We start from the raw sequence: 130,352 nt of genomic DNA on the forward strand, positions 1-130,352 counted from the left end.
TATGGTCAGTGGGGTCCTCTCTCTCTCTCTCTCTCTCTTGTAGAGTGTAAGCTCTTATAGTCAGTGGGGTCCTCTCTCTCCTGTAGAGTGTAAGCTCTTATTGTCAGTGGGGTCCTCTCTCCTGTAGAGTGTAAGCTCTTATGGTCAGTGGGGTCCTCTCTCTCTCTCTCTCTCTCCTGTAGAGTGTAAGCTCTTATGGTCAGTGGGGTCCTCTCTCTCTCTCTCTCTCTCTCTCCTGTAGAGTGTAGGCTCTTATGGTCAGTGGGGTCCTCTCTCCTGTAGAGTGTAAGCTCTTATCGTCAGTGGGGTCCTCTCTCTCCTGTAGAGTGTAAGCTCTTATGGTCAGTGGGGTCCTCTCTCTCCTGTAGAGTGTAAGCTCTTATGGTCAGTGGGGTCCTCTCTCTCTCCTGTAGAGTGTAAGCTCTTATGGTCAGTGGGGTCCTCTCTCCTGTAGAGTGTAAGCTCTTATGATAAGTGGGGTCCTCTATCTCTTGTAGAGTGTAAGCTCTTATGATCAGTGGGGTCCTCTCTCTCTCCTGTAGAGTGTAAGCTCTTATGGTCAGTGGGGTCCTCTCTCTCCTGTAGAGTGTAAGCTCTTATGGTCAGTGGGGTCCTCTCTCTCCTGTAGAGTGTAAGCTCTTATGGTCAGTGGGGTCCTCTCTGTCTCCTGTAGAGTGTAAGCTCTTATGGTCAGTGGGGTCCTCTCTCTCCTGTAGAGTGTAAGCTCTTATGGTCAGTGGGGTCCTCTCTCTCCTGTAGAGTGTAAGCTCTTATGGTCAGTGGGGTCCTCTCTCTCTCCTGTAGAGTGTAAGCTCTTATGGTCAGTGGGGTCCTCTCTTTCCTGTAGAGTGTAAGCTCTTATGGTCAGTGGGGTCCTCTCTCCTGTAGAGTGTAAGCTCTTATGATCAGTGGGGTCCTCTCTCTCCTGTAAAGTATAAGCTCTTATGGTCAGTGGTGTCCTTTCTCTCCTGTAGAGTGTAAGCTCTTATGGTCAGTGGGGTCCTTTCTCTCCTGTAGAGTGTAAGCTCTTATGATCAGTGGGGTCCTCTCTCTCCTGTAGAGTGTAAGCTCTTATGGTCAGTGGGGTCCTCTCTCCTGTAGAGTGTAAGCTCTTATGATCAGTGGGGTCCTCTCTCCTGTAGAGTGTAAGCTCTTATGGTCAGTGGGGTCCTCTCTCTCCTATAGAGTGAAAGCTCTTATGGTCAGTGGGGTCCTCTCTCTCTCCTGTATAGTGTAAGCTCTTATGATCAGTGGGGTCCTCTCTCTCTCCTGTAGAGTGTAAGCTCTTATGGTCAGTGGGGTTCTTTCTCTCCTGTAGAGTGTAAGCTCTTAAGATCAGTGGGGTCCTCTCTCTCTCCTGTAGAGTATAAGCTCTTTTGGTCACTGGGGTCCTCTCTCTCCTGTAGAGTGTAAGCTCTTATGATCAGTGGGGTCCTCTCTCTCTCCTGTAGAGTGTAAGCTCTTATGATCAGTGGGGTCCTTTCTCTCCTGTAGAGTGTAAGCTCTTATGGTCAGTGGGGTCCTCTCTCTCTCCTGTAGAGTGTAAGCTCTTATGGTCAGTGGGGTCCTCTCTCTCCTGTAGAGTGTAAGCTCTTATGGTCAGTGGGGTCCTCTCTCTCTCCTTTAGAGTGTAAGCTCTTATGATCAGTGGGGTCCTTTCTCTCCTGTAGAGTGTAAGCTCTTATGGTCAGTGGGGTCCTCTCTCTCTCCTGTAGAGTGTAAGCTCTTATGGTCAGTGGGGTCCTTTCTCTCCTGTAGAGTGTAAGCTCTTATGGTCAGTGGGGTCCTCTCTCTCTCCTGTAGAGTGTAAGCTCTTATGATCAGTGGGGTCCTCTCCTGTAGAATGTAAGCTCTTATGGTCAGTGGCGTCTTCTCTCTCTCCTGTAGAGTGTAAGCTCTTATGATCAGTGTGGTCCTCTCTCTCCTGTAGAGTGTAAGCTCTTATGGTCAGTGGGGTCCTCTCTCTCTCTCTCCTGTAGAGTGTAAGCTCTTATGGTCAGTGGGGTCCTCTCTCTCTCCTGTAGAGTGTAAGCTCTTATGCTCAGTGGGGTCCTCTATCTACTGCAGAGTGTAAGCTCTTATGGTCATTGGGGTCATCTCTCTCCTGTAGAGTGTAAGCTCTTATGGTCATTCAGGTCCTCTCTCCTGTAGAGTGTAAGCTCTTATGGTCATTGAGGTCCTCTCTCCTGTAGAGTGTAAGCTCTTATGGTCAGTGGGGTCCTCTCTCTCCTGTAGGGTGTAAGCTCTTATGGTCAGTGGGGTCCTCTATCTCCTGTAGAGTGTAAGCCCTTATGGTCAGTGGGGTCCTCTCTCCTGTAGAGTGTAAGCTCTTATGATCAGTGGGGTCCTCTCTCTCCTGCAGAGTGTAAGCATTTATGGTCAGTGGGGTCCTCTCTCCTGTAGAGTGTAAGCTCTTATGGTCAGTGGGGTCCTCTCTACTGTAGAGTGTAAGCTCTTATGGTCAGTGGGGTAGTCTCTCCTGTAGAGTGTAAGCTCTTATGGTCAGTGGGGTCCTCTCTCCTGTAGAGTGTAAGCTCTTATGGTCAGTGAGGTCCTCTCTACTGTAGAGTGTAAGCTCTTATTATCATTGGGGTTCTCTCTCTCCTGTAGAGTGTAAGTTCTTATGGTCAGTGGGGTCCTCTCTCCTGTAGAGTGTAAGCTCTTATGGTCAGTGAGGTCCTCTCTACTGTAGAGTGTAAGCTCTTATGATCAGTGGCGTCCTCTCTCTCTCCTGTAGAGTGTAAGCTCTTATGGTCAGTGGGGTCCTTTCTCTCCTGTAGAGTGTAAGCTCTTATGGTCACTGGGGTCCTCTCTCTCCTGTAGAGTGTAAGCTCTTATGATCAGTGGGGTCCTCTCTCTCTCCTGTAGAGTGTAAGCTCTTATGATCAGTGGGGTCCTTTCTCTCCTGTAGAGTGTAAGCTCTTATGGTCAGTGGGGTCCTTTCTCTCCTGTAGAGTGTAAGCTGTTATGGTCAGTGGGGTCCTCTCTCTCTCCTGTACAGTGTAAGCTCTTATGGTTAGTGGGGTCCTTTCTCTCCTGTAGAGTGTAAGCTCTTATGATCAGTGGGGTCCTCTCTCTCTCCTGTAGAGTGTAATCTCTTATGATCAGTGGGGTCCTCTCTCTCCTGTAGAGTTTAAGCTCTTATGGTCAGTGGGGTCCTTTCTCTCCTGTAGAGTGTAAGCTCTTATGGTCAGTGGGGTCCTCTCTCTCTCCTGTACAGTGTAAGCTCTTATGGTTAGTGGGGTCCTTTCTCTCCTGTAGAGTGTAAGCTCTTATGGTCAGTGGGGTCCTCTCTCTCTCCTGTAGAGTGTAAGCTCTTATGGTCAGTGGGGTCCTCTCTCTCCTGTAGAGTGTAAGCTCTTATGGTCAGTGGGGTCCTCTTTCCTGTAGAGTGTAAGCTCTTATGATCAGTGGGGTCCTCTCTCTCCTGTAGAGTGTAAGCTCTTATCGTCAGTGGGGTCTTCTCTCTCTCCTGTAGAGTGTAAGCTCTTATGATCAGTGGGGTCCTCTCTCTCCTGTAGAGTGTAAGCTCTTATGGTCAGTGGGGTCCTCTCTCTCTCTCTCCTGTAGAGTGTAAGCTCTTATGGTCAGTGGGGTCCTCTCTCTCTCCTGTAGAGTGTAAGCTCTTATGGTCAGTGGGGTCCTCTCTCTCTCCTGTAGAGTGTAAGCTCTTATGATCAGTGGGGTCCTCTCTCTCCTGTAGAGTGTAAGCTCTTATGGTCAGTGGGGTCTTCTCTCTCTCCTGTAGAGTGTAAGCTCTTATGGTCAGTGGGGTCCTCTCTCTCCTGTAGAGTGTAAGCTCTTATGGTCAGTGGGGTCCTCTCTCTCTCTCTCCTGTAGAGTGTAAGCTCTTATGGTCAGTGGGGTCCTCTCTCTCTCTCCTGTAGAGTGTAAGCTGTTATGATCAGTGGAGTCCTCTCTCCTGTAGAGTGTAAGCTCTTATAGTCAGTGGGGTCCTCTCTCCTGTAGAGTGTAAGCTCTTATGGTCAGTGGGATCCTCTCTCTTGTAGAGTGTAAGCTCTTATGGTCAGTGAGGTCCTCTCTCCTGTAGAGTGTAAGCTCTTATGGTCAGTGGGGTCCTCACTCTCTCCAGTAGAGTGTAAGCTCTTATAGTCAGTGGGGTCCTCTCTCCTGTAGAGTGTAAGCTCTTATGGTCAGTGGGGTTCTCTCTCCTGTAGAGTGTAAGCTCTTATGATCAGTGGGGTCCTCTCTCCTGTCGAGTGTAAGCTCTTATGGTCAGTGGGGTCCTCTCTCTCTCCTGTAGAGTGTAAGCTCTTATGGTCAGTGGGGTCCTCTCTCCTGTCGAGTGTAAGCTCTTATGGTCTGTGGGGTCCTCTCTCTCTCCTGTAGAGTGTAAGCTCTTATGGTCAGTGGGGTCCTCTCTCTCTCCTGTAGAGTGTAAGCGCTTATGGTCAGTGGGGTCCTCTCTCTCTACTGTAGAGTATAAACTCTTATGGTCAGTGGGGTCCTCTCTCTCTACTGTAGAGTGTAAACTCTTATGGTCAGTGGGGTCCTCTCTCTCTCCTGTAGAGTGTAAACTCTTGTGGTCAGTGGAGTCCTCTCTCTCTCTCTCTCCTGTAGAGTGTAAGCTCTTATGGTCAGTGGGGTCCTCTCTCCTGTAGAGTGTAAGCTCTTATGGTCAGTGGGGTCCTCTATCTCCTGTAGAGTGTAAGTTCTTATGGTCAGTGGGGTCCTCTCTCTCTCCTGTAGAGTGTAAGCTCTTATGATCAGTGGGGTCCTCTCTCACCTGCAGAGTGTAAGCTCTTATGGTCAGTGGGGTCGTCTCTCCTGTAGAGTGTAAGCTCTTATGGTCAGTGGGATCCTCTCTCTTGTAGAGTGTAAGCTCTTATGGTCAGTGAGGTCCTCTTTACTGTAGAGTGTAAGCTCTTATGATCAGTGGGGTCCTCTCTCTCCTGTAGAGTGTAAGCTCTTATGGTCAGTGGGGTCCTCACTCTCTCCTGTAGAGTGTAAGCTCTTATGGTCAGTCGGGTACTCTCTCCTGTAGAGTGTAAGCTCTTATGGTCAGTGGGGTCCTCACTCTCTCCTGTAGAGTGTAAGCTCTTATGGTCAGTCGGGTCCACTCTCCTTTAGAGTATAAGCTCTTATGGTCAGTGGAGTCCTCTCTCTCTCCTGTAGAGTGTAAGCTCTTATGGTCAGTGGGGTCCTCTCTCTCTCCTGTAGAGTGTAAGCTCTTATGGTCAGTGGGGTCCTCTCTCTCCTGTAGAGTGTAAGCTCTTATGGTCAGTGGGGTCCTCTCTCCTGTAGAGTGTAAGCTCTTATGGTCAGTGGGGTCCTCTCTCCTGTAGAGTGTAAGCTCTTATGGTCAGTGGGGTCCTCTCTCTCCTGTAGAGTGTAAGCTCTTATGGTCAGTGGGGTCCTCTCTCCTGGAGTGTGTAAGCTCTTATGGTCAGTGGGGTCCTCTCTCTCTCCTGTAGAGTGTAAGCTCTTATGGTCAGTGGGGTCCTCTCTCTCTCTCTCTCTCTCTCTCTCTCTCTCTCTCTCTCTCCTGTAGAGTGTAAGCTCTTATGGTCAGTGTGGTCCTCTCGCTCTCCTGTAGAGTTTAAGCTCTTATGGTCAGTGGGGTCCTCTCTCTCTCCTGTAGAGTGTAAGCTCTTATGGTCAGTGGGGTCATCTCTCTCCTGTAGAGTGTAAGCTCTTATGGTCAGTGAGGTCCTCTCTCCTGTAGAGTGTAAGCTCTTATGGTCAGTGGGGTCATCTCTCTCCTGTAGAGTGTAAGCTCTTATAGTTAGTGAGGTCCTCTCTCCTGTGGAGTGTAAGCTCTTATGGTCAGTGAGGTCCTCTCTCCTGTAGAGTGTAAGCTCTTATGGTCAGTGTGGTCCTCTCTCTCCTGTAGAGTGTAAGCTCTTATCGTCAGTGGGGTCATCTCTCTCCTGTAGAGTCTAAGCTCTTCTGGTCAGTGGGGTCCTCTCTCCTGTAGAGTGTAAGCTCTTATGGTCAGTGAGGTCCTCTCTCCTGTAGACTGTAAGCTCTTATGATCAGCGGGGTCCTCTCTCCTGTAGAGTATAAGCTCTTATGGTCAGTGGGGTACTCTCTCCTGTAGAGTGTAAGCTCTTATGATCAGTGGGGTCCTCTCTCCTGTAGAGTGTCAACTCTTATGGTCAGTGGGGTACTCTCTCCTGTAGAGTGTAAGCTCTTATGGTCAGTGGGGTCCTCTCTCTCTCCTGTAGAGTGTAAGCTCTTATGATCAGTGGGGTCCTCTCTCTCTCCTGTAGAGTGTAAGCTCTTATGGTCAGTGAGGTCCTCTCTCCTGTAGAGTGTAAGCTCTTATGGTCAGTGAGGTCCTCTCTCCTGTAGAGTGTAAGCTCTTATGGTCAGTGGGGTCCTCTCTCTGCTGTAGAGTGTAAGCTCTTAAGGTCATTGGGGTCCTCTCTCCTGTAGAGTGTAAGCTCTTATGGTCAGTGGGGTCCTCTCTCCTGTAGAGTGTAAACTCTTATGGTCAGTGGGGTACTCTCTCCTGTAGAGTGTAAGCTCTTATGGTCAGTGGGGTACTCTCTCTCTCCTGTAGAGTGTAAGCTCTTATGATCAGTGGGGTCCTCTCTCTCTCCTGTAGAGTGTAAGCTCTTATGGTCAGTGAGGTCCTCTCTCCTGTAGAGTGTAAGCTCTTATGGTCATTGAGGTCCTCTCTCCTGTAGAGTGTAAGTTCTTATGGTCAGTGGGGTCCTTTCTCTCTCCTGTAGAGTGTAAGCTCTTAAGGTCGGTGGGGTCCTCTCTCCTGTAGAGTGTAAGCTCTTATGGTCAGTGGGGTCCTCTCTCTCCTGTAGAGTGTAAGCTCTTATGGTCAGTGGGGTCCTCTCTCTCCTGTAGAGTGTAAGTTCTTATGGTCAGTGGAGTCCTCTCTCTTCTGTAGATTGTAAGCTCTTATGGTCCTTGGGGTCCTCTCTCTCCTGTAGAGTGTAAGCTCTTATGGTCAGTGGGGTCCTTTCTCTCTCCTGTAGAGTGTAAGCTCTTAAGGTCAGTGGGGTCCTCTCTCCTGTAGAGTGTAAGCTCTTATGGTCAGTGGGGTCCTCTCTCTCCTGTAGAGTGTAAGCTCTTATGGTCAGTGGGGTCCTCTCTCTCCTGTAGAGTGTAAGCTCTTATGGTCAGTGGGATCCTCTCTCCTGTGGAGTGTAAGCTCTTATAGTCAGTGGGATCCTTTCTCTCTCCTGTGGAGTGTAAGCTCTTATGGTCATTGAGGTCCTCTCTCCTGTAGAGTGTAAGCTCTTATGATCAGTGGGGTCCTCTCTCCTGAAGAGTGTAAGCTCTTATGGTCAGTGGGGTCCTCTCTCCTGTCGAGTGTAAGCTCTTATGGTCAGTGAGGTCCTCTCTTTCCTATAGAGTGTAAGCTCTTATGGTCAGTGGGGTCCTCTCTCCTGAAGAGTGTAAGCTCTTATGGTCAGTGGGGTCCTCTCTCCTGTCGAGTGTAAGCTCTTATGGTCAGTGAGGTCCTCTCTTTCCTATAGAGTGTAAGCTCTTATGGTCAGTGGGGTCCTCTCTCCTGTCGAGTGTAAGCTCTTATGGTCAGTGGGGTCATCTCTCTCCTGTAGAGTGTAAGCTCTTATGGTCAGTGCGGTCCTCTCTCTCTCTCTCCTGTAGAGTGTAAGCTCTTATGGTCAGTGGGGTCCTCTCTCCTGTAGAGTGTAAGCTCTTATGGTCAGTGGGGTCCTCTCTCTCCTGTAGAGTGTAAGCTCTTATGGTCAGTGGGGTCCTCTCTCTCCTGTAGAGTGTAAGCTCTTATGGTCAGTGGGGTCCTCTCTCTCCTGTAGAGTGTAAGCTCTTATGGTCAGTGGGGTCCTCTCTTTCCTGTAGAGTGTAAGCTCTTATGGTCAGTGGGGTCCTCTCTCTCTCTCCTGTAGAGTGTAAGCTCTTATGGTCAGTGGGGTCCTCTCTCTCTCTCTCTCTCTCCTGTAGAGTGTAAGCTCTTATGGTCAGTGGGGTCCTCTCTCTCTCTCTCTCTCTCTCTCTTGTAGAGTGTAAGCTCTTATGGTCAGTGGGGTCCTCTCTCTCCTGTAGAGTGTAAGCTCTTATTGTCAGTGGGGTCCTCTCTCCTGTAGAGTGTAAGCTCTTATGGTCAGTGGGGTCCTCTCTCTCTCTCTCTCCTGTAGAGTGTAAGCTCTTATGGTCAGTGGGGTCCTCTCTCTCTCTCTCTCTCTCTCCTGTAGAGTGTAGGCTCTTATGGTCAGTGGGGTCCTCTCTCCTGTAGAGTGTAAGCTCTTATCATCAGTGGGGTCCTCTCTCTCCTGTAGAGTGTAAGCTCTTATGGTCAGTGGGGTCCTCTCTCTCCTGTAGAGTGTAAGCTCTTATGGTCAGTGGGGTCCTCTCTCTCTCCTGTAGAGTGTAAGCTCTTATGGTCAGTGGGGTCCTCTCTCCTGTAGAGTGTAAGCTCTTATGATAAGTGGGGTCCTCTATCTCCTGTAGAGTGTAAGCTCTTATGATCAGTGGGGTCCTCTCTCTCTCCTGTAGAGTGTAAGCTCTTATGGTCAGTGGGGTCCTCTCTCTCCTGTAGAGTGTAAGCTCTTATGGTCAGTGGGGTCCTCTCTCTCCTGTAGAGTGTAAGCTCTTATGGTCAGTGGGGTCCTCTCTCTCTCCTGTAGAGTGTAAGCTCTTATGGTCAGTGGGGTCCTCTCTCTCCTGTAGAGTGTAAGCTCTTATGGTCAGTGGGGTCCTCTCTCTCTCCTGTAGAGTGTAAGCTCTTATGGTCAGTGGGGTCCTCTCTCTCCTGTAGAGTGTAAGCTCTTATGGTCAGTGGGGTCCTCTCTCCTGTAGAGTGTAAGCTCTTATGATCAGTGGGGTCCTCTCTCTCCTGTAGAGTATAAGCTCTTATGGTCAGTGGGGTCCTTTCTCTCCTGTAGAGTGTAAGCTCTTATGGTCAGTGGGGTCCTTTCTCTCCTGTAGAGTGTAAGCTCTTATGATCAGTGGGGTCCTCTCTCTCCTGTAGAGTGTAAGCTCTTATGGTCAGTGGGGTCCTCTCTCCTGTAGAGTGTAAGCTCTTATGATCAGTGGGGTCCTCTCTCCTGTAGAGTGTAAGCTCTTATGGTCAGTGGGGTCCTCTCTCTCCTATAGAGTGAAAGCTCTTATGGTCAGTGGGGTCCTCTCTCTCTCCTGTATAGTGTAAGCTCTTATGATCAGTGGGGTCCTCTCTCTCTCCTGTAGAGTGTAAGCTCTTATGGTCAGTGGGGTTCTTTCTCTCCTGTAGAGTGTAAGCTCTTAAGATCAGTGGGGTCCTCTCTCTCTCCTGTAGAGTATAAGCTCTTATGGTCACTGGGGTCCTCTCTCTCCTGTAGAGTGTAAGCTCTTATGATCAGTGGGGTCCTCTCTCTCTCCTGTAGAGTGTAAGCTCTTATGATCAGTGGGGTCCTTTCTCTCCTGTAGAGTGTAAGCTCTTATGGTCAGTGGGGTCCTCTCTCTCTCCTGTAGAGTGTAAGCTCTTATGGTCAGTGGGGTCCTCTCTCTCCTGTAGAGTGTAAGCTCTTATGGTCAGTGGGGTCCTCTCTCTCTCCTGTAGAGTGTAAGCTCTTATGATCAGTGGGGTCCTTTCTCTCCTGTAGAGTGTAAGCTCTTATGGTCAGTGGGGTCCTCTCTCTCTCCTGTAGAGTGTAAGCTCTTATGGTCAGTGGGGTCCTTTCTCTCCTGTAGAGTGTAAGCTCTTATGGTCAGTGGGGTCCTCTCTCTCTCCTGTAGAGTGTAAGCTCTTATGATCAGTGGGGTCCTCTCCTGTAGAGTGTAAGCTCTTATGGTCAGTGGGGTCCTCTCTCTCTCCTGTAGAGTGTAAGCTCTTATGATCAGTGTGGTCCTCTCTCTCCTGTAGAGTGTAAGCTCTTATGGTCAGTGGGGTCCTCTCTCTCTCTCTCCTGTAGAGTGTAAGCTCTTATGGTCAGTGGGGTCCTCTCTCTCTCCTGTAGAGTGTAAGCTCTTATGGTCAGTGGGGTCCTCTATCTCCTGCAGAGTGTAAGCTCTTATGTTCATTGGGGTCATCTCTCTCCTGTAGAGTGTAAGCTCTTATGGTCATTCAGGTCCTCTCTCCTGTAGAGTGTAAGCTCTTATGGTCATTGAGGTCCTCTCTCCTGTAGAGTGTAAGCTCTTATGGTCAGTGGGGTCCTCTCTCTCCTGTAGGGTGTAAGCTCTTATGGTCAGTGGGGTCCTCTATCTCCTGTAGAGTGTAAGCCCTTATGGTCAGTGGGGTCCTCTCTCCTGTAGAGTGTAAGCTCTTATGATCAGTGGGGTCCTCTCTCTCCTGCAGAGTGTAAGCTCTTATGGTCAGTGGGGTCCTCTCTCCTGTAGAGTGTAAGCTCTTATGGTCAGTGGGGTCCTCTCTACTGTAGAGTGTAAGCTCTTATGGTCAGTGGGGTAGTCTCTCCTGTAGAGTGTAAGCTCTTATGGTCAGTGGGGTCCTCTCTCTCCTGTAGAGTGTAAGCTCTTATGGTCAGTGGGATCCTCTCTCCTGTGGAGTGTAAGCTCTTATAGTCAGTGGGATCCTCTCTCTCTCCTGTGGAGTGTAAGCTCTTATGGTCATTGAGGTCCTCTCTCCTGTAGAGTGTAAGCTCTTATGATCAGTGGGGTCCTCTCTCCTGAAGAGTGTAAGCTCTTATGGTCAGTGGGGTCCTCTCTCCTGTCGAGTGTAAGCTCTTATGGTCAGTGAGGTCCTCTCTTTCCTATAGAGTGTAAGCTCTTATGGTCAGTGGGGTCCTCTCTCCTGAAGAGTGTAAGCTCTTATGGTCAGTGGGGTCCTCTCTCCTGTCGAGTGTAAGCTCTTATGGTCAGTGAGGTCCTCTCTTTCCTATAGAGTGTAAGCTCTTATGGTCAGTGGGGTCCTCTCTCCTGTCGAGTGTAAGCTCTTATGGTCAGTGGGGTCATCTCTCTCCTGTAGAGTGTAAGCTCTTATGGTCAGTGCGGTCCTCTCTCTCTCTCTCCTGTAGAGTGTAAGCTCTTATGGTCAGTGGGGTCCTCTCTCCTGTAGAGTGTAAGCTCTTATGGTCAGTGGGGTCCTCTCTCTCCTGTAGAGTGTAAGCTCTTATGGTCAGTGGGGTCCTCTCTCTCCTGTAGAGTGTAAGCTCTTATGGTCAGTGGGGTCCTCTCTCTCCTGTAGAGTGTAAGCTCTTATGGTCAGTGGGGTCCTCTCTTTCCTGTAGAGTGTAAGCTCTTATGGTCAGTGGGGTCCTCTCTCTCTCTCCTGTAGAGTGTAAGCTCTTATGGTCAGTGGGGTCCTCTCTCTCTCTCTCTCTCTCTCTCTCTCCTGTAGAGTGTAAGCTCTTATGGTCAGTGGGGTCCTCTCTCTCTCTCTCTCTCTCTTGTAGAGTGTAAGCTCTTATAGTCAGTGGGGTCCTCTCTCTCCTGTAGAGTGTAAGCTCTTATTGTCAGTGGGGTCCTCTCTCCTGTAGAGTGTAAGCTCTTATGGTCAGTGGGGTCCTCTCTCTCTCTCTCTCTCTCTCTCCTGTAGAGTGTAAGCTCTTATGGTCAGTGGGGTCCTCTCTCTCTCTCTCTCTCTCCTGTAGAGTGTAGGCTCTTATGGTCAGTGGGGTCCTCTCTCCTGTAGAGTGTAAGCTCTTATCGTCAGTGGGGTCCTCTCTCTCCTGTAGAGTGTAAGCTCTTATGGTCAGTGGGGTCCTCTCTCTCCTGTAGAGTGTAAGCTCTTATGGTCAGTGGGGTCCTCTCTCTCTCCTGTAGAGTGTAAGCTCTTATGGTCAGTGGGGTCCTCTCTCCTGTAGAGTGTAAGCTCTTATGATAAGTGGGGTCCTCTATCTCTTGTAGAGTGTAAGCTCTTATGATCAGTGGGGTCCTCTCTCTCTCCTGTAGAGTGTAAGCTCTTATGGTCAGTGGGGTCCTCTCTCTCCTGTAGAGTGTAAGCTCTTATGGTCAGTGGGGTCCTCTCTCTCCTGTAGAGTGTAAGCTCTTATGGTCAGTGGGGTCCTCTCTGTCTCCTGTAGAGTGTAAGCTCTTATGGTCAGTGGGGTCCTCTCTCTCCTGTAGAGTGTAAGCTCTTATGGTCAGTGGGGTCCTCTCTCTCCTGTAGAGTGTAAGCTCTTATGGTCAGTGGGGTCCTCTCTCTCTCCTGTAGAGTGTAAGCTCTTATGGTCAGTGGGGTCATCTCTCTCCTGTAGAGTGTAAGCTCTTATGGTCAGTGCGGTCCTCTCTCTCTCTCTCCTGTAGAGTGTAAGCTCTTATGGTCAGTGGGGTCCTCTCTCCTGTAGAGTGTAAGCTCTTATGGTCAGTGGGGTCCTCTCTCTCCTGTAGAGTGTAAGCTCTTATGGTCAGTGGGGTCCTCTCTCTCCTGTAGAGTGTAAGCTCTTATGGTCAGTGGGGTCCTCTCTCTCCTGTAGAGTGTAAGCTCTTATGGTCAGTGGGGTCCTCTCTTTCCTGTAGAGTGTAAGCTCTTATGGTCAGTGGGGTCCTCTCTCTCTCTCCTGTAGAGTGTAAGCTCTTATGGTCAGTGGGGTCCTCTCTCTCTCTCTCTCTCTCTCTCTCCTGTAGAGTGTAAGCTCTTATGGTCAGTGGGGTCCTCTCTCTCTCTCTCTCTCTCTCTTGTAGAGTGTAAGCTCTTATAGTCAGTGGGGTCCTCTCTCTCCTGTAGAGTGTAAGCTCTTATTGTCAGTGGGGTCCTCTCTCCTGTAGAGAGTAAGCTCTTATGGTCAGTGGGGTCCTCTCTCTCTCTCTCTCTCTCCTGTAGAGTGTAAGCTCTTATGGTCAGTGGGGTCCTCTCTCTCTCTCTCTCCTGTAGAGTGTAGGCTCTTATGGTCAGTGGGGTCCTCTCTCCTGTAGAGTGTAAGCTCTTATCGTCAGTGGGGTCCTCTCTCTCCTGTAGAGTGTAAGCTCTTATGGTCAGTGGGGTCCTCTCTCTCCTGTAGAGTGTAAGCTCTTATGGGCAGTGGGGTCCTCTCTCTCTCCTGTAGAGTGTAAGCTCTTATGGTCAGTGGGGTCCTCTCTCCTGTAGAGTGTAAGCTCTTATGATAAGTGGGGTCCTCTATCTCTTGTAGAGTGTAAGCTCTTATGATCAGTGGGGTCCTCTCTCTCTCCTGTAGAGTGTAAGCTCTTATGGTCAGTGGGGTCCTCTCTCTCCTGTAGAGTGTAAGCTCTTATGGTCAGTGGGGTCCTCTCTCTCCTGTAGAGTGTAAGCTCTTATGGTCAGTGGGGTCCTCTCTGTCTCCTGTAGAGTGTAAGCTCTTATGGTCAGTGGGGTCCTCTCTCTCCTGTAGAGTGTAAGCTCTTATGGTCAGTGGGGTCCTCTCTCTCCTGTAGAGTGTAAGCTCTTATGGTCAGTGGGGTCCTCTCTCTCTCCTGTAGAGTGTAAGCTCTTATGGTCAGTGGGGTCCTCTCTCCTGTAGAGTGTAAGCTCTTATGATCAGTGGGGTCCTCTCTCTCCTGTAAAGTATAAGCTCTTATGGTCAGTGGGGTCCTCTCTCTCCTGTAGAGTGTAAGCTCTTATGATCAGTGGGGTCCTCTCTCTCCTGTAGAGTGTAAGCTCTTATGGTCAGTGGGGTCCTTTCTCTCCTGTAGAGTGTAAGCTCTTATGATCAGTGGGGTCCTCTCTCTCCTGTAGAGTGTAAGCTCTTATGGTCAGTGGGGTCCTCTCTCCTGTAGAGTGTAAGCTCTTATGATCAGTGGGGTCCTCTCTCCTGTAGAGTGTAAGCTCTTATGGTCAGTGGGGTCCTCTCTCTCCTATAGAGTGAAAGCTCTTATGGTCAGTGGGGTCCTCTCTCTCTCCTGTATAGTGTAAGCTCTTATGATCAGTGGGGTCCTCTCTCTCTCCTGTAGAGTGTAAGCTCTTATGGTCAGTGGGGTTCTTTCTCTCCTGTAGAGTGTAAGCTCTTAAGATCAGTGGGGTCCTCTCTCTCTCCTGTAGAGTATAAGCTCTTATGGTCACTGGGGTCCTCTCTCTCCTGTAGAGTGTAAGCTCTTATGATCAGTGGGGTCCTCTCTCTCTCCTGTAGAGTGTAAGCTCTTATGATCAGTGGGGTCCTTTCTCTCCTGTAGAGTGTAAGCTCTTATGGTCAGTGGGGTCCTCTCTCTCTCCTGTAGAGTGTAAGCTCTTATGGTCAGTGGGGTCCTCTCTCTCCTGTAGAGTGTAAGCTCTTATGGTCAGTGGGGTCCTCTCTCTCTCCTGTAGAGTGTAAGCTCTTATGATCAGTGGGGTCCTTTCTCTCCTGTAGAGTGTAAGCTCTTATGGTCAGTGGGGTCCTCTCTCTCTCCTGTAGAGTGTAAGCTCTTATGGTCAGTGGGGTCCTTTCTCTCCTGTAGAGTGTAAGCTCTTATGGTCAGTGGGGTCCTCTCTCTCTCCTGTAGAGTGTAAGCTCTTATGATCAGTGGGGTCCTCTCCTGTAGAGTGTAAGCTCTTATGGTCAGTGGGGTCCTCTCTCTCTCCTGTAGAGTGTAAGCTCTTATGATCAGTGTGGTCCTCTCTCTCCTGTAGAGTGTAAGCTCTTATGGTCAGTGGGGTCCTCTCTCTCTCTCTCCTGTAGAGTGTAAGCTCTTATGGTCAGTGGGGTCCTCTCTCTCTCCTGTAGAGTGTAAGCTCTTATGGTCAGTGGGGTCCTCTATCTCCTGCAGAGTGTAAGCTCTTATGTTCATTGGGGTCATCTATCTCCTGTAGAGTGTAAGCTCTTATGGTCATTCAGGTCCTCTCTCCTGTAGAGTGTAAGCTCTTATGGTCATTGAGGTCCTCTCTCCTGTAGAGTGTAAGCTCTTATGGTCAGTGGGGTCCTCTCTCTCCTGTAGGGTGTAAGCTCTTATGGTCAGTGGGGTCCTCTATCTCCTGTAGAGTGTAAGCCCTTATGGTCAGTGGGGTCCTCTCTCCTGTAGAGTGTAAGCTCTTATGATCAGTGGGGTCCTCTCTCTCCTGCAGAGTGTAAGCTCTTATGGTCAGTGGGGTCCTCTCTCCTGTAGAGTGTAAGCTCTTATGGTCAGTGGGGTCCTCTCTACTGTAGAGTGTAAGCTCTTATGGTCAGTGGGGTAGTCTCTCCTGTAGAGTGTAAGCTCTTATGGTCAGTGGGGTCCTCTCTCTCCTGTAGAGTGTAAGCTCTTATGGTCAGTGGGATCCTCTCTCCTGTGGAGTGTAAGCTCTTATAGTCAGTGGGATCCTCTCTCTCTCCTGTGGAGTGTAAGCTCTTATGGTCATTGAGGTCCTCTCTCCTGTAGAGTGTAAGCTCTTATGATCAGTGGGGTCCTCTCTCCTGAAGAGTGTAAGCTCTTATGGTCAGTGGGGTCCTCTCTCCTGTCGAGTGTAAGCTCTTATGGTCAGTGAGGTCCTCTCTTTCCTATAGAGTGTAAGCTCTTATGGTCAGTGGGGTCCTCTCTCCTGAAGAGTGTAAGCTCTTATGGTCATTGAGGTCCTCTCTCCTGTAGAGTGTAAGCTCTTATGATCAGTGGGGTCCTCTCTCCTGAAGAGTGTAAGCTCTTATGGTCAGTGGGGTCCTCTCTCCTGTCGAGTGTAAGCTCTTATGGTCAGTGAGGTCCTCTCTTTCCTATAGAGTGTAAGCTCTTATGGTCAGTGGGGTCCTCTCTCCTGTCGAGTGTAAGCTCTTATGGTCAGTGAGGTCCTCTCTTTCCTATAGAGTGTAAGCTCTTATGGTCAGTGGGGTCCTCTCTCCTGTCGAGTGTAAGCTCTTATGGTCAGTGGGGTCATCTCTCTCCTGTAGAGTGTAAGCTCTTATGGTCAGTGCGGTCCTCTCTCTCTCTCTCCTGTAGAGTGTAAGCTCTTATGGTCAGTGGGGTCCTCTCTCCTGTAGAGTGTAAGCTCTTATGGTCAGTGGGGTCCTCTCTCTCCTGTAGAGTGTAAGCTCTTATGGTCAGTGGGGTCCTCTCTCTCCTGTAGAGTGTAAGCTCTTATGGTCAGTGGGGTCCTCTCTCTCCTGTAGAGTGTAAGCTCTTATGGTCAGTGGGGTCCTCTCTTTCCTGTAGAGTGTAAGCTCTTATGGTCAGTGGGGTCCTCTCTCTCTCTCCTGTAGAGTGTAAGCTCTTATGGTCAGTGGGGTCCTCTCTCTCTCTCTCTCTCTCTCTCTCCTGTAGAGTGTAAGCTCTTATGGTCAGTGGGGTCCTCTCTCTCTCTCTCTCTCTCTCTCTTGTAGAGTGTAAGCTCTTATAGTCAGTGGGGTCCTCTCTCTCCTGTAGAGTGTAAGCTCTTATTGTCAGTGGGGTCCTCTCTCCTGTAGAGTGTAAGCTCTTATGGTCAGTGGGGTCCTCTCTCTCTCTCTCTCTCTCCTGTAGAGTGTAAGCTCTTATGGTCAGTGGGGTCCTCTCTCTCTCTCTCTCTCTCCTGTAGAGTGTAGGCTCTTATGGTCAGTGGGGTCCTCTCTCCTGTAAAGTGTAAGCTCTTATCGTCAGTGGGGTCCTCTCTCTCCTGTAGAGTGTAAGCTCTTATGGTCAGTGGGGTCCTCTCTCTCCTGTAGAGTGTAAGCTCTTATGGTCAGTGGGGTCCTCTCTCTCTCCTGTAGAGTGTAAGCTCTTATGGTCAGTGGGGTCCTCTCTCCTGTAGAGTGTAAGCTCTTATGATAAGTGGGGTCCTCTATCTCTTGTAGAGTGTAAGCTCTTATGATCAGTGGGGTCCTCTCTCTCTCCTGTAGAGTGTAAGCTCTTATGGTCAGTGGGGTCCTCTCTCTCCTGTAGAGTGTAAGCTCTTATGGTCAGTGGGGTCCTCTCTCTCCTGTAGAGTGTAAGCTCTTATGGTCAGTGGGGTCCTCTCTGTCTCCTGTAGAGTGTAAGCTCTTATGGTCAGTGGGGTCCTCTCTCTCCTGTAGAGTGTAAGCTCTTATGGTCAGTGGGGTCCTCTCTCTCCTGTAGAGTGTAAGCTCTTATGGTCAGTGGGGTCCTCTCTCTCTCCTGTAGAGTGTAAGCTCTTATGGTCAGTGGGGTCATCTCTCTCCTGTAGAGTGTAAGCTCTTATGGTCAGTGCGGTCCTCTCTCTCTCTCTCCTGTAGAGTGTAAGCTCTTATGGTCAGTGGGGTCCTCTCTCCTGTAGAGTGTAAGCTCTTATGGTCAGTGGGGTCCTCTCTCTCCTGTAGAGTGTAAGCTCTTATGGTCAGTGGGGTCCTCTCTCTCCTGTAGAGTGTAAGCTCTTATGGTCAGTGGGGTCCTCTCTCTCCTGTAGAGTGTAAGCTCTTATGGTCAGTGGGGTCCTCTCTTTCCTGTAGAGTGTAAGCTCTTATGGTCAGTGGGGTCCTCTCTCTCTCTCCTGTAGAGTGTAAGCTCTTATGGTCAGTGGGGTCCTCTCTCTCTCTCTCTCTCTCTCTCTCTCCTGTAGAGTGTAAGCTCTTATGGTCAGTGGGGTCCTCTCTCTCTCTCTCTCTCTTGTAGAGTGTAAGCTCTTATAGTCAGTGGGGTCCTCTCTCTCCTGTAGAGTGTAAGCTCTTATTGTCAGTGGGGTCCTCTCTCCTGTAGAGTGTAAGCTCTTATGGTCAGTGGGGTCCTCTCTCTCTCTCTCTCTCTCCTGTAGAGTGTAAGCTCTTATGGTCAGTGGGGTCCTCTCTCTCTCTCTCTCTCTCCTGTAGAGTGTAGGCTCTTATGGTCAGTGGGGTCCTCTCTCCTGTAGAGTGTAAGCTCTTATCGTCAGTGGGGTCCTCTCTCTCCTGTAGAGTGTAAGCTCTTATGGTCAGTGGGGTCCTCTCTCTCCTGTAGAGTGTAAGCTCTTATGGGCAGTGGGGTCCTCTCTCTCTCCTGTAGAGTGTAAGCTCTTATGGTCAGTGGGGTCCTCTCTCCTGTAGAGTGTAAGCTCTTATGATAAGTGGGGTCCTCTATCTCTTGTAGAGTGTAAGCTCTTATGATCAGTGGGGTCCTCTCTCTCTCCTGTAGAGTGTAAGCTCTTATGGTCAGTGGGGTCCTCTCTCTCCTGTAGAGTGTAAGCTCTTATGGTCAGTGGGGTCCTCTCTCTCCTGTAGAGTGTAAGCTCTTATGGTCAGTGGGGTCCTCTCTGTCTCCTGTAGAGTGTAAGCTCTTATGGTCAGTGGGGTCCTCTCTCTCCTGTAGAGTGTAAGCTCTTATGGTCAGTGGGGTCCTCTCTCTCCTGTAGAGTGTAAGCTCTTATGGTCAGTGGGGTCCTCTCTCTCTCCTGTAGAGTGTAAGCTCTTATGGTCAGTGGGGTCCTCTCTCCTGTAGAGTGTAAGCTCTTATGATCAGTGGGGTCCTCTCTCTCCTGTAAAGTATAAGCTCTTATGGTCAGTGGGGTCCTTTCTCTCCTGTAGAGTGTAAGCTCTTATGGTCAGTGGGGTCCTTTCTCTCCTGTAGAGTGTAAGCTCTTATGATCAGTGGGGTCCTCTCTCTCCTGTAGAGTGTAAGCTCTTATGGTCAGTGGGGTCCTCTCTCCTGTAGAGTGTAAGCTCTTATGATCAGTGGGGTCCTCTCTCCTGTAGAGTGTAAGCTCTTATGGTCAGTGGGGTCCTCTCTCTCCTATAGAGTGAAAGCTCTTATGGTCAGTGGGGTCCTCTCTCTCTCCTGTATAGTGTAAGCTCTTATGATCAGTGGGGTCCTCTCTCTCTCCTGTAGAGTGTAAGCTCTTATGGTCAGTGGGGTTCTTTCTCTCCTGTAGAGTGTAAGCTCTTAAGATCAGTGGGGTCCTCTCTCTCTCCTGTAGAGTATAAGCTCTTATGGTCACTGGGGTCCTCTCTCTCCTGTAGAGTGTAAGCTCTTATGATCAGTGGGGTCCTTTCTCTCCTGTAGAGTGTAAGCTCTTATGGTCAGTGGGGTCCTCTCTCTCTCCTGTAGAGTGTAAGCTCTTATGGTCAGTGGGGTCCTCTCTCTCCTGTAGAGTGTAAGCTCTTATGGTCAGTGGGGTCCTCTCTCTCTCCTGTAGAGTGTAAGCTCTTATGATCAGTGGGGTCCTTTCTCTCCTGTAGAGTGTAAGCTCTTATGGTCAGTGGGGTCCTCTCTCTCTCCTGTAGAGTGTAAGCTCTTATGGTCAGTGGGGTCCTTTCTCTCCTGTAGAGTGTAAGCTCTTATGGTCAGTGGGGTCCTCTCTCTCTCCTGTAGAGTGTAAGCTCTTATGATCAGTGGGGTCCTCTCCTGTAGAATGTAAGCTCTTATGGTCAGTGGGGTCTTCTCTCTCTCCTGTAGAGTGTAAGCTCTTATGATCAGTGTGGTCCTCTCTCTCCTGTAGAGTGTAAGCTCTTATGGTCAGTGGGGTCCTCTCTCTCTCTCTCCTGTAGAGTGTAAGCTCTTATGGTCAGTGGGGTCCTCTCTCTCTCCTGCAGAGTGTAAGCTCTTATGGTCATTGGGGTCATCTCTCTCCTGTAGAGTGTAAGCTCTTATGGTCATTCAGGTCCTCTCTCCTGTAGAGTGTAAGCTCTTATGGTCATTGAGGTCCTCTCTCCTGTAGAGTGTAAGCTCTTATGGTCAGTGGGGTCCTCTCTCTCCTGTAGGGTGTAAGCTCTTATGGTCAGTGGGGTCCTCTATCTCCTGTAGAGTGTAAGCCCTTATGGTCAGTGGGGTCCTCTCTCCTGTAGAGTGTAAGCTCTTATGATCAGTGGGGTCCTCTCTCTCCTGCAGAGTGTAAGCTCTTATGGTCAGTGGGGTCCTCTCTCCTGTAGAGTGTAAGCTCTTATGGTCAGTGGGGTCCTCTCTACTGTAGAGTGTAAGCTCTTATGGTCAGTGGGGTAGTCTCTCCTGTAGAGTGTAAGCTCTTATGGTCAGTGGGGTCCTCTCTCCTGTAGAGTGTAAGCTCTTATGGTCAGTGAGGTCCTCTCTACTGTAGAGTGTAAGCTCTTATTATCATTGGGGTTCTCTCTCTCCTGTAGAGTGTAAGCTCTTATGGTCAGTGGGGTCCTCTCTCCTGTAGAGTGTAAGCTCTTATGGTCAGTGAGGTCCTCTCTACTGTAGAGTGTAAGCTCTTATGATCAGTGGCGTCCTCTCTCTCTCCTGTAGAGTGTAAGCTCTTATGGTCAGTGGGGTCCTTTCTCTCCTGTAGAGTGTAAGCTCTTATGGTCACTGGGGTCCTCTCTCTCCTGTAGAGTGTAAGCTCTTATGATCAGTGGGGTCCTCTCTCTCTCCTGTAGAGTGTAAGCTCTTATGATCAGTGGGGTCCTTTCTCTCCTGTAGAGTGTAAGCTCTTATGGTCAGTGGGGTCCTTTCTCTCCTGTAGAGTGTAAGCTGTTATGGTCAGTGGGGTCCTCTCTCTCTCCTGTACAGTGTAAGCTCTTATGGTTAGTGGGGTCCTTTCTCTCCTGTAGAGTGTAAGCTCTTATGATCAGTGGGGTCCTCTCTCTCTCCTGTAGAGTGTAATCTCTTATGATCAGTGGGGTCCTCTCTCTCCTGTAGAGTTTAAGCTCTTATGGTCAGTGGGGTCCTTTCTCTCCTGTAGAGTGTAAGCTCTAATGGTCAGTGGGGTCCTCTCTCTCTCCTGTACAGTGTAAGCTCTTATGGTTAGTGGGGTCCTTTCTCTCCTGTAGAGTGTAAGCTCTTATGGTCAGTGGGGTCCTCTCTCTCTCCTGTAGAGTGTAGGCTCTTATGGTCAGTGGGGTCCTCTCTCTCCTGTAGAGTGTAAGCTCTTATGGTCAGTGGGGTCCTCTTTCCTGTAGAGTGTAAGCTCTTATGATCAGTGGGGTCCTCTCTCTCCTGTAGAGTGTAAGCTCTTATCGTCAGTGGGGTCTTCTCTCTCTCCTGTAGAGTGTAAGCTCTTATGATCAGTGGGGTCCTCTCTCTCCTGTAGAGTGTAAGCTCTTATGGTCAGTGGGGTCCTCTCTCTCTCTCTCCTGTAGAGTGTAAGCTCTTATGGTCAGTGGGGTCCTCTCTCTCTCCTGTAGAGTGTAAGCTCTTATGGTCAGTGGGGTCCTCTCTCTCTCCTGTAGAGTGTAAGCTCTTATGATCAGTGGGGTCCTCTCTCTCCTGTAGAGTGTAAGCTCTTATGGTCAGTGGGGTCTTCTCTCTCTCCTGTAGAGTGTAAGCTCTTATGGTCAGTGGGGTCCTCTCTCTCCTGTAGAGTGTAAGCTCTTATGGTCAGTGGGGTCCTCTCTCTCTCTCTCTCCTGTAGAGTGTAAGCTCTTATGGTCAGTGGGGTCCTCTCTCTCTCTCCTGTAGAGTGTAAGCTGTTATGATCAGTGGAGTCCTCTCTCCTGTAGAGTGTAAGCTCTTATGGTCAGTGGGGTCCTCTCTCTCCTGTAGAGTGTAAGCTCTTATGGTCAGTGGGGTCCTCTCTCCTGTAGAGTGTAAGCTCTTATGATCAGTGGTGTCCTCTCTCTCCTGTAGAGTGTAAGCTCTTATGGTCAGTTGGGTCCTCTCTCCTGTAGAGTGTAAGCTCTTATGATCAGTGGTGTCCTCTCTCTCCTGTAGAGTGTAAGCTCTTATGGTCAGTGGGGTCCTCTCTCCTGTAGAGTGTAAGCTCTTATGATCAGTGGTGTCCTCTCTCTCCTGTAGAGTGTAAGCTCTTATGGTCAGTGGGGTCCTCTCCTGTAGAGTGTAAGCTCTTATGATCAGTGGGGTCCTCTCTCTCTCCTGTAGAGTGTAAGCTCTTATGGTCAGTGGGGTCCTCTCTCCTGTAGAGTGTAAGCTCTTATGGTCAGTGGGGTCCTCTCTCTCTCCTGTAGAGTGTAAGCTCTTATGGTCAGTGGGGTTTTCTCTCTCTCCTGTAGAGTGTAAGCTCTTATGGTCAGTGGGGTCATCTCTCTCCTGTAGAGTATAAGCTCTTATGGTCAGTGAGGTCCTCTCTCCTGTAGAGTGTAAGCTCTTATGGTCAGTGACGTCCTCTCTCCTGTAGAGTGTAAGCTCTTTTAGTCAGTGGGGTCATCTCTCTCCTGTGACTGTAAGCTCTTATGGTCAGTGGGGTCCTCTCTCCTGTAGAGTGTAAGCTCTTATGGTCAGTGAGGTCCTCTCTCCTGTAGACTGTAAGCTCTTATGGTCAGTGGGGTCATCTCTCCTGTAGAGTGTAAGCTCTTATGGTCAGTGGGGTCCTCTCTCTCCTGTAGACTGTAAGCTCTTATGGTCAGTGGGGTCCTCTCTCTCTCCTGTAGAGTGTAAGCTCTTATAATCAGTGGGGTCCTCTCTCCTGTAGAGTATAAGCTCTTATCATCAGTGGGGTCCTCTCTCTCTCCTGTAGAGTGTAAACTCTTATGGTCAGTGGGGTCCTCTCTCCTGTAGAGTGTAAGCTCTTATGGTCAGTGGGGTCCTCTCTCTCTCCTGTAGAGTGTAAGCTCTTATGATCAGTGGGGTCCTCTCTCTCTCCTGTAGAGTGTAAGCTCTTATAGTCAGTGCGGTCCTCTCTCCTGTAGATTGTAAGCTCTTATGGTCAGAGGGGTGCGCTCTCTCCTGTAGAGTGTAAGCTCTTAATGTCAGAGAGGAGCGCTCTCTCATGTAGAGTGTAAGCTCTTATGGTCAGTGAGGTCCTCTCTCCTATAGAGTGTAAGCTCTTATCGTCAGTGAGGTCCTCTCTCCTGTAGAGTGTAAGCTCTTATGGTCAGTGAGGTCCTCTCTCCTGTAGAGTGTAAGCTCTTATGGTCAGTGGGGTCCTCTCTCTGCTGTAGAGTGTAAGCTCTTAAGGTCATTGGGGTCCTCTCTCCTGTAGAGTGTAAGCTCTTATGGTCAGTGGGGTCCTTTCTCTCTCCTGTAGAGTGTAAGCTCTTATGGTCAGTGGGGTCCTCTCTCCTGTAGAGTGTAAGCTCTTAAGGTCAGTGGGGTCCTCTCTCCTGTAGAGTGTAAGCTCTTATGGTCAGTGGGGTCCTCTCTCTCCTGTAGAGTGTAAGCTCTTATGGTCAGTGGGGTCCTCTCTCCTGTAGATTGTAAGCTCTTAAGATCAGTGGGGTCCTCTCTCTTCTGTAGATTGTAAGCTCTTATGGTCCTTGGGGTCCTCTCTCTCCTGTAGAGTGTAAGCTCTTATGGTCAGTGGGGTCCTCTCTCTCCTGTAGAGTGTAAGCTCTTATGGTCAGTGGGATCCTCTCTCCTGTGGAGTGTAAGCTCTTATGGTCAGTGGGAACCTCTCTCTCTCCTGTGGAGTGTAAGCTCTTATGGTCATTGATGTCCTCTATCCTGTAGAGTGTAAGCTCTTATGATCAGTGGGGTCCTCTCTCCTGAAGAGTGTAAGCTCTTATGGTCAGTGGGGTCCTCTCTCCTGTAGAGTGTAAGCTCTTATGATCAGTGGGGTCCTCTCTCCTGTAGAGTGTAAGCTCTTATGGTCAGTGGGGTCCTCTCCCCTGTAGAGTGTAAGCTCTTATGATCAGTGGGGTCCTCTCTCCTGAAGAGTGTAAGCTCTTATGGTCAGTGGGGTCCTCTCTCCTGTCGAGTGTAAGCTCTTATGGTCAGTGGGGTCATCTCTCTCCTGTAGAGTGAAAGCTCTTATGGTCAGTGCGGTCCTCTCTCTCTCCTGTAGAGTGTAAGCTCTTATGGTCAGTTGGGTCCTCTCTCCTGTAGAGTGTAAGCTCTTATGGTCAGTGTGGTCCTCTCGCTCTCCTGTAGAGTGTAAGCTCTTATGGTCAGTGGGGTCCTCTCTCTCTCCTGTAGAGTGTAAGCTCTTATGGTCAGTGGGGTCCTCTCTCCTGTAGTGTGTAAGCTCTTATGGTCAGTGGGGTCCTCTCTCTCCTGTAGAGTGTAAGCTCTTATGGTCAGTGGGGTCCTCTCTCTCTCTCCTGTAGAGTGTAAGCTCTTATGGTCAGTGGGGTCCTCTCTCTCTCTCTCTCTCTCTCTCTCTCTTGTAGAGTGTAAGCTCTTATGGTCAGTGGGGTCCTCTCTCTCCTGTAGAGTGTAAGCTCTTATTGTCAGTGGGGTCCTCTCTCCTGTAGAGTGTAAGCTCTTATGGTCAGTGGGGTCCTCTCTCTCCTATAGAGTGTAAGCTCTTAGGGTCAGTGGGGTCCTCTCTCTTTCCTGTAGAGTGTAATCTCTTATGGTCAGTGGGGTCCTCTCTCTCTCTCTCTCTCCTGTAGAGTGTAAGCTCTTATGGTCAGTGGGGTCCTCTCTCTCTCCTGTAGAGTGTAAGCTCTTATGGTCAGTGGGGTCCTGTCTCCTGTAGAGTGTAAGCTCTTATGGTCAGTGGGGTCCTCTCTCTCTCCTGTAGAGTGTAAGCTCTTATGGTCAGTGGGGTCCTCTCTCTCTCCTGTAGAGTGTAAGCTCTTATGGTCAGTGGGGTCCTCTCTCTCTCCTGTAGAGTGTAAGCTCTTATGGTCAGTGGGGTCCTCTCTCTCTCCTGTAGAGTGTAAGCTCTTATGGTCAGTGGGGTCCTCTCTCTCCTGTAGAGTGTAAGCTCTTATGGTCAGTGGGGTCCTCTCTCCTGTAGAGTGTAAGCTCTTATGATCAGTGGGGTCCTCTCTCTCCTGTAGAGTGTAAGCTCTTATGATCAGTGGGGTCCTCTCTCTCTCCTGTAGAGTGTAAGCTCTTATGGTCAGTAGGGTCCTCTCTCTCCTGTAGAGTGTAAGCTCTTATGGTCAGTGGGGTCCTCTCTCCTGTAGAGTGTAAGCTCTTATGATCAGTGGGGTCCTCTCTCTCCTGTAGAGTGTAAGCTCTTATGATCAGTGGGGTCCTCTCTCTCCTGTAGAGTGTAAGCTCTTATGGTCAGTGGGGTCCTTTCTCTCCTGTAGAGTGTAAGCTCTTATGGTCAGTGGGGTCCTCTCTCCTGTAGAGTGTAAGCTCTTATGATCAGTGGGGTCCTCTCTCTCCTGTAGAGTGTAAGCTCTTATGGTCAGTGGGGTCCTCTCTCCTGTAGAGTGTAAGCTCTTATGATCAGTGGGGTCCTCTCTCCTGTAGAGTGTAAGCTCTTATGGTCAGTGGGGTCCTCTCTCTCTCCTGTATAGTGTAAGCTCTTATGATCAGTGGGGTCCTCTCTCTCTCCTGTAGAGTGTAAGCTCTTATGGTCAGTGGGGTCCTTTCTCTCCTGTAGAGTGTAAGCTCTTATGATCAGTGGGGTCCTCTCTCTCTCCTGTAGAGTATAAGCTCTTATGGTCACTGGGGTCCTCTCTCTCCTGTAGAGTGTAAGCTCTTTTGATCAGTGGGGTCCTCTCTCTCTCCTGTAGAGTGTAAGCTCTTATGATCACTGGGGTCTTTTCTCTCCTGTAGACTGTAAGCTCTTATGGTCAGTGGGGTCCTCTCTCTCTCCTGTAGAGTGTAAGCTCTTATGGTCAGTGGGGTCCTCTCTCTCTCCTGTAGAGTGTAAGCTCTTATGATCAGTGGGGTCCTTTCTCTCCTGTAGAGTGTAAGCTCTTATGGTCAGTGGGGTCCTCTCTCTCCTGTAGAGTGTAAGCTCTTATGGTCAGTGGGGTCCTCTCTCTCTCCTGTAGAGTGTAAGCTCTTATGGTCAGTGGGGTCCTTTCTCTCCTGTAGAGTTTAAGCTCTTATGGTCAGTGGGGTCCTCTCTCTCTCCTGTAGAGTGTACGCTCTTATGATCAGTGGGGTCCTCTCCTGTAGAGTGTAAGCTCTTATGGTCAGTGGGGTCTTCTCTCTCTCCTGTAGAGTGTAAGCTCTTATGATCAGTGGGGTCCTCTCTCTCCTGTAGAGTGTAAGCTCTTATGGTCAGTGGGGTCCTCTCTCTCTCTCTCTCCTGTAGAGTGTAAGCTCTTATGGTCAGTGGGGTCCTCTCTCTCTCCTGTAGAGTGTAAGCTCTTATGGTCAGTGGGGTCCTCTCTCTCTCCTGTAGAGTGTAAGCTCTTATGGTCAGTGGGGTCCTCTCTCCTGTAGAGTGTAAGCTCTTATGATCAGTGGGGTCCTCTCTCTCCTGTAGAGTGTAAGCTCTTATGGTCAGTGGGGTCCTGTCTCCTGTAGAGTGTAAGCTCTTATGGTCAGTGGGGTCCTCTCTCTCTCCTGTAGAGTGTAAGCTCTTATGGTCAGTGGGGTCCTCTCTCTCTCCTGTAGAGTGTAACCTCTTATGGTCAGTGGGGTCCTCTCTCTCTCCTGTAGAGTGTAAGCTCTTATGGTCAGTGGGGTCCTCTCTCTCTCCTGTAGAGTGTAAGCTCTTATGGTCAGTGGGGTCCTCTCTCTCCTGTAGAGTGTAAGCTCTTATGGTCAGTGGGGTCCTCTCTCCTGTAGAGTGTAAGCTCTTATGATCAGTGGGGTCCTCTCTCTCCTGTAGAGTGTAAGCTCTTATGATCAGTGGGGTCCTCTCTCTCTCCTGTAGAGTGTAAGCTCTTATGGTCAGTAGGGTCCTCTCTCTCCTGTAGAGTGTAAGCTCTTATGGTCAGTGGGGTCCTCTCTCCTGTAGAGTGTAAGCTCTTATGATCAGTGGGGTCCTCTCTCTCCTGTAGAGTGTAAGCTCTTATGATCAGTGGGGTCCTCTCTCTCCTGTAGAGTGTAAGCTCTTATGGTCAGTGGGGTCCTTTCTCTCCTGTAGAGTGTAAGCTCTTATGGTCAGTGGGGTCCTCTCTCCTGTAGAGTGTAAGCTCTTATGATCAGTGGGGTCCTCTCTCTCCTGTAGAGTGTAAGCTCTTATGGTCAGTGGGGTCCTCTCTCCTGTAGAGTGTAAGCTCTTATGATCAGTGGGGTCCTCTCTCCTGTAGAGTGTAAGCTCTTATGGTCAGTGGGGTCCTCTCTCTCTCCTGTAGAGTGTAAGCTCTTATGGTCAGTGGGGTCCTTTCTCTCCTGTAGAGTGTAAGCTCTTATGATCAGTGGGGTCCTCTCTCTCTCCTGTAGAGTATAAGCTCTTATGGTCACTGGGGTCCTCTCTCTCCTGTAGAGTGTAAGCTCTTTTGATCAGTGGGGTCCTCTCTCTCTCCTGTAGAGTGTAAGCTCTTATGATCACTGGGGTCTTTTCTCTCCTGTAGACTGTAAGCTCTTTTGGTCAGTGGGGTCCTCTCTCTCTCCTGTAGAGTGTAAGCTCTTATGGTCAGTGGGGTCCTCTCTCTCTCCTGTGGAGTGTAAGCTCTTATGATCAGTGGGGTCCTTTCTCTCCTGTAGAGTGTAAGCTCTTATGGTCAGTGGGGTCCTCTCTCTCCTGTAGAGTGTAAGCTCTTATGGTCAGTGGGGTCCTCTCTCTCTCCTGTAGAGTGTAAGCTCTTATGGTCAGTGGGGTCCTTTCTCTCCTGTAGAGTTTAAGCTCTTATGGTCATTGGGGTCCTCTCTCTCTCCTGTAGAGTGTACGCTCTTATGATCAGTGGGGTCCTCTCCTGTAGAGTGTAAGCTCTTATGGTCAGTGGGGTCTTCTCTCTCTCCTGTAGAGTGTAAGCTCTTATGATCAGTGGGGTCCTCTCTCTCCTGTAGAGTGTAAGCTCTTATGGTCAGTGGGGTCCTCTCTCTCTCTCTCTCCTGTAGAGTGTAAGCTCTTATGGTCAGTGGGGTCCTCTCTCTCTCCTGTAGAGTGTAAGCTCTTATGGTCAGTGGGGTCCTCTCTCTCTCCTGTAGAGTGTAAGCTCTTATGGTCAGTGGGGTCCTCTCTCCTGTAGAGTGTAAGCTCTTATGATCAGTGGGGTCCTCTCTCTCCTGTAGAGTGTAAGCTCTTATGGTCATTGGGGTCATCTCTCTCCTGTAGAGTGTAAGCTTTTATGGTCATTGAGGTCCTCTCTCCTGTAGAGTGTAAGCTCTTATGGTCATTGAGGTCCTCTCTCCTGAAGAGTGTAAGCTCTTATGGTCAGTGGGGTCCTCTCTCTCCTGTAGAGTGTAAGCTCTTATGGTCAGTGGGGTCATCTCTCTCCTGTAGAGTGTAAGCTCTTATGGTCATTGAGGTTCTCTCTCCTGTAGAGTGTAAGCTCTTATGGTCAGTGGGGTCCTCTATCTCCTGTAGAGTGTAAGCTCTTATGGTCAGTGGGGTCCTCTCTCCTGTAGAGTGTAAGCTCTTATGATCAGTGGGGTCCTCTCTCTCCTGCAGAGTGTAAGCTCTTATGGTCAGTGGGGTCCTCTCTCCTGTAGAGTGTAAGCTCTTATGGTCAGTGGGGTCCTCTCTACTGTAGAGTGTAAGCTCTTATGGTCAGTGGGGTAGTCTCTCCTGTAGAGTGTAAGCTCTTATGGTCAGTGGGGTCCTCTCTCCTGTAGAGTGTAAGCTCTTATGGTCATTGGGGTCATCTCTCTCCTGTTGAGTGTAAGCTCTTATGGTCTTTGAGGTCCTCTCTCCTGTAGAGTGTAAGCTCTTATGGTCAGTGGGGTCCTCTATCTCCTGTAGAGTGTAAGCTCTTATGGTCAGTTGGGTCCTCTCTCCTGTAGAGTGTAAGCTCTTATGATCAGTGGGGTCCTCTCTCTCCTGCAGAGTGTAAGCTCTTATGGTCAGTGGGGTCCTCTCTCCTGTAGAGTGTAAGCTCTTATGGTCAGTGGGGTCCTCTCTCTCTACTGTAGAGTGTAAGCTCTTATGATCAGTGGGGTTCTCTCTCTCCTGTAGAGTGTAAGCTCTTATGGTCAGTGGAGTCCTCTCTCCTGTAGAGTGTAAGCTCTTATGGTCAGTGAGGTCCTCTCTCCTGTAGAGTGTAAGCTCTTATGATCAGTGGCGTCCTCTCTCTCTCCTGTAGAGTGTAAGCTCTTATGGTCAGTGGGGTCCTTTCTCTCCTGTAGAGTGTAAGCTCTTATGGTCACTGGGGTCCTCTCCCTCCTGTAGAGTGTAAGCTCTTATGATCAGTGGGGTCCTCTCTCTCTCCTGTAGAGTGTAAGCTCTTATGATCAGTGGGGTCCTTTCTCTCCTGTAGAGTGTAAGCTCTTATGGTCAGTGGGGTCCTCTCTCTCTCCTGTAGAGTGTAAGCTCTTATGGTCAGTGGGGTCCTCTCTCTCCTGTAGAGTGTAAGCTCTTATGGTCAGTGGGGTCCTCTCTCTCTCCTGTAGAGTGTAAGCTCTTATGATCAGTGGGGTCCTTTCTCTCCTGTAGAGTGTAAGCTCTTATGGTCAGTGGGGTCCTCTCTCTCTCCTGTAGAATTTAAGCTCTTATGGTCAGTGGGGTCCTTTCTCTCCTGTAGAGTGTAAGCTCTTATGGTCAGTGGGGTCCTCTCTCTCTCCTGTAGATTTTAAGCTCTTATGGTCAGTGGGGTCCTTTCTCTCCTGTAGAGTGTAAGCTCTTATGGTCAGTGGGGTCCTCTCTCTCTCCAGTAGAGTGCAAGCTCTTATGGTCAGTGGGGTCCTCTTTCCTGTAGAGTGTAAGCTCTTATGATCAGTGGGGTCCTCTCTCTCCTGTAGAGTGTAAGCTCTTATCGTCAGTGGGGTCTTCTCTCTCTCCTGTAGAGTGTAAGCTCTTATGATCAGTGGGGTCCTCTCTCTCCTGTAGAGTGTAAGCTCTTATGGTCAGTGGGGTCCTCTCTCTCTCTCTCCTGTAGAGTGTAAGCTCTTATGGTCAGTGGGGTCCTCTCTCTCTCCTGTAGAGTGTAAGCTCTTATGGTCAGTGGGGTCCTCTCTCCTGTAGAGTGTAAGCTCTTATGATCAGTGGGGTCCTCTCTCTCCTGTAGAGTGTAAGCTCTTATGGTCAGTGGGGTCTTCTCTCTCTCCTGTAGAGTGTAAGCTCTTATGGTCAGTGGGGTCCTCTCTCTCCTGTAGAGTGTAAGCTCTTATGGTCAGTGGGGTCCTCTCTCTCTCTCTCCTGTAGAGTGTAAGCTCTTATGGTCAGTGGGGTCCTCTATCTCTCTCCTGTAGAGTGTAAGCTGTTATGATCAGTGGAGTCCTCTCTCCTGTAGAGTGTAAGCTTTTATGGTCAGTGGGGTCCTCTCTCTCTCCTGTATAGTGTAAGCTCTTATGGTCAGTGGGGTCCTCTCTCCTGTAGAGTGTAAGCTCTTATAATCAGTGGGGTCCTCTCTCTCCTGTAGAGTGTAAGCTCTTATGGTCAGTGGGGTCCTCTCTCCTGTAGAGTGTAAGCTCTTATGGTCAGTGGGGTCCTCTCTCCTGTAGAGTGTAAGCTCTTATGATCAGTGTGGTCCTTTCTCTCCTGTAGAGTGTAAGCTCTTATGATCAGTGGGGTCCTCTCTCTCTCCTGTAGAGTGTAAGCTCTTATGGTCAGTGGGGTCCTCTCTCCTGTAGAGTGTAAGCTCTTATGATCAGTGGGGTCCTCTCTCTCCTGTAGAGTGTAAGCTCTTATGGTCAGTGGGGTCCTCTCTCTCTCTCCTGTAGAGTGTAAGCTCTTATGGTCAGTGGGGTCCTCTCTCTCTCCTGTAGAGTGTAAGCTCTTATGGTCAGTGGGGTCCTCTCTCTCTCCTGTAGAGTGTAAGCTCTTATGGTCAGTGGGGTCCTCTCTCTCTCCTGTAGAGTGTAAGCTCTTATGGTCAGTGGGGTCATCTCTCTCCTGTATAGTGTAAGCTCTTATGGTCAGTGAGGTCCTCTCTCCTGTAGAGTGTAAGCTGTTATGGTCAGTGAGGTCCTTTCTCCTGTAGAGTGTAAGCTCTTTTGGTCAGTGGGGTCATCTCTCTCCTGTGACTGTAAGCTCTTATGGTCAGTGGGGTCCTCTCTCCTGTAGAGTGTAAGCTCTTATGGTCAGTGAGGTCCTCTCTCCTGTAAACTGTAAGCTCTTATGGTCAGTGGGGTCCTCTCTCCTGTAGAGTGTAAGCTCTTATGGTCAGTGGGGTCCTCTCTCTCTACTGTAGAGTGTAAGCTCTTATGATCAGTGGGGTCCTCTCTCTCCTGTAGAGTGTAAGCTCTTATGATCAGTGTGGTCCTTTCTCTCCTGTAGAGTGTAAGCTCTTATGATCAGTGGGGTCCTCTCTCTCTCCTGTATAGTGTAAGCTCTTATGGTCAGTGGGATCCTCTCTCTCCTGTAGAGTGTAAGCTCTTATGATCAGTGGGGTCCTCTCTCTCTCCTGTAGAGTGTAAGCTCTTATGGTCAGTGCGGTCCTCTCTCTCCTGTAGAGTGTAAGCTCTTATGGTCAGAGGGGTGCGCTCTCTCCTGTAGAGTGTAAGCTCTTAATGTCAGAGAGGAGCGCTCTCTCCTGTAGAGTGTAAGCTCTTATGATCAGTGGGGTCCTTTCTCTCCTGTAGAGTGTAAGCTCTTATGGTCAGTGGGGTCCTCTCTCTCTCCTGTAGAGTGTAAACTCTTATGGTCAGTGGGGTCCCCTCTCTCCTGTAGAGTGTAAGCTCTTATGGTCAGTGGGGTCCTCTCTCTCTCCTGTAGAGTGTAAGCTCTTATGATCAGTGGGGTCCTTTCTCTCCTGTAGAGTGTAAGCTCTTATGGTCAGTGGGGTCCTCTCTCTCTCCTGTAGAGTGTAAGCTCTTATGGTCAGTGGGGTCCTTTCTCTCCTGTAGAGTGTAAGCTCTTATGGTCAGTGGGGTCCTCTCTCTCTCCTGTAGAGTGTAAGCTCTTATGATCAGTGGGGTCCTCTCCTGTAGAGTGTAAGCTCTTATGGTCAGTGGGGTCTTCTCTCTCTCCTGTAGAGTGTAAGCTCTTATGATCAGTGTGGTCCTCTCTCTCCTGTAGAGTGTAAGCTCTTATGGTCAGTGGGGTCCTCTCTCTCTTTCTCCTGTAGAGTGTAAGCTCTTATGGTCAGTGGGGTCCTCTCTCCTGTAGAGTGTAAGCTCTTATGATCAGTGGGGTCCTCTCTCTCCTGTAGAGTGTAAGCTCTTATGGTCATTCAGGTCCTCTCTCCTGTAGAGTGTAAGCTCTTATGGTCATTGAGGTCCTCTCTCCTGTAGAGTGTAAGCTCTTATGGTCAGTGGGGTCCTCTCTCTCCTGTAGGGTGTAAGCTCTTATGGTCAGTGGGGTCCTCTATCTCCTGTAGAGTGTAAGCTCTTATGATCAGTGGGGTCCTTTCTCTCCTGTAGAGTGTAAGCTCTTATGATCAGTGGGGTCCTCTCTCTCTCCTGTAGAGTGTAAGCTCTTATGGTCAGTGGGGTCCTCTCTCCTGTAGAGTGTAAGCTCTTATGATCAGTGGGGTCCTCTCTCTCCTGTAGAGTGTAAGCTCTTATGGTCAGTGGGGTCCTCTCTCTCTCTCCTGTAGAGTGTAAGCTCTTATGGTCAGTGGGGTCCTCTCTCTCTCCTGTAGAGTGTAAGCTCTTATGGTCAGTGGGGTCCTCTCTCTCTCCTGTAGAGTGTAAGCTCTTATGGTCAGTGGGGTCATCTCTCTCCTGTAGAGTGTAAGCTCTTATGGTCAGTGAGGTCCTCTCTCCTGTAGAGTGTAAGCTGTTATGGTCAGTGAGGTCCTTTCTCCTGTAGAGTGTAAGCTCTTTTGGTCAGTGGGGTCATCTCTCTCCTGTGACTGTAAGCTCTTATGGTCAGTGGGGTCCTCTCTCCTGTAGAGTGTAAGCTCTTATGGTCAGTGAGGTCCTCTCTCCTGTAGACTGTAAGCTCTTATGGTCAGTGGGGTCCTCTCTCCTGTAGAGTGTAAGCTCTTATGGTCAGTGGGGTCCTCTCTCCTGTAGAGTGTAAGCTCTTATGATCAGTGTGGTCCTTTCTCTCCTGTAGAGTGTAAGCTCTTATGATCAGTGGGGTCCTCTCTCTCTCCTGTAGAGTGTAAGCTCTTATGGTCAGTGGGGTCCTCTCTCCTGTAGAGTGTAAGCTCTTATGATCAGTGGGGTCCTCTCTCTCCTGTAGAGTGTAAGCGCTTATGGTCAGTGGGGTCCTCTCTCTCTCTCCTGTAGAGTGTAAGCTCTTATGGTCAGTGGGGTCCTCTCTCTCTCCTGTAGAGTGTAAGCTCTTATGGTCAGTGGGGTCCTCTCTCTCTCCTGTAGAGTGTAAGCTCTTATGGTCAGTGGGGTCATCTCTCTCCTGTAGAGTGTAAGCTCTTATGGTCAGTGAGGTCCTCTCTCCTGTAGAGTGTAAGCTGTTATGGTCAGTGAGGTCCTTTCTCCTGTAGAGTGTAAGCTCTTTTGGTCAGTGGGGTCATCTCTCTCCTGTGACTGTAAGCTCTTATGGTCAGTGGGGTCCTCTCTCCTGTAGAGTGTAGGCTCTTATGGTCAGTGAGGTCCTCTCTCCTGTAGACTGTAAGCTCTTATGGTCAGTGGGGTCCTCTCTCCTGTAGAGTGTAAGCTCTTATGGTCAGTGGGATCCTCTCTCTCCTGTAGAGTGTAAGCTCTTATGATCAGTGGGGTCCTCTCTCTCTCCTGTAGAGTGTAAGCTCTTATGGTCAGTGCGGTCCTCTCTCTCCTGTAGAGTGTAAGCTCTTAAGGTCAGAGGGGTGCGCTCTCTCCTGTAGAGTGTAAGCTCTTAATGTCAGAGAGGAGCGCTCTCTCCTGTAGAGTGTAAGCTCTTATGATCAGTGGGGTCCTTTCTCTCCTGTAGAGTGTAAGCTCTTATGGTCAGTGGGGTCCTCTCTCTCTCCTGTAGAGTGTAAGCTCTTATGGTCAGTGGGGTCCCCTCTCTCCTGTAGAGTGTAAGCTCTTATGGTCAGTGGGGTCCTCTCTCTCTCCTGTAGAGTGTAAGCTCTTATGATCAGTGGGGTCCTCTCCTGTAGAGTGTAAGCTCTTATGGTCAGTGGGGTCTTCTCTCTCTCCTGTAGAGTGTAAGCTCTTATGATCAGTGTGGTCCTCTCTCTCCTGTAGAGTGTAAGCTCTTATGGTCAGTGGGGTCCTTTCTCTCCTGTAGAGTGTAAGCTCTTATGGTCAGTGGGGTCCTCTCTCTCTCCTGTAGAGTGTAAGCTCTTATGATCAGTGGGGTCCTCTCCTGTAGAGTGTAAGCTCTTATGGTCAGTGGGGTCTTCTCTCTCTCCTGTAGAGTGTAAGCTCTTATGATCAGTGTGGTCCTCTCTCTCCTGTAGAGTGTAAGCTCTTATGGTCAGTGGGGTCCTCTCTCTCTTTCTCCTGTAGAGTGTAAGCTCTTATGGTCAGTGGGGTCCTCTCTCCTGTAGAGTGTAAGCTCTTATGATCAGTGGGGTCCTCTCTCTCCTGTAGAGTGTAAGCTCTTATGATCAGTGGGGTCCTTTCTCCTGTAGAGTGTAAGCTCTTATGGTCAGTGGGGTCCTCTCTCTCTCCTATAGAGTGTAAGCTCTTATGATCAGTGGGGTCCTTTCTCTCCTGTAGAGTGTAAGCTCTTATGGTCATTCAGGTCCTCTCTCCTGTAGAGTGTAAGCTCTTATGGTCATTGAGGTCCTCTCTCCTGTAGAGTGTAAGCTCTTATGGTCAGTGGGGTCCTCTCTCTCCTGTAGGGTGTAAGCTCTTATGGTCAGTGGGGTCCTCTATCTCCTGTAGAGTGTAAGCTCGTATGGTCAGTGGGGTCCTCTCTCCTGTAGAGTGTAAGCTCTTATGATCAGTGGGGTCCTCTCTCTCCTGCAGAGTGTAAGCTCTTATGGTCAGTGGGGTCCTCTCTCCTGTAGAGTGTAAGCTCTTATGGTCAGTGGGGTCCTCTCTACTGTAGAGTGTAAGCTCTTATGGTCAGTGGGGTAGTCTCTCCTGTAGAGTGTAAGCTCTTATGGTCTGTGGGGTCCTCTCTCCTGTAGAGTGTAAGCTCTTATGGTCAGTGAGGTCCTCTCTACTGTAGAGTGTAAGCTCTTATGATCATTGGCGTCCTCTCTCTCTCCTGTAGAGTGTAAGCACTTATGGTCAGTGGGGTCCTTTCTCTCCTGTAGAGTGTAAGCTCTTATGGTCACTGGGGTCCTCTCTCTCCTGTAGAGTGTAAGCTCTTATGATCAGTGGGGTCCTCTCTCTCTCCTGTAGAGTGTAAGCTCTTATGATCAGTGGGGTCCTTTCTCTCCTGTAGAGTGTAAGCTCTTATGGTCAGTGGGGTCCTCTCTCTCTCCTGTAGAGTGTAAGCTCTTATGGTCAGTGGGGTCCTTTCTCTCCTGTAGAGTGTAAGCTCTTATGGTCAGTGGGGTCGTCTCTCTCTCCTGTAGAGTTTAAGCTCTTATGGTCAGTGGGGTCCTCTCTCTCCTGTAGAGTGTAATCTCTTATGATCAGTGGGGTCCTCTCTCTCCTGTAGAGTGTAAGCTCTTATCGTCAGTGGGGTCTTCTCTCTCTCCTGTAGAATGTAAGCTCTTATGATCAGTGGGGTCCTCTCTCTCCTGTAGAGTGTAAGCTCTTATGGTCAGTGGGGTCCTCTCTCTCTCTCCTGTAGAGTGTAAGCTCTTATGGTCAGTGGGGTCCTCTCTCTCTCCTGTAGAGTGTAAGCTCTTATGGTCAGTGGGGTCCTCTCTCTCTCCTGTAGAGTGTAAGCTCTTATGATCAGTGGAGTCCTCTCTCTCCTGTAGAGTGTAAGCTCTTATGGTCAGTGTGGTTCTCTCTCTCCTGTAGAGTGTAAGCTCTTATGGTTAGTGGGGTCCTCTCTCTCCTGTAGAGTGTAAGCTCTTATGGTCAGTGGGGTCCTTTCTCTCCTGTAGAGTGTAAGCTCTTATGGTCAGTGGGGTCCTCTCTCTCCTGTAGAGTGTAAGCTCTTATGGTCAGTGTGGTCCTCTCTCTCTCCTGTAGAGTGTAAGCTCTTATGGTCAGTGGGGTCCTCCTGTAGAGTGTAAGCTCTTATGGTCAGTGTGGTTCTCTCTCTCCTGTAGAGTGTAAGCTCTTATGGTCAGTGGGGTCCTCTCTCTCCTGTAGAGTGTAAGCTCTTATGGTCAGTGGGGTCCTCTCTCTCTCCTGTAGAGTGTAAGCTCTTATGGTCAGTGGGGTCCTCTCTCTCTCCTGTAGAGTGTAAGCTCTTATGATCAGTGGGGTCCTTTCTCTCCTGTAGAGTGTAAGCTCTTATGGTCAGTGGGGTCCTCTCTCTCTCCTGTAGAGTGTAAGCTCTTATGGTCAGTGGGGTCCTTTCTCTCCTGTAGAGTGTAAGCTCTTATGGTCAGTGGGGTCCTCTCTCTCTCCTGTAGAGTTTAAGCTCTTATGGTCAGTGGGGTCCTTTCTCTCCTGTAGAGTGTAAGCTCTTATGGTCAGTGGGGTCCTCTCTCTCTCCTGTAGAGTGTAAGCTCTTATGGTCAGTGGGGTCCTCTTTCCTGTAGAGTGTAATCTCTTATGATCAGTGGGGTCCTCTCTCTCCTGTAGAGTGTAAGCTCTTATCGTCAGTGGGGTCTTCTCTCTCTCCTGTAGAGTGTAAGCTCTTATGATCAGTGGGGTCCTCTCTCTCCTGTAGAGTGTAAGCTCTTATGGTCAGTGGGGTCCTCTCTCTCTCTCTCTCCTGTAGAGTGTAAGCTCTTATGGTCAGTGGGGTCCTCTCTCTCTCCTGTAGAGTGTAAGCTCTTATGGTCAGTGGGGTCCTCTCTCTCTCCTGTAGAGTGTAAGCTCTTATGATCAGTGGGGTCCTCTCTCTCCTGTAGAGTGTAAGCTCTTATGGTCAGTGTGGTTCTCTCTCTCCTGTAGAGTGTAAGCGCTTATGGTTAGTGGGGTCCTCTCTCTCCTGTAGAGTGTAAGCTCTTATGGTCAGTGGGGTCCTTTCTCTCCTGTAGAGTGTAAGCTCTTATGGTCAGTGGGGTCCTCTCTCTCCTGTAGAGTGTAAGCTCTTATGGTCAGTGTGGTCCTCTCTCTCTCCTGTAGAGTGTAAGCTCTTATGGTCAGTGGGGTCCTCCTGTAGAGTGTAAGCTCTTATGGTCAGTGTGGTTCTCTCTCTCCTGTAGAGTGTAAGCTCTTATGGTCAGTGGGGTCCTCTCTCTCCTGTAGAGTGTAAGCTCTTATGGTCAGTGGGGTCCTCTCTCTCTCCTGTAGAGTGTAAGCTCTTATGGTCAGTGGGGTCCTCTCTCCTGTAGAGTGTAAGCTCTTATGGTCAGTGGGGTCCTCTCTCTCTCCTGTATAGTGTAAGCTCTTATGGTCAGTGGGGTCCTCTTTCCTGTAGAGTGTAAGCTCTTATGGTCAGTGGGGTCCTCTCTCTCTCCTGTATAGTGTAAGCTCTTATGGTCAGTGGGGTCCTCTTTCCTGTAGAGTGTAAGCTCTTATGGTCAGTGGGGTCCTCTCTCTCTCTCTCCTGTATAGTGTAAGCTCTTATGGTCAGTGGGGTCCTCTTTCATGTAGAGTGTAAGCTCTTATGATCAGTGGGGTCCTCTCTCTCCTGTAGAGTGTAAGCTCTTATGATCAGTGGGGTCCTCTCTCTCCTGTAGAGTGTAAGCTCTTATGGTCAGTGGGGTCCTCTCTCTCTCTCTCTCTCCTGTAGAGTGTAAGCTCTTATGGTCAGTGGGGTCCTCTCTCTCTCTCTCTCTCCTGTAGAGTGTAAGCTCTTATGGTCAGTGGGGTCCTTTCTCTCCTGTAGAGTGTAAGCTCTTATGGTCAGTGGGGTCCTCTCTCTCTCCTGTATAGTGTAAGCTCTTATGGTCAGTGGGGTCCTCTTTCCTGTAGAGTGTAAGCTCTTATGATCAGTGGGGTCCTCTCTCTCCTGTAGAGTGTAAGCTCTTATGATCAGTGGGGTCCTCCCTCTCCTGTAGAGTGTAAGCTCTTATGGTCAGTGGGGTCCTCTCTCTCTCTCTCTCTCTCCTGTAGAGTGTAAGCTCTTATGGTCAGTGGGGTCCTCTCTCTCTCCTGTAGAGTGTAAGCTCTTATGATCAGTGGGGTCCTCTCTCTCCTGTAGAGTGTAAGCTCTTATGATCAGTGGGGTCCTTTCTCCTGTAGAGTGTAAGCTCTTATGGTCAGTGGGGTCCTCTCTCTCTCCTATAGAGTGTAAGCTCTTATGATCAGTGGGGTCCTTTCTCTCCTGTAGAGTGTAAGCTCTTATGGTCAGTGGGGTCCTCTCTCTCTCCTGTATAGTGTAAGCTCTTATGGTCAGTGGGGTCCTCTTTCCTGTAGAGTGTAAGCTCTTATGGTCAGTGGGGTCCTCTCTCTCTCCTGTATAGTGTAAGCTCTTATGGTCAGTGGGGTCCTCTTTCCTGTAGAGTGTAAGCTCTTATGATCAGTGGGGTCCTCTCTCTCTCCTGTAGAGTGTAAGCTCTTATGATCAGTGGGGTCCTCCCTCTCCTGTAGAGTGTAAGCTCTTATGGTCAGTGGGGTCCTCTCTCTCTCTCTCTCTCTCTCTCTCTCTCCTGTAGAGTGTAAGCTCTTATGGTCAGTGGGGTCCTCTCTCTCTCCTGTAGAGTGTAAGCTCTTATGGTCAGTGGGGTCCTCTCTCTCTTCTGTAGAGTGTAAGCTCTTATGGTCAGTGGGGTCCTCTCTCCTGTAGAGTGTAAGCTCTTATGGTCAGTGGGGTCCTCTCTCTCCTGTAGAGTGTAAGCTCTTATGGTCAGTGGGGTCCTCTCTCTCTCCTGTAGAGTGTAAGCTCTTATGGTCAGTGGGGTCCTCTCTCTCCTGTAGAGGGTAAGCTCTTATTGTCAGTGGGGTCCTCTCTCTCCTGTCGAGTGTAAGCTCTTATGGTCAGTGGGGTCCTCTCTCCTGTTGAGTGTAAGCTCTTATGGTCAGTGGGGTCCTCTCTTTCCTATAGAGTGTAAGCTCTTATGGTCAGTGGGGTCATCTCTCTCCTGTAGAGTGTAAGCTCTTATGGTCAGTGGGGTCCTCTCTCTCCTGTAGAGTGTAAGCTCTTATGGTCAGTGGGGTCCTCTCTCTCCTGTAGAGTGTAAGCTCTTATGGTCAGTGGGGTCCTCTCTCTCTTGTAGAGTGTAAGCTCTTATGGTCAGTGGGGTCCTCTCTCTCCTGTAGAGTGTAAGCTCTTATGGTCAGTGGGGTCCTCTCTCCTGTAGAGTGTAAGCTCTTATGGTCAGTGGGGTCCTCTCTCTCCTGTAGAGTGTAAGCTCTTATGGTCAGTGGGGTCCTCTCTCCTGTAGAGTGTAAGCTCTTTTGGTCAGTGGGGTCCTCTCTCTCCTGTAGAGTGTAAACTCTTATGGTCAGTGGGGTCCTTTCTCTCCTGTAGAGTGTAAGCTCTTATGGTCAGTGGGGTCCTCTCTCCTGTAGAGTGTAACCTCTTATGGTCAGTGGGGTCCTCTCTCCTGTAGAGTGTAAGCTCTTATGGTCAGTGTGGTTCTCTCTCTCCTTTAAAGTGTAAGCTCTTATGGTCAGTGGGGTCCTCTCTCTCTCCTGTAGAGTGTAAGCTCTTATGGTCAGTGGGGTCCTCTCTCCTGTAGAGTGTAAGCTCTTATGGTCAGTGGGGTCCTCTCTCCTGTAGAGTGTAAGCTCTTTTGGTCAGTGGGGTCCTCTCTCTCCTGTAGAGTGTAAGCTCTTATGGTCAGTGGGGTCCTCTCTCTCTCCTGTAGAGTGTAAGCTCTTATGGTCAGTGGGGTCCTTTCTCTCCTGTAGAGTGTCAGCTCTTATGGTCAGTGGGGTCCTCTCTCTCCTGTAGAGTGTAAGCTCTTATGGTCAGTGGTGTCCTCTCTCTCCTTTAGAGTGTAAGCTCTTATCGTCAGTGGGGTCCTCTCTCCTGTAGAGTGTAAGCTCTTATGGTCAGTGGGGTCCTTTCTCTCCTGTAGAGTGTAATCTCTTATGGTCAGTGGGGTCCTCTCTCTCCTGTAGAGTGTAAGCTCTTATGGTCAGTGGGGTCCTCTCTCTCCTGTAGAGTGTAAGCTCTTATGGTCAGTGGGGTCCTCTCTCTCCTGTAGAGTGTAAGCTCTTATGGTCAGTGGGGTCCTCTCTCTCCTGTAGAGTGTAAGCTCTTATGATCAGTGGGGTCCTCTCTCTCTCTCCTGTAGAGTGTAAGCTCTTATGGTCAGTGGGGTCCTCTCTCTCCTGTAGAGTGTAAGCTCTAATGGTCAGTGGGGTCCTCTCTCTCCTGTAGAGTGTAAGCTCTTATGATCAGTGGGGTCCTCTCTCTCTCTCCTGTAGAGTGTAAGCTCTTATGGTCAGTGGGGTCCTCTCTCTCCTGTAGAGTGTAAGCTCTTATGGTCAGTGGGGTCCTCTCTCTCCTGTAGAGTGTAAGCTCTTATGGTCAGTGGGGTCCTCTCTCTCTCCTGTAGAGTGTAAGCTCTTATGGTCAGTGGGGTCCTTTCTCTCCTGTAGAGTGTAAGCTCTTATGGTCAGTGGGGTCCTCTCTCTCTCTCTCTCTCTCTCTCCTGTAGAGTGTAAGCTCTTATGATCAGTGGGATCCTCTCTCTCTCTCTCCTGTAGAGTGTAAGCTCTTATGGTCAGTTGGGTCCTCTCTCTCCTGTAGAGTGTAAGCTCTTATGGTCAGTGGGGTCCTCTCTCTCTCTCCTGTAGAGTGTAAGCTCTTATGGTCAGTGGGGTCCTCTCTCCTGTAGAGTGTAAGCTCTTATGGTCAGTGGGGTCCTCTCTCTCCCGTAGAGTGTAAGCTCTTATGGTCAGTGGGGTCCTTTCTCTCCTGTAGAGTGTAAGCTCTTATGGTTAGGGTGATCCTGTTCCACATGTGATTTCCACAGATACAGAGGATGTGGACATTTTGGATCTTAGTCACCTTGTTTAATCTCTGACCTCTTATTATTCTGCCGTTTTCGGTACGCAGCTCTGAGTAAGAAGACTGATGTGTGGTCTCTGATTATCCTCTTGGACGCTTTCATCCTACAATGTGCAGAACTATGATGTGCAGTTGGGGAATGAAGGGACCGCAGCTCCAGATGGGAGAGATCAGCACATGTCCCCCTGTAGACGAGGAGACCCCAGGATCCGTCATCAGCCGTCTATATGATGTATAGGTTGACCCTGTGGCCTCATACCACAAATGTCCGCTCTGTATCTGGTTATTGTAATTGCTGTATCATGTGGCAGCAGCCATTGCCTCATGCGGCCCTATGGGACTGGAGCGGGACTGGTCCCATTGTGTTTGTTATACTGGGGCTAATTCATTAGTTTTTCCCTTTGTGCACGGCCTAAAGGGGGAACCACACACTAGTGAGTAGGGCGCAGTTCACAACTGCTACTGTCCGGTTCTGGAGAAATATAGCGGCTCCAGTCTAGTGAAGCAGCGCCAATGTCCGAGGGTCCACGGCATCGGGGGGATAAAATTCCATCAGATCAAAAGAAAAGAATGGACGCAGAGCGACGCGGAAGGACGGAGATGTGCTGTGACATCTCTGTGTGCATTATCTCTGTACTGTGACATCACTGTGTGCATTATCTCTGTACTGTGACATCTGTGTGCATTATCTCTGTACTGTGACATCTCTGTGTGCATTATCTCTGTACTGTGACATCTCTGTGTGCATTATCCCTGTACTGTGACATCACTGTGTGCATTATCCCTGTACTGTGACATCACTGTGTATTATCCCTGTACTGTGACATCACTGTGTATTATCCCTGTACTGTGACATCACTGTGTGTATTATCCCTGTACTGTGACATCACTGTGTGCATTATCCCTGTACTGTGACATCACTGTGTGTATTATCCCTGTACAGTGACATCACTGTTTGCATTATCTCTGTACTGTGACATCACTGTGTGTATTATCCCTGTACTGTGACATCACTGTGCGTATTATCCCTGTACAGTGACATCACTGTGCGTATTATCCCTGTACAGTGACATCACTGTGCGTATTATCCCTGTACAGTGACATCACTGTGTGCATTATCCCTGTACTGTGACATCACTGTGCGTATTATCCCTGTACAGTGACATCACTGTGTGCATTATCTCTGTACTGTGACATCACTGTGTGTATTATCCCTGTACAGTGACATCACTGTGCGCATTATCCCTGTACTGTGACATCACTGTGCGTATTATCCCTGTACTGTGACATCACTGTGCGTATTATCTCTGTACTGTGACATCACTGTGCGTATTATCCCTGTACAGTGACATCACTGTGTGCATTATCCCTGTACTGTGACATCACTCTGTGCATTATCCCTGTACTGTCACATCACTGTGCGTATTATCCCTGTACAGTGACATCACTGTGCGCATTATCTCTGTACTGTGACATCACTGTGCGTATTATCCCTGTACTGTGACATCACTGTGCGTATTATCCCTGTACTGTGACATCAGTGTGCGTATTATCCCTGTACTGTGACATCACTGTGCGTATTATACCTGTACAGTGACATCACTGTGTGCATTATCTCTGTACTGTGACATCACTGTGCGTATTATCCCTGTACAGTGACTTCACTGTGTGCATTATCTCTGTACTGTGACATCACTGTGTGTATTATCCCTGTACAGTGACATCACTGTGCGCATTATTCCTGTACTGTGACATCACTGTGCGTATTATCCCTGTACTGTGACATCACTGTGTGTATTATCCCTGTACTGTGACATCACTGTGTGTATTATCCCTGTACTGTGACATCACTGTGCGTATTATCCCTGTACTGTGACATCAGTGTGCGTATTATCCCTGTACTGTGACATCACTGTGTGTATTATCCCTGTGCAGTGACATCACTGTGTGCATTATCCCTGTACTGTGACATCACTGTGCGTATTATCTCTGTACAGTGACATCACTGTGTGCATTATCTCTGTACTGTGACATCACTGTGTGCATTATCCCTGTACAGTGACATCACTGTGTGCATTATCTCTGTACTGTGACATCACTGTGTGTATTATCCCTGTACTGTGACATCACTGTGTGCATTATCCCTGTACTGTGACATCACTGTGTGTATTATCCCTGTACTGTGACATCACTGTGTGCATTATCCCTGTACTGTGACATCACTGTGCGTATTATCCCTGTACAGTGACATCACTGTGTGCATTATCTCTGTACTGTGACATCACTGTGCGTATTATCCCTGTACAGTGACATCACTGTGCATTATCCCTGTACTGTGACATCACTGTGTGCATTATCCCTGTACTGTGACATCACTGTGCGTATTATCCCTGTACAGTGACATCACTGTGCGCATTATCTCTGTACTGTGACATTACTGTGCGTATTATCCCTGTACTGTGACATCACTGTGCGCATTATCCCTGTACTGTGACATCACTGTGCGTATTATCCCTGTACTGTGACATCACTGTGCGTATTATCCCTGTACTGTGACATCACTGTGCGTATTATCCCTTTACTGTGACATCACTGTGTGCATTATCCCTGTACAGTGACATCACTGTGTGCATTATCTCTGTACTGTGACATCACTGTGTGTATTATCACTGTACTGTGACATCACTGTGTGCATTATCCCTGTACTGTGACATCACTGTGTGTATTATCCCTGTACAGTGACATCACTGTGTGCATTTTCCCTGTACTGTGACATCACTGTGTGTATTATCCCTGTACAGTGACATCACTGTGTGCATTATCTCTGTACTGTGACATCACTGTGTGTATTATCCCTGTACAGTGACATCACTGTGCGTATTATCCCTGTACAGTGACATCACTGTGCGCATTATCCATGTGCAGTGACATCACTGTGCGTATTATCCCTGTACGGTGACATCACTGTGTGCATTATCCCTGTACTGTGACATCACTGTGCGTATTATCCCTGTACAGTGACATCACTGTGTGCATTATCTCTGTACTGTGACATCACTGTGTGTATTATCCCTGTACAGTGACATCACTGTGTGCATTATCCCTGTACTGTGACATCACTGTGTGTATTATCCCTGTACAGTGACATCACTGTGTGCATTATCTCTGTACTGTGACATCACTGTGTGTATTATCCCTGTATAGTGACATCACTGTGTGCATTATCCCTGTACTGTGACATCACTGTGTGTATTATCCCTGTACAGTGACATCACTGTGTGCATTATCTCTGTACTGTGACATCACTGTGTGTATTATCCCTGTACAGTGACATCACTGTGTGCATTATCTCTGTACTGTGACATCACTGTGTGTATTATCCCTGTACAGTGACATCACTGTGTGCATTATCTCTGTACTGTGACATCACTGTGTGTATTATCCCTGTACTGTGACATCACTGTGTGCATTATCCCTGTACAGTGACATCACTGTGTGTATTATCCCTGTACTGTGACATCACTGTGCGCATTATCCATGTGCGTTGACATCACTGTGAGTCACTCTTGTTGATAGGACAGTGGGGCCCCCAGTTTCTTGTTCGGGCCCCGGGCCGCAGTTCCGTCTCCCGCTGCTCCTTGCTTTCTTCTTGCAGTAGGTGCAGCTGTGCCGGTGGGAGGGTTGTCGTGTCCCCCGGCTCGGACCTATCGGAGCTGCTGCTGCGCTGACCTCGCTGCTATCGTCTCCTGGAGCCTTCATCACACTGATGTCTTCATTTCGTCAGTGAAGGAAAACTTGCCAAGAAAATCGACTTCCAGGAAAAGATTGTCCGTCCCCGCAGTATAAATAGGAGGAACCCAGAGCCCTGGAGTCAGATCACAGGAGGCAGCGGAGCCCACCAGCCTCTAACAGGAAGGACCACCACCCTCTATGTAACAGGTAGGACCCCCACCCTCTATGTAACAGGTAGGACCCCCACCCTCTATGTAACAGGTAGGACCCCCACCCTCTATGTAACAGGTAGGACCCCCACCCTCTATGTAACAGGTAGGACCCCCACCCTCTATGTAACAGGTAGGACCCCCACCCTCTATGTAACAGGTAGGACCCCCACCATCTATGTAACAGGTAGGACCCCCACCCTCTATGTAACAGGTAGGACCCCCACCCTCTATGTAACAGGTAGGACCCCCACCCTCTATGTAACAGGTAGGACCCCCACCCTCTATGTAACAGGTAGGACCCCCACCCTCTATGTAACAGGTAGGACCCCCACCATCTATGTAACAGGTAGGACCCCCATCCTCTATGTAACAGGTAGGACCCCCACCCTCTATGTAACAGGTAGGACCCCCACCCTCTATATAATAGGTAGGACCCCCCACCCTCTATGTAACAGGTAGGACCCCCACCCTCTATGTAACAGGTAGGACCCCCACCCTCTATGTAACAGGTAGGACCCCCACCCTCTATGTAACAGGTAGGACTCCCACCCTCTGTATAACAGGTAGGACCCCCACCCTCTATGTAACAGATAGGACCCCCACCCTCTATGTAACAGATAGGACCCCCACCCTCTATGTAACAGGTAGGACCCCCACCCTCTATGTAACAGATAGGACCCCCACCCTCTATGTAACAGGTAGGACCCCCACCCTCTATGTAACAGGTAGGACCCCCACCCTCTATGTAACAGGTAGGACCCCCACCCTCTATGTAACAGGTAGGACCCCCCACCCTCTATATAACAGGTAGGACCCCCACCCTCTGTATAACAGGTAGGACCCCCACCCTCTATATGACAGGTAGGACCCCCACCCTCTATATAACAGATAGGACCCCCACCCTCTATGTAACAGGTAGGACCCCCACCCTCTATATAACAGGTAGGACCCCCACCCTCTGTATAACAGGTAGGACCCCCACCCTCTATATAACAGGTAGGACCCCCACCCTTTGTATAACAGGTAGGACCCCCACCCTCTATATAACAGGTAGGACCCCCACCCTCTATATGACAGGTAGGACCCCCACCCTCTATATAATAGGTAGGACCCCCACCCTCTATGTAACAGGTAGGACCCCCACCCTCTATATAACAGGTAGGACCCCCACCCTCTGTATAACAGGTAGGACCCCCACCCTCTATATAAAAGGTAGGACCCCCACCCTCTATGTAACAGGTAGGACCCCCCACCCTCTATATAACAGGTAGGACCCCCACCCTCTATATAACAGATAGGACCCCCACCCTCTATATAATAGGTAGGACCCCCACCCTCTATATAACAGGTAGGACCCCCACCCTCTATATAACAAGTAGGACCCCCATCCTCTATATAACAGGTAGGACCCCCATCTATATAACAGGTAGGACCCCCACCCTCTATATAACAGGTAGGACCCCCATCCTCTATATAACAGGTAGGACCCCCATCCTCTATATGACAGGTAGGACCCCCATCCTCTATATAACAGGTAGGACCCCCATCCTCTATATAACAGGTAGGACCCCCCATCCTCTATATGACAGGTAGGACCCCCACCCTCTATATAACAGGTAGGACCCCCATCCTCTATATAACATGACTGGTTGATGAGCATACGAGGAGTAGTGGTCCCAGGTCTCGGGGGGTTGTCTCTATTACATGGACTTTTGGGGTTCTGATGCCTACAGGTCCCTGGCCGCTCAGATATTTCCCAGTGTTGCTGGGACTTGTGGTACATAGTGATGAATGACTGTTCTGCAGCTCTGGTGATGGAGGCTTTTCTGGCAGAGTTTGTGTGAATCACCTGCAGAGGGCGCTGTGCGGGGATCAGACAATGGGAGTGATCGGTGGCAATGATGGGATATCGGGGATATGAGAAGTCCATACTCCTGTACCTATAACCTCAGACTCTAGGGGGCGGCATGGGCCCCTCCCCATGTAGTACTGACGTCCTGGACCGACCACCTCCCTGCTGTGGTCAGGGGTCTGAGGCAGAGAGTCGGGGGTGTCCGGAGGACAAGGATTTGGCGAGTATTCTGGTTTCTGTGATTCACGGAGTGATGGAGAATATTCCATGAGGCTGAATCGGCTGAGGTCATAATCCATCAGATCTGCAGCAGCTGGTGATGATGAGGGTTGTAGTCCTGATAGGGTAACGTGTGAATGATGAGGGTTGTAGTTATGCTCAGGGCCGCAGAGACGATCATGTGCAGAGCCGCTGCTCCTACATGTAACGTGACCACGTACATATAGACAGGGGCTTCTCCCAAAATGAGAATATCATCAGAAAGTGAATTTATTTCAGTTCTCCAATACAGACAGTGACTCTCCTCTATTCTATAGAGTCATTACACACAGAGGGATCTATGTCACGGGTTTATTTCTGGTGATGGTGATGATTATGACTTACAGCCAATGAGAACCCAGAAGTCATTATCTCAGGAACTTAGAATAATTAACAATAAACCCCTGTAAAGGCTCCTAAGAGTTTATAAATCTCCCTTAGTCTGTTTCAGTAGCTCCACAATCATGGGGAAGACTGCTGACCTGACGGATGTCCAGAAGGCACTCACTGACACACTCCACAATCATGGGGAAGACTGCTGACCTGACAGATGTCCAGAAGGCACTCACTGACACACTCCACAATCATGGGGAAGACTGCTGACCTGACGGATGTCCAGAAGGCACTCACTGACACACTCCACAATCATGGGGAAGACTGTTGACCTGACAGATGTCCAGAAGGCACTCACTGACACACTCCACAATCATGGGGAAGACTGCTGACCTGACGGATGTCCAGAAGGCACTCACTGACACACTCCACAATCATGGGGAAGACTGTTGACCTGACAGATGTCCAGAAGGCACTCACTGACACACTCCACAATCATGGGGAAGACTGCTGACCTGACGGATGCCCAGAAGGCAGTCACTGATACACTCCACAATCATGGGGAAGACTGCTGACCTGACGGATGTCCAGAAGGCAGTCACTGACACTCTCCACAATCATGGGGAAGACTGCTGATCTGACGGATGTCCAGAAGGCAGTCACTGACACACTCCACAAGGAGGGGAAGCCACAGAAGGTCATTGCTAAAGAAGCCGGCTGTTCACACAGTAAAAGTTGAGTGGAAGGAAAAAGTGTGGTAGAAAAAGGTGCGCAAGCAACTGGGATAACCGCAGCCTGGAAAGGATTGTTAAGGAAAGGCCGTTCAGTAAGTCCTCTTTCACACTTCAGTTTTTTGCATCAGTTCAAATCCGCCAACAAGTCAGACAAGCGGATCCGTTCTCAACTGATGTGAACGGATGCCACAGGATCTGTTTTCAGGCGGATCCTGAAAATGAGGAAATTTAAAGGAACCGCTGGCCGGGAAGGAGAGAGAGAGAGAGAGAATCTTTTTTCGTCCGGCACCTAGAAAGAATTTCGGGTTAAATGAGTGTCTGGAGGATCCGCCAGAGAAAAAAAGTTTCAAGCTCCGTTTTGAAATGTTTGAGGATGGTGACGGACAGCAACTTTTGGCGAATCCTCAAAAAAAACGGATGCAACGGACGGCAATCCGTCACAATCCGCCATTAATGGAAGTCAATGGGGAAAAAAACGGATCCTCAAAAGAAAATTGCGGATCCGTTTTTTTCAAAACCTGGCGGATTGTGACTGATTGTAAAAAACTGAAGTGTGAAAGAGGCCTAATGTGGGGGAGATTCACAAGGAGCGGACTGCTGCTGGAGTCATTGCTTCACACCACACACAGACGTCTCCAGGACATGGGCTACAAGTGTCACATTCCTTGTGTCAGCCACTCATGACCAATAGACAACGCCAGAAGCGTCTTACCTGGGCCAAGGAGAAGAACAACCGGACTGTGGTCAGTGGTCCCAGAGTCTGGAGGAAGAGAGGAGGCCACAATCCAAGCTGCTGGAGGTCTAGTGTGAGGTCTCCACCATCAGTGATGGTTTGGGGAGCCATGTCATCTGCTGGTGTAGGTCCACTGTGTTTTATCAAGACCAAAGTCTGCGCAGCCGTCTACCAGGACATGTTAGAGCTCTTCATGCTTCCCTCTGCCGACAAACTTTATGGAGATGGAAATGTCGTTCTCCAGCAGGACTTGGCCCCTGTCCACACTGCCAAAAGTACCAATACCTGGTGTACACACAACAGTATCACTGGGCCTGATTGGCAGCAAACTCGCCTGACCTTAACCCCATAGAGAATCTATGGAGTATTGTCAGGAGGAAGAAGAGAGACACCAGACCCAACAATGCAGACGAGCTGAAGGCTGCTATCAAAGCGACCTGGGCTTCCATAACCCCTCAGCAGTGCCACAGACTGATCGCCTCCATGCCACGCCGCATTGATGCAGTAATTGATGCAGAAGGAGCCCGACCAAGTACTGAGGGCATTTACTGATCAGACATTTCAGTAGGACAACATTTCAGATTTTACAATCATTTTTCAGGCTGGTGTTATAAAGTATTCTAATCTACTGAGATAATGACTTTTGGGTTGTCATTGGCTGTAAGCCATAATCACCAACATTACCAGAAATAATCCTGTGACATAGATCACTCTCTGTGTAATGGCTCTATAGAATAGGGGAGAGGCACTGTCTGTATTGGAGAACTGAAATAAATTCACTTTTTGATGATATTCTAATTTTGGGAGAAGCTCCTGTATATATACACCCCGTCCCCAGTCACATCCAGAGCTGCAATCACCATTCTGCCAACATCAACTGGTACTACATCTCCCAGAATGCATCACTGCCAGTCATGGGACTAACTGCAGCCTTAAGAAGCAAGCTAAACCGTGTATCTAATCCTCTCCTGTGTGATACTGACTGCTGAGCTGTGTATCTAATCCTCTCCTGTGTGATACTGACTGCTAAACCGTGTATCTAATCCTCTCCTGTGTGATACTGACTGCTAAACCGTGTATCTAGTCCTCTCCTGTGTGATACTGACTGCGGAGCCGTGTATCTAATCCTATCCTGTGTGATACTGACTGCTGAGCCGTGTATCTAATCCTCTCCTGTGTGATACTGACTGCTAAACCGTGTATCTAATCCTCTCCTGTGTGATACTGACTGCTAAACCGTGTATCTAATCCTCTCCTGTGTGATACTGACTGCTAAACCGTGTATCTAGTCCTCTCCTGTGTGATACTGACTGCGGAGCCGTGTATCTAATCCTCTCCTGTGTGATACTGACTGCTGAGCCGTGTATCTAATCCCATCCTGTGTGATACTGTCTGCTGAGCCGTGTATCTAATCCTCTCCTGTGTGATACTGACTGCTGAGCCGTGTATCTAATCCTCTCCTGTGTGATACTGTCTGCTGAGCCATATATCTAATCCTATGCTGTGTGATACTGACTGCTGAGCTGTGTATCTAATCCTATCCTGTGTGATACTGACTGCTGAGCCGTGTATCTAATCCTCTCCTGTGTGATACTGTCTGCTGAGCCATATATCTAATCCTATGCTGTGTGATACTGACTGCTGAGCTGTGTATCTAATCCTCTCCTGTGTGATACTGTCTGCTGAGCCGTGTATCTAATCCTATCCTGTGTGATACTGACTGCTGAGCCGTGTATGTACTCCTCTCCTGTGTGATACTGTCTGCTGAGCCGTGTATCTAATCCTCTCCTGTGTGATACTGACTGCTGAGCCGTGTATGTACTCCTCTCCTGTGTGATACTGTCTGCTGAGCCGTATATCTAATCCTCTCCTGTGTGATACTGACTGCTGAGCTGTGTATCTAATCCTCTCCTGTGTGATACTGACTGCTGAGCCATGTATCTAATCCTCTCCTGTGTGATACTGACTGCTGAGCCGTGTATCTAATCCTATCCTGTGTGATACTGTCTGCTGAGCCGTGTATCTACTCCTCTCCTGTGTGATACTGTCTGCTGAGCCTTCTATCTAATCCTATCCTGTGATACTAACTGCTGAGCCGTGTATCTAATCCTATCCTGTGTGATACTGACTGCTGAGCTGTGTATCTAATCCTCTCCTGTGTGATACTGTCTGCTGAGCCGTGTATCTAATCCTCTCCTGTGTGATACTGACTGCTGAGCCGTGTATCTAATCCTCTCCTGTGTGATACTGACTGCTGAGCCGTGTATCTAATCCTCTCCTGTGTGATACTGACTGCTGAGCCGTGTATCTAATCCTCTCCTGTGTGATACTGTCTGCTGAGCCGTGTATCTAATCCTATTCTGTGTGATACTGATTGCTGAGCTGTGTGTCTAATCCTATCCTGTGTGATACTGACTGCTGAGCCGTGTATCTAATCCTCTCCTGTGTGATACTGACTGCTGAGCCGTGTATCTAATCCTCTCCTGTATGATACTGTCTGCTGAGCCATGTATCTAATCCTATCCTGTGTGATACTGTCTGCTGAGCCATGTATCTAATCCTATCCTGTGTGATACTGACTGCTGAGCCGTGTACCTAATCCTCTCCTGTGTGATACTGACTGCTGAGCCGTGTACCTAATCCTATCCTGTGTGATACTGACTGCTGAGCCGTGTATCTAATCCTCTCCTGTGTGATACTGACTGCTGAGCCGTGTATCTAATCCTCTCCTGTGTGATACTGTCTGCTGAGCCATGTATCTAATCCTATCCTGTGTGATACTGTCTGCTGAGCCATGTTTCTAATCCTCTCCTGTGTGATACTGACTGCTGAGCCGTGTACCTAATCCTCTCCTGTGTGATACTGACTGCTGAGCCCTGTGTCTAATCCTCTCCTGTGTGATACTGACTGCTGAGCCGTGTATCTAATCCTATTCTGTGTGATACTGATTGCTGAGCTGTGTGTCTAATTCTATCCTGTGTGATACTGACTGCTGAGCCGTGTATCTAATCCTATCCTGTGTGATACTGTCTGCTGAGCCGTGTATCTAATCCTATTCTGTGTGATACTGATTGCTGAGCTGTGTGTCTAATCCTATCCTGTGTGATACTGACTGCTGAGCCGTGTATCTAATCCTATTCTGTGTGATACTGTCTGCTGAGCCGTGTATCTAATCCTATCCTGTGTGATACTGTCTGCTGAGCCGTGTATCTAATCCTATTCTGTGTGATACTGTCTGCTGAGCCGTGTATCTAATCCTATTCTGTGTGATACTGATTGCTGAGCCATGTATCTAATCCTCTCCTGTGTGATACTGTCTGCTGAGCCGTGTGTCTAATCCTATCCAGTGTGATACTGACTGCTGAGCCGTGTATCTAATCCTCTCCTGTGTGATACTGACTGCTGAGCCGTGTATCTAATCCTCTCCTGTGTGATACTGACTGCTGAGCCGTGTATCTAATCCTCTCCTGTGTGATACTGACTGCTGAGCCGTGTATCTAATCCTGTCCTGTGTGATACTGACTGCTGAGCCGTGTATCTAATCCTATCCTGTGAGATACTGACTGCTGAGCCGGATATCTAATCCTCTCCTGTGTGATACTGACTGCTGAGCCGTGTATCTAATCCTCTCCTGTGTGATACTGACTGCTGAGCCGTGTATCTAATCCTCTCCTGTGAGATACTGACTGCTGAGCCGTGTATCTAATCCTCTCCTGTGTGATACTGACTGCTGAGCTGTGTATCTAATCCTCTCCTGTGTGATACTGTCTGCTGAGCCGTGTATCTAATCCTATCCTGTGTGATACTGACTGCTGAGCTGTGTATCTAATCCTATCCTGTGTGATACTGTCTGCTGAGCCGTGCATCTAATCCTATTCTGTGTGATACTGACTGCTGAGCCGTGTATCTAATCCTCTCCTGTGTGATACTGACTGCTGAGCTGTGTATCTAATCCTCTCCTGTGTGATACTGACTGCTGAGCCGTGTAGCTAATCCTATCCTGTGTGATACTGTCTGCTGAGCCGTGTATCTAATCCTATTCTGTGTGATACTGATTGCTGAGCTGTGTGTCTAATCCTATCCTGTGTGATACTGACTGCTGAGCCGTGTATCTAATCCTATCCTGTGTGATACTGACTGCTGAGCCGTGCATCTAATCCTATTCTGTGTGATACTGATTGCTGAGCTGTGTGTCTAATCATATCCTGTGTGATACTGTCTGCTGAGCCGTGCATCTAATCCTATTCTGTGTGATACTGAGCTGTGTATCTCAGCCCGTACAGCAGGTGAGGGTCCGTGTCTCGGCCGTGCACCCTCAGGGTTAATGCTCGGACGTTCTGGAATGTTCCACTTTTCTCTTTTGTACATTTCCGGCTTTAGTCTTATGGGAAAATCGCATATTTATGAGGCCAAATGTGCAGCTCAGAATGTGAGGATGGGTGAACGGCACAGCGCCCCCCGCAGACCGGATCGGTGCGGAGCCCCCCCGCAGACCAGATCGGTGCGGAGCCCCCCCGCAGACCAGATCGGTGCGGAGCCCCCCCGCAGACCAGATCGGTGCGGAGCCCCCCCGCAGACCAGATCGGTGCGGAGCCCCCCGCAGACCAGATCGGTGCGGAGCCCCCCCCGCAGACCCCGCGGACCAGATCGGTGCGGAGCCCCCCGCAGACCAGATCGGTGCGGAGCCCCCCCCACAAACCAGATCGGTGCGGAGAGACCAGATCGGTGCGGAGCCCCCCGCAGACCAGATTGGTGCGGAGCCCCCCCCGCAGACCAGATCGGTGCGGAGCCCCCCGCAGACCAGATCGGTGCGGAGCCCCCCGCAGCCCAGATCGGTGCGGAGCCCCCCCCGCAGACCAGATCGGTGCGGAGCCAGCCCCCCCGCATACCAGATCGGTGCGGAATCCCCCCCCCGCGGACCAGATCGGTGCGGAGCCCCCCGCAGACCAGATCGGTGCGGAGCCCCCCCACAGACCAGATCGGTGCGGAGCCCCCCCCCCCGCGGACCAGATCGGTGCGGAGCCCCCCCCCGCGGACCAGATCGGTGCGGAGCCCCCCGCAGACCAGATCGGTGCGGAGCCCCCCCCTCGCGGACCAGATCGGTGCGGAGCCCCCCGCAGACCAGATCGGTGCGGAGCCCCCCCGCAGACCAGATCGGTGCGGAGCCCCCCCCCGCAGACCAGATCGGTGCGGAGCCCCCCGCAGACCGGTGCGGAGCCCCCCAGCCCCTATTCTGAGGGGGGTGCAGTCATTACACATTATGATGACTGAATCATCTGCCATGTTGTCAATAGCAACCAATCAGAGTGCAGCTCACAGATAATAACCCTCCTGGACACTGTGAAAGCTGTGTTGTGATTGGCTGGGGACAGTTCTGATGATTGAGACCATTGACGGCCGATATCACCGTGACGACAGCGCTGTGATCACTGACAACAGACCCCACGATGCCAGTCAGCTGCTGCAGAACCTCTTATGTCTGTATAATAGGGCATACACTCACTGTTCATCAGTGGGTGAGTGGAGGAGTGTTATGTGTCAGTTGTCCTGTGCATTAGATGATAGGAGTAGATAGAAAGGGCCACGACCCACTACATCACTGGGGTAGGATGATGGGCCGAGTAGTCCTGTGTCGGGGTAAGATGGTGGGCCGAGTAGTCCTGTGTCGGGGTAGGATGATGGGCTGAGTAGTCCTGTGTCGGGGTAGGATAATGGGCCGAGTAGTCCTGTGTCGGGGTAGGATGATGGGCTGAGTAGTCCTGTGTCGGGGTAGGATGGTGGGCTGAGTAGTCCTGTGTCGGGGTAAGATGGTGGGCCGAGTAGTCCTGTGTCGGGGTAGGATAATGGGCCGAGTAGTCCTGTGTCGGGGTAGGATAATGGGCCGAGTAGTCCTGTGTCGGGGTAGGATAATGGGCCGAGTAGTCCTGTGTCGGGGTAGGATGGTGGGCTGAGTAGTCCTGTGTCGGGGTAGGATAATGGGCTGAGTAGTCCTGTGTCGGGGTAAGATGGTGGGCCGAGTAGTCCTGTGTCGGGGTAGGATGATGGGCTGAGTAGTCCTGTGTCGGGGTAGGATAATGGGCCGAGTAGTCCTGTGTCGGGGTAAGATGGTGGGCTGAGTAGTCCTGTGTCGGGGTAGGATGGTGGGCCGAGTAGTCCTGTGTCGGGGTAGGATGATGGGCTGAGTAGTCCTGTGTCGGGGTAGGATAATGGGCCGAGTAGTCCTGTGTCGGGGTAAGATGGTGGGCTGAGTAGTCCTGTGTCGGGGTAGGATGGTGGGCCGAGTAGTCCTGTGTCGGGGTAGGATGATGGGCTGAGTAGTCCTGTGTCGGGGTAGGATAATGGGCCGAGTAGTCCTGTGTCGGGGTAAGATGGTGGGCTGAGTAGTCCTGTGTCGGGGTAGGATGGTGGGCTGAGTAGTCCTGTGTCGGGGTAGGATGGTGGGCTGAGTAGTCCTGTGTCGGGGTAGGATAATGGGCTGAGTAGTCCTGTGTCGGGGTAAGATGGTGGGCCGAGTAGTCCTGTGTCGGGGTAGGATGATGGGCTGAGTAGTCCTGTGTCGGGGTAGGATAATGGGCCGAGTAGTCCTGTGTCGGGTTAAGATGGTGGGCTGAGTAGTCCTGTGTCGGGGTAGGATGGTGGGCTGAGTAGTCCTGTGTCGGGGTAGGATGGTGGGCTGAGTAGTCCTGTGTCGGGGTAGGATGGTGGGATGAGTAGTCCTGTGTCGGGGTAGGATGATGGGCTGAGTAGTCATGTGTCGGGGTAGGATGATGGGCTGAGTAGTCCTGTGTCGGGGTAGGATGGTGGGATGAGTAGTCCTGTGTCGGGGTAGGATGATGGGCTGAGTAGTCATGTGTCGGGGTAGGATGGTGGGCTGAGTAGTCCTGTGTCGGGGTAGGATGGTGGGCTGAGTAGTCCTGTGTCTGGGTAGGATGATGGGCCAAGTAGTCCTGTGTCTGGGTAGGATGGTGGGCCGAGTAGTCCTGTGTCTGGGTAGGATGATGGGCCGAGTAGTCCTGTGTCTGGGTAGGATGATGGGCCGAGTAGTCCTGTGTCGGGGTAAGATGGTGGGCTGAGTAGTCCTGTGTCTGGGTAGGATGATGGGCCGAGTAGTCCTGTGTCTGGGTAGGATGATGGGCCGAGTAGTCCTGTGTCTGGGTAGGATGATGGGCCGAGTAGTCCTGTGTCTGGGTAGGATGATGGGCCGAGTAGTCCTGTGTCTGGGTAGGATGATGGGCCGAGTAGTCCTGTGTCGGGGTAAGATGGTGGGCCGAGTAGTCCTGTGTCGGGGTAGGATGGTGGGCCGAGTAGTCCTGTGTCGGGGTAGGATGGTGGGCCGAGTAGTCCTGTGTCGGGGTAGGATGGTGGGCCGAGTAGTCGTGTGTCGGGGTAGGATGGTGGGCCGAGTAGTCCTGTGTCTGGGTAGGATGATGGGCCGAGTAGTCCTGTGTCTGGGTAGGATGGTGGGCCGAGTAGTCCTGTGTCTGGGTAGGATGATGGGCCGAGTAGTCCTGTGTCTGGGTAGGATGATGGGCCGAGTAGTCCTGTGTCGGGGTAAGATGGTGGGCTGAGTAGTCCTGTGTCTGGGTAGGATGATGGGCCGAGTAGTCCTGTGTCTGGGTAGGATGATGGGCCGAGTAGTCCTGTGTCTGGGTAGGATGATGGGCCGAGTAGTCCTGTGTCTGGGTAGGATGATGGGCCGAGTAGTCCTGTGTCTGGGTAGGATGATGGGCCGAGTAGTCCTGTGTCTGGGTAGGATGATGGGCCGAGTAGTCCTGTGTCGGGGTAAGATGGTGGGCCGAGTAGTCCTGTGTCGGGGTAGGATGGTGGGCCGAGTAGTCCTGTGTCGGGGTAGGATGGTGGGCCGAGTAGTCCTGTGTCGGGGTAGGATGGTGGGCCGAGTAGTCGTGTGTCGGGGTAGGATGGTGGGCCGAGTAGTCCTGTGTCGGGGTAGGATGGTGGGCCGAGTAGTCCTGTGTCGGGGTAGGATGGTGGGCCGAGTAGTCCTGTGTCGGGGTAGGATGGTGGGCCGAGTAGTCGTGTGTCGGGGTAGGATGGTGGGCCGAGTAGTCCTGTGTCGGGGTAGGATGGTGGGCCGAGTAGTCCTGTGTCGGGGTAGGATGGTGGGCCGAGTAGTCCTGTGTCGGGGTAGGATGGTGGGCCGAGTAGTCCTGTGTCGGGGTAGGATGGTGGGCTGAGTAGTCCTGTGTCGGGGTAGGATGGTGGGCTGAGTAGTCCTGTGTCGGGGTAGGATGGTGGGCTGAGTAGTCCTGTGTCGGTTTAGGATGGTGGGCTGAGTAGTCCTGTGTCGGGATAGGATGGTGGGCTGAGTAGTCCTGTGTCGGGGTAGGATGGTGGGCTGAGTAGTCCTGTGTCGGGGTAGGATGGTGGGCTGAGTAGTCCTGTGTCGGTTTAGGATGGTGGGCTGAGTAGTCCTGTGTCGGGGTAGGATGGTGGGCTGAGTAGTCCTGTGTCGGGGTAGGATGGTGGGCTGAGTAGTCCTGTGTCGGGGTAGGATGGTGGGCTGAGTAGTCCTGTGTCGGGGTAGGATGGTGGGCTGAGTAGTCCTGTGTCGGGGTAGGATGGTGGGCTGAGTAGTCCTGTGTCGGGGTAGGATGGTGGGCTGAGTAGTCCTGTGTCGGGGTAGGATGGTGGGCTGAGTAGTCATGTGTCGGGGTAGGATGGTGGGCTGAGTAGTCCTGTGTCGGGGTAGGATGGTGGGCTGAGTAGTCCTGTGTCGGGGTAGGATGGTGGGCTGAGTAGTCCTGTGTCGGGGTAGGATGGTGGGCTGAGTAGTCATGTGTCGGGGTAGGATGGTGGGCTGAGTAGTCCTGTGTCGGGGTAGGATGGTGGGCTGAGTAGTCCTGTGTCGGGGTAGGATGGTGGGCTGAGTAGTCTTGTCTCAGTCTCCATGGCCTCTTGTGTTTTCTCTTAGACGTAACCATTTCCAGCTCTCCGGCTCCTCATCATGAGTCTGTGGCTTCTGCTGCTCAGCGCCCTCCTGCTGGTGGACCAGTGTCACTGCATGTTCCTGGCTAATGACACCTTCCTGGAGAACTTCCTGGGCAAATACACGGGCAGCACCGGACATTCGAGAAGCCGACGCGCCATATCCAGGTCCGACCGGGAGGAAATTGTGCAGCTCCACAACAAGCTACGAGGACAAGTACACCCATCATCCTCCAACATGGAGTACATGGTGAGTGCGCTCCACCATGCATTATAGTGTATATAGTAGATCTGCCCCTGGGAAAGATGGGTGGCACCCACGTGGGAACAGAATGGCAAAGCTGCAAGGTGATAACCACCATCATCCATAGCTGCACTTCACTCAGGATATCCGCAGAATCAAGTCACCCTGTAATTACGGCTATATTGGTGGGGTAGAGCTGAGAGGCCATGGTAGGGCAGGACCACCGATCCGCGTGGAGGCTCTGGTGTGTGGCGCAGTATGATCGAGGTCCTGGCAGTACAGAGTGTATCAGGAGCGCAGCGTGCTGGGGTGGTGCAGTCTGTACCCTGGGTCCCGGCAGTACTGAGTGTATCAGGAGCGCAGCGTGCTGGGGTGGCGCAGTCTGGACCCTGGGTCCCGGCAGCACAGAGTGTATCAGGAGCGCAGCGTGCTGGGGTGGTGCAGTCTGTACCCTGGGTCCTGGCAGTACAGAGTGTATCAGGAGCGCAGCGTGCTGGGGTGGCGCAGTCTGGACCCTGGGTCCCGGCAGCACAGAGTGTATCAGGAGCGCAGCGTGCTGGGGTGGTGCAGTCTGTACCCTGGGTCCTGGCAGTACAGAGTGTATCAGGAGCGCAGCGTGCTGGGGTGGCGCAGTCTGTACCCTGGGTCCTGGCAGTACAGAGTGTATCAGGAGCGCAGCGTGCTGGGGTGGCGCAGTCTGTACCCTGGGTCCCGGCAGTACTGAGTGTATCAGGAGCGCAGCGTGCTGGGGTGGCGCAGTCTGGACCCTGGGTCCCGGCAGCACAGAGTGTATCAGGAGCGCAGCGTGCTGGGGTGGTGCAGTCTGTACCCTGGGTCCTGGCAGTACTGAGTGTATCAGGAGCGCAGCGTGCTGGGGTGGCGCAGTCTGGACCCTGGGTCCTGGCAGTACAGAGTGTATCAGGAGCGCAGCGTGCTGGGGTGGCGCAGTCTGTACCCTGGGTCCCGGCAGTACAGAGTGTATCAGGAGCGCAGTGTGCTGGGGTGGTGCAGTCTGTACCCTGGGTCCCGGCAGTACAGAGTGTATCAGGAGCGCAGCATGCTGGGGTGGTGCAGTCTGTACCCTGGGTCCTGGCAGTACAGAGTGTATCAGGAGCGCAGCGTGCTGGGGTGGTGCAGTCTGTACCCTGGGTCCCGGCAGTACAGAGTGTATCAGGAGCGCAGCGTGCTGGGGTGGTGCAGTCTGTACCCTGGGTCCTGGCAGTACAGAGTGTATCAGGAGCGCAGCGTGCTGGGGTGGTGCAGTCTGTACCCTGGGTCCCGGCAGCACAGAGTGTATCAGGAGCGCAGCGTGCTGGGGTGGTGCAGTCTGTACCCTGGGTCCTGGCAGTACTGAGTGTATCAGGAGCGCAGCGTGCTGGGGTGGTGCAGTCTGTACCCTGGGTCCCGGCAGTACAGAGTGTATCAGGAGCGCAGCGTGCTGGGGTGGTGCAGTCTGTACCCTGGGTCCTGGCAGTACTGAGTGTATCTGGAGCGCAGCGTGCTGGGGTGGCGCAGTCTGTACCCTGGGTCCTGGCAGTACAGAGTGTATCAGGAGCGCAGCGTGCTGGGGTGGTGCAGTCTGTACCCTGGGTCCCGGCAGCACAGAGTGTATCAGGAGCGCAGCGTGCTGGGGTGGTGCAGTCTGTACCCTGGGTCCCGGCAGTACAGAGTGTATCAGGAGCGCAGCGTGCTGGGGTGGTGCAGTCTGTACCCTGGGTCCCGGCAGTACTGAGTGTATCAGGAGTGCAGCGTGCTGGGGTGGCGCAATCTGTACCCCGGGTCCCGGCAGCACAGAGTGTATCAGGAGCGCAGTGTGCTGAGGTGGCGCAGTCTGTACCCTGGGTCCCGGCAGTACTGAGTGTATCAGGAGCGCAGCGTGCTGGGGTGGCGCAGTCTGTACCCTGGGTCCCGGCAGTACTGAGTGTATCTGGAGCGCAGCGTGCTGGGGTGGCGCAGTCTGTACCCTGGGTCCTGGCAGTACTGAGTGTATCTGGAGCGCAGCGTGCTGGGGTGGCGCAGTCTGTACCCTGGGTCCTGGCAGTACTGAGTGTATCTGGAGCGCAGCGTGCTGGGGTGGTGCAGTCTGTACCCTGGGTCCCGGCAGTACAGAGTGTATCAGGAGCGCAGCGTGCTGGGGTGGCGCAGTCTGTACCCTGGGTCCTGGCAGTACAGAGTGTATCAGGAGCGCAGCGTGCTGGGGTGGTGCAGTCTGTACTCTGGGTCCCGGCAGTACAGAGTGTATCAGGAGCGCAGTGTGCTGGGGTGGGGCAGTCTGTACCCTGGGTCCTGGCAGTACTGCGTGTATCAGGAGCACAGCGTGCTGGGGTGGCGCAGTCTGTACCCTGGGTCCTGGCAGTACAGAGTGTATCAGGAGCGCAGCGTGCTGGGGTGGCGCAGTCTGTACCCTGGGTCCCGGCAGTACAGAGTGTATCAGGAGCGCAGTGTGCTTGGGTGGTGCAGTCTGTACCCTGGGTCCTGGCAGTACTGCGTGTATCAGGAGCGCAGCGTGCTGGGGTGGCGCAGTCTGTACCCTGGGTCCCGGCAGTACAGAGTGTATCAGGAGCGCAGCGTGCTGGGGTGGTGCAGTCTGTACCCTGGGTCCCGGCAGTACAGAGTGTGTCAGGAGCGCAGCGTGCTGGGGTGGCGCAGTCTGTACCCTGGGTCCCGGCAGTACAGAGTGTATCAGGAGCGCAGCGTGCTGGGGTGGTGCAGTCTGTACCCTGGGTCCCGGCAGTACAGAGTGTATCAGGAGCGCAGCGTGCTGGGGTGGCGCAGTCTGTACCCTGGGTCCTGGCAGTACTGAGTGCATCTGGAGCGCAGCATGCTGGTGTGGTGCAGTCTGTACCCTGGGTCCTGGCAGTACTGAGTGTATCTGGAGCGCAGCGTGCTGGGGTGGCGCAGTCTGTACCCTGGGTCCTGGCAGTACTGAGTGTATCTGGAGCGCAGCGTGCTGGGGTGGTGCAGTCTGTACCCTGGGTCCTGGCAGTACAGAGTGTATCAGGAGCGCAGCGTGCTGGGGTGGCGCAGTCTGTACTCTGGGTCCTGGCAGTACTGAGTGTATCTGGAGCGCAGCGTGCTGGGATGGCGCAGTCTGTACCCTGGGTCCTGGCAGTACTGAGTGTATCTGGAGCGCAGCGTGCTGGGGTGGCGCAGTCTGTACCCTGGGTCCCGGCAGTACTGAGTGTATCAGGAGCGCAGCGTGCTGAGGTGGTGCAGTCTGTACCCTGGGTCCTGGCAGTACAGAGTGTATCAGGAGCGCAGCGTGCTGGGGTGGTGCAGTCTGTACCCTGGGTCCTGGCAGTACTGAGTGTATCAGGAGCCCAGCGTGCTGGGGTGGTGCAGTCTGTACCCTGGGTCCCGGCAGTACAGAGTGTATCAGGAGCACAGCGTGCTGGGGTGGTGCAGTCTGTACCCTGGGTCCTGGCTGTACTGCGTGTATCAGGAGCGCAGCGTGCTGGGGTGGCGCAGTCTGTACCCTGGGTCCTGGCAGTACTGCGTGTATCAGGAGCGCAGCGTGCTGGGGTGGTGCAGTCTGTACCCTGGGTCCCGGCAGTACAGAGTGTATCAGGAGCACAGCGTGCTGGGGTGGTGCAGTCTGTACTCTGGGTCCTGGCAGTACTGAGTGTATCTGGAGCGCAGCGTGCTGGGATGGCGCAGTCTGTACCCTGGGTCCTGGCAGTACTGAGTGTATCTGGAGCGCAGCGTGCTGGGGTGGCGCAGTCTGTACCCTGGGTCCCGGCAGTACTGAGTGTATCAGGAGCGCAGCGTGCTGAGGTGGTGCAGTCTGTACCCTGGGTCCTGGCAGTACAGAGTGTATCAGGAGCGCAGCGTGCTGGGGTGGTGCAGTCTGTACCCTGGGTCCTGGCAGTACTGAGTGTATCAGGAGCCCAGCGTGCTGGGGTGGTGCAGTCTGTACCCTGGGTCCCGGCAGTACAGAGTGTATCAGGAGCACAGCGTGCTGGGGTGGTGCAGTCTGTACCCTGGGTCCTGGCTGTACTGCGTGTATCAGGAGCGCAGCGTGCTGGGGTGGCGCAGTCTGTACCCTGGGTCCTGGCAGTACTGCGTGTATCAGGAGCGCAGCGTGCTGGGGTGGTGCAGTCTGTACCCTGGGTCCCGGCAGTACAGAGTGTATCAGGAGCACAGCGTGCTGGGGTGGTGCAGTCTGTACCCTGGGTCCTGGCTGTACTGCGTGTATCAGGAGCGCAGTGTGCTGGGGTGGCGCAGTCCGTACCCGGGTTCCCGGCAGTACAGAGTGTATCAGGAGCGCAGCGTGCTGGGGTGGCGCAGTCCGTACCCTGGTTCCCGGCAGTACAGAGTGTATCAGGAGCGCAGCGTGCTTGGGTGGCGCAGTCTGTACCCTGGGTCCCGGCAGCACAGAGTGTATCAGGAGCGCAGCGTGCTGGGGTGGCGCAGTCTGTACCCTGGGTCCCGGCAGTACAGAGTGTATCAGGAGCGCAGCGTGCTGGGGTGGCGCAGTCTGTACCCTGGGTCCCGGCAGCACAGAGTGTATCAGGAGCGCAGCGTGCTGGGATGGCGCAGTCTGTACCCTGGGTCCCGGCAGTACAGAGTGTATCAGGAGCGCAGCGTGCTGGGGTGGCGCAGTCTGTACTCTGGGTCCCGGCAGTACAGAGTGTATCAGGAGCGCAGCGTGCTGGGGTGGTGCAGTCTGTACTCTGGGTCCCGGCAGTACAGAGTGTATCAGGAGCGTAGCGTGCTGGGGTGGCGCAGTTTGTACTTTGGGTCCCGGCAGTACTGAGTGTATCAGGAGCGCAGCGTGCTGGGGTGGCGCAGTCTGTACCCTGGGTCCCGGAAGTACAGAGTGTATCAGGAGCGCAGCGTGCTGGGGTGGCGCAGTCTGTACCCTGGGTCCCGGCAGTACAGAGTGTATCAGGAGCGCAGCGTGCTGGGGTGGCGCAGTCTGTACTCTGGGTCCCGGCAGTACTGAGTGTATCAGGAGCGCAGCGTGCTGGGGTGGCGCAGTCTGTACCCTGGGTCCCGGCAGTACAGAGTGTATCAGGAGCGCAGCGTGCTGGGGTGGCGCAGTCTGTACTCTGGGTCCCGGCAGTACAGAGTGTATCAGGAGCGTAGCTTGCTGGGGTGGCGCAGTCTGTACCCTGGGTCCCGGCAGTACAGAGTGTATCAGGAGCGCAGCGTGCTGGGGTGGCGCAGTCTGTACTCTGGGTCCCGGCAGTACAGAGTGTATCAGGAGCGCAGCGTGCTGGGGTGGCGCAGTCTGTACCCTGGGTCCCGGCAGCACAGAGTGTATCAGGAGCGCAGCGTGCTGGGGTGGCGCAGTCTGTACCCTGGGTCCTGGCAGTACAGAGTGTATCAGGAGCGCAGCGTGCTGGGGTGGCGCAGTCTGTACCCTGGGTCCTGGCAGTACAGAGTGTATCAGGAGCGCAGCGTGCTGGGGTGGCGCAGTCTGTACCCTGGGTCCCGGCAGTACAGAGTGTATCAGGAGCGCAGCGTGCTGGGGTGGCGCAGTCTGTACTCTGGGTCCCGGCAGTACAGAGTGTATCAGGAGCGTAGCTTGCTGGGGTGGCGCAGTCTGTACCCTGGGTCCCGGCAGTACAGAGTGTATCAGGAGCGCAGCGTGCTGGGGTGGCGCAGTCTGTACCCTGGGTCCCGGCAGCACAGAGTGTATCAGGAGCGCAGCGTGCTGGGGTGGCGCAGTCTGTACCCTGGGTCCTGGCAGTACAGAGTGTATCAGGAGCGCAGCGTGCTGGGATGGCGCAGTCTGTACCCTGGGTCCCGGCAGTACAGAGTGTATCAGGAGCGTAGCGTGCTGGGGTGGCGCAGTCTGTACTCTGGGTCCCGGCAGTACAGAGTGTATCAGGAGCACAGCGTGCTGGGGTGGCGCAGTCTGTACTCTGGGTCCCGGCAGTACAGAGTGTATCAGGAGCGCAGTGTGCTGGGGTGGTGCAGTCTGTACTATGGGTCCCGGCAGTACAGAGTGTATCAGGAGCGTAGCGTGCTGGGGTGGTGCAGTCTGTACTCTGGGTCCCGGCAGTACTGAGTGTATCAGGAGCGTAGCGTGCTGGGGTGGCGCAGTTTGTACCCTGGGTCCCGGCAGTACAGAGTGTATCAGGAGCGCAGCGTGCTGGGGTGGTGCAGTCTGTACCCTGGGTCCCGGCAGTACTGAGTGTATCAGGAGCGCAGCGTGCTGGGGTGGTGCAGTCTGTACTCTGGGTCCCGGCAGTACAGAGTGTATCAGGAGCGTAGCGTGCTGGGGTGGTGCAGTCTGTACTCTGGGTCCCGGCAGTACTGAGTGTATCAGGAGCGTAGCGTGCTGGGGTGGCGCAGTTTGTACCCTGGGTCCCGGCAGTACAGAGTGTATCAGGAGCGCAGCGTGCTGGGGTGGTGCAGTCTGTACTCTGGGTCCCGGCAGTACAGAGTGTATCAGGAGCGTAGCGTGCTGGGGTGGTGCAGTCTGTACCTTGGGTCCCGGCAGCACAGAGTGTATCAGGAGTGCAGCGTGCTGGGGTGGTGCAGTCTGTACCCTGGGTCCCGGCAGCACAGAGTGTATCAGGAGCGTAGTGTGCTGGGGTGGTGCAGTCTGTACCCTGGGTCCCGGCAGTACAGAGTGTATCAGGAGCGTAGCGTGCTGGGGTGGCGCAGTTTGTACTTTGGGTCCCGGCAGTACAGAGTGTATCAGGAGCGCAGTGTGCTGGGGTGGTGCAGTCTGTACTCTGGGTCCCGGCAGTACAGAGTGTATCAGGAGCGTAGTGTGCTGGGGTGGTGCAGTCTGTACCCTGGGTCCCGGCAGTACAGAGTGTATCAGGAGCGTAGCGTGCTGGGGTGGCGCAGTCTGTACTCTGGGTCCCGGCAGTACAGAGTGTATCAGGAGCGCAGTGTGCTGGGGTGGTGCAGTCTGTACTCTGGGTCCCGGCAGTACAGAGTGTATCAGGAGCGTAGTGTGCTGGGGTGGTGCAGTCTGTACCCTGGGTCCCGGCAGTACAGAGTGTATCAGGAGCGTAGCGTGCTGGGGTGGCGCAGTTTGTACTTTGGGTCCCGGCAGTACAGAGTGTATCAGGAGCGCAGCGTGCTGGGGTGGTGCAGTCTGTACTCTGGGTCCCGGCAGTACAGAGTGTATCAGGAGCGCAGCGTGCTGGGGTGGTGCAGTCTGTACCCTGGGTCCTGGCTGTACAGAGTGTATCAGGAGCGTAGCGTGCTGGGGTGGCGCAGTCTGTACTCTGGGTCCCGGCAGTACAGAGTGTATCAGGAGCGTAGCTTGCTGGGGTGGCGCAGTCTGTACCCTGGGTCCCGGCAGTACAGAGTGTATCAGGAGCGCAGCGTGCTGGGGTGGCGCAGTCTGTACTCTGGGTCCCGGCAGTACAGAGTGTATCAGGAGCACAGCGTGCTGGGGTGGCGCAGTTTGTACTTTGGGTCCCGGCAGTACAGAGTGTATCAGGAGCGCAGTGTGCTGGGGTGGCGCAGTCTGTACCCTGGGTCCCGGCAGCACAGAGTGTATCAGGAGCGCAGCGTGCTGGGGTGGTGCAGTCTGAACTCTGGGTCCCGGCAGTACAGAGTGTATCAGGAGCGTAGCGTGCTGGGGTGGTGCAGTCTGTACTCTGGGTCCCGGCAGTACTGAGTGTATCAGGAGCGTAGCGTGCTGGGGTGGCGCAGTTTGTACCCTGGGTCCCGGCAGTACAGAGTGTATCAGGAGCGCAGCGTGCTGGGGTGGTGCAGTCTGTACCCTGGGTCCCGGCAGTACTGAGTTTATCAGGAGCGCAGCGTGCTGGGGTGGTGCAGTCTGTACTCTGGGTCCCGGCAGTACAGAGTGTATCAGGAGCGCAGCGTGCTGGGGTGGTGCAGTCTGTACTCTGGGTCCCGGCAGTACAGAGTGTATCAGGAGCGTAGCGTGCTGGGGTGGTGCAGTCTGTACTCTGGGTCCCGGCAGTACTGAGTGTATCAGGAGTGCAGCGTGCTGGGGTGGTGCAGTCTGTACTCTGGGTCCCGGCAGCACAGAGTGTATCAGGAGTGCAGCGTGCTGGGGTGGAGCAGTCTGTACTCTGGGTCCCGGCAGCACAGAGTGTATCAGGAGTGCAGCGTGCTGGGGTGGCGCAGTCTGTACTCTGGGTCCCGGCAGTACAGAGTGTATCAGGAGCGTAGCGTGCTGGGGTGGTGCAGTCTGTACCCTGGGTCCCGGCAGCACAGAGTGTATCAGGAGCGTAGCGTGCTGGGGTGGTGCAGTTTGTACTTTGGGTCCCGGCAGTACAGAGTGTATCAGGAGTGCAGCGTGCTGGGGTGGTGCAGTCTGTACCCTGGGTCCCGGCAGCACAGAGTGTATCAGGAGCGCAGCGTGCTGGGGTGGTGCAGTCTGTACCCTAGGTCCCGGCAGTACTGAGTGTATCAGGAGCGTAGCGTGCTGGGGTGGCGCAGTTTGTACTTTGGGTCCCGGCAGTACTGAGTGTATCAGGAGCGCAGCGTGCTGGGGTGGCGCAGTCTGTACCCTGGGTCCTGGCAGTACAGAGTGTATCAGGAGCGCAGCGTGCTGGGGTGGTGCAGTCTGTACCCTGGGTCCCGGCAGTACAGAGTGTATCAGGAGCGCAGCGTGCTGGGGTGGTGCAGTCTGTACTCTGGGTCCCGGCAGTACTGAGTGTATCAGGAGCGCAGTGTGCTGGGGTGGCGCAGTCTGTACTCTGGGTCCCGGCAGTACTGAGTGTATCAGGAGCGCAGCGTGCTGGGGTGGTGCAGTCTGTACCCTGGGTCCCGGCAGTACTGAGTGTATCAGGAGCGTAGCGTGCTGGGGTGGTGCAGTCTGTACCCTGGGTCCCGGCAGTACAGAGTGTATCAGGAGCACAGCGTGCTGGGGTGGTGCAGTCTGTACCCTGGGTCCTGGCAGTACTGCGTGTATCAGGAGCGTAGCGTGCTGGGGTGGTGCAGTCTGTACCCTGGGTCCTGGCAGTACTGCGTGTATCAGGAGCGTAGCGTGCTGGGGTGGCGCAGTCTGTACCCTGGGTCCTGGCAGTACAGAGTGTATCAGGAGCGTAGCGTGCTGGGGTGGTGCAGTCTGTACTCTGGGTCCCGGCAGTACAGAGTGTATCAGGAGCGTAGCGTGCTGGGGTGGCGCAGTCTGTACCCTGGGTCCCGGCAGCACAGAGTGTATCAGGAGCGCAGCGTGCTGGGGTGGTGCAGTCTGTACCCTGGGTCCCGGCAGTACAGAGTGTATCAGGAGCGCAGCGTGCTGGGGTGGTGCAGTCTGTACCCTGGGTCCCGGCAGCACAGAGTGTATCAGGAGCGCAGCGTGCTGGGGTGGTGCAGTCTGTACTCTGGGTCCCGGCAGTACAGAGTGTATCAGGAGCGCAGCGTGCTGGGGTGGCGCAGTTTGTACTTTGGGTCCCGGCAGTACTGAGTGTATCAGGAGCGCAGCGTGATGGGGTGGCGCAGTCGGTATCCTGTGCCTCATTACTCCGCTGTGCTGTCATGTGGATGATGGACTCAACCTGGTGGAATAATGAAATAATACAAACTTCTGGAAGAGTGACCCCCCTGTGCCCGCGCCTCCTGCTGCGCAGATCGGATTAACCGCTCTTGCATGGTCTCCGCCGCCTCCGCTACCTGAGATCAGTGAACAGCAGCGCCACCTACTGGACATGCAACTCAATGAGTAGCGGTGCCGCCCAGCATGGTGCTGCTGATCTGCAGGACTGTCATATCATGTATGGGCTCCTATGGGCCCCACCAGTGGACAGGGGCCCCGTTCTGGCTCTGAAGGGGTTATTCTGGCTAGAAGAATAGATGAGGTTACTGGAGGCGACTCCTCTGCCCACAGCGGCAGCAGCCGGGCAAGAAAGAGCCTCATTCTAGGGCTGTGGAAAAGTACAGGGAAGAGCTGGCAGCTGCAGCGGGAGCAGTGCCATGAAAAGTCCAGACCTCGCTGCCCGCTCCGACGTGACCTGAGGTGACTGCACCAGACACCGAGCATTTCAGGGGTCCTGCGCCCACCAGGAACACACGAGACAGACGTCCACTCCCATCTGGACCGGCAGTAATCTACTGGATCCAAATCTGCTGCTCGTGCTCATGATTGGCTGCAGGGTGATTTCCTATCAGTATATGGATGGGGGGTTATGTGCCTGGTAATCCAGTCTTATTAATAGGCTCACCATTTGATTAGCTGCTGGGTGATCCAGTATTATAAAGAATCAGATCATGTGAAATGTCATAAGACTGGATCACCCCAGAGCCAATGAGACCATCCTGTAACCAGATCTTGAGACTTTTTGTAAGACCGGATCACCCTGCAGCCACTCTCCTGATCTGATTTGCTGTGGGGTGATCCGGTCTTGCATTGTAGGCCTGACTTGCAGTGCCATGATTGGGGGTCACAGGATCCACCACCACTCTCATCAGGAGGCCGGTGGTCTCTGCTGATGGACCCCATAGACTGCACTTGTCTGTTAGTGGAAGCTTCCCATTGACTGCACTCATCTGCTCAGATCATCCCTTTATAAGTGACGTCACTTTATCCTCGGGGTGCCGGCGGCCAGAGCTGGGTTGTGTCTTATTGTAGCTGGGCGCTCGGCGGTGCTGGCACAAGATGTGATGAAGCAGCTGTGGCTACGCTGCCATCAAATAGACAGAAGCCTCAGCTCTCAGACGCCTCCGTGGCCTCCGAGCTCCTGGAGATTTTCCATCGTGGATCACAGCCAAAACCCAATGTAAAAAATCCATAGATCCGAGCCGCAGAGTGTATGGAAAATCCAGAGGCTACGCTGCCGGGAAGAGGCGCCCACGTCACTAAGCTACTGTATCCCCCCGCTCCGGACCAACTACAACCACCACCCTCCAACATGTATGAGAGGCAATGGGGATGTATACCGAGCAATCTAATGTCACCGCTTATCTCTGGTGATGGATAGGAGACATTCTCAGTGATGTCACCGCTGATCTCTGGTGATGGATAGGAGGCATTCTCAGTGATGTCACCTCTGATCTCTAGTGATGGATAGGAGGCATTCTCAGTGATGTCACCTCTGATCTCTAGTGATGGATAGGAGACATTCTCAGTGATGTCACCTCTGATCTCTAGTGATGGATAGGAGACATTCTCAGTGATGTCACCTCTGATCTCTGGTGATGGATAGGAGACATTCTCAGTGATGTCACCTCTGATCTCTAGTGATGGATAGGAGACATTCTCAGTGATGTCACCTCTGATCTCTAGTGATGGATAGGAGACATTCTCAGTGATGTCACCTCTGATCTCTAGTGATGGATAGGAGGCATTCTCAGTGATGTCACCTCTGATCTCTGGTGATGGATAGGAGGCATTCTCAGTGATGTCACCTCTGATCTCTAGTGATGGATAGGAGACATTCTCAGTGATGTCACCTCTGATCTCTAGTGATGGATAGGAGACATTCTCAGTGATGTCACCGCTGATCTCTGGTGATGGATAGGAGGCATTCTCAGTGATGTCACCGCTGATCTCTAGTGATGGATAGGAGACATTCTCAGTGATGTCACCTCTGATCTCTAGTGATGGATAGGAGACATTCTCAGTGATGTCACCGCTGATCTCTGGTGATGGATAGGAGGCATTCTCAGTGATGTCACCGCTGATCTCTGGTGATGGATAGGAGGCATTCTCAGTGATGTCACCTCTGATCTCTAGTGATGGATAGGAGACATTCTCAGTGATGTCACCTCTGATCTCTAGTGATGGATAGGAGACATTCTCAGTGATGTCACCGCTGATCTCTGGTGATGGATAGGAGGCATTCTCAGTGATGTCACCGCTGATCTCTAGTGATGGATAGGAAGCATTCTCAGTGATGTCACCTCTGATCTCTAGTGATGGATAGGAGGCATTCTCAGTGATGTCACCTCTGATCTCTAGTGATGGATAGGAGGCATTCTCAGTGATGTCACCTCTGATCTCTAGTGATGGATAGGAGACATTCTCAGTGATGTCACCTCTGATCTCTAGTGATGGATAGGAAGCATTCTCAGTGATGTCACCTCTGATCTCTAGTGATGGATAGGAGACATTCTCAGTGATGTCACCGCTGATCTCTAGTGATGGATAGGAAGCATTCTCAGTGATGTCACCTCTGATCTCTGGTGATGGATAGGAGACATTCTCAGTGATGTCACCTCTGATCTCTAGTGATGGATAGGAGACATTCTCAGTGATGTCACCTCTGATCTCTAGTGATGGATAGGAGACATTCTCAGTGATGTCACCTCTGATCTCTAGTGATGGATAGGAGGCATTCTCAGTGATGTCACCTCTGATCTCTAGTGATGGATAGGAGACATTCTCAGTGATGTCACCTCTGATCTCTAGTGATGGATAGGAAGCATTCTCAGTGATGTCACCTCTGATCTCTAGTGATGGATAGGAAGCATTCTCAGTGATGTCACCTCTGATCTCTAGTGATGGATAGGAGACATTCTCAGTGATGTCACCTCTGATCTCTAGTGATGGATAGGAAGCATTCTCAGTGATGTCACCTCTGATCTCTAGTGATGGATAGGAAGCATTCTCAGTGATGTCACCTCTGATCTCTAGTGATGGATAGGAGACATTCTCAGTGATGTCACCTCTGATCTCTAGTGATGGATAGGAGACATTCTCAGTGATGTCACCGCTGATCTCTAGTGATGGATAGGAAGCATTCTCAGTGATGTCACCTCTGATCTCTGGTGATGGATAGGAGACATTCTCAGTGATGTCACCTCTGATCTCTAGTGATGGATAGGAGACATTCTCAGTGATGTCACCTCTGATCTCTAGTGATGGATAGGAGACATTCTCAGTGATGTCACCTCTGATCTCTAGTGATGGATAGGAGGCATTCTCAGTGATGTCACCTCTGATCTCTAGTGATGGATAGGAGGCATTCTCAGTGATGTCACCTCTGATCTCTAGTGATGGATAGGAGACATTCTCAGTGATGTCACCTCTGATCTCTAGTGATGGATAGGAGGCATTCTCAGTGATGTCACCTCTGATCTCTGGTGATGGATAGGAGGCATTCTCAGTGATGTCACCTCTGATCTCTGGAGATGGATAGGAGGCATTCTCAGTGATGTCACCTCTGATCTCTGGTGATGGATAGGAGACATTCTCAGTGATGTCACCTCTGATCTCTGGTGATGGATAGGAGGAATTCTCAGTGATGTCACCTCTGATCTCTAGTGATGGATAGGAGGCATTCTCAGTGATGTCACCGCTGATCTCTAGTGATGGATAGGAGGCATTCTCAGTGATGTCACCTCTGATCTCTGGAGATGGATAGGAGACATTCTCAGTGATGTCACCGCTGATCTCTGGTGATGGATAGGAGGAATTCTCAGTGATGTCACCTCTGATCTCTAGTGATGGATAGGAGGCATTCTCAGTGATGTCACCGCTGATCTCTAGTGATGGATAGGAGGCATTCTCAGTGATGTCACCTCTGATCTCTGGAGATGGATAGGAGGCATTCTCAGTGATGTCACCTCTGATCTCTGGTGATGGATAGGAGACATTCTCAGTGATGTCACCTCTGATCTCTGGTGATGGATAGGAGGAATTCTCAGTGATGTCACCTCTGATCTCTAGTGATGGATAGGAGGCATTCTCAGTGATGTCACCGCTGATCTCTAGTGATGGATAGGAGGCATTCTCAGTGATGTCACCGCTGATCTCTAGTGATGGATAGGAGACATTCTCAGTGATGTCACCGCTGATCTCTGGTGCTGGATAGGAGGCATTCTCAGTGATGTCACCTCTGATCTCTAGTGATGGATAGGAGGTATTCTCAGTGTTGTCACCTCTGATCTCTAGTGATGGATAGGAGGCATTCTCAGTTATGTCACCTCTGATCTCTAGTGATGGATAGGAGGTATTCTCAGTGATGTCACCTCTGATCTCTAGTGATGGATAGGAGGCATTCTCAGTGATGTCACCTCTGATCTCTAGTGATGGATAGGAGGCATTCTCAGTGATGTCACCTCTGATCTCTAGTGATGGATAGGAGACATTCTCAGTGATGTCACCGCTGATCTCTAGTGATGGATAGGAGGCATTCTCAGTGATGTCACCTCTGATCTCTGGAGATGGATAGGAGACATTCTCAGTGATGTCACCTCTGATCTCTAGTGATGGATAGGAGGCATTCTCAGTGATGTCACTGCTGATCTCTAGTGATGGATAGGAGGCATTCTCAGTGATGTCAGCTCTGATCTCTGGAGATGTATAGGAGACATTCTCAGTGATGTCACCTCTGATCTCTGGTGATGGATAGGAGGAATTCTCAGTGATGTCACCTCTGATCTCTAGTGATGGATAGGAGGCATTCTCAGTGATGTCACCTCTGATCTCTAGTGATGGATAGGAGGCATTCTCAGTGATGTCACCTCTGATCTCTAGTGATGGATAGGAGGCATTCTCAGTGATGTCACCTCTGATCTCTAGTGATGGATAGGAGACATTCTCAGTGATGTCACCGCTGATCTCTAGTGATGGATAGGAGACATTCTCAGTGATGTCACCGCTGATCTCTGGTGATGGATAGGAGGCATTCTCAGTGATGTCACCTCTGATCTCTAGTGATGGATAGGAGGCATTCTCAGTGATGTCACCTCTGATCTCTAGTGATGGATAGGAGACATTCTCAGTGATGTCACCTCTGATCTCTAGTGATGGATAGGAGGCATTCTCAGTGATGTCACCTCTGATCTCTGGAGATGGATAGGAGACATTCTCAGTGATGTCACCGCTGATCTCTGGTGATGGATAGGAGGCATTCTCAGTGATGTCACCGCTGATCTCTAGTGATGGATAGGAAGCATTCTCAGTGATGTCACCTCTGATCTCTAGTGATGGATAGGAGGCATTCTCAGTGATGTCACCTCTGATCTCTAGTGATGGATAGGAGGCATTCTCAGTGATGTCACCTCTGATCTCTAGTGATGGATAGGAGACATTCTCAGTGATGTCACCTCTGATCTCTAGTGATGGATAGGAAGCATTCTCAGTGATGTCACCTCTGATCTCTAGTGATGGATAGGAAGCATTCTCAGTGATGTCACCTCTGATCTCTAGTGATGGATAGGAGACATTCTCAGTGATGTCACCTCTGATCTCTAGTGATGGATAGGAGACATTCTCAGTGATGTCACCGCTGATCTCTAGTGATGGATAGGAAGCATTCTCAGTGATGTCACCTCTGATCTCTGGTGATGGATAGGAGACATTCTCAGTGATGTCACCTCTGATCTCTAGTGATGGATAGGAGACATTCTCAGTGATGTCACCTCTGATCTCTAGTGATGGATAGGAGACATTCTCAGTGATGTCACCTCTGATCTCTAGTGATGGATAGGAGGCATTCTCAGTGATGTCACCTCTGATCTCTAGTGATGGATAGGAGACATTCTCAGTGATGTCACCTCTGATCTCTAGTGATGGATAGGAAGCATTTTCAGTGATGTCACCTCTGATCTCTAGTGATGGATAGGAAGCATTCTCAGTGATGTCACCTCTGATCTCTAGTGATGGATAGGAGACATTCTCAGTGATGTCACCTCTGATCTCTAGTGATGGATAGGAAGCATTCTCAGTGATGTCACCTCTGATCTCTAGTGATGGATAGGAAGCATTCTCAGTGATGTCACCTCTGATCTCTAGTGATGGATAGGAGACATTCTCAGTGATGTCACCTCTGATCTCTAGTGATGGATAGGAGACATTCTCAGTGATGTCACCGCTGATCTCTAGTGATGGATAGGAAGCATTCTCAGTGATGTCACCTCTGATCTCTGGTGATGGATAGGAGACATTCTCAGTGATGTCACCTCTGATCTCTAGTGATGGATAGGAGACATTCTCAGTGATGTCACCTCTGATCTCTAGTGATGGATAGGAGACATTCTCAGTGATGTCACCTCTGATCTCTAGTGATGGATAGGAGGCATTCTCAGTGATGTCACCTCTGATCTCTAGTGATGGATAGGAGGCATTCTCAGTGATGTCACCTCTGATCTCTAGTGATGGATAGGAGACATTCTCAGTGATGTCACCTCTGATCTCTAGTGATGGATAGGAGGCATTCTCAGTGATGTCACCTCTGATCTCTGGTGATGGATAGGAGGCATTCTCAGTGATGTCACCTCTGATCTCTGGAGATGGATAGGAGGCATTCTCAGTGATGTCACCTCTGATCTCTGGTGATGGATAGGAGACATTCTCAGTGATGTCACCTCTGATCTCTGGTGATGGATAGGAGGAATTCTCAGTGATGTCACCTCTGATCTCTAGTGATGGATAGGAGGCATTCTCAGTGATGTCACCGCTGATCTCTAGTGATGGATAGGAGGCATTCTCAGTGATGTCACCTCTGATCTCTGGAGATGGATAGGAGACATTCTCAGTGATGTCACCGCTGATCTCTGGTGATGGATAGGAGGAATTCTCAGTGATGTCACCTCTGATCTCTAGTGATGGATAGGAGGCATTCTCAGTGATGTCACCGCTGATCTCTAGTGATGGATAGGAGGCATTCTCAGTGATGTCACCTCTGATCTCTGGAGATGGATAGGAGGCATTCTCAGTGATGTCACCTCTGATCTCTGGTGATGGATAGGAGACATTCTCAGTGATGTCACCTCTGATCTCTGGTGATGGATAGGAGGAATTCTCAGTGATGTCACCTCTGATCTCTAGTGATGGATAGGAGGCATTCTCAGTGATGTCACCGCTGATCTCTAGTGATGGATAGGAGGCATTCTCAGTGATGTCACCGCTGATCTCTAGTGATGGATAGGAGACATTCTCAGTGATGTCACCGCTGATCTCTGGTGCTGGATAGGAGGCATTCTCAGTGATGTCACCTCTGATCTCTAGTGATGGATAGGAGGTATTCTCAGTGTTGTCACCTCTGATCTCTAGTGATGGATAGGAGGCATTCTCAGTTATGTCACCTCTGATCTCTAGTGATGGATAGGAGGTATTCTCAGTGATGTCACCTCTGATCTCTAGTGATGGATAGGAGGCATTCTCAGTGATGTCACCTCTGATCTCTAGTGATGGATAGGAGGCATTCTCAGTGATGTCACCTCTGATCTCTAGTGATGGATAGGAGACATTCTCAGTGATGTCACCGCTGATCTCTAGTGATGGATAGGAGGCATTCTCAGTGATGTCACCTCTGATCTCTGGAGATGGATAGGAGACATACTCAGTGATGTCACCTCTGATCTCTAGTGATGGATAGGAGGCATTCTCAGTGATGTCACTGCTGATCTCTAGTGATGGATAGGAGGCATTCTCAGTGATGTCAGCTCTGATCTCTGGAGATGTATAGGAGACATTCTCAGTGATGTCACCTCTGATCTCTAGTGATGGATAGGAGACATTCTCAGTGATGTCACCTCTGATCTCTAGTGATGGATAGGAGACATTCTCAGTGATGTCACCTCTGATCTCTAGTGATGGATAGGAGGCATTCTCAGTGATGTCACCTCTGATCTCTAGTGATGGATAGGAGACATTCTCAGTGATGTCACCTCTGATCTCTAGTGATGGATAGGAAGCATTCTCAGTGATGTCACCTCTGATCTCTAGTGATGGATAGGAGACATTCTCAGTGATGTCACCTCTGATCTCTAGTGATGGATAGGAGACATTCTCAGTGATGTCACCGCTGATCTCTAGTGATGGATAGGAAGCATTCTCAGTGATGTCACCTCTGATCTCTGGTGATGGATAGGAGACATTCTCAGTGATGTCACCTCTGATCTCTAGTGATGGATAGGAGACATTCTCAGTGATGTCACCTCTGATCTCTAGTGATGGATAGGAAACATTCTCAGTGATGTCACCTCTGATCTCTAGTGATGGATAGGAGGCATTCTCAGTGATGTCACCTCTGATCTCTAGTGATGGATAGGAGGCATTCTCAGTGATGTCACCTCTGATCTCTAGTGATGGATAGGAGACATTCTCAGTGATGTCACCTCTGATCTCTAGTGATGGATAGGAGGCATTCTCAGTGATGTCACCTCTGATCTCTGGTGATGGATAGGAGGCATTCTCAGTGATGTCACCTCTGATCTCTGGAGATGGATAGGAGGCATTCTCAGTGATGTCACCTCTGATCTCTGGTGATGGATAGGAGGAATTCTCAGTGATGTCACCTCTGATCTCTAGTGATGGATAGGAGGCATTCTCAGTGATGTCACCGCTGATCTCTAGTGATGGATAGGAGGCATTCTCAGTGATGTCACCTCTGATCTCTGGAGATGGATAGGAGACATTCTCAGTGATGTCACCGCTGATCTCTGGTGATGGATAGGAGGAATTCTCAGTGATGTCACCTCTGATCTCTAGTGATGGATAGGAGGCATTCTCAGTGATGTCACCGCTGATCTCTAGTGATGGATAGGAGGCATTCTCAGTGATGTCACCTCTGATCTCTGGAGATGGATAGGAGGCATTCTCAGTGATGTCACCTCTGATCTCTGGTGATGGATAGGAGACATTCTCAGTGATGTCACCTCTGATCTCTGGTGATGGATAGGAGGAATTCTCAGTGATGTCACCTCTGATCTCTAGTGATGGATAGGAGGCATTCTCAGTGATGTCACCGCTGATCTCTAGTGATGGATAGGAGGCATTCTCAGTGATGTCACCGCTGATCTCTAGTGATGGATAGGAGACATTCTCAGTGATGTCACCGCTGATCTCTGGTGATGGATAGGAGGCATTCTCAGTGATGTCACCTCTGATCTCTAGTGATGGATAGGAGGTATTCTCAGTGTTGTCACCTCTGATCTCTAGTGATGGATAGGAGGCATTCTCAGTTATGTCACCTCTGATCTCTAGTGATGGATAGGAGGTATTCTCAGTGATGTCACCTCTGATCTCTAGTGATGGATAGGAGGCATTCTCAGTGATGTCACCTCTGATCTCTAGTGATGGATAGGAGGCATTCTCAGTGATGTCACCTCTGATCTCTAGTGATGGATAGGAGACATTCTCAGTGATGTCACCGCTGATCTCTAGTGATGGATAGGAGGCATTCTCAGTGATGTCACCTCTGATCTCTGGAGATGGATAGGAGACATTCTCAGTGATGTCACCTCTGATCTCTAGTGATGGATAGGAGGCATTCTCAGTGATGTCACTGCTGATCTCTAGTGATGGATAGGAGGCATTCTCAGTGATGTCAGCTCTGATCTCTGGAGATGTATAGGAGACATTCTCAGTGATGTCACCTCTGATCTCTGGTGATGGATAGGAGGAATTCTCAGTGATGTCACCTCTGATCTCTAGTGATGGATAGGAGGCATTCTCAGTGATGTCACCTCTGATCTCTAGTGATGGATAGGAGGCATTCTCAGTGATGTCACCTCTGATCTCTAGTGATGGATAGGAGGCATTCTCAGTGATGTCACCTCTGATCTCTAGTGATGGATAGGAGACATTCTCAGTGATGTCACCGCTGATCTCTAGTGATGGATAGGAGGCATTCTCAGTGATGTCACCTCTGATCTCTGGAGATGGATAGGAGACATTCTCAGTGATGTCACCTCTGATCTCTGGAGATGGATAGGAGACATTCTCAGTGATGTCACCTCTGATCTCTGGAGATGGATAGGAGACATTCTCAGTGATGTCACCTCTGAACTCTGGAGATGGATAGGAGACATTCTCAGTGATGTCACCTCTGATCTCTGGAGATGGATAGGAGACATTCTCAGTGATGTCACCTCTGATCTCTGGAGATGGATAGGAGACATTCTCAGTGATGTCACCTCTGATCTCTGGAGATGGATAGGAGACATTCTCAGTGATGTCACCTCTGATCTCTGGTGATGGATAGGAGGAATTCTCAGTGATGTCACCTCTGATCTCTAGTGATGGATAGGAAGCATTCTCAGTGATGTCACCGCTGATCTCTAGTGATGGATAGGAAGCATTCTCAGTGATGTCACCTCTGATCTCTGGAGATGGATAGGAGACATTCTCAGTGATGTCACCTCTGATCTCTAGTGATGGATAGGAGACATTCTCAGTGATGTCACCTCTGATCTCTAGTGATGGATAGGAGGCATTCTCAGTGATGTCACCTCTGATCTCTGGAGATGGATAGAAGACATTCTCAGTGATGTCACCTCTGATCTCTGGAGATGGATAGGAGACATTCTCAGTGATGTCACCTCTGATCTCTGGAGATGGATAGGAGACATTCTCAATGATGTCACCTCTGATCTCTGGTGATGGATAGGAGGAATTCTCAGTGATGTCACCTCTGATCTCTAGTGATGGATAGGAAGCATTCTCAGTGATGTCACCGCTGATCTCTAGTGATGGATAGGAAGCATTCTCAGTGATGTCACCTCTGATCTCTGGAGATGGATAGGAGACATTCTCAGTGATGTCACCTCTGATCTCTGGAGATGGATAGGAGACATTCTCAGTGATGTCACCTCTGATCTCTAGTGATGGATAGGAGACATTCTCAGTGATGTCACCTCTGATCTCTAGTGATGGATAGGAAGCATTCTCAGTGATGTCACCGCTGATCTCTAGTGATGGATAGGAAGCATTCTCAGTGATGTCACCTCTGATCTCTGGTGATGGATAGGAGACATTCTCAGTGATGTCACCTCTGATCTCTAGTGATGGATAGGAGGCATTCTCAGTGATGTCACCTCTGATCTCTAGTGATGGATAGGAGACGTTCTCAGTGATGTCACCTCTGATCTCTAGTGATGGATAGGAGGCATTCTCAGTGATGTCACCTCTGATCTCTAGTGATGGATAGGAGACGTTCTCAGTGATGTCACCTCTGATCTCTAGTGATGGATAGGAGGCATTCTCAGTGATGTCACCTCTGATCTCTGGAGATGGATAGGAGGCATTCTCAGTGATGTCACCTCTGATCTCTGGTGATGGATAGGAGACATTCTCAGTGATGTCACCTCTGATCTCTGGTGATGGATAGGAGGAATTCTCAGTGATGTCACCTCTGATCTCTAGTGATGGATAGGAGGCATTCTCAGTGATGTCACCGCTGATCTCTAGTGATGGATAGGAGGCATTCTCAGTGATGTCACCTCTGATCTCTGGAGATGGATAGGAGACATTCTCAGTGATGTCACCGCTGATCTCTGGTGATGGATAGGAGGAATTCTCAGTGATGTCACCTCTGATCTCTAGTGATGGATAGGAGGCATTCTCAGTGATGTCACCGCTGATCTCTAGTGATGGATAGGAGGCATTCTCAGTGATGTCACCTCTGATCTCTGGAGATGGATAGGAGGCATTCTCAGTGATGTCACCTCTGATCTCTGGTGATGGATAGGAGACATTCTCAGTGATGTCACCTCTGATCTCTGGTGATGGATAGGAGGAATTCTCAGTGATGTCACCTCTGATCTCTAGTGATGGATAGGAGGCATTCTCAGTGATGTCACCGCTGATCTCTAGTGATGGATAGGAGGCATTCTCAGTGATGTCACCGCTGATCTCTAGTGATGGATAGGAGACATTCTCAGTGATGTCACCGCTGATCTCTGGTGCTGGATAGGAGGCATTCTCAGTGATGTCACCTCTGATCTCTAGTGATGGATAGGAGGTATTCTCAGTGTTGTCACCTCTGATCTCTAGTGATGGATAGGAGGCATTCTCAGTGATGTCACCTCTGATCTCTAGTGATGGATAGGAGACATTCTCAGTGATGTCACCGCTGATCTCTAGTGATGGATAGGAGGCATTCTCAGTGATGTCACCTCTGATCTCTGGAGATGGATAGGAGACATTCTCAGTGATGTCACCTCTGATCTCTGGTGATGGATAGGAGGAATTCTCAGTGATGTCACCTCTGATCTCTAGTGATGGATAGGAGGCATTCTCAGTGATGTCACTGCTGATCTCTAGTGATGGATAGGAGGCATTCTCAGTGATGTCAGCTCTGATCTCTGGAGATGTATAGGAGACATTCTCAGTGATGTCACCTCTGATCTCTGGTGATGGATAGGAGGAATTCTCAGTGATGTCACCTCTGATCTCTAGTGATGGATAGGAGGCATTCTCAGTGATGTCACCTCTGATCTCTAGTGATGGATAGGAGGCATTCTCAGTGATGTCACCTCTGATCTCTAGTGATGGATAGGAGGCATTCTCAGTGATGTCACCTCTGATCTCTAGTGATGGATAGGAGACATTCTCAGTGATGTCACCGCTGATCTCTAGTGATGGATAGGAGGCATTCTCAGTGATGTCACCTCTGATCTCTGGAGATGGATAGGAGACATTCTCAGTGATGTCACCTCTGATCTCTGGTGATGGATAGGAGGAATTCTCAGTGATGTCACCTCTGATCTCTAGTGATGGATAGGAGGCATTCACAGTGATGTCACCGCTGATCTCTAGTGATGGATAGGAGACATTCTCAGTGATGTCACCTCTGATCTCTGGAGATGGATAGGAGACATTCTCAGTGATGTCACCTATCATAGAGTCGTAGAGTTGGAAGGGACCTCCTGGGCCATCTGGTCCAACCCCCTGCTCAAAGCAGGATTCGCTAAATCATCCCAGTCAGATGTCTGTCCAGCCTCTGTTTGAAGACTTCCATTGAAGGAGAACTCACCACTAGAGTTGAGTGACTTTGGTCGGATCGGGTTTCGTGAAACCCGAATGAAACAAAATAAGTTTCAGATGAAATTCGTCCGACTAGAGCAAAACAAAGTCGGAGTTTCGTCCGACTTTTATTTCCCATTGACTTGCATTGGGGTCGGGTTTCGGACGAAACTCCGACTTTGTTTTGCTCTAGTCGGACGAGTTTCATCTGAAACTTATTTTGTTTCATTCGGGTTTCACGAAACCCGATCCGACCAAAGTCGCTCAACTCTACTCACCACTTCTCGTGGCAGCTTGTTCCACTCATTGATCACTCTGTCAAAAAGTTTTTTCTAATATCTAATCTGTGTCTCCTCCCATTCAGTTTCATCCCATTGCTTCTAGTCTTTCCTTGTGCAAATGAGAATAAAGTTGATCCTTCTACAATGTGACAGCCCTTTAGATATTTGTAGACAGCTATTAAGTCTCCTCTCAGTCTTCTCTTTTGCAAACTAAACATTCCCAAATCCTGCAACCTTTCCTCATAAGACAGGGTTTGCAGACCGGTCACCATTCTGGTCGCTCTTTTCTGAACTTGCTCCAGTTTGTTGATGTCTTTTTTAAAATGTGGTGCCCAAAACTGGACACAATATTCCAGATGAGGTCTGACCAAAGAGGAGTAGAGGGAAATAATGACTTCACGTGATCTAGACCAGGGTTTCCCAACTCCAGTCCTCAAGGCACACCAACAGATCATGTTTTCAGGATTTCCTTAGTATTGCTCAGGTGATAATTGCTTCACCTGTGCAATACAAAGGAAATCCTGAAAACATGATCTGTTGGTGTGCCTTGAGGACTGGAGTTGGGGAAACCCTGATCTAGACTGTATGCTTCTGTTAATACATCCTAGAATTGCATTTGCCTTTTTTGCTGCTGCATCACACTGTTGACTCATATTCAGTCTGTGATCTATTAGTATACCCAAGTCTTTTTCACATGTGCTGTTGCTTAGCTCTATTCCTCACATTCTGTATATGCTTTTTTCATTTTTATTGCCCAGATGTAGTACTTTGCATTTCTCCCTGTTAAAAACCATTCTGTTAGTTGCTGCCCACTTCTCCAGTTTATTTAAATCTTTTTGAATCCTCTCTCTCTCTTCTCTAGTATTAGCTATCCCTCCTAGCTTTGTGTCATCAGCAAATTTAATCAGTTTACCCTCAATTCCTTCTTCTAAATCATTGATAAAGATGTTGAACAATACAGGGCCCAGGACAGAGCCCTGTGGTACCCCACTTGAGACATTCTTCCAACTGGATGTGCAGCCATTTACGACCACTCTTTGGGTCCGATCACTAAGCCAGTTATGAATCCACCTAACCGTTGCCTTGTCCATTCCATACTTAGTCATTTTTTCAATAAGGATTGTATGAGAGACTTTGTCAAATGCTTTGCTGAAGTCTAGATATACTATATCTACAGCATTTCCTTGATCCACCCAATCAGTGATACCGTCATAGAAGGAAATTAAGTTAGTCTGACATGACTTATTAGTTACAAACCCATGCTGACTCTGTTTAATCACTTCATTCTTATCCAGGTATTGACATACATGTTGTTTAATAATTTGTTCAAAGATCTTTCCTGGTGTAGAAGTCAGACTCACCGGCCTATAGTTGCCTGGGTCCACCTTCTTCCCCTTTTTGAAGATAGGAACAACATTTGCTCTTCTCCAGTCTTCTGGCACTTCTCCTGTTCTCCAAGAATTTTCAAAGATTATGGAGAGGGGTTCAAAAATTTCTTCTGCTATCTCCTTCAGTACTCTGGGGTGTAATTCATCTGGACCTGGAGATTTGAATTCATTTAGGTTAGCTAAGTGTTTCCTCACTATCTTTCTGTTTATAGATATCCTGGATTCTTCTATTCCCTTAATAGGACAGTGAATAACAGTTGATGTTACATTTCCTTTCTGAGAGAAAACAGATGCAAAATAGGAATTTAAAAGTTCAGCCTTCTCAACATCCTGTCTTACCATTTCATCATTTTCATCCTGTAAAAATCCTATAGCATCTTTGACTTTTCTTTTACTTTTGACATATCCCCAAAATCCTTTATTATTGCTTTTGACATCTCTTGCAAGCCTCAATTCATTTTCAGCTTTAGCTAATCTGATTTGTGCCCTGCAGGTTCTGCAGACAGCATTATATTCTTCTTTAGATATGCCTCCCTCTTTCCATTTTATAAACATTTTTTTCTTCCTTTTTAGCATGTGCTTAAGTTCTGTGTTCATCCATCCTGGTTTCCTTAAATGCTTCCTATTCTTCCCTCTTTTCGGAATTGTTAACAACTGTGCTTTGAGAATTTCATTTTTCAAAATTTCCCATCCTTCCTGGACATTTTTGTCTTTAAGGATATCCAGCCATTGGATCCCTCCAATTCTCTTTCTGAATCCCTTAAAATCTGCCTTTCTGAAATCTAACCTTGACGTCTGAGTCTTCACAGGTCTTCCTCCTCTAGTTATCCAAAATTCTAAAATAGCATGGTCACTACCTCCTAGGGTCCCAGCCACTTTTACCTCCTCAACCATTTCCTCCCTGTTTATAAGGATTAGATCCAAGGTAGCAGTTCCCCTTGTTTTCTCTCTTACCTTTTGGAAGATAAAGTTGTCAGCAAGAGAGGATAAGAATTTCCTTGACCTGTTAGTTTTGCCTGAGAGAGATTCCCAACAAATGTCTGGATAGTTGAAATCTCCCATGACAACTATGTCATATTTTTTGGAGAACTTGGCCATTTGATGCATGAAGAGTTCATCCATATCTTCAGCTTGCACAGGCGGCCTGTAGTAAATGCCTACAATGGTGTCCTTTCCATTGTTCTGTCCTTGTATTCTTACCCAAACAGTTTCCACAGAACTCCCAGTCTCTGAAGCTTCAATCTCTGTGCAGATATACGCGTTTCTAACATACAATGCGACACCTCCTCCTCGTTTATCAAGTCTGTTTCTTGTAAATAAGTTGTATCCTTCTAGTCTTGTATTCCAATCATGTGTATTGTCCCACCAAGTCTCAGTGATTCCAATGACATCATATTTCTTTTCCTGTGTTAGTAGTTCCAATTCTCCTTGTTTGTTGCCCATGCTTTGTGCATTAGTATAGAAACATTTTAGTTTGTGATTGGTTTCTCTTTCTCCAATATTTTTATTAATTAGATTCTTTCGTCTTTGTTCTTCCTTTCCACTTCTAATAGCAGAGTTCTCAATAGCATTTGTCAGGTGTATGGCTTTTTCTGGTCTTTTGCTTCCCTTCCCATGTTGTTCTAGTTTAAAGCTCTCCTTACAAGTGTAGCAAGGCGACTTCCAAATACCTGCTTTCCAGTCTTCGTAAGGTGCACCCCATCTCTAGCAAGTAGTCCATCGTATAAGTAGTTCACTCCGTGATCCAGAAATCCAAATCGTTGCTGACGGCACCATCGACGTAGCCAGTTGTTCACCTGCAGAATCTTATTCCACCTCCTTGTTCCATGGCCATCCACTGGGAGGATGGAAGAGAAGACCACCTGCGCTCCCAGTTCTTTCACTTTCTTGCCTAAGTCTTCAAAGTCTCTGCAGATGGTTTCCAGGTTGTTTCTCACGGTGTCATTTGTCCCCACATGTAGTAGCAGGAATGGGTAGTCATCTGTAGGTCTGAAGAGTCCTGATATCCTGACCTCTGATCTCTGTCGATGGATAGGAGGAATTCTCAGTGATGTCACCTCTGATCTCTAGTGATGGATAGGAGGCATTCTCAGTGATGTCACCTCTGATCTCTAGTGATGGATAGGAGGCATTCTCAGTGATGTCACCTCTGATCTCTAGTGATGGATAGGAGACATTCTCAGTGATGTCACCTCTGATCTCTGGTGATGGATAGGAGGTATTCTCAGTGATGTCACCTCTGATCTCTAGTGATGGATAGGAGGCATTCTCAGTGATGTCACCTCTGATCTCTAGTGATGGATAGGAGACATTCTCAGTGATGTCACCGCTGATCTCTAGTGATGGATAGGAGACATTCTCAGTGATGTCACCGCTGATCTCTAGTGATGGATAGGAGACATTCCCAGTGATGTCACCTCTGATCTCTAGTGATGGATAGGAGGCATTCTCAGTGATGTCACCTCTGATCTCTGGTGATGGATAGGAGACATTCTCAGTGATGTCACCGCTGATCTCTAGTGATGGATAGGAGACATTCTCAGTGATGTCACCGCTGATCTCTAGTGATGGATAGGAGACATTCCCAGTGATGTCACCTCTGATCTCTAGTGATGGATAGGAGGCATTCTCAGTGATGTCACCTCTGATCTCTGGTGATGGATAGGAGGCATTCTCAGTGATGTCACCGCTGATCTCTAGTGATGGATAGGAGGCATTCTCAGTGATGTCACTTCTGATCTCTAGTGATGGATAGGAGGCTTTCTCAGTGATGTCACCTCTGATCTCTGGTGATGGATAGGAGACATTCTCAGTGAGGTCACCTCTGATCTCTGGTGATGGATAGGAGACATTCTCAGTGATGTCACCTCTGATCTCTGGTGATGGATAGGAGACATTCTCAGTGATGTCACCTCTGATCTCTGGTGATGGATAGGAGACATTCTCAGTGATGTCACCTCTGATCTCTGGTGATGGATAGGAGACATTCTCAGTGATGTCACCGCTGATCTCTAGTGATGGATAGGAGACATTCTCAGTGATGTCACCGCTGATCTCTAGTGATGGATAGGAGACATTCTCAGTGATGTCACCTCTGATCTCTGGTGATGGATAGGAGGCATTCTCAGTGATGTCACCGCTGATCTCTGGTGATGGATAGGAGGCATTCTCAGTGATGTCACCGCTGATCTCTGGTGATGGATAGGAGACATTCTCAGTGATGTCACCTCTGATCTCTGGTGATGGATAGGAGACATTCTCAGTGATGTCACCTCTGATCTCTGGTGATGGATAGGAGGCATTCTCAGTGATGTCACCGCTGATCTCTGGTGATGGATAGGAGGCATTCTCAGTGATGTCATCGCTTATCTCTGGTGATGGGTAGGAGGCATTCTCAGTGATGTCACCGCTGATCTGTAGTGATGGATAGGAGACATTCTCAGTGATGTCACCGCTGATCTCTGGTGATGGATAGGAGGCATTCTCAGTGATGTCACCGCTGATCTCTGGTGATGGATAGGAGACATTCTCAGTGATGTCACCTCTGATCTCTGGTGATGGATAGGAGGCATTCTCAGTGATGTCACCGCTGATCTCTGGTGATGGATAGGAGGCATTCTCAGTGATGTCACCGCTGATCTCTGGTGATGGATAGGAGACATTCTCAGTGATGTCACCTCTGATCTCTGGTGATGGATAGGAGACATTCTCAGTGATGTCACCTCTGATCTCTGGTGATGGATAGGAGGCATTCTCAGTGATGTCACCGCTGATCTCTGGTGATGGATAGGAGGCATTCTCAGTGATGTCATCGCTTATCTCTGGTGATGGGTAGGAGGCATTCTCAGTGATGTCACCGCTGATCTGTAGTGATGGATAGGAGACATTCTCAGTGATGTCACCGCTGATCTCTAGTGATGGATAGGAGGCATTCTCCGTGATGTCACCGCTGATCTCTGGTGATGGCTAGGAGGCATTCTCAGTGATGTCACCTCTGATCTCTGATGATGGATAGGAGGCATTCTCAGTGATGTCATCACTTATCTCTGGTGATGGATGGTTCCCGCTTATACTAGATATTCGGACTATTGTTTTCCTTGCTGTGTCTGGGAGGGGGGGCAGGGAATGAGGAACCCTACAGTCCTGGAGGATCCAGGTAGAGTGATGACTCCATGGTGCCCCTAGTGGTGTTGACTAGATAAATACTACAAGTGTTTGCTCCAGAATGCTTGGCACATCCCCCATCTTCTAGCAGGAGCCTCTGCTGCTGGAGTAAAGGGATGGTGTAAAGGGATCTTTATAATTATTGCTTGTATAGTAAAGATCCCTTTCCTCCATCAGCTGGGGCTCCTGCTAGAAGATGTGAAGGTGCCTAGCATTCTGGAGTTAGCCCTTTCCTGCCTGCTTGGATAACTCTGTGCAGTGATGGTGTCTTTTTATTAATGAGAGTAAGATCAGGAGGGAATAAAAATCTGTGCATGACCCGAACACAACAGGCGGCTCTGCAGGTAACGGAGCAGATTCTCTGCAGGTGCGGTCCGCGGTTATGCTTACGTCCCGCGGGTCATGTGTCCGTCTCGCGGGTCATGTGTCCGTCTCGCGGGTCATGTGTCCGTCTCGCGGGTCATGTGTCCGTCTCGCGGGTCATGTGTCCGTCTCGCGGGTCATGTGTCCGTCTCGCGGGTCATGTGTCCGTCTCGCGGGTCATGTGTCCGTCTCGCGGGTCATGTGTCCGTCTCGCGGGTCATGTGTCCGTCTCGCGGGTCATGTGTCTGTCTCGCGGGTCATGTGTCCGTCTCGCGGGTCATGTGTCCGTCTCGCGGGTCATGTGTCCGTCTCGCGGGTCATGTGTCCGTCTCGCGGGTCATGTGTCCGTCTCGCGGGTCATGTGTCCGTCCCGCGGGTCTTGTGTCCGTCCCGCGGGTCTTGTGTCCGTCCCGCGGGTCTTGTGTCCGTCCCGCGGGTCAGGTGTCCGTCCCGCGGGTCAGGTGTCCGTCCCGCGGGTCTTCTGTCCGTCCCGCGGGTCTTCTGTCCGTCCCGCGGGTCTTGTGTCCGTCCGGCGGGTCTTGTGTCCGTCCGGCGGGTCTTGTGTCCGTCCCGCGGGTCTTGTGTCCGTCCCGCGCGTCTTGTGTCCGTCCCGCGGGTCTTGTGTCCGTCCCGCGGGTCTTGTGTCCGTCCCGCGGGTCAGGCGTCCGGCCCGTGGGTCATGTGTACAGCCCGGACGCTGCAGCACATCTTCTGGGTTGTGTTCCCTCACCCGAGATGAACATCTGCTTTTACTGTAACTCGTGACTGCAGCGGGGGAGGCAGAAACTTGTGAATTTTTTCCATCATATGTTGTCGTCTTATTTTCTTCCCGTCTTTAAACTCTCTGCTTGCTGTTAATGACAAATCATTTATTGAAATCCAGTGATGGCCTGAGCTGTGGACACTCCTCTGCTGAGAGTCTGTGACAGTGTATCAGGCTATGGTACTGACCGATACGTGGTGACATTGGGGTCTTCAGTACTTGGCATTGGCAGGCTTTTAGCCCCTGGATGTAAAGTGTTTCCATTCACTGACAGGGAGCGGATTAGCGGCTAGGAGAGCTAAACCAAAGTGTTTTGTTTCTTTTGCAGACGTGGGACGATGATCTGGAGCGCTCGTCGGAGGCCTGGGCCCAGCAGTGCTTGTGGGAGCATGGACCCCCGAGCCTGCTCATGTCCATCGGGCAGAACCTGGCGGTGCACTGGGGCAGGTGAGGAGCGCAGCCAGTGGCGGCACAGACGGCGGTGTCACCGCTCTGTAATAAGCCCTATATATTCTGTCCTCTCCAAGGTATCGCTCTCCGGCCTTCCACATCCAGTCCTGGTACGACGAGGTGAAGGACTACACGTATCCGTACCCCCATGAGTGTAACCCCTTCTGCCCGGAACGGTGCTCAGGACCCATGTGCACCCATTACACCCAGGTATGTGCCAGTCACTATGGGGGGCCAAACATGAGGTTTGTGGGGCCCTTGGGCACTGGTATATGTGGACCCTGACCCCTCCACACCACCACCACGTTCACAGATCCACCATTGACACAGCTGGAGACCTTGTCTGGGATTGTACCTGCGATGTTCCCCTGTGGTCTAGCCAAGGTCTCCCCCAATCTCCGACCTCCCAAGCTTCTGACCACGGCTGACCTGTCTCCAACCTGCTGCTATTCATCTCATCTTTTCCATCTCCAGATTGTCTGGGCCACAACCACTAAAGTGGGCTGCGCGGTGAACGTCTGCAGGAGGATGAACGTGTGGGGGGAGATCTGGGAGAACGCCGTCTACCTCGTCTGCAACTATTCTCCAAAGTGAGAGTCCCGTTCTGTCCGGCCCTGGCACAAGCGCACCTTTCATCACACCCCTGTGATGGGCCGAGCAGTGGCTGCGAGTGTGATAAGTGGCGCCATGAGGCCATTCTCTGCACGTCTGTCTGCATCCGCCGCACACTGCCACCATTCATCAGCCCCAGCACAGAGGACTCTGCTTCATGGCTCATACTGATAATGCTTCATGTTCCTTCTCAGGGGAAACTGGATTGGTGAAGCTCCATATAAGAATGGCCGACCGTGCTCCGAGTGTCCCCCCAGCTATGGAGGCAGCTGCAAAAATAACCTGTGCTACAAAGGTAAAAGTCTGTACGGAGACATTAAAGGTTAAAATGTAATTATCACCCTCCCCTAAAGGTCAATCGTGGGGGGATAGCCCTGTCCTACTCTGTGACCTTGAGTTCCATCCTCTCTGTGCCCGGGAAGGAAAGCTCCGTCCTCTCTGTGACAGGGGGAGGATAGCTCCGTCCTCTCTGTGACTGGGGAGGATAGCTCCGTCCTCTCTGTGACCGGGGGAGGATAGCTCCGTCCTCTCTGTGACTGGGGAGGATAGCTCCGTCCTCTCTGTGACCGGGGGAGGATAGCTCCGTCCTCTCTGTGACTGGGGAGGATAGCTCCGTCCTCTCTGTGACTGGGGAGGATAGCTCCGTCCTCTCTGTGACCAGGGGAGGATAGCTGCGTCCTCTCTGTGACTGGGGAGGATAGCTCCGTCCTCTCTGTGACTGGGGAGGATAGCTCTGTCCTCTCTGTGACCGGGGGAGGATAGCTGCGTCCTCTCTGTGACAGGGGGAGGATAGCTCCGTCCTCTCTGTGACGGGGGAGGATAGCTCCGTCCTCTCTGTGACTGGGGAGGATAGCTCCGTCCTCTCTGTGACTGGGGAGGATAGCTCCGTCCTCTCTGTGACTGGGGAGGATAGCTCCGTCCTCTCTGTGACAGGGGAGGATAGTTCCGTCCTCTCTGTGACAGGGGGAGGATAGCTCCGTCCTCTCTGTGACTGGGGAGGATAGTTCCGTCCTCTCTGTGACTGGGGAGGATAGCTCCGTCCTCTCTGTGACAGGGGAGGATAGCTCCGTCCTCTCTGTGACCAGGGGAGGATAGTTCCGTCCTCTCTGTGACAGGGGGAGGATAGCTCCGTCCTCTCTGTGACCGGGGGAGGATAGCTCCGTCCTCTCTGTGACCGGGGGAGGATAGCTCCGTCCTCTCTGTGACGGGGGAGGATAGCTCCATCCTCTCTGTGACTGGGGAGGATAGCTCCATCCTCTCTGTGACTGGGGAGGATAGTTCCGTCCTCTCTGTGACCGGGGGAGGATAGCTCCATCCTCTCTGTGACTGGGGAGGATAGCTCCGTCCTCTCTGTGACCGGGGGAGGATAGCTCCATCCTCTCTGTGACTGGGGAGGATAGCTCCGTCCTCTCTGTGACTGGGGAGGATAGTTCCGTCCTCTCTGTGACTGGGGAGGATAGCTCCGTCCTCTCTGTGACAGGGGAGGATAGCTCCGTCCTCTCTGTGACCAGGGGAGGATAGTTCCGTCCTCTCTGTGACAGGGGGAGGATAGCTCCGTCCTCTCTGTGACCAGGGGAGGATAGCTCCGTCCTCTCTGTGACCGGGGGAGGATAGCTCCGTCCTCTCTGTGACGGGGGAGGATAGCTCCATCCTCTCTGTGACTGGGGAGGATAGCTCCATCCTCTCTGTGACTGGGGAGGATAGTTCCGTCCTCTCTGTGACTGGGGAGGATAGTTCCGTCCTCTCTGTGACTGGGGAGGATAGCTCCGTCCTCTCTGTGACGGGGGAGGATAGCTCCGTCCTCTCTGTGACCAGGGGAGGATAGTTCCGTCCTCTCTGTGACGGGGGAGGATAGCTCCATCCTCTCTGTGACTGGGGAGGATAGCTCCATCCTCTCTGTGACTGGGGAGGATAGTTCCGTCCTCTCTGTGACTGGGGAGGATAGCTCCATCCTCTCTGTGACTGGGGAGGATAGTTCCGTCCTCTCTGTGACTGGGGAGGATAGCTCCGTCCTCTCTGTGACGGGGGAGGATAGCTCCGTCCTCTCTGTGACCAGGGGAGGATAGCTCCGTCCTCTCTGTGACAGGGGGAGGATAGCTCCGTCCTCTCTGTGACCGGGGGAGGATAGCTCCGTCCTCTCTGTGACCGGGGGAGGATAGCTCCGTCCTCTCTGTGACGGGGGAGGATAGCTCCATCCTCTCTGTGACTGGGGAGGATAGCTCCATCCTCTCTGTGACTGGGGAGGATAGTTCCGTCCTCTCTGTGACTGGGGAGGATAGCTCCGTCCTCTCTGTGACGGGGGAGGATAGCTCCGTCCTCTCTGTGACCAGGGGAGGATAGTTCCGTCCTCTCTGTGACGGGGGAGGATAGCTCCATCCTCTCTGTGACTGGGGAGGATAGCTCCATCCTCTCTGTGACTGGGGAGGATAGCTCCATCCTCTCTGTGACTGGGGAGGATAGTTCCGTCCTCTCTGTGACTGGGGAGGATAGCTCCATCCTCTCTGTGACTGGGGAGGATAGTTCCGTCCTCTCTGTGACTGGGGAGGATAGCTCCGTCCTCTCTGTGACGGGGGAGGATAGCTCCGTCCTCTCTGTGACCGGGGGAGGATAGCTCCATCCTCTCTGTGACTGGGGAGGATAGTTCCGTCCTCTCTGTGACTGGGGAGGATAGCTCCGTCCTCTCTGTGACGGGGGAGGATAGCTCCGTCCTCTCTGTGACCAGGGGAGGATAGTTCCGTCCTCTCTGTGACCAGGGGAGGATAGTTCCGTCCTCTCTGTGACTGGGGAGGATAGTTCCGTCCTCTCTGTGACTGGGGAGGATAGTACCGTCCTCTCTGTGACCAGGGGAGGATAGCTCCATCCTCTCTGTGACAGGGGGAGGATAGCTCCGTCCTCTCTGTGACCAGGGGAGGATAGTTCCGTCCTCTCTGTGACTGGGGAGGATAGTACCTTCCTCTCTGTGACCAGGGGAGGATAGCTCCATCCTCTCTGTGACAGGGGGAGGATAGCTCCGTCCTCTCTGTGACCAGGGGAGGATAGTTCCGTCCTCTCTGTGACTGGGGAGGATAGTTCCGTCCTCTCTGTGACTGGGGAGGATAGTACCGTCCTCTCTGTGACCAGGGGAGGATAGCTCCATCCTCTCTGTGCCCGGGAAGGAAAGCTCCGTCCTCTCTGTGACAGGGGGGAGGATAGCTCCGTCCTCTCTGTGACTGGGGGAGGATAGCTCCGTCCTCTCTGTGACCAGGGGAGGATAGTTCCGTCCTCTCTGTGACTGGGGAGGATAGTTCCGTCCTCTCTGTGACTGGGGAGGATAGTACCGTCCTCTCTGTGACCAGGGGAGGATAGCTCCATCCTCTCTGTGCCCGGGAAGGAAAGCTCCGTCCTCTCTGTGACAGGGGGAGGATAGCTCCGTCCTCTCTGTGACTGGGGGAGGATAGCTCCGTCCTCTCTGTGACGGGGGGAGGATAGCTCCGTCCTCTCTGTGACCGGGGGAGGATAGCTCCGTCCTCTCTGTGCCCGGGAAGGAAAGCTCCGTCCTCTCTGTGACCGGGGGAGGATAGCTCCGTCCTCTCTGTGACCGGGGGAGGATAGCTCCGTCCTCTCTGTGCCCGGGAAGGAAAGCTCCGTCCTCTCTGTGACCGGGGGAGGATAGCTCCGTCCTCTCTGTGACGGGGGGAGGATAGCTCCGTCCTCTCTGTGACCGGGGGAGGATAGCTCCGTCCTCTCTGTGCCCGGGAAGGAAAGCTCCGCCCTCTCTGTGACCGGGGGAGGATAGCTCCGTCCTCTCTGTGACGGGGGAGGATAGCTCCATCCTCTCTGTGACAGGGGAGGATAGCTCCGTCCTCTCTGTGACGGGGGAGGATAGCTCCATCCTCTCTGTGACGGGGGAGGATAGCACCGTCCTCTCTGTGACCAGGGGAGGATAGCTCCGTCCTCTCTGTGACAGGGGGAGGATAGCACCGTCCTCTCTGTGACTGGGGGAGGATAGCTCCGTCCTCTCTGTGACCGGGGGAGGATAGCTCCGTCCTCTCTGTGACCGGGGGAGGATAGCTCCGTCCTCTCTGTGACCGGGGGAGGATAGCTCCGTCCTCTCTGTGACAGGGGGAGGATAGCTCCATCCTCTCTGTGACGGGGGAGGATAGCTCCGTCCTCTCTGTGACGGGGGAGGATAGCTCCGTCCTCTCTGTGACCAGGGGAGGATAGTTCCGTCCTCTCTGTGACTGGGGAGGATAGTTCCGTCCTCTCTGTGACTGGGGAGGATAGTTCCGTCCTCTCTGTGACCAGGGGAGGATAGCTCCGTCCTCTCTGTGACAGGGGGAGGATAGCACCATCCTCTCTGTGGCTGGGGAGGATAGCTCCGTCTTCTCTGTGACTGGGGAGGATAGCTCCGTTCTCTCTGTGACTGGGGAGGATAGCTCCGTTCTCTCTGTGGCTGGGGAGGATAGCTCCGTCTTCTCTGTGACCGGAGGAGGATAGGTCCGTCCTCTCTGTGACCAGGGGAGGATAGTTCCGTCCTCTCTGTGACTGGGGAGGATAGCACCGTCCTCTCTGTGACTGGGGAGGATAGCTCCATCCTCTCTGTGACTGGGGAGGATAGCTCCATCCTCTCTGTGACTGGGGGAGGATAGCTCCATCCTCTCTGTGACTGGGGAGGATAGCTCCATCCTCTCTGTGACTGGGGGAGGATAGCTCCATCCTCTCTGTGACTGGGGAGGATAGCTCCATCCTCTCTGTGACTGGGGGAGGATAGCTCCGTCCTCTCTGTGACTGGGGAGGATAGCACTGTCCTCTCTGTGACTGGGGAGGATAGCTCCATCCTCTCTGTGACTGGGGAGGATAGCACCGTCCTCTCTGTGACTGGGGAGGATAGCTCCATCCTCTCTGTGACTGGGGGAGGATAGCTCCGTCCTCTCTGTGACTGGGGAGGATAGCACCGTCCTCTCTGTGACTGGGGAGGATAGCTCCGTCTTCTCTGTGACCGGGGGAGGATAGCTCCGTCCTCTCTGTGACCAGGGGAGGATAGCTCCGTCCTCTCTGTGACTGGGGAGGATAGCACCGTCCTCTCTGTGACCGGGGAGGATAGCACCGTCCTCTCTGTGACCAGGGGAGGATAGCTCCATCCTCTCTGTGACCGGGGGAGGATAGCTCCGTCTTCTCTGTGACGGGGAGGATAGCTCCGTCCTCTCTGTGACAGGGGGAGGATAGCTCCATCCTCTCTGTGACTGGGGAGGATAGCTCCATCCTCTCTGTGACTGGGGAGGATAGCACCGTCCTCTCTGTGACTGGGGAGGATAGCTCCATCCTCTCTGTGACTGGGGAGGATAGCTCCATCCTCTCTGTGACTGGGGGAGGATAGCTCCGTCCTCTCTGTGATTGTGGAGGATAGCTCCGTTCTCTCTGTGACTGGGGAGGATAGCTCCGTTCTCTCTGTGGCTGGGGAGGATAGCTCCGTTCTCTCTGTGACGGGGGAAGATAGCTCCGTCTTCTCTGTGACCGGGGGAGGATAGCTCCGTCCTCTCTGTGACTGGGGAGGATAGCACCGTCCTCTCTGTGACCGGGGGAGGATAGCTCCGTCTTCTCTGTGACCGGGGGAGGATAGCTCCGTCCTCTCTGTGACCAGGGGTGGATAGCACCGTCCTCTCTGTGACCAGGGGAGGATAGTTCCGTCCTCTCTGTGACTGGGGAGGATAGCACCGTCCTCTCTGTGACTGGGGAGGATAGCTCCGTCCTCTCTGTGACAGGGGGAGGATAGCTCCATCTTCTCTGTGACCGGGGGAGGATAGCTCCGTCCTCTCTGTGACTGGGGAGGATAGCACCGTCCTCTCTGTGACCGGGGGAGGATAGCTCCGTCTTCTCTGTGACTGGGGAGGATAGCTCCGTCTTCTCTGTGACTGGGGAGGATAGCTCCGTCCTCTCTGTGACTGGGGAGGATAGCACCGTCCTCTCTGTGACTGGGGGAGGATAGCTCCGTCCTCTCTGTGATTGTGGAGGATAGCTCCGTTCTCTCTGTGACTGGGGAGGATAGCTCCGTCCTCTCTGTGACTGGGAAGGATAGCTTTGTCTTCTCTGTGTCTGGGGAGGATAGCTCCGTCCTCTCTGTGACTGGGGGGGATAGCTCCGTCCTCTCTGTGACCCGGGAGGGGGATAGCTCTGTCCTTTCTGTGACCGGGGGAGGATAGCTTCGTCCTCTCTGTGACCGGGGGAGGATATCTCCGTCCTCTCTGTGACCGGGGGAGGATAGCTTTGTCTTCTCTGTGACTGGGAAGGATAGCTCTGTCCTCTCTGTGACCGGGGGAGGATATCTCCGTCCTCTCTGTGACCGGGGGAGGATAGCTCCGTCTTCTCTGTGACTGGGGAGGATAGCTCCGTCTTCTCTGTGACTGGGGAGGATAGCTCCGTCCTCTCTGTGACTGGGGAGGATAGCACCGTCCTCTCTGTGACTGGGGGAGGATAGCTCCGTCCTCTCTGTGATTGTGGAGGATAGCTCCGTTCTCTCTGTGACTGGGGAGGATAGCTCCGTCCTCTCTGTGACTGGGAAGGATAGCTTTGTCTTCTCTGTGTCTGGGGAGGATAGCTCCGTCCTCTCTGTGACTGGGGGGGATAGCTCCGTCCTCTCTGTGACCCGGGAGGGGGATAGCTCTGTCCTTTCTGTGACCGGGGGAGGATAGCTTCGTCCTCTCTGTGACCGGGGGAGGATATCTCCGTCCTCTCTGTGACCGGGGGAGGATAGCTTTGTCTTCTCTGTGACTGGGAAGGATAGCTCTGTCCTCTCTGTGACCGGGGGAGGATATCTCCGTCCTCTCTGTGACCGGGGGAGGATAGCTTTGTCTTCTCTGTGACTGGGGAGGATAGCTCCATCCTCTCTGTGACTGGGGAGGATAGCTCCATCCTCTCTGTGACTGGGGAGGATAGGTTTGTCTTCTCTGTGACTGGGGAGGATAGCTCCGTCCTCTCTGTGACCCGGGAGGGGGATAGCTCCTTTCTCTCTGTGACCGGGGGAGGATTGCTCCGTCCTCTCTGTGATCGGGGGAGGATTACTTTGTCCTATCTGTGACCGGGGGAGGATTGCTTCGTTCTCTCTGTGACTGGGAAGGATAGCTCTGTCCTCCTTTCGGTGATTGGGGGTAGGTCCGTCCTTCTCTCAAAGATCGCAGATCACTCCATCCTCCTTTCAGTGATCGGGGCATCTTTGTCCTTTCTGACTGGGGAGGACAGCTCTGTCCTCTCTGTGATTGGGGAGTATAGCGCGGACCCCTCTGTGACTGGGGGGATGGCTCCATCCTTTCTGTGACTGGGGGGTATCTTAGTCCTCTCTGTGACTGGGGGGGATAGCTTCGTCCTCTCTGTGACTGGGGAGGATAGCTCCATTCTCTCTGTGACTGTGGGTGGGATAGCTTCGTCCTCTGTGACTGGGTGGAGGATAGCACCGTCCTCTCTGTGACTGGGGAGTATAGCGCGGACCCCTCTGTGACTGGGTGGAGGATAGCTCCGTCCTCTCTGTGACAGGGGGAGGATAGCACCGTCCTCTCTGTGACTGGGGAGTATAGCGCGGACCCCTCTGTGACTGGGGGGATAGCTTCGTCCTCTGTGACTGGGGAGGATAGCTACTTTCTCTCTGTGACTGTGGGGGGGACAGCTTCGTCTTCTCTGTGACTTGGGATGATAGCTCCGTCCTTCTCAGTGATTGATGATCTCTCCGTCCTCCTTTCGGTGATTGGGAGCAGCTCCGTCCTCTCTGTGACTGGGGAGGATAGCTCTGTCCTCATCTTGGTGATCGGGAGTAGTTCCATCCTCTCTGTGACTGAGGAGGATAGCTCCAGCCTCTTGTCTATGATCGGGGATAGCTCCGTCCTCCCAGTGATCGGGGATAGCTCCGTCCTCCCAGTGATCGGGGATAGCTCCGTCCTCCCAGTGATCTGGGGGCAGCTCCGTCCTCCCAGTGATCGGGGGGCAGCTCCGTCCTCTTCTGCTCCTGCTGGTGCTCCCTGTGATCTACTTCTCTATTTATATAGTATCTGCCTGTAGCTCGCGGATTACGTGTCTGTTACACATTTCTCCTTCCACCATGACGGCACGATGGAGAGTGAGGGGATTCGCCCCTCAGGGACAGGAAACCTACAGATATAAAGGTGGTACCTCTCTCTCGCATCAGTTGGTTTCCTGTCCCTGATAGGGAACCTATAGTCGACGTTGGAGGACATGTGAGGATCGTCGTGGGATGCCAGGCCCGACCGGATCAGACCGATGCAGGCAGCGGGGGTTCCCTACCTCTGCGGGGGCGGTAGCCTGGGGTCAGCGGACATTCAGGGTGTGCAGAGAGAGGCTGCAAAACAAGATGGACCGTAGGCCGCCTCTCCCGGAGCGTGTTCCTGGCCTATCCCATGGCCGTACTGATGCCAGGGCTTCAGAGAGTCTGTGGATATGCGAGGGGCGGTATGCACTCATGACCCGAGCAAGTGCCGTGGGGCATTACTGGGTAATCCAGTGGGACGCATGCGCGGGCGCAGTGACGTAAGAGGCTACAAGGCACAACTAAGTAATCCAGTCACACCGGGCGCACGGCGTTCCCTCCTTTGGGAATTGGATGATTTGGGTCAGGTGGCCGGGGGAGGTTCCGCAGGTATTTAGGCTAGAGAGAAGCACTAAAACACTGCTTCTAAAGGAGCTCGGGCAATCTTCTTCACGGGCCATGAGTGACCAGGAGCATCCGGAGGTGCAGGCCCAGTCACCTCGTCATCATCACGAGCAGCAGCAGCAGCGATAACGACAGCAGCAAAAGAAACGGACGGAAGGAGACCCTTCTCATCGCCATGAACGGGGTGACAGCGGAAGTGGCCACTCGGGTTCCCAGTGCAGCAAGGGCTCCAGTGTGGCGTCCGGCGCAAAAGAGAATCCATCTTTGGGAATGGTTTCTCCTCCAAATCCTGTATCCTTCCTTCTGTCAGGATGGTATGTGAGCTTTGTGAAAGTTCACTTTATAAATAGGGCCCTGTGTTTCTTCTTTTTTTAGTGAAAGAAAAGTACAAGCAAATCTAAACATAGGATCTGTACACTCTGTACGGAAGAGTTACCCACTACGTGGGAAAAAACTCTAACTCCTGCATAGAGCAAACAATCTGCGAGGAGACTCCGGGGTTCGCCTCAGATCTTAGGTCTTTGATTAAGACTTACGTAGAAAATACCTTCAGGAATCGGGAAAGAAACAATGTAAAACCAGACACAGGTCCCCTGATCCTGGGTCTGGTAGTATGGAGAGTGAGGGAGGGGATTCGGATACATCCAGATCATCATCATCATCATCATCATCTTCCTCTGGGGGTAGAAGTGGAAGCAGCTGTTTTCTGGTAGAGGAAACAGACTAGTTAAAGCGGTCAGAACCACCATGGGTCTGGTAGACCCTCGACCCAAGAAAACAGTTCAGGAAATTATGTCTAGAGCAAAAAAAGAGGAGGTCCTTTCCATTGAATTAAAAAATCCAATCCATAATTAAGAGGGAATGGAAAAAGCCAGAAAGGAAGGGCCTTCTTACCCCAAAAAGAAAATATCCATTTAAGGACCCTGTGTGCTCATTCTGGGAAAAGGCACCAAAGCTAGATGTGGCATTTGCCAAAGCCTCCCAAAAATTTGCCCTTCCCTTTGAGAGAATATGGGGATGTTAAAAGATTCCATGGAAAAAAAAGTAGATTCGTTCCTGAAGGGTTCATGGGAGGCCGCTGGGGGTGGGCTAAAACCAGCAGTAGCTGCCACCTGTACGGCCAGGTCTCTAATGGTCTGGTTGGATCAGCTGGATTCACAGCTAAGAGACTAAACCTCTAGAGACACGATACTAAATTCCATACCTGTAATGAGTATGGGGTGCTGCCTTCCTGGCGGACACATCAGCGGACTCGGTCAGGCTAGCCGCTAGACCGGCATCCTTCTCCAACGTAGCCCGTCCAGCTCTCTGGCTTAATTGTTGGCCGGATGGTCTCCAGACAAAGTAAAAATTGTGTTCCATCCCTTGCGAGGGCAAGTTCCTGTTTGGCTTCACGTTGGACAATATTCTGGATAAACGGGACAAAAAGAAACTCTTCCCTATCCTCTCCAATCAATCCTATAAACTGTCCTTTCGGAAAAAGATTTATCCAGAGGAAACCCCCCAAACATCTCCAGGATAAGTGGGAAAATAGGAGGGGTAGAGGCAAGGGGTTCATGTTCAACAGGGGCCCTATTGACAATAAAAAGCCATCCCAATGAGGGTTTTCCCCAGGTAGGGGGAAGGTTATCGCTCTCTCTCTGCCTGTGAAAAAAATAACCAACATTTTTTGGATATTGGACCTGATAAAATCAGGTCTATGACTTCGTTTCCATTCTCCTTACCACCCGTCCTTCATAGTGACTCCTCGGAGATCCTCAAAAGAGGAGCAACTAGCCTTAGAACAGGAGATTCTGTGTCTAGTGGAGAAGGCAGTTCTTCAGGTGGTCCCTTGCCAACAAAGAGGCAATGGATTTTACTCCCCCCTTTTCCTGAGGAGAAAACCGGATGGGACATTCAGAACAATTATGAACTTAAGGAAACTGAACAAGTGTCTGAAAGTGCAATCCTTCAAGATGGAGACAATAAAGTCATCAGTGAAAATGCTATTTCTTTTCTGTTTCATGACAGTTCTGGATCTAAAGGACACATACTATCATGTCCCCATCCACAAGGACTATCACAAATTCCTCAAGGTGGCAATCACCATGCAGGGGGTGATATGACATTACCAGTTCAAAGCCCTTCCATGGGTATTCACCAAGGTAGTGGCGGAGGTGATGGCACACTTAAGGGAGCCTGATATCCTGATCGTTCCTTACCTAGACGACTTCTTGATATTAAGCAACTCCCCCCCCCCCCCCCAAAGCTTTGCAAAGACCAGTTAGAGAGTCATGAGTTCCTTAACCAACTTAGGCTGGCTTTTGAACCTACGGAAATCCAGAATTGTGCCAAGCCAGGTACAAGAATACCTAGGCATCATACTAGACTCAAACAGGAATGTCGCCTCCCAGTAGAGAAGGTTCAAAAGATGGTAGAGCTGGTATTGCGAGCAAGGGGACTCCACTAAACAACCTTGCAGAAAGCAATGTCACTTCTAGGGTCCATGACATCTTGTATCCTGACCGTTGAATGGGCTCAGGTACACACCAGAGAGTTACAGTGGGAAATACTGTCAGCAGAAAACTCTCTACAAAGAAATTTAGAAGTGCAGTTTACCATGATGTCATCAGAAACGGCTTTCTCGCTAGAATGGTGGATGAAGTTAGACAATCTAACCTGGGGCAATCCTTGGATATTACTAATTTCCCAGGTCTTGACTACGGACGCAAGCCCCAGGGGGTGGGGGGCTCACCTGAACGATCAGGTAGCTCAGGGGGTCTGGACAGAGGAATTAAGAGCAGTATCCTCAAACCTGAAGGAACTGTTAGCAGTGAAGTTAGCCCTCTTAGAATTCTTGAGCACCCTTCAGTCACACCACGTGAGAGTATTTTCAGACAACCGAGTAGATGTAGCATATTGGAATCACCAGGGCAGGACCCGGTCCCGTCCGCTTATGGAAGTAACAAGGTCCATTTTTCAGTTAGCCGAGGACAACTTGGGATCTCTGACGGCACTCTGTATAACAGGGGTAGAGAATCGCAGGACAGATTTTCTGAGTCGGACCAGCTGAGGCAGGGCGAGTGGGAGCTGAATCAGGCGTCGATCGATCAGATCGCAGAAAAGTGTGGGTACCCAGCCATAGATCTGTTTGCCAACAGTCAAAACAGGAAAGTAGACGCCTTATGCTCAATAGAACCCTTGGGGAACCCAGTCACATTAGACGCCTTCATGATTCCATGGAGCCGACATCTAGCATACACCTTCCCTCCAATTGCCCTGATTCTGTTATTTCTGAGGAAAATATGGGAGGACAAGGCAAGGGTGATTTTGATAACCCCCTTCTGGCCAAGGAGGACATGGTTTTCTTGGCTGAGGATGATGTCCATCTTCGACCCTTGGGTACTTCCGGAGCTCTCGGACCTTCTTTCCCAGGGGCCGGTGGCTCATCAGCAGGTAAAAAAACTTGCACAATGACAGCCTGGAACTTGAAATGGCGCTCCTGAGCAATAGAGGGTTCTCACCAAATCTAGTCTCCACTTTGCTACAAAGTAGAGAGCCTGTTACCACCAAACTGTACGGGAAGACTTGGAAGAAATTCCTCACAGCTTTAGGCTCCAAGTTAGACAGGGGGGTTCCACTAACTGCTATCTTAGAGTTCCTGCAGAAGGGATTGGAAGAGGGGCTGACCACAAGTACTTTGAAAGTTCAAGTTGCAGCTTTGGGGGCCCTGTACAATTCCGACCTGGCTGGGAATCGATGGACATCTAGGTTCATCAAAGCGTCGGACAGGTCTAGACCCATCCCCTCCCGGTGTACTCCTCCTCCGTGGGATCTTAACTTGGTCCTTACAGCCCTAACTAAGGCCCCTTTTGAACCCCTGTCAGAAGCATCACTTAAAGTCTTGTCCCTTAAAACATCTCTCCTCATAGCTCTTACATCAGCTCGTTGGGTCAGTGACATTCAGGCTCTATCGGCCTGCACGCCTTTCACACAGATTTTAGAAGATAGGGTTGTTCTTAAAACCAACCCCGGCCTACCTTCAAAAAGTGGTGTCGCAATTTTCTTTTTGCCCTAATCCCAAAATTGGGAAGAGGAAGTCTTACACACACTAGATCTCAGAAGGTGCTTAATCCATTAGTTAGCGGCCACACAGGAGTGTAGGAAGGATAGGTCACTGTGTGCTTTCAGGGTCCTCAGAAGGAGCAGAAAGCTTCTAAGGGCAAGATGGATAAGAGACGCCATCACCTTGTCATACTCCTCGCATGGGACAGCCGTCCCGGAGAAAGTAAAGGTTCACTCAACAAGAGCAGTGGCGACCTTCTGGGCGGAAAGAGTCGGCTCCACAATAGAACAGATATGTAAAGCCGCGACGTGGTCTTCCCCTTCTACATTCTTTAATCACTATCGGCTGGATCTAGCCTCTTCCTCAGACCTTACCTTTGGGGGAAGGGTTTTGGATGCAGTGGTCCCCCCGCAATATACAAATCTCTGCAATTTTCTCTGTGGTGCCGTCATGGGGGAAGGAGAAAGACATAGTTATTTACCGATAACAGGATTTCTCGGAGCCCATGATGGCACCCGTACATTCCCTCCCTTCACATGTGGGTGTGCACCCTTAGTTTGGTTGACGTTAATACTTAGAGGTAGCCACGCGGTGTCTCTGTTTAAGCTTCATAGTATTGTTAACTACTTGTTCTTTATGTTATTAATTTGAAGTTCCTCTCGTGCTTTGTAAACAACTGATGCGGGAGAGAGGTACCACCTTTTTATCTGAAGGTTTCCAGTCCATGATCGGCGGATCTCCTCTCTCTCCGTGGTGCCATCATGGGCTCTGAGAAATCCCTTTATGGGTAAGTAACTACGTCTTTTGGTCTGTGATCCCCATCATCAGCCCGTTGCGATACCATAACCCGCCAGCTGCCATTAAGTCACAGTGAGATTCAGATCACTCTCTGGGTCTTAGCTTTGAGGAGTGAGACTCTGCTCCTTTTTGTATCCCTTCCTGACCTCGCAGATTACAGGAATGATCACTCGTTCCATCCTTCCTATAATAACCGGTGCAGTATAACGCCCACCCTCCCTCCCATGCCTGCTGGCTGTATTACTTCCAGTCCTGTACGGCCGGCCCTATGAGTCCTCTGTGGTCAGTGGCTTTGTGTTGGATGCTGGACGCGTTCCTCCGCTCATCCTCCTGTGATTACTTCCACTTGTGCAGAGCGATGTCCTCGTGTTCGGAAAGAGGCATTTATGTCTGAGAAGTAATTGCCATAAGCGGAGCTTCCTATGCTGGGGAGGGTTCTGGGCAGGGGTCCGGGCTCCGGGGACACCACTCGGTGATGTTTTATCACACACTGTCCTGTTCTTCTGCAGGTGACAAGCACGCTGGCACGGTGGAGACCGATGAAACCAATGAGATTGAATCTCCTCGTGTCCCTGAAGAGACTCTGATCTGGGTTCATGAGAAGATCAACAAGCCCAAAGTGGTGCCAAAAACGCCGCAGCCAAAAACACCGCAGACAACCAACGAGAACCTGATGAGTAAGTGCCACATACAAGACACATGGCGCACTGCAGGAAAGTGAGAATAGAGACCCCCGACTGACACTGAGACTGCAGAGTCACTGGAGATCGGTGGTGTCCTCACTGAGACTACAGAGTCACTGGAGATCGGCGGTGACATCACTGAGACTACTGAGTCACTGGAGATCAGCGGTGACATCACTGAGACTACTGAGTCACTGGAGATCAGCGGTGACATCACTGAGACTGCAGAGTCACTGGCGATCGGTGGTGTCCTCACTGAGACTACAGAGTCACTGGAGATCGGTGGTGTCCTCACTGAGACTACAGAGTCACTGGAGATCGGTGGTGTCCTCACTGAGACTACAGAGTCACTGGAGATCGGTGGTGTCCTCACTGAGACTACAGAGTCACTGGAGATCGGTGGTGTCCTCACTGAGACTACAGAGTCACTGGAGATCGGTGGTGTCCTCACTGAGACTACAGAGTCACTGGAGATCAGCGGTGACATCACTGAGACTACTGAGTCACTGGAGATCAGCGGTGACATCACAGACTACTGAGTCACTGGAGATCAGCGGTGACATCACTGAGACTACAGAGTCACTGGAGATCGGTGGTGACATCACTGAGACTACTGAGTCACTGGAGATCAGCGGTGACATCACTGAGACTGCAGAGTCCCTGGCGATCGGTGGTGTCCTCACTGAGACTACAGAGTCACTGGAGATCGGTGGTGTCCTCACTGAGACTACAGAGTCACTGGAGATCGGTGGTGTCCTCACTGAGACTACAGAGTCACTGGAGATCGGTGGTGTCCTCACTGAGACTACAGAGTCACTGGAGATCGGTGGTGTCCTCACTGAGACTACAGAGTCACTGGAGATCGGTGGTGACATCACTGAGACTACTGAGTCACTGGAGATCAGCGGTGACATCACTGAGACTGCAGAGTCCCTGGAGATCAGCGGTGACATCACTGAGACTACTGAGTCACTGGAGATCAGCGGTGACATCACTGAGACTGCTGAATCACTGGAGATCAGCGGTGATATTAATAATGATCAGCGGTGTTAATATATGTAAGCGGTGACATTTAGAGATCAGCGGTGACATCAGTCAATTGATATCTACTCTTTTCTTTTTTAGCTCAAGTCATCAAATGTGAGACGCGGATGAGAGACAAGTGTAAGGGATCCACCTGTAACAGGTACACGCTCTTTGGTGTGATAAACGCGTGGCCAAAATTGTTGGCACCCCTCGTTTAATGACAGAAAACCCCACAATGGTGTCAGAAATAACGTGATTCTGACAAAAGTAATAAGAAATCAAAAATCTATGAAAATGAACGGATGAAAATCAGACATTGCTTTCCAGCCATATAAAGAATAACACTCATGAAATCGGCCTGGACTGAAATGGTGGCACCCCGACAATAATGTGACAATGGGACATGTTAGATGGCGGTGTGTCCACTAATCATCATCATAGGGGTCTACAGTCCTGGAGTCAGTGAGCGGCCAGTATAGAGGGGGCTACAGATCCTCACTGTGCTGTGTGGTTGTCACACTCAGCATGGACCAGAGGGAGCGAAGGAAAGAGTTGTCTCAGGAGATTAGAAAGAAAATTACAGACAAACATGTTACAGGTAAAAGTTATAAGACCATCTCCAAGCAGCTCGATGTTCCTGTGACTACAGCTGCACATATCATTCAGAAATGTAAGCTCCATGGGACCGTAGCCAACCTCCCTGGACGTGGCCGCAGGAGGAAAACTGATGACAAATCAAAGAGACGGATCATACGAATGGTAACAAAAGAGCCCAGAAAGACTTCTAAACAGATTAAAGGTGAACTTCAAGCTGAAGGAACATTAGTTTCAGATCGCACCATCCGTCATTGTATGAGCCAAAGTGGACTTCATGGGAGACGACCAAGGAGGACACCATTGCTGAAAAAAAAATCATAAAAAAGCCAGACTGGAATTTGCCAAACTACATGGTGACAAGCCACAAAGCTTCTGGGAGAATGTCCTATGGACAGATGAGACAAAAATGGAACTTTTTGGCAAGGCACATCAGCTCTCTATGTTCATAGATGGAAAAGTGAAGCATATCAAGAAAAGAACACTGCCCCTACTGTGAAACATGGAGGAGGCTCTGTTATATTCTGGGGCTGCTTTGCTACATCTGGCACAGGGTGTCTAGACTCTGTGCAGGGTACAATGAAATCTCAAGACTGTCGAGGAATTCTAGAGTGAAATGTGCTGCCCAGTGTCAGAAAGCTTGGTCTTGCAACAGGATAATGACCCAAACCACACAGCTAAAAACACCCAAGAATGGCTAAGAGGAAAACATTGGGCTATTCTGACGTGGCCTTCTATGAGCCCTGACCTGAATCCTATTGAGCATCTTTGGAAAGAGCTTATAACATGCCGTCTGGAAAAGGCAACATTCACACACGAGACAACTGGAGCAGTTTCCTCTTGAGAAGTGGCCAAAATACCTGTCGAGAGGAGCAGAAGTCTCACTGACAGGTACAGGAATCGTCTGATTGCAGTGATTGCCTCAAAAGGTTGTGCAACAAAATATTAAGTCACGGGAACCATCATTTCTGTCCAGGCCGATCTCATGAGTGTTATTCTTTATATGGCTGGATAGCAATGTCCGACTTTCATCCGTTCATTTTCATAGATTTTTGATTTATTATTACTTTTGTCAGATTCACGTTATTTCTGTCACCAATGTGGGTTTTCTGTCATTAAACGAGGGGCGCCAACAGTTTTGACCACGTGTGTATTTCCGGACATTGCTAAGCAGGAGAGCTGCGGTGCGAGGCTCAGGTCACATGTCTAATAATCATTTACTGATGAAGTGAAGAACCGATCTATAGACTTCAATATTAAAAAAAAAAATCCATTTGCAATCATTTTTTTTTTTTTTTTTTTTTAGCAGGCCAGAAACGTGTTTGCACAACCTGCTTGTCCTGCGAAAGTAACTGATTGCTGCTGGATGATTACTGGACATGTGGCTGTAGCCGGACACTTCAGCATCTGCAGCTTCATGCACTGGCTGGAGGAGGGGGATGCAGCTGCAGGTCTCACTGTGTCTGTGAGAAGGGAGGAGGAGCCTCAGCAGGTGCAGAGGGAGCAGGGAAATACCCCACACCTGCAGCAGGTTCCTCTCCCCTCGGCAGTGGGTGCTCTCAGTGGTGAGGGAGAATGTGATCTTCTGGGCTGTGGAGGACACGTCCTGCCCTGTGTTGGGACCTTTCTCTCCTTTATGAATGTTTTGCTTTGTTCGGATTTACACTGAGCACAGCATTTTTGGCAGTGGACGGGGCGAGCACGTGTTCCAGCGCCTCCTCGCTCACTGTTAATTTTCACCCTTCACATTCCTTATGGAAATAAATGGGTTTGCTGGGGTGTAAATTTGGGGTAACCACAGCGACATAACAATCCACAGCGAGAAGAGGAGGACTGGCCGTCGGGGGGAGGGCTGTTGGGCGCTGGCGTTATAACACATGGACTGTTTTATGGGGTTTGGAGCTCAGGTGGCAAAATAAACAGAATGTCCTCGTTCTGTTCACTCCTTACTGTAATATTTCTACATGCAGAGGCTCCAGATCCTCCACTTACAGGTCACTTAAAGGGGAAGTCCAAGCTGTTGTGTCTCAGACTCCGCACCTTCTGCTGTGACTGCACCCTGATTCATCAGTATTTAAGAGCAGATTGGATTAACCCCTCCCAGTTGCCACATCAGAGCTGTGTGTCATGTGACCTGGTGGCAGTTAGCGCTCAGTCCAGAAGCTCCTCCCATTTTCTGTGCAGGAGGCACACAAGACAGACACAGCGAGTGCAGGATACTGGAGGACGCCAGCAGATGTCACGTTATTTTAGTTGCACATGACCTGCATGCTGATGTTCTCCCACATCGGTGATCGGTGATGCTCTGGTGGATTTCTCTTACAGTTTTATTGGTTCCAGGTATTTCTGTCCGGCTGGCTGCGCAAGTAAGAAAGTGAAGATCTTTGGGACCCTTTTCTATGAAAGCGTAAGTGTCTCCTGGTCCAGCAGCAGCTGTGGGTCCCCGAGACTAAAAGGGACCCCGCAGGGCTCAGATTCACCTCCCTGGCCACAAAGAGTGCAGGTATACACGGCCCTCAGTGGAGAGGAATCGGGAACTAGAACTAATACTACGAGGAGGGCTGAACTGGCGGTGATGAGGGAACACACTCCCAGGGCTGTCAACATGCTTCTGCCTGCCCCCATACTTCTGGCTATGCCCCTCCCCTTCCATACCACTCCCCTTTCTTTGCCTCTCCCCTTTTGTTGCACCTCCCATTTTATGCCCCTCCCTTCATCTGCCGCCACTCTTTCTTTGCCCCTCACCTTCTTTCAGTGCGCCTCCTTTTCCTTTGTTCCTCTTTTTTTTTTAACCATAAACTTTTTATTGAAGTTTAAATAGTCATCTTAACCATTTAGCCTCCAGTTATTCCTTTCTATGCTCCTCACCTTAATTTTTACCTCCTCTTCCAGTTTTCCTATTCCTTCTATTATCTTCCTCTTCCTGTCTCTCTGCTCCTTTCCCTTTTTCTATGACTTTACCATTTTTTGCTTTCCATTCTTCTTTTCATTACTATGTCTCTTCCCTTTTGTCCCCTTTCCGTCTCTTTACAACTCACCTTCTTGTCTCTGCCGCTCCCACTCCCCTTCTTGTCTAGGCTCCTCCCTTTTTCTGTTCCCCCTCTCCCTGTCTCTGCTCCTCCCCTTCCTTTCCCAGCTTCTCCCCTTTGTGTATCTGCACTCTACTCTTCCTGTCTAATCTCTTTACCATCTCTGCTCCACCATCTTCCTGTATATGCCCCTCCCTTTCTTGTGTATAAGCTCCTCCCTTTCCTACATAAGCTCCTTCCCTTCCTGTCTGTGCTCCTCCCTTTCCTACATAAGCTCCTCCCTTTTCTACATATGCTTCTTCCCTTCCTGTCTATGCTCAACCCTTACCTAATAAGCTCCTCCTTTTCCTACATAAGCTCCTCCCTTTCCTGCATAAGCTCCTCCCTTTCCTACATAAGCTCCTCCCTTTCCTACTTATGCTCCTTCCTGTCTACCATTGTCCCGTTTCACTCATCTCATCGGTACCGTTTGCTCTCCTCTAGATGTCCAGCTTATGCAGAGCGGCCATACACTATGGGGTCATCGATAACAATGGCGGCCTGGTGGATATAACCCGGAAAGGGCGACTGCAGTTCTTTGTGAAGTCCACCAGGAACGGCGTGGAGTCACTGAGGTAAAACGCCACAATTTGTGTCCAACTGTAAATTAACAGAATCCCAGAAACTGACGATTCTTTTATGTCCCTCAGTAAATTCAAACCTGGAAATTCATTCATGGTTTCAAAGGTGACAGGTGAGATCCACGGGGGCGGGGTATATAGTGTGTACAGGGGTGCTGTATATGAGGGTGTTTAATGTGTGGGGGTATATAGAGTAAAAGGAGGTATGTAACTTGTACGCAGGTGTGTAATGTTATGGTGTATATATAATATATGGGGGGTATATGACATGTATGGGAGTGTATCTAGGTGTATGACGTGTGTGGGGGTGTATCTAGGTGTGTGACGTATGTGGGGGTGTATCTAGGTGTATGACATGTGTGGGGGTGTATCTAGGTGTATGACGTATGTGGGGGTGTATCTAGATGTGTGACGTGTGTGGGGGTGTATCTAGGTGTATGACGTATGTGGGGGTGTATCTAGATGTGTGACGTGTGTGGGGGTGTATCTAGATGTGTGATGTATGTGGGGGTGTATCTAGGTGTATGACGTGTCTGGGGGTGTATCTAGGTGTGTGACGGGGATGTATGACGTGTGTGGGGGTGTATCTAGATGTGTGACGTGTGTGGGGGTGTATCTAGATGTGTGATGTATGTGGGGGTGTATCTAGGTGTATGACGTGTCTGGGGGTGTATCTAGGTGTGTGACGTATGTGGGGGTGTATCTAGATGTGTGACGTGTGTGGGGGTGTATCTAGATGTGTGATGTATGTGGGGGTGTATCTAGGTGTATGACGTGTGTGGGGGTGTATCTAGGTGTATGACGTATGTGGGGGTGTATCTAGATGTGTGACGTGTGTGGGGGTGTATCTAGGTGTATGACATATGTTGGGGTGTATCTAGATGTGTGACGTGTGTGGGGGTGTATCTAGATGTGTGATGTATGTGGGGGTGTATCTAGGTGTATGACGTGTCTGGGGGTGTATCTAGGTGTATGACGTGTCTGGGGGTGTATCTAGGTGTATGACGTATGTGGGGGTGTATCTAGATGTGTGGGGGTGTATCTAGGTGTATGACGTATGTGGGGGTGTATCTAGGTGTATGACGTGTGTGGGAGTTTATCTAGGTGTGTGGGGGTGTATCTAGGTGTATGACGTATGTGGGGGTGTATCTAGATGTGTGACATGTGTGGGGGTGTATCTAGGTGTATGACGTATGTGGGGGTGTATCTAGATGTGTGACATGTGTGGGGGTGTATCTAGGTGTATGACGTATGTGGGGGTGTATCTAGGTGTATGACGTGTGTGGGGAGTGTATCTAGATGTGACGTGTGTGGGGGTGTATCTAGGTGTATGACGTGTGTGGGGAGTGTATCTAGATGTGACGTATGTGGGGGTGTATCTAGGTGTATGACGTATGTGGGGGTGTATCTAGGTGTATGACGTATGTGGGGGTGTATCTAGGTGTGTGACGTATGTGGGGAGTGTATCTAGGTGTATGACTTATGTGGGGGTGTATCTAGATGTGTGACGTGTGTGGGGGTGTATCTAGTTGTATGACGTGGGAATATATCTAGGTGTGTGACGTGTGTGGGGGTGTATCTAGGTGTATGACGTGTGTGGGGTTGTATCTAGGTGTATGACGTGTGTGGGGGTGTATCTAGATGTGTGACATATGTGGGGGTGTATGACGTGTGTGGGGGTGTATCTAGGTGTGTGACGTGTGTGGGGGTGTATCTAGGTGTATGACGTGTGTGGGGGTGTATCTAGATGTGTGACATGTGTGGGGGTGTATCTAGGTGTATGACGTATGTGGGGGTGTATCTAGGTGTATGACGTGTGTGGGGAGTGTATCTAGATGTGACGTGTGTGGGGGTGTATCTAGGTGTATGACGTATGTGGGGGTGTATCTAGGTGTATGACGTATGTGGGGGTGTATCTAGGTGTGTGACGTATGTGGGGAGTGTATCTAGGTGTATGACTTATGTGGGGGTGTATCTAGATGTGTGACGTGTGTGGGGGTGTATCTAGTTGTATGACGTGGGAATATATCTAGGTGTGTGACGTGTGTGGGGGTGTATCTAGGTGTATGACGTGTGTGGGGTTGTATCTAGGTGTATGACGTGTGTGGGGGTGTATCTAGATGTGTGACATATGTGGGGGTGTATGACGTGTGTGGGGGTGTATCTAGGTGTGTGACGTGTGTGGGGGTGTATCTAGGTGTGTGACGTGTGTGGGGGTGTATCTAGTTGTATGACGTGGGAATATATCTAGGTGTATGACGTATGTGGGGGTGTATCTAGGTGTATGACGTATGTGGGGGTGTATCTAGATGTGTGACGTGTGTGGGGGTGTATCTAGTTGTATGACGTGGGAATATATCTAGGTGTATGACGTATGTGGGGGTGTATCTAGGTGTATGACGTGTGTGGGGTTGTATCTAGGTGTATGACGTGTGTGGGGGTGTATCTAGATGTGTGACATATGTGGGGGTGTATGACGTGTGTGGGGGTGTATCTAGGTGTGTGACGTGTGTGGGGGTGTATCTAGATGTGTGACGTGTGTGGGGGTGTATCTAGTTGTATGACGTGGGAATATATCTAGGTGTATGACGTATGTGGGGGTGTATCTAGGTGTATGACGTGTGTGGGGTTGTATCTAGGTGTATGACGTGTGTGGGGGTGTATCTAGATGTGTGACGTGTGTGGGGGTGTATCTAGTTGTATGACGTGGGAATATATCTAGGTGTATGACGTATGTGGGGGTGTATCTAGGTGTGTGACGTATGTGGGGGTGTATCTAGATGTGTGACGTATGTGGGGGTGTATCTAGGTGTATGACGTGTGTGGGGGTGTATCTAGATGTGTGACGTGTGTGGGGGTGTATCTAGTTGTATGACGTGGGAATATATCTAGGTGTATGACGTATGTGGGGGTGTATCTAGGTGTATGACGTGTGTGGGGTTGTATCTAGGTGTATGACGTGTGTGGGGGTGTATCTAGTTGTATGACGTGGGAATATATCTAGGTGTATGACGTATGTGGGGGTGTATCTAGATGTGTGACGTATGTGGGGGTGTATCTAGGTGTGTGACGTATGTGGGGGTGTATCTAGATGTGTGACGTGTGTGGGGGTGTATCTAGTTGTATGACGTGGGAATATATCTAGGTGTATGACGTATGTGGGGGTGTATCTAGGTGTATGACGTGTGTGGGGTTGTATCTAGGTGTATGACGTGTGTGGGGGTGTATCTAGTTGTATGACGTGGGAATATATCTAGGTGTGTGACGTATGTGGGGGTGTATCTAGATGTGTGACGTATGTGGGGGTGTATCTAGGTGTGTGACGTATGTGGGGGTGTATCTAGATGTGTGACGTGTGTGGGGGTGTATCTAGTTGTATGACGTGGGAATATATCTAGGTGTATGACGTATGTGGGGGTGTATCTAGGTGTATGACGTGTGTGGGGGTGTATCTAGGTGTATGACGTGTGTGGGGGTGTATCTAGATGTGTGACATATGTGGGGGTGTATGACGTGTGTGGGGGTGTATCTAGGTGTGTGACATATGTGGGGGTGTATGACGTGTGTGGGGGTGTATCTAGGTGTGTGACGTGTGTGGGGGTGTATCTAGGTGTGTGACGTGTGTGTGGGGGTGTATGACGTATATGGGGGTGTATCTAGGTGTATGACGTGTGTGGGGGTGTATCTAGGTGTGTGTGGGGGTGTATCTAGTTGTATGACGGTGGTGTATCTAGGTGTGTGACGGGGATGTATGACGTGTGTGGGGGTGTATCTAGTTGTATGACGGGGGTGTATCTAGGTGTGTGACGGGGATGTATGACGTGTGTGGGGGGTATATTCGGGTCCGTCCCATGTTGGGTGCACGCAGCACTACCCCCGGCCATGTGGCGGTATTAGATATGGCGTCTGCTTCCTTCCCGCAGTGCAGACCATTGACTGTTACTCCTCGGTGGCGGAGATCTGCCCGTATGAGAAGCCGGTGAAGCACTGCCCCAGGTAGATACCGGAGTGACCCAGGGGGAGGGGAATGTGGTGGTCTGTGTCTCACTTTGGGTCCAGGGTCTGCAGCAGCCTCGGTATTAACCGTTTTGTTCCCTGCCCAGGTTCTCCTGCCCCAGCCGCTGTAAGGACGAGCCCTCGCACTGGGCGCCCGTCATCGGCTCCAACATTTACGCAGATGTAAGTAGTGTCGATGACTGTGGGAGTCATGTGGACGGGCGATGCCATCTGCTGTGACCCGGCCGGACATTCTTGGCGTGTCGCACGTGTAGCGTAGATAAACAGATTATTCAGCGCCTGAGAGGCCTGGCATCAATAAGCGGTCTGTGCCCGAGGCAGAGGCTTGTGGTCGCATCGTAGCCCCCACACCGGGGTGCAGACAATGGAAGAACATTCTGTACCTTCTGGGATACACTAGAAAGCTGCGGCATTGTGAGTGCAGCTCTGGATGTGACTGGAGGACAGATGTGCATGGTAGTCTGCAGGACCCACGATGGGGGGCCGCACCTATGCACATCAAGGGGGCCATCAGGAGTCCTGCAGCTCCGGCACATGCTGTGGTCCTGTGACTCCGTACAATCAGCTCTGAGGACTGTCTATGTAACAAATCCTCAGCTGTGTATAGAAATCAGATCCGTGTGACCGGCACGTCTTTTAGGCTCTTGTATGTCGCTCTTTTCCAGGTGGAGTGCGCTCCCGGAACCCAGTGGGCAGGATGCGATGATAAATTCCAAAACCAAGCTTTATTAATTGAGCATATATGGAATATATCAAGGTCTCTCACCCCGTGGTCCGGGAGCGCACACAGCACCTGGAGACGAGCTACACAGGCGGCTTCCTACTGAAACACCCTGAGTGTCGTCACAAGTGCCCAGGATTGTGCCGCAAACCGTGAACAGGAGGAATCGGCAGCAATTCCAACCCCATGGAATCATAGACGAGTTTATAAAGACATCAGAAAGGTGACTAGCACGTGTTTATTATACATGGGAATCTAGCTGCTGCACGTACAGTCTGCGCGCTCGCTCCCCCCCCCCCCTGCTCTGGGTGTGCGGACACTGCGGTATATCAGGACCAGAGCGGCCGACACCGACCCCGTCCTGGGTGTATGGACACTGCGGTATATCAGGACCAGAGCGGCCGACACCGACCCCGTCCTGGGTGTGTGGACACTGCGGTATATCAGGACCAGAGCGGCCGACACCGACCCCGTCCTGGGTGTGTGTACACTGCGGTATATCAGGACCAGAGCGGCCGACACCGACCCCGTCCTGGGTGTGTGGACACTGCGGTATATCAGGACCAGAGCTGCCGACACCGACCCCGTCCTGGGTGTGTGGACACTGCGGTATATCGGGACCAGAGCGGCCGACACCGACCCCGTCCTGGGTGTATGGACACTGCGGTATATCAGGACCAGAGCGGCCGACACCGACCCCGTCCTGGGTGTGTGGACACTGCGGTATATCAGGACCAGAGCGGCCGACACCGACCCCGTCCTGGGTGTGTGTACACTGCGGTATATCAGGACCAGAGCGGCCGACACCGACCCCGTCCTGGGTGTGTGGACACTGCGGTATATCAGGACCAGAGCTGCCGACACCGACCCCGTCCTGGGTGTGTGGACACTGCGGTATATCGGGACCAGAGCGGCCGGCACGACCCCGTCCTGGGTGTGTGGACACTGCGGTATATCAGGACCAGAGCGGCCGACACCGACCCCGTCCTGGGTGTGTGGACACTGCGGTATATCAGGACCAGAGCGGCCGACACCGACCCCGTCCTGGGTGTGTGGACACTGCGGTATATCAGGACCAGAGCGGCCGACACCGACCCCGTCCTGGGTGTGTGGACACTGCGGTATATCAGGACCAGAGCGGCCGACACCGACCCCGTCCTGGGTGTGTGGACACTGCGGTATATCAGGACCAGAGCGGCCGACACCGACCCCGTCCTGGGTGTGTGGACACTGCGGTATATCAGGACCAGAGCGGCCGGCACCGACCCCGTCCTGGGTGTGTGGACACTGCGGTATATCAGGACCAGAGCGGCCGGGCACCGACCCCGTCCTGGGTGTGTGGACACTGCGGTTTATCAGGACCAGAGTGGCGGGGCACCGACCCCCGTCCTGGGTGTGTGGACACTGCGGTATATCAGGACCAGAGTGGCCGGCACCGACCCCCATCCTGGGTGTGTGGACACTGCGGTATATCAGGACCAGAGCGGCCGGCACCGACCCCGTCCTGGGTGTGTGGACACTGCCGTATATCAGGACCAGAGTGGCCGAACACCGGCCCCCGTCCTGGGTGTGTGGACACTGCGGTATATCAGGACCAGAGTGGCGGGGCACCGACCCCCGTCCTGGGTGTGTGGACACTGCGGTATATCAGGACCAGAGTGGCCGGCACCGACCCCCGTCCTGGGTGTGTGGATACTGCGGTATATCAGGACCAGAGAGGCCGGCACTAACCCTGTCTCGGGTGTGTGGACACTGCCATATATCAGGACCAGAGTGGCGGGGCACCGACCCCGTCCTGGGTGTGTGGACACTGCGGTATATCAGGACCAGAGTGGCCGAGCACCAACCCCCGTCCTGGGTGTGTGGACACTGCGGTATATCAGGACCAGAGTGGCCGGCACCGACCCCGTCCTGGGTGTGTGGACACTGCGGTATATCAGGACCAGAGCGGCCGGCACCGACCCCCGTCCTGGGTGTGTGGACACTGCGGTATATCAGGACCAGAGTGGCCGGGCACCGACCCCGTCCTGGGTGTGTGGACACTGCGGTATATCAGGACCAGAGCGGCCGGCACCGACCCCGTCCTGGGTGTGTGGACACTGCGGTATATCAGGACCAGAGCGGCCGGCACCGACCCCCGTCCTGGGTGTGTGGACACTGCGGTTTATCAGGACCAGAGCGTCCGGCACCGACCCCCGTCCTGGGTGTGTGGACACTGCGGTATATCAGGACCAGAGCGGCCGGCCGCCGACCCCGTCCTGGGTGTGTGGACACTGCGGTATATCAGGACCAGAGCGGCCGGCACCGACCCCCGTCCTGGGTGTGTGGACACTGTGGTATATCAGGACCAGAGCGGCCGGCACCGACCCCCGTCCTGGGTGTGTGGACACTGCGGTTTATCAGGACCAGAGCGGCCGGCACCGACCCCCGTCCTGGGTGTGTGGACACTGCGGTATATCAGGACCAGAGTGGGCGGGCACCGACCCCCGTCCTGGGTGTGTGGACACTGCCGTATATCAGGACCAGAGCGGCCGGCACCGACCCCGTCCTGGGTGTGTGGACACTGCGGTATATCGGGACCAGAGCGGCCGGCACCGACCCCGTCCTGGGTGTGTGGACACTGCGGTATATCAGGACCAGAGCGGCCGAGCACCAACCCCGTCCTGGGTGTATGGACACTGCCGTATATCAGGACCAGAGCGGCCGAGCACCGACCCCCGTCCTGGGTGTGTGGACACTGCGGTATGTCAGGACCAGAGCGGCCGGCACCGACCCCGTCCTGGGTGTGTGGACACTGCGGTATATCAGGACCAGAGCGGCCGACACCGACCCCGTCCTGGGTGTGTGGACACTGCGGTATATCAGGACCAGAGCGGCCGGCACCGACCCCCGTCCTGGGTGTGTGGACACTGCGGTATATCAGGACCAGAGCGGCCGGCACCGACCCCGTCCTGGGTGTGTGGACACTGCGGTATATCAGGACCAGAGCGGCCGACACCGACCCCGTCCTGGGTGTGTGGACACTGCGGTATATCAGGACCAGAGCGGCCGGCACCGACCCCCGTCCTGGGTGTGTGGACACTGCGGTATATCAGGACCAGAGCGGCCGGCACCGACCCCGTCCTGGGTGTGTGGACACTGCCGTATATCAGGACCAGAGCGGCCGACACCGACCCCGTCCTGGGTGTGTGGACACTGCGGTATATCAGGACCAGAGCGGCCGGCACCGACCCCGTCCTGGGTGTGTGGACACTGCGGTATATCAGGACCAGAGCGGCCGGCACCGACCCCCGTCCTGGGTGTGTGGACACTGCGGTATATCAGGACCAGAGCGGCCGGCACCGACCCCCGTCCTGGGTGTGTGGACACTGCGGTATATCAGGACCAGAGCGGCCGGCACCGACCCCCGTCCTGGGTGTGTGGACACTGCGGTATATCAGGACCAGAGCGGCCGGGCACCGACCCCCGTCCTGGGTGTGTGGACACTGCGGTATATCAGGACCAGAGCGGCCGGCACCGACCCCCGTCCTGGGTGTGTGGACACTGCGGTATATCAGGACCAGAGCGGCCGGCACCGACCCCCGTCCTGGGTGTGTGGACACTGCGGTATATCAGGACCAGAGTGGCCGGGCACCGACCCCGTCCTGGGTGTGTGGACACTGCGGTATATCAGGACCAGAGCGGCCGACACCGACCCCCGTCCTGGGTGTGTGGACACTGCGGTATATCAGGACCAGTGCGGCCGGCACCGACCCCCGTCCTGGGTGTGTGGACACTGCCGTATATCAGGACCAGAGCGGCCGGCACCGACCCCCGTCCTGGGTGTGTGGACACTGCTGTATATCAGGACCAGAGCGGCCGGCACCGACCCCCGTCCTGGGTGTGTGGACACTGCGGTATATCAGGACCAGAGCGGCCGGCACCGACCCCCGTCCTGGGTGTGTGGACACTGCGGTATATCAGGACCAGAGCGGCCGGCACCGACCCCCGTCCTGGGTGTGTGGACACTGCGGTATATCAGGACCAGAGTGGCCGGGCACCGACCCTGTCCTGGGTGTGTGGACACTGCGGTATATCAGGACCAGAGCGGCCGACACCGACCCCCGTCCTGGGTGTGTGGACACTGCGGTATATCAGGACCAGTGCGGCTGGCACCGACCCCCGTCCTGGGTGTGTGGACACTGCCGTATATCAGGACCAGAGCGGCCGGCATCGACCCCGTCCTGGGTGTGTGGACACTGCGGTATATCAGGACCAGAGCGGCCGGCACCGACCCCCGTCCTGGGTGTGTGGACACTGCGGTATATCAGGACCAGAGTGGCCGGGCACCGACCCCGTCCTGGGTGTGTGGACACTGCGGTATATCAGGACCAGAGCGGCCGACACCGACCCCCGTCCTGGGTGTGTGGACACTGCCGTATATCAGGACCAGAGCGGCCGACACCGACCCCGTCCTGGGTGTGTGGACACTGCGGTATATCAGGACCAGAGTGGCCGGGCACCGACCCCGTCCTGGGTGTGTGGACACTGCGGTATATCAGGACCAGAGCGGCCGACACCGACCCCCGTCCTGGGTGTGTGGACACTGCGGTATATCAGGACCAGAGTGGCCGGGCACCGACCCCGTCCTGGGTGTGTGGACACTGCGGTATATCAGGACCAGTGCGGCCGGCACCGACCCCCGTCCTGGGTGTGTGGACACTGCCGTATATCAGGACCAGAGCGGCCGACACCGACCCCGTCCTGGGTGTGTGGACACTGCGGTATATCAGGACCAGAGCGGCCGGCACCGACCCCCGTCCTGGGTGTGTGGACACTGCGGTATATCAGGACCAGAGTGGCCGGGCACCGACCCCCGTCCTGGGTGTGTGGACACTGCCGTATATCAGGACCAGAGCGGCCGACACCGACCCCGTCCTGGGTGTGTGGACACTGCGGTATATCAGGACCAGAGCGGCCGGCACCGACCCCCGTCCTGGGTGTGTGGACACTGCGGTATATCAGGACCAGAGTGGCCGGGCACCGACCCCGTCCTGGGTGTGTGGACACTGCGGTATATCAGGACCAGAGCGGCCGACACCGACCCCCGTCCTGGGTGTGTGGACACTGCGGTATATCAGGACCAGTGCGGCCGGCACCGACCCCCGTCCTGGGTGTGTGGACACTGCCGTATATCAGGACCAGAGCGGCCGGCACCGACCCCGTCCTGGGTGTGTGGACACTGCGGTATATCAGGACCAGCGTAAGGGTCCCACAACCCATTGACCTACAAGAATCACTGAGGTTTTCTTCCCAGCTCTGGAGACAGATATAGAGGCCGGAGAATGGCTTCCAGGACAGATGTACCCATGTACGGGCACCGAGTCTGTGCCAAGTGACAGCACCGTGCTCCGGGAGAACTCCAAGATACTGAAAAACCATGGCGTCACCCGCTAATATACACCAGCACTAGTGTGTAATGGGCAGGGCTGACAACCCCTCTCCATGTATACAGGCAGGTTGTCAGCAGTGATAAATCAGGCGCTGCTGCTGTAGTATAAGGAGTGTGGTCTCCTGTTATTATGTCAGTGATGTCATCTCTGGGGGTGGGGTGTAAATATATCAGTGATGTCACTGGGGGTGGGGTGTAAATATATCAGTGATGTCATCACTGGGGGCTGGGTGTAATTATATTATATCAGTGATGTCATCACCAGGGGGCGGGGTGTAATTATATTATATCAGTGATGTCACTGGGGGTGGGGTGTAAATATATCAGTGATGTCACTGGGGGTGGGGTGTAAATATATTATATCAGTGATGTCATCACTGGTGGCGGGGTGTAATTATATTATATCAGTGATGTCATCACCAGGGGGCGGGGTGTAATTATATCAGTGATGTCATCACTGGGGGCGGGGTGTAATTATATTATATCAGTGATGTTATCTCTCGGGGCGGGGTGTAATTATATTATATCAGTGATGTCATCACTGGGGTCGGGGTGTAATTATATCAGTGATGTCATCACTGGGGGCGGGGTGTAATTATATCAGTTGTGTCATCACTGGGGTCGGGGTGTAATTATATTATATCAGTGATGTCATCACTAGGGGGCGGAGTGTCCTATGATATCAGTGATGTCACCACTGGGTGCGGGGTGTAATTATATTAGATCAGTGATGTCATCACCAGGGGGCGGAGTGTCCTATGATATCAGTGATGTCACCACTGGGTGCGGGGTGTAATTATATTAGATCAGTGATGTCATCACCAGGGGGCGGAGTGTCCTATATCAGTGATGTCACCAATGGGGGCGGGGTGTAATTATATTAGATCAGTGATGTCATCACCAGGGGGCGGAGTGTCCTATATCAGTGATGTCACCAATGGGGGAGGGGTGTAATTATATTAGATCAGTGATGTAATCACCAGGGGACGGAGTGTCCTATGATATCAGTGATGTCACCAATGGGGGCGGGGTGTAATTATATTATGTCAGTGAAGTCACCACCAGAGGGTGGCGTATCCTATGATATCAGTGATGTCATCAATGGGGGCGGGGTTTAATATATCAGTGATGTCACTGGGGGTGGGGTGTAAATATATCAGTGATGTCATCACTGGGGGCTGGGTGTAATTATATTATATCAGTGATGTCATCACCAGGGGGCGGGGTGTAATTATATTATATCAGTGATGTCATCACCAGGGGGCGGGGTGTAATTATATTAGATCAGTGATGTCATCTCTCGGGGCGGGGTGTAATTATATTATATCAGTGATGTCATCACCAGGGGACGGAGTGTCCTGTGATATCAGTGATGTCACCAATGGGGGCGGGGTTTAATATATCAGTGATGTCATCACCAGGGGGCGGAGTGTCCTATGATATCAGTAATGTCATCACCAGGGGTGGGGTTATGGTCACATGTTCCTGTGTTGGTTGTCAGTGGTGTCTTCTCTTCCAGACGTCCAGCATTTGTCGGACAGCGGTGCACGCTGGGGTCATTAAGGATGAATCTGGGGGATACGTGGATGTAATGCCTGTGGACAGGAAGAATCATTACATTGGTTCCAACAAAAACGGGATCCACTCTGAAAGGTAATAAGATCGTGGAGCTCGTGACCCCGGGGGCTTAGAGGGAATGTCCAGGGTCATGTATACATATGCCCCCTAGCTGCGGCCTCCTCGGATTGTCAGCTTGTGCCCCCTCGTTACTGTCCCCTGTGGTCTCCTCTCACCTGAGGATCATACTTATTCCCCCCAGGCAGCTGAGGGGTTAATTTCCCCATCAGACACGGCACTGACCTCCTGCCGCCATCATAGATCACTGCGCGGTATCTCTGGCGCCAAGTTCCAGATCCCAAATCCAGACATGACTCAGGATAGGATTAACATTGTGTCATTGGAGCTGGTAATATGGGAAGGGGTCAGTATGTCAGCAGATAGCGCAGCATTGCTACACTGTGCGATCAGTGGCCCCTATAGAGCAGGAGCCCAGGGCCCAACTATTACTCCAGGGTTGTCAGTCAGGCGGCGGCTGCCCCAGGGTTTTCAGTCAGGTGGCGGCTGCTCCAGGGTTGTCAGTCAGGCGGCGGCTGCTCCAGGGTTGTCAGTCAGGTGGCGGCTGCTCCAGGGTTGTCAGTCAGGTGGCGGCTGCTCCAGGGTTGTCAGTCAGGTGGCGGCCGCCCCAGGGTTGTCAGTCAGGCGGCGGCTGCTCCAGGGTTGTCAGTCAGGTGGCGGCTGCTCCAGGGTTGTAGGGCAGCTTTCCTGGTTGGACCTTTGAGGCGCTGAATCGCCCGATCATTCTGACTCCGATTGTTTTGTGTTTAGCATTAGGAACCGTAAAGAAGGTAAAGCGTTCCGAATATTTCCTGTGAAGCAATAATAAAAGCTGATCTGGTGGGACATTGCCGAAGATTGAGGAGGCCGAGCGTCCCCCCATCTTGTCTGCTTTTTGGAATCGGGTCACCCTATCAGCCACCTCCTGAATGTCGTCACCTCACTGTACTCTGAGGATCTCTATGGTGGCTGCCTTTGGTGCTGAACTCATCTGAGCTGGGGGAACAGTGATCAGTCCAGGACTATACAAAGAACTGTGCCCAGCAGAAGCCCCCATAAGTCAGCGACGTGTGGGGTCACTAATAAGCCAACCCAAATCCTGCTGGAGAATTTCTGCTGAAACCTGGGTTCTGCGGGGGTGGGGCCTGTGGGGATGGGGCGGCTCACACCACCACACCCCTCCCCCACGGTCTTGTATATAGTAACCTTTTGTATTGTCTCATGATCTTGGTTTTTATACAGCAGTGCTGGAGCCTGTTATTTTATATGGGGGATACTCGCCCTCTTTGTGTATATATATATATTTGTGTATGTGCTGTGGACATCGTCAGCTCTGGGATGAGGGGCCACGCTGGTTTAGGACTCCCCGCCTCAGTTCCTGCTTCTTTCCCTTTAATTACTTGCAGTGGTCCAGCGGCAGCTCCTCGCTGCAGCCATTACATAGAAAGTGATGGTACATAGGAATGGCGCGGCTCCGCACAAGCCGCTTCCTCTGGGGGGCAGTAATAACAGACCCTCGCCCGCCCACCCAATGGATAATAAATATTTAGGCAGCGAGCCTGCCTCACACGCAGAGGACACCCGAGTCTGAAACGGCACGTGTGTCCAGTCACAGAGTGCTCCCCGTGTAACGAGGCCGTCTGCTGCGCTCTGACGCAATGTTATAGGGACAAGAATGTTGCGTTCACTGACAGCGACACCGGCCCTTTACATCAGGACCACCCATGTGTTACACACTCGATTTAAAGGATTGCCCTTAATTATCCCTGAGCTAAAGCCTTTGTCTCCAGAGCTGAACTCTATCTGCACCAAAATCACACAACGTATGTTCCTGTATCTTGTATCTCTACTCTGTATCCGGAAACTGCATAGTGTCTCCTCCAAACATTATGGAATAATAATCCATACATCTCCATAAACAGGGTAGTCACCCTAGCAGCAGAATAGTGATTGCAGCTCTGGAGTATAACATACAAAGTAACTCAGAATTTGTACAGGATAAGTAATGTATGTACACAGTGACTGCAACAGCAGAACAGAGAGTGCAGCTCTGGAGTATAATACAGGATGTAACTCAGGATCAGTAATGTATGTGCACAGTGACTGCACCAGCAGACTAGTGAGTGCAGCTCTGGAGTATAACACAGGATGTAACTCCGGATCAGTAATGTAATGTATGTACACAGTGACTGCACCAGCAGAATAGTGAGTGCAGCTCTGGAGTATAATACAGGAGGTAACTCAGGATCAGTAATGTAATGTATGTACACAGTGACTGCACCAGCAGAATAGTGAGTGCAGCTCTGGAGTATAACACAGGATGTAACTCAGGATCAGTAATGTAATGTATGTACACAGTGACTGCACCAGCAGAATAGTGAGTGCAGCTCTGGGGTATAATACAGGAGGTAACCCAGGATCAGTAATGTAATGTATGTACACAGTGACTGCACCAGCAGAATAGTGAGTGCAGCTCTGGAGTATAATACAGGATGTAACTCAGGATCAGTAATGTAATGTATGTACACAGTGACTGCACCAGCAGAATAGTGAGTGCAGCTCTGGAGTATAATGCTGTATGTTAACAGTGACTATGCTGTTTATGGAGACAAAAGCTTGGAAATTTTTAAGTAAGAGATATTAAATATTTAAATCGGGGATCATTATGACCAGTAATAAATGTTGAATATTCATAGGGGTGCCTTTCTAATAAGTTTTGTACCTGGTGCTAAATGTATACCATACGTGGGAGAACAGGAAGTTTTATATACAACTTTGTAATAAATGTGTTGATGAAAATGAATTCTGATATATTCCTGTTGGCATACAATCCGACACCCCAAATATTCCAAAAGGATCTATTATTAACTACTATAATACTGTCCCCTATGTACAAGAATATAACTACTATAATACTGCCCCCCTATGTACAAGAATATAACTACTATAATACTGCCCCCTATGTACAAGAATATAACTACTATAATACTGCCCCCCTATGTACGAGAATATTACTACTATAATACTGCCCCTATGTACGAGAAGATAACTACTATAATACTGCCCCCTATATACAAGAATATAGCTACTATAATACTGCCCCTATGTACAAGAATATAACTACTATAATACTGCCCCTATGTACAAAAATATAACTACTATAATACTGCCCCCTATGTACAAGAATATAACTACTATAATACTGCCCCTATGTACAAGAATATAACTACTATAATACTGTCCCCTATGTACAAGAATATAACTACTATAATACTGCCCCTATATACAAGAATATAACTACTATAATACTGCTCCTATGTACAAGAATATAACTACTATAATACTGCCCCTATGTAGAAAAATATAACTACTATAATACTGCCCCTATGTACAAGAATATAACTACTATAATACTGCCCCCCTATGTACAAGAATATAACTACTATAATACTGCCCCCCTATGTACAAGAATATAACTACTATAATACTGCCCCCTAGGTACAAGAGTATTACTACTATAATACTGCCCCTATGTACAAGACTATAACTACTATAATACTGCCCCTATGTACAAGAATATAACTACTATAATACTGCCCCCTATGTACAAGAATATAACTACTATAATACTGCTCCTATGTACAAGAACATAACTACTATAATACTGCTCCTATGTACAAGAACATAAATACTATAATACTGCCCCTATGTACAAGAATATAACTGCTATAATACTGCTCCCTATGTACAAGAATATAACTACTATAATACTGCTCCCTATGTACAAGAATATAACTACTATAATACTGCTCCCTATGTACAAGAATATAACTACTATAATACTGCCCCCTATATACAAGAATATAACTACTATAATACTGCCCCCCTATGTACAAGAGTATAACTACTATAATACTGCCCCCTATATACAAGACTATAACTACTATAATACTGCCCCTATGTACAAGAATATAACTACTATAATACTGCCCCTATGTACAAGAATATAACTGCTATAATACTGCCCCTATGTACAAGAATATAACTACTATAATACTGCTCTCTATGTACAAGAATATAACTACTATAATACTGCCCCCCTATGTACAAGAGTATAACTACTATAATACTGCCCCCCTATGTACAAGAGTGTAACTACTATAATACTGCCCCCTATGTACAAGAATATAACTACTATAATACTGCCCCCCTATGTACAAGAGTGTAACTACTATAATACTGCCCCCTATGTACAAGAATATAACTACTATAATACTGCCACTATGTACAAGAATATAACTACTATAATACTGCCCCTATGTACAAGAATATAACTACTATAATACTGCCACTATGTACAAGAATATAACTACTATAATACTGCCCCCTATGTACAAGAATATGACTACTATATTACTGCCACTATGTACAAGAATATAACTACTATAATACTGCCCCTATGTACAAGAATATAACTACTATAATACTGCTCCTATATACAAGAATATAACTACTATAATACTGTCCCCTATGTACAAAAATATAACTACTATTGTGACGAACAGCACGGCCGGTGCCACCAATACGCCACGATCCCACCACTGATGCGGGTTTGTCAGCGGACGGAGGGACGTGACGCACTGCCGGCACACGGCTATCACAGGCACAGTGGGGGCTTATCTTAATTATCCCACCGCTGGCACCGTGTGACCAACACACAGCAAGCTAATCTTGCTCTAACAATTTATCGCAGGAGGGTATTTTGGATGCCCCACCACTGCTAACAACCTTCCAAGAACTGCAGGGATTTATGTGTATCCCACTTCCTCAGTTCCACTTTGGAACTCGCAGCTCTCCGGCGCCCCCCTTACCCTCAGGTCAGTCAGGGAACTGCACCAAGGATAATTAGTCGCTGGACGGGCTGATTGTTGTGCACGGCCATTTAGACTACTGCAGTAAAGGTACTGTCACACTTAGCGATGCACTAGCGATCCCGACCAGCAATATGACGCGGTCAGGATCGCTAGTGCATCGCTAAGTGGTTGCTAGTGAGCTGCCACACAGGCAGATCTCACCAGCGACATAGCAGGGGTTGGGGGTCGCTACTTACCTGTCAGACGAGGCGATAACTGACGTCCTCCCGCCCATGTCCACGTGTCGCTCGTCGGGAATTATCAATGCTGTGGCCTCAACCACTCATCCAGCAATATAAGACCCTTCCGGACTGCCAACCAGCCTAACCAACCACACACCCCACGCTGCCACCAGCCACGCTTTACTTAATCAAAGAGTTAATTAAGAGTGTCCGTGGCAAACCCCCAAATTAGTAGCGATTATCTAACAAAGGCACATAGTTCGTTTTTTAGAGCATGGAGACAGAGCTAATAGATTTTTATCATTTATTCCCAAAATGTGGGCAGTAATTACATAGATAAAAGTTGCTATAAAGTGGAGACATTAAATATGTACAGTTGCAAATATGAAAACAAGGATTAAAAGGCAGAGTAACACTTACATGTGCTTAGGTGGTATTAGGCAGACCATGTGGCTGGGGGATGGGCCGCTTAGCCAAACGTCCCCACTCATCTGGGGTTATTGTCAGCACGGACTCTGCAGCTCCAACTGACTGGAATTTGGTAGGGAATACCTTATAGCCTAGAGAATGTGACCTCACAAAATGGGCGGCCTGGTGAGGTCCAACCCCCCTTTCTCTAAGTTATGATGTAATGTACTGTAGATATGTTTTTGGAACATTCTAGAAAATCCCTGTCATGTAGCTGCAACCCCCCCTCTCTTCCCCCACAACACACACACCAGCATCTTCCTGCATGCAGCTCTGTGAAACCTGAAGCCTCAGTGTAGAATTCTTCTCCTCCCCCCCCATCCTGCACAGCTAAAGGAAGTCCTTTGTCCTCTGGGACATGTTTTTGAAATAAAACTGTGAGAGATATTAAAATAGGCTAGCATGGGATCCGATCGCGACAGAAAAACAAAACGAACATTTCTGTGATCTGCGCGGACCCGGCTTCCCTACGGTGGCTCTTGCAAAATCCTAATCTCTCCAGAAACTGAGATATGGATTGCTCCCAAATGGAGGGTCTTAATTATGGCATGCTTGGTGTCTTCGGATTCTATCGGTAAATCACAAACAATGATGCCCTATGTGTGTTGGTACGGGCTTTTCTCGTTTAGATATAGTTATTCTAAGTTTTGTAGCCAAATCATAACTGGAGGGAGGTTGGACATCTCCAGACCGCCCATTTCGTGAGGTCACAGACCCTAGGCTATAGGTATTCCCTACCAAATTCCAGTCAGTTCAGCTGGAGTTCTCCTGCCAGAGAGACGTGCCGATGAGTGGGGACGTTTGGTTAAGCGCCCCTCCCCCAGCCACATGGTCTGCCTAATAACTACGCACATGTGAGTGTTACTTTCTGTTCTTTCATCCACTTTGTTTTATATTTGTACATATGTAATGTCTCAACTTTGTAGCAACTTTTTATATTTGTAACCACTGCCCGACTTTTTTGGGGAATAAATGATAACATTATTTAGTCTTCCTTCATGTTCTAGGAAACAAACTATGCGCCTTTTTTAGATAATTACGCTACTGTTCGGGTTGGCTTCGAACCCTTCCATTAAGTCTATAACTTAAGTTGAGAAACCAGGAGCTGGTGGCAGCGTGGTGTGCGTGGCTGGCTAGGCTAGCTGGCAGTACAGACGGGTCTTACATGCTGAATGAGGGGCTGCGGCTACAGCATTGATAATTCCCTTACTGCAGTAGGCTAATTGCCCGTGCACAACAAGCAGCCCATCCGGCGACTAATGACCCTAAGTGCAGTTCCATGACTGACCTGAGGGTAAGGGGGGGCGCCGGAGAGCTGCGAGTTCCAAAGTGGCACTGAGAAAGTGGGATATACATAAATCCCCGCAGTTCTTGGAAGGTTGTTAGCAGTGGTGGGACATCCAAAATACCCCCCTGCGGTAAATTGTTAGAGCAAGATTAGGTTGCTGTAATTTTGTCACGTTGTGCCGGTGGTGGGATAACTAAGATAAGCCCCCACTGTGCCCGTGATAGCCGTGTGCCGGCAGTGCGTCGCGTCCCTCCGTCCGCTGACAAACCTATCGGTGGTGGGATCGTGACATATTGGTGGCACAGGGTCCGCTGTCCATCACAATTTGGTGACAGCGGTCCGCCCGTTCATCACATATGATTTGGCTACAAAACTTAGAATAACTATATCTAAACGAGAAAAGACCGTACCAACACACATAGGGCATCATTGTTTGTGATTTATCGAATAGAATCCAACAACACCAAGTATGCCATCATTAAGACACTCCATTTGGGAGCAATCCATATCTCAGTTTCTGGAGGGATTAGGATCATGATAATTAGGGAGTGGTAAGCTACGCAGTGATATGATTATTATATCTCTGAGGGGTATGGTTTTTGCAATATGACTGGTTTTAATACTTCCCATATACTGGCATCCTGCTTCGTGGCCAGAACAAAGAGATCTTTTCCCTTTAGCTGTGAAGTAGGAGAAGGTTTCGAGAGGAAATGCCCGGTATCAGGTTTCAGATGCAGGCAGAGAGCTGTACACAGACACAGCTGCTAGGGGGGGCAAAAGGAGGGGGCTACAAGAGCTGACAGGCTACTTTCTCATAGAATGAAGGATTCTAGAAGGTTACAGAAAGCATCAGACTTTATAGACATTTTACATTACAGTTATTAAGTCTCCTCTCAGTCTTCTCTTTTGCAAGCTAAACATTCCCAAATCCTGCAACCTTTCCTCATAAGACAGGGTTTGCAGACCGGTCACCATTCTGGTCGCTCTTTTCTGAACTTGCTCCAGTTTGTTGATGTCTTTTTTAAAATGTGGTGCCCAAATCTGGACACACTATTCCAGATGAGGTCTGACCAAAGAGGAGTAGAGGGAAATAATGACTTCACGTGATCTAGACTGTATCTTCTGTTAATACATCCTAGAATTGCATTTGCCCATTTGCTGCTGCATCACACTGTTGACTCATATTCAGTCTATGATCTATTAGTATACCCAAGTCTTTTTCACACGTGCTGTTGCTTTGGCCAATTCCTCCCATTCTGTATATGCTCTTTTGATTTTTATTGCCCAGATGTAGTACTTTGCATTTTTCCCTGTTAAAAACCATTCTGTTAGTTGCTGCCCATTGCTCCAGTTTATATCTTTTTGAATCTTCTCTCTCTCTCTTCTCTAGTATTAGCTATCCCTCCTAGCTTTGTGTCATCAGCTAATTTTAATCAGTTTAGACGCATTAGTGTTTGATACAGTGCATTGCGAAAGTATTTGGCCCCCTGGAACTTTTCAGCCTTTTCCCACATATCATGCTTCAAACAAAGATACCAAATATAAATTTTTGGTGAAGAATCAACAAGTGGGACACAATTGTGAATTTGAACGAAATTTATTGGTTATTTTAAATTTTTGTGGAAAGTCAAAAACTGAAAAGTGGGGCGTGCAATATTATTCGTCCCCTGTAACGTAATACTTTGTTGCGCCTCCTTTTGCTGTGATTACAGCTGCAGTCGCTTGGGGTATGTCTCTATCAGTTCTGTACATCGAGAGATTGAAATTCTCGCCCATTCTTCCTTGGCAAACAGCTCGAGCTCAGTGAGGTTGGATGGAGATGGTTTGTGAACAGCAGTTTTCAGCTCTTTCCACAGAGTCGCGATTGGATTCAGGTCTGGACTGTGACTTGGCCATTCTAACACCTGCAGACAGTTATTTGTGAACCATTCCATTGTAGATTTTGCTTTATGTTTGGGATCATTATCTTGTTGGAAGACAAATCTCCGTCCCAGTCTCAGGTCTTTTGCAGACTCCAACAGGTTTTCTTCAAGAATGGTCCTGTATTTGGCTCCATCCATCTTAACCTGTCCCTGCTGAAGAAAAGCAGGCCCAAACCATGATGCTGCCTCCACCATGTTTGACAGTGGGGGTGGTGTGTTCAGGGTGATGAGCTGTGTTGCCTTTACGCCAAACAGATCGTTTGGCATTGTTGCCAAAAAGTTCAATTTTGGTTTCATCTGACCAGAGCACCTTCTTCCACGTTTCGTGTCTCCCAGGTGACTTGTTGCAAACTTTAAATGACACTTTTTATGGATATCTTTGAGAAATGGCTTTCTTCTTGCCACTCTTTCATAAAGGCCAAATTTGTGCAGTGTACGACTGATTGTTGTCCTATGGACAGACTGTCCCGCCTCAGCTGTAGATCTCTGCAGTTCATCCAGAGTGATCATGGGCCTCTTGGCTGCATCTCTGATCAGTCTTCTCCTTGTTTGAGATGAAAGTTTAGAGGGACGGCCGGGTCTTGGTAGATTTGCAGTGGTATCATACTCCTTCCATTTCAGTATGATCGCTTGCACAGTGCTCCTTGGGATGTTTAAAGTTTTGGAAATCATTTTGTATCCAAATCCGGCTTTAAACTTCTCCACAACAGTATCACGGGCCTGCCTGTTGTGTTCCTTGGTCTTCATGATGCTCTCTGTGCATCAAACAGAACCCTGAGACTATCACAGAGCAGGTGCATTTATTCGGAGACTTGATTACACACAGGTGGATTGTATTTATCATCATTAGTCATTTAGGACAACATTGGATCATTCAGAGATCCTCAATGAACTTCTGGAGTGAGTTTGCTGCACTGAAAGTAAAGGGGCTCAATAATATTGCACGCCCCACTTTTCAGTTTTTGAATTTCCCCAAAAATGTAAAATAACCAATAAATTTCGTTCAACTTCACAATTGTGTCCCACTTGTTGTTGATTCTTCACCAAAAATTTACATTTGGTATCTTTATGTTTGAAGCATATGTGGGAAAAGGTTGAGAAGTCCCAGGGGGCCGAATACTTTTGCAATGCACTGTATACAGGAAATAGTAAAGTCCTCCCTTATAGGTGGACAGTAGTGGCCCCGTATATTCATTGGTGGGTATACTAATTTCCGCTCTTTTGTTGCTTTTGGGCTTCATGTAGTTTCTCCTTGTGCTGTGCGACCTGCGGCAGATTTTCCTTTGTTTGGAGCATCGTCCGCGAAGATATACAGCAACAGGCACTGCGCACAGAAATAATCTCGGTCATGTAAATATTAGGATCAGCTGCAGCCCTGATGGGTAGAGCAGAACAGTGTGTCTCCAGAGTAAGGTCCTGGCACCCCAGCTCCCAGTGCTTCACGGACACCGTACGGCTCATCGTCATATCACAGACGTGATACAATGTGCAATCCTAAAAGTCAGGGTATGGGCCTCCAGCATGTCCACTCCTAAAAGTCAGGGGTCCATAACCTCCGGGCCTCCTGCATGTCCAATCCTAAAAGTCAGGGGTCCATAACCTCCAGGCCTCCTGCATGTCCACTCCTAAAAGTAAGAGTCCGGGCCTCAAGCAGGTCCACTCCTAAAAGTCAGGGATCCATAATCTCCGGGCCTCAAGCATGTCCACTCCTAAAAGTCAGGGATCCATAACCTCTGGACCTCCAGCATGTCCACTCCTAAAAGTCAGGGATCCATAACCTCCGGACCTCCAGCATGTCCACTCCTAAAAGTCAGGGATCCATAACCTCCAGGCCTCCTGCATGTCCACTCCTAAAAGTCAGGGGTCCATAACCTCCAGGCCTCCTGCATGTCCACTCCTAAAAGTCAGGGTCCGGGCCTCAAGCATGTCCACTCCTAAAAGTCAGGGATCCATAATCTCCGGGCCTCAAGCATGTCCACTCCTAAAAGTCAGGGATCTATAACCTCCGGACCTCCAGCATGTCCACTCCTAAAAGTCAGGGATCCATAACCTCCAGACCTCCAGCATGTCCACTCCTAAAAGTCAGGGATCCATAACCTCCGGACCTCCAGCATGTCCACTCCTAAAAGTCAGGGATCCATAATCTCCGGGCCTCAAGCATGTCCACTCCTAAAAGTCAGGGATCCATAACCTCCGGACCTCCAGCATGTCCACTCCTAAAAGTCAGGGATCCATAACCTCCGGGCCTCAAGCATGTCCACTCCTAAAAGTAAGGGGTCCATAACCTCCGGGCCTCCTGCATGTCCAATCCTAAAGGTCAGAGTCTAGGCCTCCAGCATGTCCACTCCTAAAAGTGAGGGGTCCATAACCTCCGGACCTCCAGAATGTGCTGACAATGTGGTCAGAGATCAATTTAATGTAAATCTGATCAGGTCACTAAAACTTCTGAAACTTTTCCTGCTGTTTTTTGTTGCGCCTATTTTGGAGCCTGTTTTTACTTGTTTGTCCGTTTTTGTTTTTTTTGCTGTTTGCCCTCATGGGGCCGGTTTTTGTAATCCAGATGTTTTTTGGCCGGTTCATTATTTTTTTTTTAGAAATGTTTCCCCCCCTGTCCCCGGATTGATACATTTGTTCTCCAGAAATCACAAATTGACATTTTGCAGCTTTATACCCTAGAAATACAAAAGAAAAAAATAGGGCAAAATGAATTTTGCCCAAATTCCTGGAGCTGTGCGCCTCTCTGAAGAATTGTATCACTAAAGATGGCAGCAAATGCGACAAG

At 51.0% G+C, this 130,352-nt stretch overlaps 1 protein-coding gene across 2 annotated transcripts; it reads left to right on the forward strand.

The window, feature by feature from the left end:
• The first annotated feature begins 43,753 nt into the window (after positions 1-43,753).
• On the forward strand, positions 43,754-121,600 carry CRISPLD2 (cysteine rich secretory protein LCCL domain containing 2). 2 transcript variants are annotated; one of them, XM_073554869.1, is made up of 15 exons: positions 43,754-43,876; positions 56,724-56,987; positions 86,851-86,969; positions 87,050-87,182; positions 87,447-87,562; positions 87,779-87,879; positions 101,572-101,739; positions 102,871-102,931; positions 105,706-105,772; positions 106,878-107,008; positions 107,084-107,127; positions 110,938-111,010; positions 111,118-111,193; positions 118,703-118,836; positions 119,569-121,600. In XM_073554869.1, the coding sequence occupies exons 2-15, from the start codon at positions 56,757-56,759 to the stop codon at positions 119,621-119,623; spliced, it is 1,509 nt and encodes a 502-aa protein (XP_073410970.1). In that variant the 5' UTR covers positions 43,754-43,876; positions 56,724-56,756; the 3' UTR covers positions 119,624-121,600. The 2 variants fall into 2 exon arrangements, with proteins under 2 accessions (XP_073410970.1, XP_073410971.1); XM_073554870.1 differs by lacking the exon at positions 43,754-43,876 and adding an exon at positions 45,096-45,120.
• Positions 121,601-130,352: the final 8,752 nt, after the last annotated feature.

The sequence above is a fragment of the Dendrobates tinctorius genome, unplaced genomic scaffold, assembly GCF_039654945.1.
Source record: "Dendrobates tinctorius isolate UK_male_01 unplaced genomic scaffold, ASM3965494v1 ptg000214l, whole genome shotgun sequence".
Classification (NCBI taxonomy): Eukaryota; Metazoa; Chordata; class Amphibia; order Anura; family Dendrobatidae; genus Dendrobates; species Dendrobates tinctorius.

Excerpts from the sequence above, each read along its gene's own strand:
- CRISPLD2 (XM_073554869.1), top strand. The coding sequence starts at position 56,757 with ATGAGTCTGTGGCTTCTGCTGCTCAGCGCCCTCCTGCTGGTGGACCAG. Across the intron at positions 105,773-106,877 it reads GGACCCTTTTCTATGAAAGC|ATGTCCAGCTTATGCAGAGC; the intron begins GTAAGTGTCTCC and ends GCTCTCCTCTAG. Across the intron at positions 107,128-110,937 it reads CATGGTTTCAAAGGTGACAG|TGCAGACCATTGACTGTTAC; the intron begins GTGAGATCCACG and ends TCCTTCCCGCAG.